The 132,881-nt window shown below is 42.6% G+C and overlaps 4 protein-coding genes across 9 annotated transcripts; 1 reads left to right on the top strand and 3 right to left on the bottom strand.

The window, feature by feature from the left end:
* Positions 1-12,966: 12,966 nt before the first annotated feature.
* Positions 12,967-76,633, top strand: postna (periostin, osteoblast specific factor a). Of its 6 annotated transcripts, none has more exons than XM_079508768.1 (25): positions 12,967-13,237; positions 14,834-14,932; positions 38,072-38,136; positions 39,016-39,173; positions 39,628-39,792; positions 40,658-40,804; positions 41,763-41,904; positions 46,554-46,766; positions 49,897-50,031; positions 50,419-50,567; positions 51,968-52,104; positions 52,511-52,641; positions 53,225-53,355; positions 56,904-57,006; positions 58,160-58,227; positions 58,926-58,971; positions 59,075-59,110; positions 64,401-64,495; positions 64,535-64,916; positions 65,022-65,069; positions 65,728-65,808; positions 67,962-68,006; positions 68,314-68,400; positions 69,708-69,746; positions 76,282-76,633. In XM_079508768.1, exons 1-25 carry the CDS (start codon positions 13,119-13,121, stop codon positions 76,335-76,337), a joined length of 2,877 nt encoding a protein of 958 aa, XP_079364894.1. In that variant the 5' UTR covers positions 12,967-13,118; the 3' UTR covers positions 76,338-76,633. The 6 variants fall into 6 exon arrangements, with proteins under 6 accessions (XP_079364894.1, XP_079364893.1, XP_079364892.1 ...); XM_079508767.1 differs by adding an exon at positions 39,566-39,604 and having other exon boundaries at positions 39,667-39,792; positions 64,401-64,916; XM_079508766.1 differs by having other exon boundaries at positions 64,401-64,916.
* A 25,851-nt stretch (positions 76,634-102,484) lies between these two features.
* LOC306928691 (UDP-glucuronosyltransferase 2A3-like) lies at positions 102,485-105,121 on the bottom strand (the record flags this gene model as incomplete). The annotated part of the gene is made up of 3 exons (XM_079508961.1): positions 102,485-103,069; positions 103,764-104,477; positions 104,951-105,121. 3 exons carry the CDS (start codon positions 105,119-105,121, stop codon positions 102,485-102,487), a joined length of 1,470 nt encoding a protein of 489 aa, XP_079365087.1.
* An 8,974-nt stretch (positions 105,122-114,095) lies between these two features.
* LOC306928690 (UDP-glucuronosyltransferase 2C1-like) lies at positions 114,096-123,273 on the bottom strand (the record flags this gene model as incomplete). Its single annotated transcript, XM_079508960.1, has 5 exons — positions 122,858-123,273; positions 121,267-121,764; positions 115,987-116,205; positions 115,065-115,778; positions 114,096-114,680 (listed from the first exon to the last, which is right to left on the bottom strand). Exons 1-5 carry the CDS (start codon positions 123,155-123,157, stop codon positions 114,096-114,098), a joined length of 2,316 nt encoding a protein of 771 aa, XP_079365086.1. The 5' UTR covers positions 123,158-123,273.
* Positions 121,656-122,835, bottom strand: LOC306928401 (UDP-glucuronosyltransferase 1A5-like). The gene has a single exon (XM_079508468.1). It carries the CDS (start codon positions 122,637-122,639, stop codon positions 121,869-121,871), a length of 771 nt encoding a protein of 256 aa, XP_079364594.1. The 5' UTR covers positions 122,640-122,835; the 3' UTR covers positions 121,656-121,868.
* Positions 123,274-132,881: the final 9,608 nt, after the last annotated feature.

Raw genomic sequence — 132,881 nt, 5'->3', positions numbered from 1 at the left:
TGACTCACTTACATCTCAAAAGTAAAACTATAGACCAAGCAATTGCAAATGAGCCATCATCATGTCACTGTCCCAAACACACAGCTATGTAAATCACTACTTTATTCTCAATGAGTCAATGGTCTGACTGAATTGCATCTCAATAGCATAGCCATATAGACCCCCCCCCCCCCCCCGCGCCGCCCATACACACATCAACAATGAATCAGTGTAACTTGGGTCAAATGGTGAAATAGCAGGCAAACTATGCATTAAACAGATTCATGTTTGAAATATTTCCACTTGCTATGAATGTGATTTTCAATCTAATTTCTTGTTTCCTCTGCTGTAAAGTATTGGACTTGTGCATTCCTTGCTGATTTGAGTAAATGCTGAAACATGAAACATGCTAATTTAATTGCAGCTTTTATTTTCTCATACATGGTGTCTTCACTGTCTTGTATGTGGGCTAAGCGGTCATTTTATGATATTCTGTACAAAACAACACCAGTCATGTGAAACCAGAAAACTGTTTCTAGATAATAAAGCAACTTAATTATAATAATGTAGAATAGTTTACAAGTCAATGTGTGGTGACTTGTGTACTATTTAGTGCAGAGGTGGGTGGCAGTCTGGGTCTTGGAAAACAAATAACTGGTAGACTCATTGTTTTTACTTGTGATTTATTTATCTTGGTTATGTTCAGAGTCAAGAGTTGTTGTTAATCTGTGGTTTGTAGGAGTGCTGTGTGTTCGTGTGTGTTCACACATTTAGCGAGAAACATAAAATAGAGAGTCAATAGTAAACTTTGTAATTTTAAAGCATATGACATTTTATATGAAGATCACAGTATAAGGAGCAGTTGTATCTTCATCAGAGCTGGTTCTACTTGGTTCTGTTGTGACTGAAGGAATATGTCTCTGCTTCAGTAACAATTCACTGTACTGATACAGTACATACAGTTATGATTTTAATACTATGTACATAATGTCCATACATGTATTGGATATAGACAGAGCATGCCTGGGGGAGGAGGGAGGGGTGGAGCATGCAGCAGTTTGTTAAGTGGTGAGAGATGGTTCTATTGTTCTCCTCTTCGGCCTATCAACCCAAGCAGTTAGTGGCTCCACCTCAGGCTCTCTAGTATAAGAAGAGTTGCTCTGTGTCAGTTCTCCACAACTGCTCCAGGATATCAATCATTTCTGATCAGATCTGACTGTGGACTCCAGACTTCAGGAGAAGATGAACTCTATCAACCTCAACTCTGCTGAACAGGAGGAACCCAAAGACCATGGTATGTTACTTGCCCCTTTCACCTGTCATTTGTTTAATTGTAATTTGATTCAGATCTTGTTTTTGCCTTTATTGTCTCACAGGTTAATTCACTCTAAAAGTGCTTGTAGTGGGCGGGGCCTATTACTTACCACTGAATCACTATATAATCATGTAATTTATTATTATTGTGTAATAGTTATTTAGCTAGCTTTAAATTCTTCACCCAGCTAATTTGATTATTTCTTAAAATGCACAAAAAAACACATTTGGAATTCCTTTGCTGGTGTTAATTGGGGAACTAAATGTATGTTTCAGTCCATAAAAGTCCGTCGTTCAGCCTCTCAATGTGTTTTACCTTTATCTTTGTTTCCAATCCAGTGTTGCATCATCAGTCTGGCCTCCCTGTCTTACCAACAGTAAATGAACATAGTAGCTTGGCTAAACCAAAACAGCACGACTGTGACCAGTGTGGACAACGCTTCCATTACAAATCTCACCTTAAAACACACCAGCAAATTCACACCGGGGAGAAACCCTATGGATGTGATCAGTGTGGACAACACTTCTCTAGAATGTCCCACCTTAAAATCCACCAGAGAATTCACACTGGAGAGAAACCCTATGGATGTGATCAGTGTGGACAACACTTCTCTCAAATGTCCAGCCTTAAAAAGCACAAGAGAATTCACACTGGAGAGAAACCCTATGGGTGTGATCAGTGTGGACAACACTTCTCTCAAATGTCCAGCCTTAAAAAGCACAAGAGAATTCACACTGGAGAGAAACCCTATGGGTGTGATCAGTGTGGACAACACTTCTCTCAAATGTCCAGCCTTAAAAAGCACCAGATAATTCACACTGGAGAGAAACCCTATGGATGTGATCAGTGTGGACAACACTTCACTCTAATGGCAGGCCTTAAAAGCCATCAGCGAATTCACACTGGAGAGAAACCCTATGGATGTGATCAGTGTGGACAACACTTCACTCTAATGGCAGGCCTTAAAAGCCATCAGCGAATTCACACTGGAGAGAAACCATATGGATGTGATCAGTGTGGACAACACTTCTCTAGAATGTCCCACCTTAAAAGCCACCAGAGAATTCACACTGGAGAGAAACCCTATGGATGTGATCAGTGTGAACAACAGTTCTCACAAATGTCCAGCCTTAAAAGGCACCAGAAAATTCACACCAGAGAGAAACCCTATATGCGAGTAGAAAAGCTTTCAGTTGCTCAAATGATGTAGACTTTCACAAGGTTGTACACAATGGATTTAATGCTCCCTTGTGGTCGATGTGGAAATAGTTTTACTACATCAAGCACTGAACATCAATCTGATTAAATAGAGGCAGATACATATCAGCACATCTACATAAAAGTGTTGCATGATGATTTATTTTTTGATTAATGGTGTTGATTAATTGCAAGTAAACTTAGCATAAATAATGGTTGTGCAGTCACAAATAAAGGCAAACAAGTCAGAGGGGTTTTCTGTTTTTCTTTTGTTTGTTTGTTTGTTATTTACTTTTTTGCACTGTGTGGTAATTCCAGTCATGCACATGAAATACCATTTAGAAGGCAATAACACACCATGTAACAGCAAGATACATGAAGATGCTGTTATGAACAATAACATACTATAAACACAATTTAACAGCTTAATTTGAGAGCAATCAAGTGAAAATTGGGTTTCTATGTGTACTTGTCACAGCTATCTGAATGGTTCCGCTTGAATAGCAAGTGGAACATGAGGAAGACTCAGACAAGGACATGAATCTGAGGTTTAAATGTAATCCAAATGTAACTCTCACCTTTGCTAGGGCTGATCGAGCCACCTGACCATGTGCCTAATGCATTTTACAAATCTTTTGGAAATAGCAGATCTACAAGGCAAGCTCACAATGTGACCTTGTAGATCTGCTATTTGTAAATGGCCAGAATATAGGGCTGAAGTGCTTAATGTGTGTTTTGTAATAATAATCAAAATCTAGTAACAGTCTAGTTAGTGGAGTAAAATAAAGTACAACATTTGAATCTGAGATGTAGTGGAGTAGAAGTAAAATGATTGGAAATTGGAAATGATAAATACAAAGCAGTACTAAAGTACAGTAATTAAGTAAATGTAATTTATTAGTTACTTTCACTGCCCCCACTACATATTGTGTATAAAACCGTTGTTGATTACCCCCCCCCCCCCCCCCCCCCTCCTGAAAATGTGCGACATTTTCTGGCTAAAGTTCTCCTCGGAATAGGGATAGTTATTAGTTAGGTTAAATTGGTTAATGTAAAACATTATGCTATCACACAAAGATTTGTAGTAACTCTGAGGTCCCCCTAGGGACCCCGGACGCCCTGTTGAAGACCCCTGGGTGTGGAGGGAATCTCTGTCTCCTCGTAGATGGGTTGAATGGCCACACCCATGAGGTGTGTGGCAGTGTCTTATAGAAATGTAAAGGTTTGTGTATGGCAGTGTCTTATAGAAATGTAAAGGTTTGTGTATGGCAGTGTCTTATAGGAATGTAAAGGTTTGTGTGTGGCAGCGTCTTATAGGAATGTAAAGGTTTGTGTATGGCATCGTCTTATAGGATTTATAAAGGTTTGTGTATGGCATCGTCTTATAGGATTTATAAAGGTTTGTGTATGGCATCGTCTTATAGGATTTATAAAGGTTTGTGTATGGCAGTGTCTTATAGAAATGTAAAGGTTTGTGTATGGCAGTGTCTTATAGGAATGTAAAGGTTTGTGTATGGCAGTGTCTTATAGGATTTGTAAAGGTTTGTGTATGGCAGTGTCTTATAGGAATGTAAAGGTTTGTGTATGGCAGTGTCTTATAGGATTTGTAAAGGTTTGTGTATGGCAGTGTCTTATAGGATTTGTAAAGGTTTGTGTATGGCAGTGTCTTATAGGAATGTAAAGGTTTGTGTGTGGCAGCGACTTATAGGAAATGCATTAATTTGTAACACCAAGCACTAAACCGACTGGCATGAAGGGCAAAGTGGAAGTGAGGGCCGGGGGGCACACAGCAACTAACCTTCTGTTGTCACGGATGCGTGGCCATTACACACCTCATATAACACACACACGCACACACACACACACACACACACACACACACACACATACACACAACGCAATTACACAAGTATGTTAACCCCCTGGTTGGCACACAATTGACTAATAAATAATTAGCCTCGGAAACCCAGACGTTAATAATTAGCACAATACAACAAACACAGGCATGGCATGTTGGGAAGTCTCTCTCTCAGCCACTAGAAACCTCTTATCGCCATATTATACATTTTAGTGTTTCTTTGTAAATTTGTATTTGATCACACTAGCATCACACAACAGCATCAAAAGTAGCAGATATACTAACACAATCTGCTACTTTTGCTACTTTTGAATTTGAATCATGAAAAGTAACAGTATTCTATTTGGACGAGGTTTCCATCTGACAGAGACGATATATTGTCCATTATGGCAGGTACTGTACTGTACTGTACTGTACTGTACTGTACTGTACTGTACTGTACTGTACTGTACTGTACTGTACTGTACTGTACTGTACTGTACTGTCACTATAGTATATCGAACATTCTCTTGAAACTTTCCAGTTGCATTGTTTTTGTAGATGCAACACAAGTATATTGATATATTCTTATTTTCTGTGTTTTGTCAGTGATGAAACTAGTTTAGTTTTTTCATATTGTCTGTGTTTTTCCAACGATGGATTATCTAGTGAAATTGTATGTTTTTAAAGTCACATTACATGTTGTACTGACAAGTGTCCTCCACTAGAGGGAGTGCTCACTATGGATAAAGGAGAGCTATGGCCTACTGCAGACTCACAGCCTAGCTCTCCCTTAGAAGTCTTAGCGAGTGTGCATCACACAGTCTCAGGACACCTAGAGATGGACTGATGGACACGGGCATAGAGGGGGCAGCAGTCTGCAGGACACCTAGTAGAGATGGACACGGGCATAGAGGGGGCAGCAGTGGATCTAGGACACCTAAATGATAGTCCCCAGCTAAATGATAGTTTGGAACCAAAATTTGGACCCTTTGTACACTCTCAGAGTTAAATTAACATTGTGTTTACAATATAAATTGGGGGTCCCAGAGATAGAAATGCCATTAAATGGGGGTCCGTAGACTAGTCAAGTCAAGTCAAGTCATATATATATATATATATAGCACATTTAAAAACAACAGCAGTTGACCCAAAGTGCTTTCCAGAATAGGTAGACCGTAGTCTTATCACAGTGCAATAACAAAACATGTAATACAATCGAAAAAAACAGGCCAAAGCAAACAAAATAAACACTAAAATTCACACTGTATTCAAAGCCAGACTGAAAAGGTGAAAAGGTTAGAAGGACTAATCAAACTGGGGGTCCTTGACATTAAACAGGTTGAGAATCACAGACACAGGCATAGGCAGCAGTGGATCTAGGACACCTATACTATAGATGGACACGGGCATAGAGGGGGCAGCAGTCTCAGGACACCTAGTAGACATGGACACGGGCATAGAGGGGGCAGCAGTGGATCTATAGGACACCTATAGTAGATGGACACGGGCATAGAGGGGGCAGCAGTCTCAGGACACCTAGTAGAGATGGACACGGGCATAGAGGGGGCAGCAGTGGATCTAGGACACCTATAGTATAGATGGACACGGGCATAGAGGGGGCAGCAGTGGATCTATAGGACACCTATAGTATAGATGGACACGGGCATAGAGGGGGCAGCAGTGGATCTAGGACACCTATAGTATAGATGGACACGGGCATAGAGGGGGCAGCAGTGGATCTAGGACACCTATAATATAGATGGACACGGGCATAGAGGGGGCAGCAGTGGATCTAGGACACCTATAGTATAGATGGACACGGGCATAGAGGGGGCAGCAGTGGATCTAGGACACCTATAGTATAGATGGACACGGGCATAGAGGGGGCAGCAGTGGATCTTGAGCAGCCGTTTGAGAAGCTCTAGGTTCCAGTTTCGAGCTCTAGCTCCTCCTGGCTTTGTGTTGAAATGTCCATGAGCAACTGCTGCTCCTAATATAACTGCTGATGATGATGAGCAGACAGACTCGGACACAATAATATCCTTGCTGTCGGGCAGAAACCTCTTATACTCATATATTATTTTATATTTTTGAGTGGTGCAAACCACTCCAACAACTGGCTTTGTACCTGTGTACCCGTGTTTGTTCGTACCAAAAAAACGAGCATGGTTGCTATGGTTAGCAACCAAAAAAACGAGCATGGTTGCTATGGTTAGTATGTGACGTCACTGACATCACAGATATCACTATAACAATAAATGTGTAGTTGCACCACTCAGTTCACACGGGTGTGATTTTTATTTTATTATTCATGAATGATGTTGATCACACTGCAGTGCCACATGCACAAAAGCATCAAAAGTTGCAGATCTACAAGCCTGAAATGCAGCGCCAAGCAACACATTTTGAGCTCGTAGATCTGCTGCTGTTGCAACTTTTAAATTAGAATCCTGAAAAGTAAAAGTTTTGGACATGTGAGGTTTTCCACCCGACAGACTGGAGAAGGGTTTATTTGTCACACACACACACACACACACACACACACACACACACACACACACACACACACACACACACACACACACACACACACACACACACACACACACACACACAGATACAATGTTGATACTAGTGATAACACATTTCATACAAATAATCACGTTTATTTCCATTGTTCAGAAACACATTGAAAAGAAAGCTGACTTACATTTATTGATATGTTAACTTAGTTCAAGTAAATATTTTTGCCTAAACACATGTTTCTCTCTATACCAGTAAGACGCCCTGAGGGCGACGCCCTGAGGGCGACGCCCGTGCACGCATCCGCCTGGGTGACGGCAGACTGCTGGGCGAGCGCTGGCGCAGATCAACATATGGAATGTCAGAACAGGTCAGCTCAATATATTATGGAGATCTCATGGTGGCAGCGGGGGCATTGTCTTGAGTGTACAGGGTTTGATGAGGTCTGGCCATATATGGAGCGTGTCTTGAGTGTACAGGGTTTGATGAGGTCAGATCAACTTATGGAATGTCAGAACAGGTTAGCTCCATATGTGGAGATCTAAGGGTGGCAGCGGGGACATTCTCTTGAGTGTACAGGGTTTGATGAGGGCCCAGGTATAGGGCGGGCCTTAATTTCTGCAGGGTCTGTTGAGAACTCTAGTTTTCGCCGGCAATAACTTTGGGGTGGGCCCGTCTAGAGTTTGAATGGACAAGACAGGTATCAGTCAAAAGGGAGACATCAAAGATGAATCAACAGGATCAACATATGGAATGTCAGAACAGGTCAGCTCCATGTATGGAGATCTTAAGGGTTTGAGGTTTGAGGTCAGATGTACAGTTGCTGGCCGGCTCCTTATATGCAGATCTAGGTGATGATCCAGTGAGGTCAGTTTCGTGATCTTCATATTATGGAGACAGACAGATATGGTGGCGTGACGTGTCACGAGGCGTGATGTCACGAGGTGTGACCATATAGGGAGGCATGACCGACCAACCTACCGACAGGTTTTATTGCAGGTTGCAATAAAACTAAATTTAAATATGGATATGAGTGATTTCTAGTGTCTTTCAGGTCACCTAAGGACAACAACAACAGATGGAGTATACCCTGGGTACCCTTGTTTGGCGTGCCTTTACTGCCATCTCTAATTAAAGTGAAATTCCATCCTAAAAACACGTCAGAACAAACGTGTATAAAGTACTTTATTGGGGGTGTCTGGTGGCTTAGCCAGTTATAGAGCACAGACCACATGCTCCTTGTGAGTCGCGAGGACCAGAGTTTGAATCCGACTCCAGTCACGACTCAACATGTCTCCCTTTCTCCTCTTACATGGGTTTCCTGTCTCCTGCTTTCTTCTGTCAAAACACGGTTGTCATGAAGCACTTTTGAAGGACAACCAAAGACCAGTTTACAAGACAGGTCAGGACACGAGAAAGGCGTGTACTGTGTGTGCGCGTGTAAACAGATGGATTCGAATCCTGGAAAGCTGACATACACCATGGCAGACAAAACGTTATAAAGAACTATCCAATCCACGGAAGGAAGGAAGAAAGGAAGGGAGGGTAAGATGAGAATGATAGATTATAGGTTATGATGAATAATAGGTGAGTGAAATAACGCTTCTTGAGTCTGAAGTTAAAACATCAAGACACTGTCAGATTTCCCTGATACCATCAGGCTCCTCCTGGGCTGCTATAAAAGAATGCATTTCCCCCGCCCAAACAACCTGCCATCATTTATCTGTTTATCGCTGTGTTTCTCAAACACTTTAATGTCAAGGACCCTTAATTTGAGATATGTGCTTGGCCCGTGGACCCCCATTTGGAAGGATTCTGTGGCCAGGCTGGAGGGGGACCCCATAAGAGATTTGATTTGCCAGGCTTCATCAACAATTTTACAGCAGATCTACAAGCTTGTATAATAAAATCCAGTAGGTTTAAGTGTTACTCGTTTTGCTGGGGACCAAAGATCCCTATGGGTCCACGGACTCCACTTTGGCCCCTTTTCCACCGGTTGGTTCCCAATGGGAACCGGTTCAGTTCTTTTTGGTTCTTAGTCCATGAGCCAGAACTCCAAAATTGGAACGTTAATTAATTGAGTGGGCAAAACCATACCTATATTAGATTGTTATCACCATGAAACTTCCACAGTTGAATACTTACACGAAGACAATGATTTATTGTATTACAAATTTTAGAAAATGTAGAAAAATATGCAAAATAATCGAAAATATGAAAAAGCTACTACTGTGGAAGGGTTATCATGTATTAATTTACTTGTATTTATCCTATAAACAATTTAATATAGGTCTAGTTTTTCCCACCAATTTTGGAGCTCTGGCTCATGGACAAAGAACCAAAAAGAACTGAACCAGTTCCCATTGGGAACCAACCGGTGGAAAAGGGGTCTTTGAGAACCAGGAATTCATCAGAGTTAATGAAGTTATAGTTACACCCTGCATCCTGTCTGAACGTTAGAATCAGGTTTTATGAGGGATGAGTAAAATCTTCCACGTAAACCTGACAAGTTCTAATGTTATATATCTCCTTAGCCTGCACAATCCAGCCCAAAGACCCCGCCCACTCTCTGAGTAGACAAAGCTACAGTCTGATAATCAGGCTAAGATCTCCTGGGAGACAAAGCAGGAAAGGGCGCACACCAGTATTGGTGAGGTGCTGGCCTAAGGCAGTAAATAAGTAAAAATGAGAAAAGGCTGCACACACGTAGCCACGATGCTGTATATTTATTGAAAAGAAACCAACGTTTCAACCTTTTCGGCCTTCTTCCCTGAAGAAGGCCGAAAGGTCGAAACGTTGGTTCCATTCAACAAGGGTTGAGGATCCCAGGAGATATTAAAAATTAGAAAAGGCCTTTTCTCATTTTTAATATCTCCTGGGATCCTCAACCCTTGTTGAATGTGGTTCGCACTGTACTGCACCGGGGCGAGGCCTGCAGTAATGCAGGGGTTCTCAAGGCCCCCCAATTTGTATTTGGCCACAGACCCCCCCCGATCTGAAATTATATTTTGTGGCAGGGAGGGACCCCCGATAAGAGAAAATATATTTTGTGTTGTTAAAAAAATGTTCACAATATTGCCCGGACGCCTGTCATAGATGTCCGGGCACCTACACCTTTGCTGCGTGTTACCCCCCATCTCTCTGTCTCCATTTCCTCTCAGTCTACTGTCCTATCAAATACAGGCATAAAAAGCCAGAAAAAAATATATATATAAAAAAAAGAAAGTATAAAATATGGTCAAACCATTCCTCATTTAGCTGGGGAACCTCTGGAACCCCCTCAATGACCCCTGCGGTTCTTGGGACCCCAGTTTCCGGACCACTGGCCTTATTCCTACTCCCTATACGATGCAGTGCGCTGTTTAGCTCGTAAATCAGGGTGTCGTCGGCAAACGACTCACAGCGCTCACAGAGCCAATAAAGGCGAGCAGCTCCGGGACGTGCTGTCTCTCCATAACGATGGTGATGTCACCCACCGACAATCACAGCAGCTCTGGCCCAGGGAGCTTGTTTCGTGTTCACAAAATCATGTCTGAACGATGCTCCCCCCCCCGTCCCATCCCCCCGAACGTGGAAATATGAGCGCCGCCTGTCTGTGAATCCTGTCTTGGGGCGAAGAAAGGGTTGGGTGGGGAAGAAGCTAACTTTGAAGCTAAGCTATTAGGTTTGCGGCCAGGTGAGGGTGGAGTTGGAACTGAGGAAGGATGGAGCCGGTGAATAAGACGGGGATGGAGTGGATTAAGTTTCATGGTGGAAGGGAGACAGACAGACAGGGGGACTCTCCGTCTTGTCAACGCTCAAAGCCTGCATGCAAGGGATGCAGAGCCGCAGAGGTCAGTGAAAATGGGCACTGGAGGGGAGTTTTAACCACCTAAGTGTCCAGACATGTCCTAAGTCCGGCCTGAGGGCCAATCGTGTCCTGACCTGACCAGTGTAGTCATGTGAAATTCATACACTGACGTGTGCTTTGAAATGTCATGAGCAGATTGTACCTTGTGCTGTCTCATTTTCATCATGTAAAGGAAAGGCTATTTTTGTTTCATTTTTAATGAAAGGTTTGTAGAGACCTTTTCACACCTGGCTATACATTTGGCTGCACTGCCATTTGATTTGAAGTTGAACAAAATAAGGTTTATTTGACTATAAATATAAGATCAGTGAATGCATGTGAAAAAAGGCTGAATTGGTTTTGTTCACAGCACAGAGGAGTGACTTACTTTTGGCTGCACAGGCCAACAAAAGGATCATTATTTATTACACAGTAGTTGAATACAGTTGTTGTAATGTGATGCATGGATGTGACCTCGTTATTTCTCAAATGTACTGTATGACAGGAAATGCAGTCGGCCCTATGGTGCGGTGGTGTTCTTAATTTGAACCACGGAAAATGCGTAAAGATTTGAAAACGTTTTGGGAGCATTTTTGATGCCAATGGAATGGGGATGTCCGGAATGTGGTATTGTCAGGCAAACACAGGAGAGGGAGGGAGCGCACACCAGCATTGATGAGGTGCCGACCACGGCAGATTATAATGGAGGAGGAGGAGGAGGAGGAGACCGCACAACTCTGCAAAAACATATTTAAAATAAATCAGGAACCCAACGTTTTGACAACATAGTCTTTTTCACTAATGCTTACATAAGTGGGTGGATGAAGGACACAAAGTGAAAGTAATGAAGGCAGAGTGGGAGAGTAGTATAGCCAGGGGGCCGGACAGTAAAAACCCACTGTCTGACAAGCTTCTGTAAACCCATCATCCCCACAGGGGGCTTTTTCCATTAGTTCGTTATGCTACACGTGTGTGTGTGTGTGTGGGGGTGGGGGGGGGGAGCGGGTGTGTGTCTATACACACAATGCTCTGGCTATAATTAGTGTCTCTCAGCTGACACATCTGACATCCCTGGGGCCAGATGATGCAGGTGTTGATATACTAGAACAAAGACCTCACTGAATACAGTATATACAGTAGTGTGTGTGTACAGTATGCATGTATGTGTAATTGTGTATGTAAGCATGTCTGCACATGTGTGGCGTTTGTATGTGTGCGCCTGCTGTGCATGTGTGCATGTGTTTCACCTATACTGCAGCTCCTCTACATCTATTGTGTGTACAGTGGCTCAGGAGGTCGAGCGGCCCCTTGGGAACAGGTGGCCAGTGTTCCCCAGTTTGATCCCGGTCGAACTGGGATCCCGGTCCCTGAGACACTGAACCCCCTAATTGCTCCCGATGAGCAGGTTGGTGCCTTGCATTGGTTTCCTCTCTGAAGGAATAGGTGAATGAGCATGTACTACTTGTACTGCTAAAACAAACTTGTTCATAAAGTAGTCAGTCAGTCAGAACCAATCTGAACACCTTTGCAGAACCACAATACTTCTCAGAACAAGTGGGAAAATCCAGATACGCCTTAAAGTCCAGTCCTCCTGCTTCACAATAAATCCATGGCAAAGAAAACATCATGTCACACAATCTGGAAAATCCCTTGAAAATCTCTGGATTATATCATATAAACAAAAAAATGTGTGTGTGTGTGTGTGTGTGTGTGTGTGTGTGTGTGTGTGTGTGTGTGTGTGTGTGTGTGTGTGTGTGTGTGTGTGTGTGTGTGTGTGTGTGTGTGTGTGTGTGTGTGTGTGTGTGTGTGTCCGTGTGTCCGTGTCCGTGTGTCCGTGTGTGCGTGTGTGCGTGCGTGCGTGCGTGGGTGCGTGCGTGCGTGCGTGGGTGCGTGCGTGCGTGCGTGCGTGCGTGCGTGCGTGCGTGCGTGCGTGCGTGCGTGCGTGCGTGCGCAGTATCCTGAAGAAAATGAACAGTCCATAGAATAGTTCTCCTTGTATAACCGACAGTATTAGTTGGGGTCTCGGGGTGTCCTTGGTGTTCTGGGATGAGATGGTAGTAAAATTAACAGACTCTTCAGAGAGAGAAAGAGAGAGAGAGACAATGAGCTCGTGCTCAAGTTAAAGACTTGCCCTAGAGGGGGGGTGAGCGTCAGTCATTCGTTAAACAGAGAGAGAGAGAGAGAGAGAGAGAGAGAGAGAGAGAGGAAAAGGGGTATGGGTGTGTGAGAGACTTGATGCTATAAAGGCTCCCTCTCTTGTGCACGTTCCTTTTTCTCCAGTGAACCTTTTTTTTGTGGTGTGGAGGGGCCCAGTGTGTGTGTGTCTGTGTGGAAGAGAGAGAGAGCGAGAGAGAGAAAGTGAGAGAGAGTGTGTGAGTGTGTGTGTGTGTGTGACCTGAATTGAACAACAAAGGATTGATATCATTTACAGCAGGATGAGGCATTTATTTGTGCTTACCTGTGTGCTGTTGGCACACTGGTCTATCGACAGAGTGGAGTCTTCGGCGTATGACAAGATTGTCACCCACAGCCGCATACGGGCCAGGCTTGAAGGGTAAGAACATCATCATTATGGAGGGAGGGGGTCAGAGAGGAAGAGGGGATGCTGTGTAGACCAGTGGTTCGCAAACCTTTTAATTTCAAGGGCCCCTGTATGAGTTACAGACTTGTAAGGGTCCATTTTAGAACCCTCTCAAGGAACCCTGCAGAACCACTGGTGTAGACAAATTAGGCATTGCAGTGTCAACCTGCACTGTTGAAAATGGGCCAATGGGTCCATTTGGTTCCATTTGTAGACTCTCAGTGGTACAATGATGTGGAGATGTTGATGTGAGAGGAGGTACCGCAACAGGTGAAGACTAGATATCGATGCTTTTTGAGGGGCGCTAGCCCCTTCTATATATTCAGCTATTAGTGTAGATTTTTGTCAAAAATGTAATTCCCATTGACAATGAATGGAGAATTTACATCATACTGTATGTGTCTGAGCAAAGATAAGAGCGCCCCTCACTTCACACGGGTGTGATTTTTATTGTATTCCGTTTGAATTTCAATTTGAGTTGAGTTACCTTTATAGGTTCTACATGTATGGTTAAGTTACTATTATACAGTCAGTGTATGTGAATGTTTATGGAAAAATAAGCACCAGTAAGTGTTGTTTAAGACCAATGTCATTCATGTTCCTTTTGGTTCTATATGCACAGACTGGTTCTGTGGTTCAGATAGTGGTCGAACACACGTGTCTAAAGTATTGATTTTAGTCAAAATGGAAAAGTCCATATCCTTCCTCAGTTGCATTATTCACACTCCTGTTCTAATTCTGAAAAGGTGAAGGTGATCTAATAGGGCTTGTGTCAGACAGTTCATTGTAATTTAATAATAATAATTGGGAAAGTTTCTCATTACACACTGTAAAGTGATAAAAGTGGTTCTTTGAACTTAATGAGCTATTCCATATGGCTGTCCGCCTTAGTCGAATAATTGATCGATCAATCAATTTGGGTTTTGTCATTCAATACATTTTTAGTTGATTCGTTGTTTTTATGCTTTTTTCCATGCTTTATAAAAAATGTTCTTGGTTAAGAGCACATCTCTTGTGAACTGAACTCTAGATATACTGTAATAATAACTCTTCTACCAGTATATAGGCCAATTGTCAGTACTCAGTAGCTATTGTGGAGTCATTAGAATGTTCGGTTGTCGACCTCGTGCTCAGTGCATTATTATAGCCTATATACTGTAGTGCATGCACTATGCAGCAAACATAATTTTTACGGATCTTTTAATTATTTCAAACAATGAAGTTGACAAATTCCTCTGAATAAGAATGTCTTTTACTACGTCAGTCCTATACTATTCAGGTAACACACTACAACCATAAAAGTCTACATTAACGTCTGCGTCTCTCCTCCTTCTCATCCCCTCGCTGTTCATGGGTCTTCTCTCCATGACCGCATCTCCCACCTCTTCCCTGCTTTAAATGTCTTCTTCCAACCCCCTACACACCCTCCTCCTCCTCCTCCTCCTCCTCCTCCTCTTCACGCTGACACACGCTCTCTTTGTTCTCCTTTACCTCCTCCTACCACCACCACTCACCTTTTCCACCCCACCTCCTCACCTATCTCCCCCCACCTCCCTCGTCTCCTTGCAGGCCCAACGTGTGCGCTCTGCAGCAGGTCATGGGTACCAAGAAGAAGTACTTCAGCACGTGTAGGAACTGGTACAAAGGCGCCATCTGTGGCAAGAAAGCGTAAGTTTACCCCCCACCCCACCTCTCCAAACTGTCATGATGTCATAACCACACCACACCTGGGATCAATCATCTAGTTCAGTGGTTCTTTTATTTTCAAAGACCCCCATATAACTTCTCAAGGAACCCTGAGGATCCCTCATGGACCCCTCTTTGAAAAAGCAACTGATCTAATTGAAGAAGACAGTCACATTTGGTTACCTATATTTGTTTTGTTGTTGTATACATTGCAGTAATTGTCTCCCAATGTAAGACTTCATAGCAACTATTCGATAGACTGAGCACTGTAATTTACAAGTCCTACGTGGGTCGTGTTTTTTGTCCCCCATTCTGAATTCCCATAGACTTTTCTTATATCGCGTCAAATAAGAACTGTGTTCCAAAAAATAAACAGAATTGTCCCGGCGGTTTTACTCCTATGGATATGAAGATTCAACTAACTGTGAGAAATCGCTAATGTGGCTGGCAACAAATTAAGTTTCGCTAGAAACGCTAGAAACAGACTGTATATCAAATATGACTGACTGACTTTCGTAAACGATACAGAGACACCTCCCCGACAATCAAATCAAAATCAAATCAAACTTTATTTGTATAGCACCTTTACAACAGCCAAAGCTGACCAAAGTGCTTAACAGAGTGAAACAAGACAGTAGAGCATGGCAATATAAAACAATATCGCATAGACAATATCGCATAGACAGTTTGTGTTTATTCTTGGACCACATTGCTAGTTATATGAGACGATTTTTAAGAAACCCAATGTTATTCTCCATAGAAAAGATACTTCGGGGGAACCTGAGCGAGTCACATCAGGACTTAATCTGTGCTCTATGCAGGGCCCATCTTACCCTGATTAAATCAATATTAATGGTCATAATTGTAATGGGTTTGAAACGTAGAAAGGGAGCGGCTGTAGTTAAGTGCTGTAGGTAGAGAGGTCAACCTGGGAAGGTCTGAAGGTCACCGGACCCTTGACCCCTAACTGCTCCCCAGGTGTATATTAATGGCTCCTAATTGATAGGACGGGTAAAGGCATTGGAGGAATGTCAGGTATGTGTACATGCAATTGTCAAACACCACAACAACCACATCTTATTACAGTTATTTAGCTGCAACCACACAGCTAGTATATCGTTATATCGTCAAGCAGGAACCTCTTATCTCCCTATTCTAATATAACACTCTTTTGTAAATGAATGCCCTATACTACAGTGTCACACAAATGTATAAAAAGTACTGTAGAAGATCTACAAGCTCGAAATGTGTCACTTCGCGCCACATTTCGAGCTTGTAGATCTGCTATTTTGCTACTTTTGAATTTGAATCCTGAAAAGTAAAGTATAGTTTGTCGGTCAGACCAAGAACATGTCGGATATTTTCAGAGATGAGCATGTTTGACCCAGACAGTGTTTCCATTTAATTTGCTAATTCTTTTTGGGCGTGCAATTCCAGAATTGTCAGATTTCACTTTGTGTCTGAATCCTTATGCTCAGTAATGTGTCAGGGGGGCATCGCGGCTATTTGTCTCTCAAGGACAAATACACTGAGGTGAAAACGTAAATCTCACTTTAGTGGACTTGGGAAGCTTTAAGTGATAGTGTATTGTTTCTGCAGATGTTCTTTTACAACAGCTGACGCTGCAGCCGTGACCGCGTCACCTCTGTATTTGGGTTGGAAGGTCACGGGTGAAGGCTCTGTGTGTGTCTGCTGAGACCCGTAGAATAGGCTGTCTCTGGGTTGAGTTCCCCAATATGTTCACCAGCTGTGACTCTTTACCCTGATGCTTGTCAAAATGCAGGTGTTGGCGTTTATAGGCAACAGAAAACGGAAACGATTTATCTTCTTCTTGTTTTCAAGCAGCTTCCCTTCCCTCTTGCATTCTAATAATGCCCCTAATTCTGTTCAGTTTAATCCTCTAAATGACACAATCAATCAATCACAATCTGCTTGTCTCTCTGTGTCTCTGTCACTACCCCTCCCCTGCGCCTCCTGCTCTGCTCTCCTAGTGTGCGTGTGTGCGTGCGTCAAGGTGCGTGCGCATGCACGTGCGTGCGTGTGTGCGTCCGTGCTTGCTTGCGCGGAGTGTCTTGTGTCAGTTTTAATGGCATGACGTCCCCACAGGTGCTATACATTCCTGGACTCCTGTGCAGATTGGCATTTCGTTAGGTGCATTTTAACCTGACAGGCAGTCGAGAGAACCTTGGATTGTACTGCAGGTCAGATCATGTATAGGAGATCCAGTTTTGGGACGTGTGCATCAGTGCATGCACCACTGCACCCGCATGCGCTTGTGCATGTCACAGGGAATACAGGCATGGACTTGTGTGTGGAGTAGAGATGCATTTTGTTGGCCGGATCATGTCAGGTCATTGTACTTTCATCTTATGTTTATTTATTATTATCTTGTGTATATCTTATTGTCACACCAATAAGTCGCTGCTTGTATGGCAACAATGCTTGATTTTCAAGTGATCGTGTTTTGATTCAAGCCGTCTTACGGGCTCCTGCCTTGAAGAAAGTCTTTGACAGAATGTTTACATCGCACCACAGAGCGGTGTGTGTGTGTGAATGCTCTTCTTGAACCTTGCGTCCTGATTCTGCGGCAAACAATCTAAGGGATGTCAGTAGGTGAAATACTAGTGGACCTAGTACAGACCCCGGGGGGACCTTAGGGGGGACCCTGGTCAACTGTAACTGTGGGTTTTGAATAAACATAGGACTGCAAGGGAATCCCCGGAGATTCCCAGTGATGTCACTTGATTCTTGAATCCACGGCGCAAACAAGCCGTCAACATTAACGGTCAATTGAGCCCAAGTGTGGCACAAACAAATGCAGAATGGATGAATGGGACTTGACTTACCCAAAACATTCTGTTGTTTTTATCTTTTGTTTTGTTTCCTGGACTGGCTGTTTGGGAGTAATTTTGCTGCTGCTTTGTATTGTACTAAACTTATGTACCATTTTGGAAAATAAATAAACATTTGAATTATAAAATATATATATATATATAATTCAGGGAACCGTCACAGTGGTTAAAGCCAAATGCATGACACTAATAGATTTACAATGCATCGCGATGAGACACGATGGTAGCTTGTAGATCTGGTCTTTTTTTGGCAAGCAACACTGACATGCGATGGGTTGTAAATTGAGCTTTGGTTCCAGCACCAAAACTTCAAACCGAAGCGGGGGGAGCGTTTATTTCTTCCAGGTGATCCATCTATATAAACAATGTGTATATGTAGACATGATGTATTGTGTAGGGAGGGAGAGGACACCCATGGTTCTTATAGGAGACCATGTTTGGAGTGTAGGGCTCGGCTGGAGGACTGTGTGTGACTGTGTGACTGTGTGTGTGTGTGTGTGCGTGCGTGCGTGCGTGCCCGCCCGCCCGCCCGCCCGCCCTGGGTGGGGTCGGTTTGGGACTTTTATTGTTCTGTAACAGAAACACTTCAGACAAACACAGATGCATGCATGTATACACTCACATTTAAGTATGCACACACGCACACACACACGTGCATGTGAGTGCACATATGCACGCACACACGCACACGCCACATGTGTTGGTTACGCTACAGCTATCAGCTCCAGCACCTGCTGTTGTGTCAGGATGTGTCTGGTTTAACTGTGGGAAACTTCAAGAGGGAGGATGAGAGAGAGAGACAGCAAGAGATAGAAGAGATAGCATGATGGAGATACTAGGTGTAAACAGAGAGAGAGAGACAGTCTAATTGCTGTCGGGTCAGAACCTCATAACGTCCAAAACTGTTACTTTTCAAGATACTAATTCAAATATAGCAGATCTAGAAGCTCACCTGTCACATTTCGAAACGTTGATTCCTGAACTAGCTACCAATAAAACTACTGGGAGCTTAACATCGGTGTGCGGACATCCAACCTTTTTACTGTATGTATATTTTTGTCCAGCACCCTATATAATTTTTTTGAGATGTGCGTGCTTCCCGTCTGGATTTTCTCTCGCATAACGCAGTAGGCCTAGGGCATATTTACGAACAAAAACATTAGTTTAAATATGGAGATGAGAGGTGTGATGTAGCACTATTTACAGTACAATGCGATCCATTGGCCAGCAGCACATGCCTTATCATACCAAGAGTCTGCTCAGCGCTGTGTCCTTTATGGCCGCTGTCGTAATATTAATGCATAATGAATCAAAGCTACCAAAATCCATTAAGCCGTCTTAATATATGATACGATGTTGATGTGCTGGAACGTGGATCAAAGTCTCCTCAGAACTAATGGATTTGCCCTGAACGCTTTGTGTCAATTTTGATTTCTTTCTATTAAACTGAAATAAATCGTAGCAAATGGTGATGTTTTATTTATGTCCTACCTGGGATTTGAACCTGGGAGGTCTCGTGCGTGGTAGACCAAACATCTACCAATCATCCAAGAGGGAAGGATCCCCCTTGCATGCGTCATTGTCCAGGGGAGATGTTATTGTTGCTCGTATGAACTTTGCAGTACTACTTTTCAACCAGTAGGTGTCCTAGTATAGGGAGACCACTCTCAACTCCTGCAGCAGGTGTATACTGTAATAACATACTCTACCATTCAGATTGGTTACAATTAAATGTTATTCATTAAAGGAGCATTCAGTGATTTGGGTGATTTGGAAAACCACCCAGTCCGCCCCGGTAACAAAATGTGCACATGCACGCTCTACAGTGGGGGGAAGTGCAACAGGCCAACAGCATGTGCACCAAGGCCCGCCCCCACTCGATCATGATTGGAGGAAGGCCCCTCTCATCCTGATTGGATGAAGGTTTTGCCACCCGCCACCAAAACTGAAACTAGGGTTTTTTTTACCCCAGGGGCTCACTGGGGACAGGGAGGATTTCCTTATATGGTCAGCACACTCTATAGTAGGGAGGATTATCCAGAAAAAAAGAAAAAATAAGTGATATTTGAATTAAGTCAAATCACTGAATATACCTTTAACATACGTTATGCATACAGCCATGACATCTGACCTCTTCACACTTCTCTTCTCTCCCCAGTCCCTGTGAAGTCGTTCCTAATTTGCCAGGTTGCAAATTTCCCCTCCCTCCGACCGTGCTTGGACTATATATCCACTGATGTTCTACTTAAGTGCCACTGCCAATGGCAGGGGCTAGAACTTTGAAATGCCATAATATATCTGTAGCTTAACTAGCTTGTACACCTGTAAAACATTTAGCTAAACCTGAAGACAAACATCACTTGGAGTGAACGTTTACGAGCGATAAAAACTCGAGGTGAAATGACGAGCAGACGCTATCTCGGTGTTAACTGTCTGTGACTAAGCTGAAATGGAACCTTTTTGCGAAAAGGAAAAAAACGGTAGTGGGACAGTGTGAACATTGTTCAGCTACACTGGAGGAAATCCAGCCAGCTGTGATGTGAATGTCTCCCTTGGATTTGGGTGTTGATGAGAGATTAGCAGAGGTTCTTTGGGGCTATATTGGCATGCTGGGTGCTTGGGAGTCCTCTATTTGGGTCCATTCTTCTTCATAATCATCTCAGAGTTAAATTAAAGGTATATTCAGTGATTTTACTTAATTCAAATATCACTTATTTGTTCTTATTTTTTGGATAATCCTCCCTACTAGAAAGTGTGCTGACCATATAAGGAGTTCCTCCCTGTCCCCAGTTAACCCCTGGGGTCAAAAAACCCTAGTTTCGGTTTGGGCTTTGGGTGGCAAAGCCTTCCTCCAATCATGATCGAAGGCCTGCACCAAGGGCAGGCCTTGGTGCACGTGCTGTTGGTCTGTTGTACTTCCCCCACTGTAGAGCGTGTGCATGTGCACATCTTGTTACCGGGTGGACCGTTTTTTTTTCCAAATCACCCAAATCACTGAATGCTCCTTTAAAACAACGATATTTGCTGTGTTAAATACAGAACATGTGTACACAGTAAAAGTGTCGGTGGTAATTTACGTAATTTACCCATTTGTAGCTCAGAGTGTACAGATGCAACCAAGTCCATTACCATTCCATTTGGTTACATCTGTACACTCTCAAAAGTTAATTGAACACAGTGTCACTGACTCCATATTTTACCTTTTTTATATTTTTTCTTGGTTTTGCTTTATCGTTTTTAAACCTTTTTTTTTACATTTTGAAAATGTTAGCTTAAAAGTTTAGCTTTAAAATAAAATAACGGCGCCTGGTTAAAATGGGTTTTTCATGTGGGTTTCATAAACATTTAACCAATTAAATCGTTTTAAAAGAGCTTTTCGCTGAATAATAACTACATTGAATATTGGAACTCAGGTACTTTCTTTGCATTTCCTTACAGTAGTAATAGTCTTGGTCGGACATGCAGAACAGTACAAGGTTTCCACCAAACGGCAACAAATCCAACAATATAGTACAGCCTGCTTCACGTCTGACACTGAGAGATAAGAGGAATCGTGGCGAGACATGTGCTGTAGGGTCGGGTGAAACTGGAATTCCCTGCTGTGAATCTACAGGGAGCAAAAGACATAACCGAGACTCCAGTTCATAAAACTCACGCCCTGTTTAGCGCTATTCTCCATTCATTACCCAAATTGCCCCTTCGTGTGGCTGCTAACGATCTACTCTGTGGAGGAACGGCTCCGCGGGGACTTCCTAACGAGCCATTTTCTTGCTAAGCGCTCCCCGACTGGAGCTGCTGGAGCTCAGGTGGAATCAATTAGCCTCCCAGTGAGGCGCTGTGACTGGGATCGATTCACCACTTAGTTACTGTCATGAAAGTGTTAAAGCTGGAAATAACCCCCCCAGAAGCTCACTTTAACCCCATCTGTACTGTAGACTAGAACATTGGTTCGTAAAGTTTTCTATTTTTAATTTCAAGGAACCCCAGTTGGTAATGCCATAGCCTACGGACACTCATTACGCTGAGAGTGTTATAGTGTACAAATGGAACCAAATTAAGGGTTACAGACCTATAACATCTACAGTATAATTTTGCTGGGTGGTCCCTGCCCTGAAACATCTCTCAAAGGACCCCCGGGGGGTCCCTGGACCGCACGTTGAGAACCACTGTTGTAGTTAGTTGTAGAGTTTCTTCCAGATGTTCTGAGCAGGGACTGACTGTGAATTAACTGTGGCAACAATGAGCAACAGAGATTGCAAGAACTTGTGTCTCAGATCTCGAGGGCACTCTACTATGGTGCATTTTGCATCCCAAAATGCAGTTTATAGAGGGACGCAATACAACAACGACCTCTGCATTCTACGGGATGCACTATACTGTACTCAGCATGTACAGTAAAAATAATACATATAGCCAAAATAATATATTTTTTTTTATAGTTTATTTTTGCTAGCTTTAGTTTTAATAATTATTTATTCATCTGTTTTCTACATGAATATAACCACATTATAACCATATAAAATGAAATGGGAGTTAAATGCTGCAAATTTTGTAAAAATGACATAATATGACTCGCCATAATATAACGTCGCTGAAGTGGGACTCACCAAATGTCCCTGGGGCGAGGGGACTATGACATCACCGTTTCAGCAAATTAGGCGGCATTTGCTATACACACGGAGACGAGAAAGTCGCGTCTCCAAACTTTCCCACTCTGGAAGGTAGTTTCAAAATTAGCCGTTTAAGTCCCCCAAAACGCCGTCTCCGTGTGACAAAAAGGGAAGATCGGCTAATTACTTACCCGAGTAACACAGAAATCGTCCTCGTCTGTACAGGCTCTAAAAGACCACCCCTGCATCCCGGGACTCATTACATTGAAAACCTATTTACATCACTGCAGTATGCTAATACAATATAGCTAGTACAGACATGACATCTAACCTCTTCATATACGGTACTTCTCTTCACTTTGTCGTTCCTGATTTGCCTTTTGTGAAAAGATGCCAAAATTGCGCCTGGCACCATTTCACACTTGCTTGGACAATTCACTGATGTTTCACTGAAGTGCCAATTAATGGCAGGGTCTCTGAAACGTTGGAATGTCACATCTGTACATCTGGCAGTGATTGGAACTTGGAGCCTGGAGATGGTCTCGCTATCTTTCCATTTTAGAAATGTAGACCGTGGTGTTGACCAGTGTTGATTCCGTTGACTAAAACTAAGAGGAAAAATGTTCGTCGACTACCTTTTTTTTACTGACAAAAACTAAATGGAAACTAAATGAAAACGAAACTATTATCACTAAAACTAAGCTAAATGTATTGACAATTTCGTCAACAGATAGAAACTAAAATGTTAAGAAGGGTCTAGTGGACAAGAGATCCAGTATAAGTCATTTTACACTTGGTTGCATGCCGAAAATAGCCGATCTACAAGCTGTGTAAAATATGCCATTAGTGTAAAATATTTTAGTTGACTATATCAACCATAGATTTAGTCGACTTAAAATCTCATGACATTTAGTAAGTTGACTAAAACTAGACTAACAGTCAAACATTCCAGGTGACTAAAATATGACTAAAACTAAATTAAGTTTCATTCCAAAGACTGACTAAAATAGAAATTTGCTGCCAAAAACAACACTGGTGTTGACAAGCGGTACTGCCTGGAGCTCATGAGCACAATTAATATCTCTGCTGGCAGAGATATTAGCCTTAGAGCCTCTTGAATGAGCGGCAGTTTGTTCTCTCATAAAAAGGAGGCATAAAAAGTTATGGGCTGCAGCTTAAAAGCTATATGCTTTATTTCCTGACTGGACTGCTGCCTGATATGACGTCCATTAGTATGTCAAATATAAATTGTTCTAAGTGTAGGGCTGCACTGTTTTGTTTGTATGGAAATTGTTGTATAGCAGTAGGTGTTGCTATTTCTATATAGTTCTTATGTATGTACAGTACTGAATATGTAATTATGTATACAGCGTTTTCAGGAAGCAATTTGAGCATTCACAAAATGTAAAACGACCCTGAAAGATCCAGGGTTGAAAAAGAAAACTGTCTAATGTTTTTAAACATGGCAAAATCCCCCACCATGTGAATGTGCATGTGTGTACTGTACGCATTTCTACTGTATGTGCGCGTGCGTGCGTGCGTGCGTGCGTGCGTGCGTGCGTGCGTGCGTGCGTGCGTGCGTGCGTGCGTGTACCCGTGCACACTTGCTTGAGTATGTCTGTGTGCACGCATGCAGTGTACTGTATGTGCGCATGGCTGTGTGTTCATGTTTAAACATCTGTGCCTTCATTGCTGTGAGCGTGGAGCCCATCTGGAGTAGCCTGGCTAATAAGCCAGACTCAAATCACACTGTCGTGTGGTATTTGAGTCTGGAGATGCTGTGTATGGATCTTGTTTCCCGGGGGGGCGGGTTCAAACATTTTCTCTTTGACGCAATTGGTCAGAGCTACTGTGAGTCAAAGGTCTCAAGCATTGAACGTCACTTTACCAAAGCCCACCCATATTGCATACCGTGTCCCGATTGGCCACACCAGTTCTCTGGTGTAGGAAATGGGCGTACAATTGAGCCTCTCCAGACCGTAATCCGCCGGCAGGCAATTTTTTTTTGCCAACTGCTGATTCGGTCTGGCTTATTAGCCAGGCTACATCTGGAGAGCACTCTGTGGCTGTCCTATACTCCTGGCTCCCTCTGCCTGGGTCTGGTGGTGCTGGTGGTGTGAGGGTCAGTCCACTCTGTCCTGGCTCCCTCGCTCTGATCTGCTCTGGGTCTGGTGGTGGTGGTGTTGAGGGTTAGTTCACTCTGTCCTGGCTCCCTCGCTCTGATCTGCTCTGGGTCTGGTGGTGGTGGTGTTGAGGGTTAGTTCACTCTGTCCTGGCTCCCTCGCTCTGATCTGCTCTGGGTCTGGTGGTGTTGGTGTGAGGGTTAGTTCACTCTGTCCTGGCTCCCAGGTCTGCTCTGCTTGGGTCTGGTGGTGGTGGTGTGAGGGTTAGTTCACTCTGTCCTGGCTCCCAGGTCTGCTCTGCTTGGGTCTGGTGGTGGTGGTGTGAGGGTTAGTTCACTCTGTGTTGGCTCCCAGGTCTGCTCTGCTTGGGTCTGGTGGTGGTGGTGTGAGGATTAGTTCACTCTGTGTTGGCTCCCAGGTCTGCTCTGCTTGGGTCTGGTGGTGGTGGTGTGAGGGTTTGTTCACTCTGTCCTGGCTCCCAGGTCTGCTCTGCTTGGGTCTGGTGGTGGTGGTGTGAGGGTTTGTTCACTCTGTCCTGGCACCCTCTGCTCTGCTTGGGTCTGGTGGTGGTGGTGTGAGGGTTAGTTCACTCTGTGTTGGCTCCCAGGTCTGCTCTGCTTGGGTCTGGTGGTGGTGGTGTGAGGGTTAGTTCACTCTGTGTTGGCTCCCTCTGCTCTGCTTGGGTCTGGTGGTGTGTGAGGGTTAGTTCCACCTCCAGTCAGTCTCCAGACCCTCATCCATTATGTTGTCACAGTATATACCATGACCTCATACCTGCCTGACATCCAGCCACTTTATTGGAACGGTATATAGTATATAATCATCAAAGCATGGGCTGATTACTCTGTGAAGGACAGCTAGGACTAGTGCTGTCAGACATATTCGGAACAGACCCGCATGCACTCGTAGTTAAAATAGAAAAAAAGGAAGAGAAAGGAAAAAAAGACAAAAAGGTTTTGAGAAAGCGGTTTGAAGCGGCGTGTACAGTACGTAAAGTGAGTCCCAAACCTGTGGGCCCCGGCCGGGGCCACTGGTGAGCCGTGAGGGTATTGCAAGTGGGTCCCCAAATCATTGGCTAAACACGATTTTTACGATAATAATTAAAGCCTTGCCGAGCCATGTGATCCATAGGGCAGGACACTATCTCCTGTTTCTGTAGTGTGAGGTGGTTTGATGTTCTGTACATCCCCTGGAGTCTGGACACTATTGCCGAATGGCAACACGTCATTTTCAAGTGGGCCAGGAAACGTTAGGAAACACATTATACCCGGTATAATTACAAGTATAAGGCTATGTTCAGACTGGCAGCCAAAATAAAAAAATGTGGCATATCCAGATTGGAATCACTAGAGGTTACGTGTCTTTCTTATTAGACACCTCGGCACATAAGATATTGAACCTGGGACCCTCTGTTTCCCGGACGGCCTGGCTCATATACCCATTCAGCTATGGCCGCCCTAAAAGCCAATCTACAAGCCAACCTCTGAATACACAAATCAGATCTGTGATCATGTGAACAGTGTGGATAGTCACTCCAAAGATTGTATTTGACAAAACACTGAACAAACCCGTAAGTGGGAGAAATGCTTCTGAATTCTCTTTTGTTTTTTGTTTTGTTTTTCTCTCTCGACTTGAACGTCTGATAAGCCAGCGGATCTGAATCACGTTTTCTGATGAATCACTGTGGAACAAGAAATGTGTAAATTTTCTCTCTGGGAATATTGACCTTGGACAGCCCTGTGGTTTTCTGTCACCGCTCCCAATAACACATCATAATCTGTGTTCCTGTTCATCTCTGGAGGGGAAAGGCAACACACTTACAGTATTGGTGTTGGGCACAGCCCTGAACCCATGGAGACAACCTCTGCATACTGTAGAATCACAGCCGTGTTTCCATGGGAAAACAGGAAGCACACTCCCTTTCACGACTCGGCTGCAATGCTTGGATTGTGTAAATAAATATGCTCCACTAATTAGCCCAAAAAATACGAAGAAAAAGTACTTTGGCCTAAACCCTCTCTTTCTGTAAACTCACTGAAGTACCTAAACCCTCTCTTTCTGTAAACTCACTGAAGTACCTAAACCCTCTCTTACTGTAAACTCACTGAAGTACCTAAACCCTCTCTTTCTGTAAACTCACTGAAGTACCTAAACCCTCTCTTTCTGTAAACTCACTGAAGTACCTAAACCCTCTATTTCTGTAAACTCACTGAAGTACCTAAACCCTCTCTTTCTGTAAACTCACTGAAGTACCTAAACCCTCTATTTCTGTAAACTCACTGAAGTACCTAAACCCTCTCTTTCTGTAAACTCACTGAAGTACCTAAACCCTCTCTTTCTGTAAACTCACTGAAGTACCTAAACCCTCTCTTTCTGTAAACTCACTGAAGTACCTAAACCCTCTCTTTCTGTAAACTCACTGAAGTACCTAAACCCTCTCTTACTGTAAACTCACTGAAGTACCTAAACCCTCTCTTACTGTAAACTCACTGAAGTACCTAAACCCTCTCTTACTGTAAACTCACTGAAGTACCTAAACCCTCTCTTTCTGTAAACTCACTGAAGTACCTAAACCCTCTCTTTCTGTAAACTCACTGAAGTACCTAAACCCTCTCTTTCTGTAAACTCACTGAAGTACCTAAACCCTCTCTTTCTGTAAACTCACTGAAGTACCTAAACCCTCTCTTTCTGTAAACTCACTGAAGTACCTAAACCCTCTCTTTCTGTAAACTCACTGAAGTACCTAAACCCTCTCTTTCTGTAAACTCACTGAAGTACCTAAACCCTCTCTTTAGCTGTAAACTCACTGAAGTACCTAAACCCTCTCTTTCTGTAAACTCACTGAAGTACCTAAACCCTCTCTTTCTGTAAACTCACTGAAGTACCTAAACCCTCTCTTTCTGTAAACTAAACTGAAGTACCTAAACCCTCTCTTACTGTAAACTCACTGAAGTACCTAAACCCTCTCTTTCTGTAAACTCACTGAAGTACCTAAACCCTCTCTTTCTGTAAACTCACTGAAGTACCTAAACCCTCTCTTTCTGTAAACTCACTGAAGTACCTAAACCCTCTCTTTCTGTAAACTCACTGAAGTACCTAAACCCTCTCTTTCTGTAAACTCACTGAAGTACCTAAACCCTCTCTTTCTGTAAACTCACTGAAGTACCTAAACCCTCTCTTTCTGTAAACTCACTGACGTACCTAAACCCTCTCTTTCTGTAAACTCACTGAAGTACCTAAGCCCTCTCTTTCTGTAAACTCACTGAAGTACCTAAACCCTCTCTTACTGTAAACTCACTGAAGTACCTAAACCCTCTCTTTCTGTAAACTCACTGAAGTACCTAAACCCTCTCTTTCTGTAAACTCACTGAAGTACCTAAACCCTCTCTTTCTGTAAACTCACTGAAGTACCTAAACCCTCTCTTTCTGTAAACTCACTGAAGTACCTAAACCCTCTCTTTCTGTAAACTCACTGAAGTACCTAAACCCTCTCTTTCTGTAAACTCACTGAAGTACCTAAACCCTCTGAGTACCTAAACCCTCTCTTTCTGTAAACTCACTGAAGTACCTAAACCCTCTCTCACTGTAAACTCACTCCAGTAGTTAGGAGAACCGTGGCGTTCTCTCGTCGTGTTTATCCCGGAGGCACAATTTGAAATTTTACAATTCAGGCATGTAGCAGATGCTCTTCTCCAAAGGGAGTATAACTGGCATGAAGCCAACAGAAGACATGATAAGCGGTCGTGTAAACGGGGTGGAATGAAAACAATTAAGTGTAACTAGGATACCATGCTAAACATCAAACCATCATGTCTATCGCCTTTTATGTCTCGTCTTTGCGGGTCCTCCTCGACGTGAAAATGTTGGATCTAAATAACATATACTTAGGATTTGTAATTTGTCAATCAGACAGTATATCTATCTTTATAAAGTACATGTGAACAAGTAACCAATCCTGCCCGGGGCGCCAGATTGCTCAGGACCGGACCTGCTCAGTACTGTGGAAGGCGTTGCAGTGAAACATCTGTGTTGATTATGTCATGATCTGTTCTTCTTAGTCACTAAACACTGGAAAGAGTTCACATTATTTGTTTAATGTTACTCATAATGGCAACATAATGGCTTCAGTCATTTGTCCACTCTGTTTATGTAATATGGGCGTTATTCACTGATAACATGCACATTTACGTGAGCAGAAGAAGTGCAGTACTGTGTGTGTGTGTGTGTGTGTGTGTGTGTGTGTGTGTGTGTGTCTGTGTGTGTGTGTGTGTGTGTGTGTGTGTGTGTGTGTGTGTGTGTGTGTGTGTGTGTGTGTGTGTGTGTGTGTGTGTGTGTGTGTGTGTGTGTGTGTGTGTGTGTGTGTGGCTGGCGAATCTGGCCCACAAACCTACCCCACCATTGTATTTATACAGGTTTAACCTACTACTATGATGATGATATGGACATCTTACAGAATATACTGTAGGGTGGCATGAATTTCCCCAAAGTTTCTTGATTCTGCTATTTAAATAATGTAAAGGTTTGGTGGTCAACGTCAGTGCAAGGTATACAGTATGTATACTAGTTGTATGATCTCTGACTTTGGCTCATGCACAGTCACAGATCTTCATAATTATTGGAACTAGAGCGGTGCCCGTTGGGCAATGGCCTACTTGGAACGATGCAAGTTGGAAATGCATGCCCCACCCAGTTATTATGTCTGTGTCCATTGTTATGCCCATACATGGAGTTCTTTATCAGGCATGCCAAAATGTGGAGTCTATGCAGATGTCAGAACAACATTGTGATGTCAGAACACAGGCCAGCTCCATATATGGAGATAGATCAGGTCCAGAGTCCGGGCAGAGACCTTTGTGCTGGTTCTGGACAACCGGCTATCCGACAGACTCGACACCGCGCACTGCGCTCTCTGTGGGGGTGTGGAACGCGTGAAGTCGGTGCGGCGAACGGTTCTCGATTTACGTGGATTAGTATATATACGTACAGAGACTTGGTGCATTTATAGCAGGTCAGACATGGATAGAAGCAGAATAGGCTCTGTGCATACGGTAACTATAGCTGCGTGTTTACCGGTAACTATAGCTGCGTGTTTACCGGTAACTATAGCTGTGTGTTTACCGGTAACTATAGCTGCGTGTTTACCGGTAACTATAGCTGCGTGTTTACCGGTAACTATAGCTGCGTGTTTACCGGTAACTATAGCTGTGTGTTTACCGGTAACTATAGCTGTGTGTTTACCGGTAACTATAGCTGTGTGTTTACCGGTAACTATAGCTGCGTGTTTACCGGTAACTATAGCTGTGTGTTTACCGGTAACTATAGCTGTGTGTTTACCGGTAACTATAGCTGCGTGTTTACCGGTAACTATAGCTGCGTGTTTAACGGTAACTATAGCTGCGTGTTTACCGGTAACTATAGCTGCGTGTTTACCGGTAACTATAGCTGTGTGTTTACCGGTAACTATAGCTGCGTGTTTACCGGTAACTATAGCTGCGTGTTTACCGGTAACTATAGCTGCGTGTTTACCGGTAACTATAGCTGAGTGTTTACCGGTAACTATAGCTGCGTGTTTACCGGTAACTATAGCTGCGTGTTTACCGGTAACTATAGCTGCGTGTTTACCGGTAACTATAGCTGCATGTTTACCGGTAACTATAGCTGCATGTTTACCGGTAACTATAGCTGTGTGTTTACCGGTAACTATAGCTGCGTGTTTACCGGTAACTATAGCTGCGTGTTTACCGGTAACTATAGCTGTGTGTTTACCGGTAACTATAGCTGCGTGTTTACCGGTAACTATAGCTGCGTGTTTACCGGTAACTATAGCTGTGTGTTTACCGGTAACTATAGCTGCGTGTTTACCGGTAACTATAGCTGTGTGTTTACCGGTAACTATAGCTGTGTGTTTACCGGTAACTATAGCTGTGTGTTTACCGGTAACTATAGCTGTGTGTTTACCGGTAACTATAGCTGCATGTTTACCGGTAACTATAGCTGTGTGTTTACTGGTAACTATAGCTGCGTGTTTACCGGTAACTATAGCTGCGTGTTTACCGGTAACTATAGCTGCGTGTTTACCAGGAACTATAGCTGCGTGTTTACCGGTAACTATAGCTGCGTGTTTACCGGTACTTTCCAGAAGGTGGCATATATTAGCCTGGCTAATAAGCCAGACCGAATCAGCCGTTGGCAAAAAAAAATTGCCTGCCGGCGGATTACGGTCTGGAGAGGCTCAATTGTACGCCCATTTCCTACACCAGAGAACTGGTGTGGCCAATCGGGACACGGTATGCAATGTGGGCGGGCTTAATTGGTACAGTGACGTTCAATGTTTGAGACCTTTGACTGACAGTAGCTCTGACCAATTGCGTCAAAGAGAAAATGTTTGAACCCGCCCCCCGGGAAACAAGATCCATACACAGCATCTCCAGACTCAAATACCACACGACAGTGTGATTTGAGTCTGGCTTATTAGCCAGGCTAGGCATATATACCCTATACCTGTTTGCTTGTTCCGGTTAATTTCCCCAATAGCTTTGTTTGATTGGCTCAGCAGCAGAGTTGAACTGGAAACACGTGTGTGTGTGAACACTGTGCCAGCATTTGTTGGAGGACATGGAATCAATATTGTATCTCAGGATGTTCCAATATATATTCTTTATTGTTCCATCTCCAACAGCTGTTTTAGTTAATTTGTTACCTTCTCTTTTAGTTTCAGGCTACTCTTACATCTTGATGCAATGGTATTTGTCACTTTTTTCACAATTTCCCTATTTCACTGTTTACAGTATATTTCTGTTGCTTGCTGGGTTTATTGACGCTGGCTGGTAAATGATTGTCCTCCAAAGGCAATGATTCTTGGCTAGTGAAGAAGCTTTGTATTCGGCCCCTCTAGCCCGCAGGTCTTATTGCTGTGTTTCTGGTGCCACTTTGAAACCTTGGGCCATTAGGAGCTGTGTGTTCCTTTGCCAGTGTCCGCATGGTGGTATATTATAAATGCTCTCTGATCTTAGACTGTGGAACTGTGTCTTCACTTTGTATTCAGAGCTGTCTTCTATCTTTTGATTCTTACTGATTTGCACTATTTTTTATGCAATTCTATTGCTGCTAGGGTTGCAACTAAGACTTATTTTTCATACATATTTTCAAACATAATACGTAATAAAATACAAAATAATGATAAATGCCTTGTCATTAACTACGTAAATTATGTGAAAACAACATCTTGAAATAGCTTATTTACCCAGTAATCAAAAAATATATATTTTTTTACTTTTATCATATTTTTGGTGAAGGCACATTATATTTTCATGCACTCGGTTACTAAAATCTATTTTTTTATTAATTTTCCTTTGGCTGTATAAACCCTAACTGCTGCTTCATTGTACACCACCACCCCACAACACGAAAACGCTATTTTCGGCCTGTGACACCATACATACTGTAGCATACTGTAAATGAGGTGGTACTCTCCTGTTACAAGCTTCTCCAGACACCAGCGTTTTCTTTGTGTAATCTTTCCTTACCTTCCGTTCAGACGTTGTTTTCCTTTTTCCCTCTTTGCAAAGTTGATCTGTTTCTTCTTCTGGTCGTGCCTGTTTAATGTTGTTTGGATGTTCTTTGGAGTTTCAACAGGTGTTTAAACAGGACCAACAGAGTTTAAACAGGACCAACAGAGTTTAAACAGGACCAACATACAGAATACAGAACATCTGTATGGTCGATTGGTGTTCTTGTTCGGAAACACTTTCAACTCTTTAATGTGACACACGTGTGGCTTTGTGTACTGCTTTGTGTACTGCTTTGTGTAGGAAATATTCTGCCTCCAAAACAGAACACAGATTGTTGAGCACAACCCATTTAGAGCTGAGAACAATTCTACAATGTCTTCTAAATCCTGACAGTTTTCTGAAAAACCCATGTTCCTATGTCAGTCGTTTCTCAAACATTTTCATGTCAAGGACCCCAAAAATTATATGTAGGCCTATTTGCCCGCCGATAGCTAAAGTATATCATAATGCTTAAAACACCAAAAGGGGTTCCCGCCCTGACTGCAGGGTTAAAGATTAAGTGAACACAGACCATTGAGTAGATCTTAAAGATGAAGTGAACACAGCTGGTGGAGTGCATCTTTGTTGTTATATGTTGTTGGAAGGTATGTCTTTCCATTAATTGCTAATGTCTGGTCTTGTCTCGGTGTCTGTGATGACAAATTAATGGTTTTGTCAGTTCTTGTTTATGCTTTAAACTTTGTTTGTTTCAATTATGAGGACATTAAGGGATGGTAATATTTTCCTATCTCCTCCTGGTCCATAAACATGCTTTAATGATGCATGATTCTATCATCTAATATGTTGAGAATGCATGACAGTGTGTCCATATTTGACATTAAAGTTTTAAAGGAGCATTCAGTGATTTGGGTGATTTGGAAAACCACCCAGTCCGCCCCGGTAACAAAATGTGCACATGCACGCTCTACAGTGGGGGGAAGTGCAACAGGCCAACAGCATGTGCACCAATGCCCGCCCCCACTCGATCATGATTGGAGGAAGGCCCCACTCATCCTGATTGGATGAAGGTTTTGCCACCCGCCACCAAAACTAAAACTAGGGTTTTTTGACCCCAGGGGCTCACTGGGGACAGGGAGGAACTCCTTATATGGTCAGCACACTCTATAGTATGGAGGATTATCCAGAAAAAAAGAAAAAATAAGTGATATTTGAATTAAGTCAAATCACTGAATATACCTTTTAAATGTGGTTCAAATGAATAAAGATGGAGAAGCTGCATTTCCTTTTTTTATGCACCACATAATTGGAACAAACTCCCAGAAAACTGCAGGTCTGCTACAACTCTCCATCAAAGCTGAAGGCTTTTCTGTTTACGGCTGGCTTTTATTGAGGTTTTTGATGCATTTATTGTGCTGCACTATAATAGTTTGTCCTTGTACTTGTTAGGAATTCATGTATTTTTTTAAAGCTCATTCTTATTTCTATTCTCTTAACTCTTCAGTAACTATTTGTATTGTATTTGAATGTCCTTTCTTTGTCTGTTCCGTTAGGCATTTTGTCTTAGTGTAAAATGTCTGTTTTGTGTACAGATAAAGCACTTTGAATTGCCTTCTTGAAAGGGACTACTGTACTGTACTGTACTGTACTGTACTGTACTGTACTGTACTGTACTGTACTGTACTGTACTGTACTGTACTGTACTGTACTGTACTGTACTGTACAACTTAAATTGTGTGTTGGAAATGGGCTTAGGTTTGACAAACTCATTCACTGATTGGATTCCAGGCTTGGAATTATCAGATGTATTATTGACATCAGGAATGGCTGTTACATTTCATTGGTTTCATTATGTTGTGCCACCCTTCCCTGCTGCACTGTCTCACCTTGCACAGGGACACAGGTTTCTTCAGTTTTCTTCAGTATTTTTGGAAAATATTACACATTTCTCTCCTGTTCACTGTTCTCTGTAACAGAGATTTCACTTGAAATCGAATCCGATGTGAGGAATGCTCTACTATGCATCCAACCCTTCTGTGTTCAGCTTGGGCCGCTGCTGCACTTCAGGTCGCCAGCCGACCTGAAGTTCAGCACGTACAGACGTACAGTCGTGATTTTGTAGGAAACAAAAAAGGTATCATGTTGAGTTATTTAAACCACACTATTTCCTTTGATTATTTGATGTTGTGGTTCTTCATAGTTTGTAATATTTGTGTGGCGACGTTGACATGATGACATGAGTTAAAAACATCTTAACATTTTTGAAAAATGGCTGTTACACTGCTGCCTCCCACTCACCCACTCTCACTGCTGCCTCCCACTCACCCACTGCTGCCTCCCACTCACCCACTGCTGCCTCCCACTCACCCACTCTCACTGCTCACTGTTACACTGCTGCCTCCCACTCACCCACTCTCACTGCTCACGCACTGACTGACTCCCACCATGAGGAATACATAATATGTGCTCTCAACTATCTCTCTCTCTTTCTCTTTCTCTTTCTCTTTCTCTTTCTCTTTCTCTTTCTCTTTCTCTTTCTCTTTCTCTTTCTCTTTCTCTTTCTCTCTCTCTCTCTCTCTCTCTCTCTCTCTCTCTCTCACGCACGGGCGCACACAATATCTATATCATAGCTACCTCTCTTTCTCTCACACACACACACACACACACACACACACACACACGCACACGCACACGCACACGCACACATGGTGTAAAACGTGCAAGGTGATGCAGGTGGCACGTGATGGCAGGAGTTTTTAAATCATGATGTGGGCCAACCAAAATACATGGGTTTAAAATATCAGAAACACTGTGTACCGTTATCCCGGCACCATCCGAGGAAAACAATCTTGCGTACGTCCACTAGCAATGAGTCGGCTGGCGACCACAAGTGCAGCGGCGGCCCAAACTGAACACGGAAGGGTTGGACGCATACAGTATATAGCCCATTGAATGTCTAACTACAACCATGACATGCATCTGTTACGAATCCTGTGGGGAACATTGTCGAATGGGGGTTTTCTTCTCGGGAACATTGTGTTATGGCTATTTATTTGCCATTTTGCTGCACTGAATTAGTTTTTATGCATTGTGCATGTGGTGGTGCATGAATGTTTCGAATTACGATTCATACATACTCCACGTTGGAAGAAACGACCGTTGCTACGTACGTACGTGCAAGACAACAATTCACCCTTTGTCAAGTCCCGCCTGTGGTTGTGCCCCTCTTCGCACCCATTGGTTGCCGTTTCATGGTTGGACAAAAATCCTCTCTCTCCATCCACTACCATTGAAATGTTTTTCAGTTGCTTCGTATTGATATTCTGTGCATTCAATTCTTATTTTAAACTTGGTGCCAGTAAAAAGGAACATCACAGGTGCAGCACGGTGACTGGGCTGGCAAATTCAACATAAACAAGGTGGAACCAGGGCAGAACAAGGCAGAAAGAGCCTGCTGGTTAGTCAGTCAGGGACCAATCAGAAGGCTGACAAAGGGTGAATTGCTATATGTGTGTATAATGAGAAATATATCAACATAACTGTAATAATAATGTTTGGTTTACTGGATCCTGTAAACAAGTCCCAGTGGAACAGTACTTTCCAGTGGAACAACATGTTAACATTATCTTATCTCCAGGTGCCAGCCTGCCAAATGTGAAATTATGGAAAATGAAGACAAACATGGAAGAAAATAGGCAAAAAAAAGAGGCTACAAACTGCTAAAATGTTGCACGTGCACACGTGCATGATGCGCCGTGCATGTGATTTTGTGGGCTTTGTGCACAACCTCCCTCAGTACTCTCTGCACGCCGCTGGCTTTATTAATATTTAGCCAATTTATCCAATGAAAAGTAGTAACAATTAAGAGCTTAAGTTATGACTGCATAATTACCAAGGTTTCCACCAGACATTGACAATCCTGTACTTTGTTTATTGACAGGATGGTCTTGTACGAGTGCTGTCCTGGTTACATGAAGCTGTTTGTGTGTGTGTTGACAGGATGGTGCTGTACGAGTGCTGTCCTGGTTACATGAAGCTGTTTGTTTGTGTGTTGACAGGATGGTGCTGTATGAGTGCTGTCCTGGTTACATGAAGCTGTTTGTGTGTGTGTTGACAGGATGGTGCTGTACGAGTGCTGTCCTGATTACATGAAGCTGTTTGTGTGTGTGTTGACAGGATGGTGTTGTACGAGTGCTGTCCTGGTTACATGAAGCTGTTTGTTTGTGTGTTGACAGGATGGTGTTGTATGAGTGCTGTCCTGGTTACATGAAGCTGTTTGTTTGTGTGTGTGTTGACAGGATGGTGCTGTACGAGTGCTGTCCTGGTTACATGAAGCTGTTTGTGTGTGTGTTGACAGGATGGTGCTGTACGAGTGCTGTCCTGGTTACATGAAGCTGTTTGTTTGTGTGTTGACAGGATGGTGCTTTACGAGTGCTGTCCTGGTTACATGAAGCTGTTTGTGTGTGTGTGTTGACAGGATGGTGCTGTACGAGTGCTGTCCTGGTTACATGAAGCTGTTTGTGTGTGTGTTGACAGGATGGTGTTGTACGAGTGCTGTCCTGGGGCCTGTTCCACGAAACTTGGATTAACTAATCCAGGATTTAGGCCAAAACCAGGCTTTTTAAATCCTGGTCTTTACAGCCTGGTTTATTCCGTTCCACTAAAGCCAAGCAAGGCTTAGAATGGGTGGATTTAGTGAGCCAGGATCATAAAGCCTGGCTGAATAGACAGCCTGGCTTTTTGTCTCTAGACCCATTCGGTGGAACACAGATTTACTGATCCTTCTTCTTCATGGGGTATTATGGCAGTTTGCATCCTTAATAGTTGCATTACTGCCCCCTTCTGTATATCTCAGTATCTTTACTAATCTATTCAAGAATTGATACAAATAAAATAAAATAAATACTGCAGCTGTAATTAAAGAGAGAACATACTCTCAATAGTGGATAGACTGAATGATTAACTACCCCAAAAATATAGTTTACATTTTACTACTACTATTAACTTAAAACAGAATTCTTAATATTGTAAGCATAATGATATTGTCGCCATAACTCCCTCCTCTGAGGGAGCTACCTTTGGGGAAGGGGGTTGTTGTCCAGACAGGGGCCAGACTGGTGAACTTGGTTCAATAGTGGGTGAAACGTTACAATGGTAATATGTTGTAAAACAATTACCATTGTAATGTAGTGGTTTTCACATAAAAAAAATATATATATAAAAAATATAATATAATATAATAATTCTTCTTAACCGTGCACTTGCACGACAGAAAACCTATTCTGGGGAACATTCACCAAAAGCAGCTGATCTACAAGCTCACCAGCTGTCATGATGTTGTGCAGCCTATATATTTTGGTTCTTTGATTTTATATAGTGCTTAAATTAGTCCTTTAATGCAGACCGATAAAAATAAGGCAACATAAACCCATAATAATTGAATAAGTGTGGAAAACATCATTGGTTTGTGATCAGTTTGACTGCTTAACAGATCAGGATTAGGTTAAACCTGGCTGTTAGCCTGGTCCGGAGCAGGCTAAGTCCAAAGCATTAGTTTCCATGGTAACTAATGTAGCATCACTTTCATGAAACCGAATCAAGCCTCAACATATACAGGTTAACTGGTTAAATTAATCTGGCAAGATTAACCAGCTTTCATGAAACCAGTTAATCGCTGATCCAGGATATATTAAACCAGGATATCTGTTAAATCCCGGCTTAATCTCTAATCCAAGTTTCGTGGAACAGGCCCCTGGTTACATGAAGCTGTTTGTTTGTGTGTTGACAGGATGGTGTTGTATGAGTGCTGTCCTGGTTACATGAAGCTGTTTGTTTGTGTGTGTGTTGACAGGATGGTGCTGTACGAGTGCTGTCCTGGTTACATGAAGCTGTTTGTGTGTGTGTTGACAGGATGGTGTTGTACGAGTGCTGTCCTGGTTACATGAAGCTGTTTGTGTGTGTGTTGACAGGATGGTGTTGTACGAGTGCTGTCCTGGTTACATGAAGCTGTTTGTGTGTGTGTTGACAGGATGGTGTTGTACGAGTGCTGTCCTGGTTACATCAAGCTGGAAGGCATGAAGGGCTGTCCTGCAGGTCAGTGGCTCACTCAAGTACATGTACTCAAGTAATGTACTTGACTACAAATTGTACGTATTGTTTACTTGTTACTGGAGTTTTTCTAATTCTCAATTCTGTTAATTCTACTGTTAAATCTGCTCCACTACATCTCAGAGGCAAATAATTGTACTTTTTACTCCATTACAATGACTTGAAAAGTCCAATATTTGCCTCTGAGATGTAGTGGAGTAGAAATTACAATAGAATTTACAGTATTGAGAATTGGAAATCCTCCAGGTAAGTAAACAATACATACAATGTGTACTCAAGTACAATACTATTTGAAAATAGCCGATCTACAAGCTCAAAATGCGCTGCATCGCGAGTTTGTGACGTGTTGTGAGCTTGTAGATCTGCCGTTTTTTGAAAACCTATGAATGGGGACATTCTGCATCATGAGTACTTTTAAGTTTAGTATTGATGCCAATACTTTTGTACATTATACTGAAGTACACGTTTGAATACCGGACTTTTACTTGTAACTGGGCATTGTGGTATTGGTATTGTTTTTTTGTTTTTGTTTTACTTAAGTAAAGGTTACTTAAGTAAAACGAAAAATAAGTATTTATTCCACCACTGCTGTGTTGTCTCCAATTAATCTGTGCCCTCAAGGCGTAGAAAGCCTAGTTTAAAATTACTGCATATAGACTTAGCTCACATTCCATTTCAATCACAATCAATTATCAAATTTCAGGTCAAGTAACACTGTTGTTCATCCGTTAAAGACAGCATTTATATTGGCCACTAAAATAAGGTTTATCGGGAACCTGGGATCTCAGATAAAGACAATACATCCTGAATGACTTTAATTGGTTAAGTGAAACCATGTCCTGTTCTCTGGTTGGCCGTCTATAGTGGCTCCTATCGATCATGTGTACGGCACCCTGGGCCTGGTGAAGGCCACGGCCACCCAGCAGTACTCGGACATCTCCAAGCTGAGAGAGGAGATCGAAGGCAAGGGTTCCTTCACCATGTTCGCCCCGAGCAATGACGCCTGGGACCTGCTGGATCCTGTGAGTAGCACTACATGGTTCACTATTTGTATGATTGTATTTGTTAAAACACATTTTGTGCCCAAGACGTCTGTGGACGTCTTTGGTATTACTGCACGGGCAGTCTGTGGACGTCTTTGAAAAAAAAATCAAAACAATGTTTTTTTTTTTATTTAATACGTGGTGCCAAAGTTTGTGTTTTCGCCATTGAGAATGTGTGTGTGCAGAGTGTGCGCTCGACGCTGGTGAGCAACGTGAACATTGATGTGTGTGTGATGTGTGTGTGTAGAGTGTGCGCTCGGCGCTGGTGAGCAACGTGAACATTGATGTGTGTGTGATGTGTGTGTGTAGAGTGTGCGCTCGGTGCTGGTGAGCAACGTGAACATTGATGTGTGTGTGATGTGTGTGTGTAGAGTGTGCGCTCGGCGCTGGTGAGCAACGTGAACATTGATGTGTGTGTGATGTGTGTGTGCAGAGTCTGCGCTCGGCGCTGGTGAGCAACGTGAACATCGAGCTGTACAACGCTCTCCACTACCACATGGTGAACCGCCGTCTCCTCACCAAGGACCTGAAGAACGACCTGTCGCTGACCTCCATGTACAACGACCTGGGCCTCCTCATCAACCACTACTCCAACGGGGTCAGTCAGTCGCTCTCTGTGATCACTAAGCATCCAGAAGACATTTGAAACCTCGTCATTGTCATTTAATACAGTGGTTCCCAAAGTGGGGTACGGGGACCCCTAGGGGTCCTTGAGAGAGTTCCAGGGGGTCCCCAGCTAAATGATAGTTAGGAACCAAATGGACCCTGATGGGTCTGTAACTCAGAGAGTGTAAAAATGTACACTCTCAGAGTTAAATTAACTTTGACTTTACAATATACATCGGGGTCCCAGAGATTGAAATGTCATTACATGGGGGACCATAGCCTAATTCATGTCAAACCTGGGGTCCTTGAAATTAAAATGGTTGAGAATCACTGCTAGAGCAGTAGAAATCTTCTCTGCCCTTGCATATGCCCTTGCATGGCATATATTTTCAAATGGGGTCCACAGGCTAATTAGTGTCAATTTAGGGGTCCTTGACATGAAAACATTTGGGAACCACTGATTTAATACACACCTCTTTTCATACATTAGTTTTGACCCTAAGTAAGGTCCCCTACTACATATCGTAGAAAAATAAGATTGCATTTTAAGCCTTTGCATAGATTTCATCGATAGCTTCGTTGACTATTAATTGTTTTGTGTTTGCTTATTTCAGACATTTAACCATAGTTAAATAAGTGAGTTAGTAAACTTTTACCTTTGTTTATCTTTGTCAGCAAAATATTTTCATATGGACGTCCGCGCCCAAAAACAGATAATTCTGGGGGTCCTTGGCTTGAAATTGTTTTATAACCACTGATATAGAATCATAGGATTTTAAGAAAATTAGAAGACATTTTGTAGAATCTAGTCTCGGGTCTCAAAGTGTATAAAAGCCTCCCTCTCTGTCCCTGTGCAGGTGGTGACAGTAAACTGTGCCAGGATCATCCATGGCAACCAGGTGTCGACCAACGGCGTGGTGCACGTCATCGACAGAGTCATCAGCGCCGTGGGCAACACCATCCAGGACGTCCTGGAAGTGGACGATGACCTCACTTCCTTCAGCGTAAGATCCCATTGAGAGTGGCGTCATTTTGTATTCCACAAGGGATTCCGGATCAATACGTCTAGCATCGACATGCTCTCTGGATCAATACGTCTAGCATCGACAGGATCAATACGTCTAGCATTGACAGGCTCTCTTTGGTGACTCAAGGGATTCTGGATCAATACGTCTAGCCCTCACCGAGCCCTCATCTCTTTGAAATAAATCCATGTAATACAAGTAACAAGGAGCTGCAGCGCTGTTTGTAAATCTTTATAAAAACTGCGGCGTGTTTCCTCCTCCGCGTCATCAGTGCCCATACCCGAGGCGGGGTTGGCGAAAGGGCCTTTCTGTGCGGAGTTTGCATGTTCTCCCCGTGTCCCCTAGGGTAGGTACCCTCACAAAAACATGCAGTAATCCTGGTCTCTAAACAAACTGCCTCCCCCTGGCCAGCCGGGCGCCTGATGGAGGGGAAAGGAACTGGTTGGAATAACGTGTTCCTTCCACGCGCTACGTCCAACCAGGGAAACTCCTCCCTGTCACGTGTAAAGGAGCAACTTGGACACTCAGGCAGGAAGGAAGCATGAGTTCAAGTCCGTTGCTCTCCCCATGTCCCCCATATATGGGGACTAGGTTGGCGGAGGGTGTGTAGAGAGTTACAAAATCGAGGGATAAAAATTAAAAAAAAAAAAAAAAAAAACTGCACTGTAAAACTGCATTCCGTGTGCCTGCTTGTGACCAATTTCCTCTCAGCAGCAGCAGTTTTAGATTCATACAAATAAATACGTGTGGCAGTTACATTCACATGCCAAAACCTGTGTGTGTGTGTGTGTGTGTGTGTGTGTGTGTGTGTGTGTGTGTGTGTGTGTGTGTGTGTGTGTGTGTGTGTGTGTGTGTGTGTGTGTGTGTGTGTGTGTGTGTGTGTGTGTGTGTGTGTCCGTCCGGTTCTGAACATTCTTCTTGGTCGTCTCTCCAAAAGGCTGTGGCTCTGGCCTCTGGTGTGATGGAGAAGCTGGGCCAGCCTGGCCACTACACCCTGTTCGCTCCCACCAACAAGGCCTTTGAGAAGCTGGAAGCAGGATACATGGAGCGGGTCATGGGAGACCAGGCTGTTATGCAAGGTAAACCTCACTGAAGATTACGTTAAGTTAGTAAGTAAGTCAATTTTATTTGTATAGCACTTCTCACAGAGAAATCTCACAAAGTGCTTTACATGCAGGAAATAGAAAACAAAAACAATAACAAGCAGAATAAAAACAGAATAGTACAGAGCAGAAAAACAGCCAATACATTATTGATCTCAAAGCAAACAGCAAATTAGCGATAGCCACATGGAAAAATCATGAAATCATGAAACATCTGGAAATGCCTGTGCAAATAGTAATGTTTTAAGCTTGTTCTTAAAAATATCTACTGAAACTGCTGATCTCAGGGCCTGAGGAAGAGCGTTCCATAGTGTGGGTGCTACAACCTGAAAGGCTCGGTCACCTTTTGTTTTGAGTCTAGTGCTGGGGACAATTAACAGACCCTGTCCCACAGACCACAGTTAGCAAAGTTATGGTGCTCAAACCTGCAGTGTCAAGTACCTTTTTTGCCGCCAACCCCCGTCTCAAAATATTTTGTTCCAGGGACTCCCAGGAGCAAAGATTGGAGTTAAAAAAAATGTTCACTTTAAAAAATTATTATACTAAAAGATTTGCACACATGTTGAATATTCAAAGCATAAAATAATGTCACTTTCCCTGTTTTAATGGCTTACGGGTCCTTGACTGCATCCTGAATTGAGTGTGCTTTAATTTATGCCAGGGGGTCCCAAACTGTGATGCGTGCACCTTACTGCCAAGCTACACCAGGCTTTTCGCGCACAAAACGCACGCATTTACCCCCGCGCGTGCGTTTAATTTAGGTCCAGTCCTATTTTTAAAAAACGCACGCACGCGCCGCACGTTTGGGGTAAACTCGCGAGAAAAGCCTGGTGTAGCTTGACCGCCATGTGGTGCACAAACGCCCTCTAGACTAGCATGACTGAGAGGTCAAACAAACAAAACAAATCTTGTTTAAAAAAAATCTGCCTAATGATGTCACTGAAAGACGGGTTCTAAACTGCCCACAGCCCTCCTATGAGACACAGACTGAGTAGAAAAAAATCGTGCCATTTTATCATGATTATTATTGAGGACCTATAAGATAGGTTGAAAAGTGATGAAGTGGTCCTTTAAGAACATGCTACTTCTGTCACATTTTGCTTCAGTCATGCTAGCGCTAGGGGGTGCGTGACATGAAAAGTTTAATGGCGGTTTTATGGTGTTTGGTGGTGGTGCACAAACGGCAAAATCCGGTGAACCATCATCTAATGCAGTGGTTTTCAACCAGTGGTCCGGGGACCACCAGTGGTCCTTGAGGGGGATCCAGGTGGTCCCCAGCTAAATGCTGGAGAGTTGGTAACCAAATGGACCCTCATAGACCTTTAACTCTTGAGAGCGTAAAATGAAACCAAATGGACCCAGAAGGGTCCATTTGGTTTCATTTTTCGCTCGCAAGAGTTAAATTGCTGTTAAACAACTGCATTACTTAATTTACAAGAAGTCTATACAATTAGAGAATGTAGAAGAATTGTTATTTTGATTAATGTTCGTCTCTTATTGTGGACAAAATCTTATCCAACGGCAACAAAATATTCAAAGTCTTAGGCCTGAGAGGCTAACGGCCAAGCTACACCAGGCTTTTCGCGCAAAAAACGCGCGTGTTTACCCTAAACGCGTGCGTTGAATTTACCCCCCCCCCCCTGGACCCCCCCCCCCCTACCACCTCAGTGGCAGTACTGTACTTTTATATTTGACGGTACTTGAGTATGCCACTATGCCAGGCTATTTTTCAATACTTTATACTTTATATTACCCCACTACAATTATTTGACATTTTGAATTACTAGTTACTTTACTAGATTTAGAAAGTTATTTTACAACATACATTAACCAACTAAGCCCTGTATTAGCCTACATTTAAACTATTCTAAAATAGCCGATCAAGCCGTGTTGTCATGAGCTTGTAAAAATATTTTCAAATTTGGAAAATCTGAGTAGCCTACTTTTACTTTGGAACTTGATATCAAAACCTTTGCACTTTTACTTGAAATGAAAGTGAAATTTGGAATACTGGCCTTTTACTTGTAACATAGTATTGTGGTACTGTTACTTTTACTTGTAACATAGTATTGTGGTACTGTTACTTTTACTTGTAACATAGTATTGTGGTACTGTTACTTTTACTTGTAACATAGTATTGTGGTACTGTTACTTTTACTTGTAACATAGTATTGTGTTACTTTTACTTGAGCAAATAATCTGAGTATTCCCTCACCGCTTCACACTACACACACAGTCGCACACACATTGATTGAATGATCGAAAATTGTATTCACAGTATGTAGAATGGGTACACTAAGGCACTAAGACTTACACACACACACACACACACACACACACACACACACACACACACACACACACACACACACACACATCACTTAACTTACACTCCCCCATAAGTCACGTATACGAGACCGGGAGACATTTGTCTCCACAGTGTCAGCAGCTTGTCTGCTTATCTGCAGAGGCGCGCGGCTGGCCAGCCAGCAGGACTCTCGCTGCTCCCATCATGATGAAGTGGGTTTGCGGTGTGCTGCTAAGCATGTGGTTAAAACAGAACCCATAGCAGCCCACAGTGCTACGACCTCAGATAGATTCTCAGACAGTCGGCAGACCGGTTAACAAGCCAAGCCGCGTCAGAACCGCGTCCAAAGTCAAGATGGCTGTGTCTGTCTGTCTGTCTGTCGGCCCGTTGGCAGGGAGGGGACGGGATGGGTTTGAGCCACCATCGCTGTCGGTGAAAACCTTGTATGTCCACATGCATTCTTTAGTTATGTCCACAATGATTCTACAAATGCCTTCTAAATCAGTAGTTCTCCATTTTCTTTGTGTCAAAATTATATATTTTTTGAATTATAATTTCTTTGTGACCGTGGACCCCCCCAACTGAAAATGTGTTGTGCCAGAAAGGGCAAGATTGTCCAAAATGTTTTCAAAAATAGCAGATCTACAAGCGCAGTGACGCAGTGTGAGCATGTATATATCTGCTTGGAGAACCCACGTACAGACTTTAACACTTTAACTTTACTGAAAAGAAAAGAAAGTAAAAATAGGCGATGATCGAAGTCGTATATATCAGCTTGATTTTCTACTTTTAGCTGACACTGCAGCATCAAAAAGGCAGGCATTGCTTTATGAAAACGTTGAGGCACAGGGTTTCTGCCTGACAGCAACACTGTACAGTAAGCGACCGGTCTGAAAAGCCCCAAGCGCTGCTAACAATAATCCTCTGATTGCCTCTGAGGTTTGGAGGGCTTTGGAAGGGCCGAGGGTCGTAATTAAATGTGTATGGGACTGTTTCTATATACGGGCCAGCTCGCCTCGCTCCCCGTTTTGACAGTTGGACTGGGTTAGAGGTGTAATCCCATATCTAAATGTTGACAGAACTAAATATTTCCTCCATGACAGAAGAGCGCCGTGTGTGTGTGTAGTGTGTGTGTGTGTGTGTGTGTGTGTGTGTGTGACTGTGTGTGTGTGTGTGTATGTGTGCGCGTGTGTGCGTGCGACTGTGCGTGTGTGCGTGTATGTGTGTGTGTGTGTGTGTGTGTGTGTGTGTGTGTGTGTGTGTGTGTGTGTGTGTGTGTGTGTGCGTGTGCGCGTGTGTGTGCTTCCGCGCGCGCGTGCGTGCGTGTCTAATTGCACATGTACAAATTCAGTCCAAGTTCCGTAATGATTACTTACTGTAAACCATTGGGTTATGTAAGCAAAGTAGAAGTAGATTAACGGACATCAATTTTAATCAAAAGGGCAGTGGTTTATGAAAGTGCAGTCTTTGAAAGTGCAGAACCTCATTAGCTAGTTTTCTCTTTTAATTATCTCTCTGTCTCTCTCTCTCTCTCTCTCTCTCTCTTTCTCTCTCTCCAATTCAATTCAAAGGAGCTTTATTGGCATGAGAAATCATACGTTTACATTGCCAAAGCAAAAGTGGAACGAAACAATCAAAACAAAACAACATAATGTATAATTAAATTGGAATGAATACATGTGTAAACAGAGCTGTTACTTTGCAATTTAGTCTTAATCTTACGGAATTATAAAAAGCAATGTTCTGTCCATAACATCCATAACAGTTACATCCATATAGGTCGACAGCAGTCAACAGCAGTATTTATTTTATTTATTGTTAATTTTGACAGCAAGTTTTGATTTAGTTTTAGTCATATTTTTAGTCATATGAAAAGTTGTAGTTTTAGTCAGCCAACTATAAGATATAAATCGACTATAATGTACAGTTGATTTTGTCGACAAAATCTTTATTTTGTCAGGTCTTGATGGCGTTGTAATGGCTGCATGGTTTTGCACTTTGTTGCATGCTGAAAATAGCTAGCATCTACAAGCTCACAACATTAGATCTGCTATTTTCAGAGAGCAACACCCGAGCGCAACCAAACATAAAATGTCTTGTCTTTTAGTTCTACTGGATCTCATCTCCACTAGTCCCTCCCTAATGTTTTAGTCTAGTTTTTATTTGTTTGACGAATTGTCAATATGTTGTCTTAGTTTATGTAGTTTTTATTTTGTTTTTGTCAGTAGTCGACGAACATCTTTCGTCATAGTTGTAGTCGATGAAATCAACACCGCTTGGCTTGGTATAAAACTCTCTCTCTGTCTGCCTCTCCCAGCGCTGGTGAACTACCATCGTCTGAACAGCGTCCAGTGCTCGGAGGCCATCATGGCGGGCACGGTGTATGAGACGGCGGAGGGCAGCACGATAGAGATCGGCTGCGACGGCGACAGCCTGACGGTCAACGGCATCAAGATGGTGCTGAAGAAGGACATCGTCACCACCAACGGCGTCATCCACCTCATCGACCAGGTGCTCATCCCCAACTCGGGTAAGAAGCACCTTTTGTGGGGATCTAAACGATTTTGACCTCTTGAACCCCGGCGTTCATATTCTGAGGGGGAACATTATAGCCACACATAACAATTTTATAATTTTACAATTTTAGGCATTTAGCAGACGCTCTTAATCCAGAGCGATTTACATTAAGCTAGAACAAAAAGCATGGCAATACATCACATACATAAAAAGTAGTTATCATGAATCATACGTACCCAGGTGAAAAAGAAATATACTAAAGTATAGTACATTTATTATATAAATGTATTATTTTCAAAAAATTTAAGTTGTACTTAGTTGCACTAAAGTTGCACTAAAGATATATTTAAACATATTTTAAATATATTTTAATGTATTTCCCCCCCCGAAAGAAATACAATTTAATTACAAATTAAGTACAGCACAGTACACTTTTGCTGGTGTCATTAAAGGGGCATTCCACTCATTTTCAACATTTTACTATGTCATTAATATACCTTAGAGCTGTTGTGTGGAAATAATAAAAAAGTCCCCCCCACTCTGTGTTTCCTAGAACTGGAGATCTGAAAAAAACCATTAACATGGTGAAACACATCTTGATGATGTCATAAAGATGTGTTTCACCATGTTAATGATTTTTTTCATACTTACAGTTCTAGGAAACACAGCATGGGGGGACTTTTTTCTTATTTCCACACAACAGCTCTAAGGTATATTAATGACATAGTAAAATGTTGAAAATGGGTGGTTTTCCCCTTTAAGTATATTAAAGTATACTATCATTACATTTATAGTGCATTAACAATACATATCAAGTACTAAATAAATATATAGAGTATATTGCAATTATGCTTAAAATATACTATCAATGTATTACAAATATACGAGTATGTAATAAATTCATTTGAAGTATACTTTTAATAGTTTGAAGTAGTAATGTAATAATAACGCATTTAAACTCACTACAAGTACACAGACAATTAATTTAAAATATATGATTATTACAATTAAAGTATGTTTGTGTAACATTATTATTACATTGCTAGTATACTTGCTAGAAACTATTGAAAGTATACTCCAAGTATATTTTGAGCATAATTACTATACTACTATTACTATAGATATTTATTTAGTACAAATGAGTATATTCAATATACTATAAATTTGCATATATTCTTAAAAAAAGAATATGCCAAAAATTGACAATTTGTCATATTGTATAGGCTTGAGGTATAGTTGCCTGCAAAAGCCACTACAACTATTTGTTGGAGCAACCATCAACAACAAACCCAATCCAACAGATACTACACATACTGTATGAGAGAGACTGGCCAAATTAACAGACATTTACATTCATGGTTTTACTAAACAAATTACATAAAACAACATAAATCACCAAAAAACACTAACAAAACACTAAACACAATGACCCATAAAATAACGCCAATATGCATTATAATATTCAAATAACACCACAAATAAGAACAATAACAGACAGTCCTTGGCACCCCAGTGCATGCTGGGAAATGGACTTCCTCTAGCCACCAATATAAGTATATTTGAATACACTCAAAATATAATCATTTAAAATATATTTTAAAGGAAAGGTACTTAAGTTGAACAAAAGATAAACATTATTTGAATACACTTTTAAAAATTACATTTTATATTTTTGTTTAGTACACTTAAACAAATTACAAATTAATTTATGTTGACATGTAATGTGCTTTATATAAATATATTTTGAATTCACTTAATAACAATAAATTACAAATATAATGTAAGAAATATATTTCTAATAGCATCCAGGAACATTCATGAATAGTATACTTTAAAATAAAGTAGACTAAAGTAAACTTTAAATGTAATGCTTTTTCTGTATACTTTGTCAGCCTTATACTATAAATGCACTGATGAAAAATGTACTTTTATGAAGTATAATTAAGTGAAACTTCAATACATTGGGCATTAACATACTTACAAAAATGTATACTTGAACATATTTTGTTTGTATTTGTGAAAAGTATACTTTTTATATGCATATTATAGTATATCTTAAGATAAGTGCATATTGAGGATACTTTCCTAGGAGTACTTAAAATACAATAGTTTAAAATATATTTAAAATTAAATGTACTTAAGTTCAACAAAAACTTAACATTATCAGAATACATTTTTGAAAAAAAAATGTATTGGAAAAAAATGTACTGTTAGCATGCTTTGACAAAAGTACCAATATACTTTTAGTACAAAAGTATACCTTCAGTATAATAAACGTACTAAAAGTATATTTTTAATATATTAAAACACATTACTTTTTCACCTGGGTAAGCTAAGAACATAACAGTGGAATATCTATATAATGGAACTATGCATGTGTACTTTATAGTGCTATGTCTACATACAAAGCTATAAGTCTACATAAAATGCTATACATAGCAATTCTACCAGCTCACCAGAAGTACAGAGGCAGCTCAGGTCCAGTTTAGATTCAAGGATGTACAAGTACTGTACATGCACTGTGAAAAACTTAGGTTGGGGTGCTCCATAATACACATACATAAAAACATTACATTACTAAACGTATCTAAAAGGTTAAAAGCAGTTTTAAAATAACCCAGATCAGCATACAGTACATAACATACTTAACAAACGTACATAACGTACACAACAATACTAAACTTATCTAGAAGGTTAAAAACCGTTTAAAATAACACAGATCAGCATACAATACAAGGCCGTAACGGAAAAGTTAATTGTTCATTTAAGTTTATTAAGTCTAGAGGTGGCTTTTATTCCCCCCCCTATAATTCCACCTCATTGTTGGTTAGGCCTTTTATTTTAGTAAGGTTTTTACTAGGCTATAGGCCGACTATTATTTTATTGCTTTTTTATTCTTGTTGTGACGCAGCATGGAGGAACGTAACCCCAAGAACCTATGTTATACTTGAAGAATAAGATAAGATAAGATAAATAAGAAGTAATTTGTTTTATTGTATTACTTGTTACAATGTATTGTAACTTTTTACTTGATTATTATTTTTATTGCGAAACTTCTGGGTAAGCTCTATGATCCTATGATCTCTCTCTCTCTCTCTCTCTCTCTCTCTCTCTCTCTCTCTCTCTCTCTCTCTCTCTCTCAGCCAAGGAGGTGATGGAGTTGGTTGGAGAGAGAGAGAGCACATTCAGTGACATGGTGTCAGAACTGGGGCTCTCAGCGGCCATGAGTCCAGGGACAGAGTACACACTGCTGGCTCCGCTCAACGCTGCCTTCACTGGTGAGTTTAACAACAGCCACTTATAGAAGATACCTTTGTGTGTGATGCTGTATACATTAACACACTCCCATCCATGGTTTTTCATGTTCTCAGTATAATATTAGACATAATATGATGATAGTCTAAAATCCAAAATGTGTCACTTTTTATTGAGTATTTTATTAGTGAGAACAACACAGAAGTTAGTTGACTGTCACTGTACTACAAATTTTGATTTGAATCTGCACTTTCCGCGCGCGCGCGCGTGTGTGTGTGTGTGTGTGTGTGTGTGTGTGTGTGTGTGTGTGTGTGTGTGTGTGTGTGTGTGTGTGTGTGTGTGTGTGTGTGTGTGTGTGTGTGTGTGTGTGTGTGTGTGTGCGCGTGTGCGTGTGCGTGTGCGTGCATCAGACGAGGTGATGTCGATAGACCAGAGCTTGCTGAAGGTCATCCTGGAGAATCACATCCTGAAGCTCAAGGTCACGCTGAGTGAACTGTACAACGGACAGCTGCTGGAGACGATTGCAGGAAAACTGCTGCGAGTCTTCATCTACCGCACCGTGAGTCACTGTAGGGGTCCTTGAGGGGGTTCCAGGGGGTCCCCAGCTAAATGATAGTTTGGAACCAAATGGACCCTTAAGGTGGTTGCACACAGAAAAACGCAGCTAAAAATCTGAAAACACGTCCAGTGTGCAGGGACCTTTATGGGTTGGTAACTCTGAGAGTGTACAAATGGAACCAAATGAACCCTAATGGGTCCATTTGGTTCCATTTGTACACTCTCGGAGTTAAATTAACATTGATTTTACAATATAAATTGGGGTCCCGGAGATAGAAATGCCATTCAGTGGGTCCGTAGACGAATGCATGTCAAACTGGGGGTCCTTGAAATTAAACTGGTTGAGAATCACTGCTAGAGCTGTAAAAATCTTATCTTATGGGGACATCCCTGGCATATCTTTTCAAATGGGGGTTCGTGGGCTGGTTAGTGTCAATTTGGGGGTCCTTGACATGAAAACGTTTGGGAACCACTGGTGGATATCATGTGCGCTGAGTCACTGTAAATCATATACAGGCAACTTGAGTCACTGTAAATTATGCACATTTTAGGCACTTAGTGTAAATCATGAACACCTGGAGGTACACTAGCGAGTCACTGCAAATCATGCTCATTGAGACACTAATAATTAATTAATGAGCGACTGTGTAAATCATGTTCAGTATGTGTAATACTTATGCCTTTTAATGTGTTCCGTGTGTGGGGGATCACACGCAAGTGTGACTGTGAACATGTCTGTTTAATTGTGTGTGTGTGTGTGTGTGTGTGTGTGTGTGTGTGTGTGTGTGTGTGTGTGCGTGTGCGTGTGTGTGGTCTACTATACAGTATATGTGTATATGTGCAGCCATGTGATTTCAATGTCACAGACGATTATCGTCCTGTAGCAACAGAGGACAGTGGAGAGCGAGGCTGCACGGGGGTAACACTATCAATCTGAAATCCATTAGGAAGCTCGTGCCAAACTGTTAACACAATCCATGTCTTTGAGCGTATAAACAAATGCAGTAAAACAGCTAATTAGCACGGCTCTTGGCACAACGCGGTGTACGTGTCCCTTATCTGATGGTTAACATATCGTCCCGCATGCATGGCTCTCATTTGACCCACTTAGACCTCTCGGTTGTTCTGTTCCACTGAGCCAGAACCTCCATGTGTGGATGATGTGCTCCATGCTTCACTATATTGTTTAAATCAGTGGTTCCCAAAGTGGGATCCGGGGACCCCCCCAGGGGTCCTTGAGGGAGTTCCAGGGGGTCCCCACCAGCTAAATGATAGTTAGGAACCAAACGGACCCTTATGGGCCTGTAACTTGAGAGTCAAATCAACATTGATGTTACAATATAAATTGGAGGTCCCAAAGATAGAACTAGCTTACATGTGAATACTGTATCCACCCTGCAGGCCGTGTGCATAGAGAACTCGTGCATGCTGCGCGGCAGCAAGGAGGGCAGCAACGGAGCGCTCCATCTCATGAACTCCCTCATCAAGCCAGCGCAGGCCTCCATCTACCAGATCCTGTTGGCTGACGGACGCTTCAAGTGAGAATCATTGACATTACTAGTACTTTCTATTGGATTTAACTTGATATACTAATTATTATGGTTTGCTGGCGGGCCAACAGGGTTCTATGGAGGGTGGTGGCGGCTATATCCGACGTGGTGCGTCGGTCCGATATAGTGCGTTGGTCTGTCCCAAACAAGATATCTCGAAGGCTACCTGCTGGATTTCTGTTGAATTCACTGGGCACATAATTATAGCATAAATGAGCATACATTGTAAATTGTACACTATAAAGTTATGGCTACATTATAGTACGAAAGGACCTCAATGGAAATAAAGGACTGCAATGGAAGCCGCTGGATTTGTTTGCGTTTTATCCTTTTGATAATGGCGTGACAAAATGTTAATATCTTATTATCAATAAAGAGGTCAAACTCTCCACAGGATTTTCCTGTCCTTGATGGAGAGTGCTGGCCTGATGGATCTACTGAAGCAGGACGGCTCCTACACCGTCTTCGCCCCGACAGACGATGCATTCAGCGGCCTCACCGAGCAGGACTTCGATCTGCTCAGAAGTCAGTACTTCACCTTTGACACCTTTAACAATTATTGACCATATTCATACGTTCATACATTATGATACAGACCCTGAGTATCTACTCCCGTCATATGCGATATAGGGCCAAATTGAGGCTGTTTTTTTTAATAGCTGTGGTGGATGTGGATTGCTCAGTGGATGTATTGTAATGTTGGGACAGGCACTGTGTAATGCACAGTGGAAAACCATCAAACACCGCTGACTTACAAATACATGTTCATTCCTTTTCAATTGTTATATTTAAGAGGAAACATTTACTGAGAAATTAATTAAATTAAAAAAAGGTTCCTACCATACAGGAAACCAAGGGAATGACTTGGGTATATCTGGAATTAGTATCATTCATTCATTCATTCATTCATTCATTCATTCATTCATTCATGTTTATCTGATGGTTTATGTTGTTTTCCAAAGCAACACTCACACACAGGCAGATTCACCACGTGTGTGTGTGTGTGTGTGTGTGTGTGCGTGTGTGTGTGTGTGTGTGTGTGTGTGTGTGTGTGTGTGTGTGTGTGTGTGTGCGCGCTCGCGCGTGCGTCTGTGTCTAACATCAACAGGTGACGTCAACGCTCTGCGGACCATCCTGCTGTATCACGTCAGCAACGGGGTCTTCATCAACGGCGGTCTGGAGGGAGGGGTCACCAACCTGCTCAGGACCCTGCAAGGAAAGAACCTACAAGTCTTGTCCGTAAGTACCCTTGCTTAGTTCAACGTGTGTGTGTGTGTGTGCGTGTGCGTGTGCGTGTGTGTTTCCTCCTTGTGTTTGTCTCAGTGTCCCTCAGGGCAGCGAAGCTATAACCATGTGTGGTGGTGGTGAGCTCTTAGCTGACACAGGAAACGTTTGTCTGAATTGCTTCTTCTTATCTAGTAACATCATTAACATGGGCTGGACTCTTCCCCTTTGCAACTTCACTTTCGTCTTACAGTTTACTCACTCATTCGTTATTCGTGATGATATTTCAGAAGGACATCTCTGGAACATAATCATCTTCAAGGGAAGCTTTGTTCAGCTTTGTTCCTAATCGTGATTTAAATTGGAATGGGTTTTAATCGACTTTACAATATATTGTTACATGCCTTGTCCTTGAGCAAGACACTGAACCCTGGCCTAAATGATCCTGATGTGCAGGTTGGTGCCTTGCAGGCTTGCATGGTAGAGGCTATTCTGCACAACGTGTGGGTGAATGTAAAACGCACGTTGGATAAGAGGCGATACTGTACTGCAAAGTACAAGCGATACTGTTCCTTGAAATGAAAAGGGCTGAGAAAGAATCGCTGGCTTAGTGGGACCCGTAGACCAGCGCCTCCACTTCTTACCTCATCACTCCCCACTTCTTCATTGTAGACAGTAGCATTACCAACAGCCCCCGCCACCACCTACCCCCATCCCCCCAGCCCCCGCCACCTACCCCCATCCCCCCTTCACCTCCCCACCGCTGCTCCCCCATCCCCCCTTCACCTCCCCACCGCTGCTCCTACCGTCACGTCGCTATAATCTGTATCAAAGATCAAAGCCCAACGTCTCTGAGGCAAAGCCAAAAATAATGAACACCCACTTCCCGGCCGCTCTGTCAATGCCATCAACCTCCCAACTCCCACCCCAAAACTCTCATTGCTCCACCTTTGTGGTAGCATGTTCCCATTCCCATACATTTCCTGTCCCCAATTCTGGGGGGATTTTTTTTTTACTTCACCTCCCACCCTTTACCTCAATCCCCCTCTCGACTCCCGCCAGGTCTACACTAGACACTCAGTGATTCATTTCAGGCCTGCGGGCTCTCGGGCCGCATGGTGGACACAGGAAGACGCTGTCTGGAGATTGAACTTGTTGATACAGACGGGAAGCGAGGAGGGGAGGGGAGGGGAGGGAGGGAGATTAATGATGGGACACTTACATGGAAATCATGTGGTTAGCTTGTTAACCACTGGACGCGTGTGTGTGTGTGTGTGTGTGTGTGTGTGTGTGTGTGTGTGTGTGTGTGTGTGTGTGTGTGTGTGTGTGTGTGTGTGTGTGTGTGTGTGTGTGCGCGCAGTATGTGCAATGTGGCTCAAATTAATGAATGAGAAAAGAGGATTGGAATGAGTAAGGACTGTTGTATTTAAGTAATTTGTGGAAAATATCAAAAATTAAATACAGCACTCAGCAATACATTGATATGCCTTGAATACTACTAATATATTAAAGTAAGTACTTTGAATAGTTATAACAAATATTTTCTTATAAAGCAGAAGTACTTCAAGCACAAAGGTGACAGAGCAACTTTCACATGTACAGTCAATGTGGTAACATTTGACTGGGGTTTTGTCCACCAGTGAGAGCAATGCGGCTCAAATTAATGAACGAGAAAAAAGGGGTTTGGAACGAACGAAGCGAGGAGGTGGAACTCTACACCCCTCCGCTCACCCGGGCCTGTCCACCTCCAGCGACCTTCCATTTAGAAGACATTTAAATTACAGGAAATTAACCGCCACAGATGGAAAATCCACATGTCACCCTGCTCCCCCCCCCCCTGACAATGGAACCCCAGCATCTGGAATCCTGTTTGTATAATTCTCACCTCCAGACCACGTGGTGTCCGAAGCGCTGAGAAAAGTACAGATTGTTCAGATGTTCCTGATGTCTGAGAGTCATTATTACCATGATTAGAGTCACTGTTGTGGTCGTGGTGGGCGGCCATTACAACTTAACCCATTTAGACTTCGATTTAACATAAATGTCTTCTAAATCCTGACAGTTTTCTGAAATACCTATGTTTCTATGTCAGTGGTGTTCAATATTTCATCTGCTATTTTTCAATAGCTAAAGTACAGTATAAATAACATAATGCTTAAAACACCAAAAGGGGTTCCCGCCCAGGATGGGTTAAGTGCTGTTATCATCGCTAATAGCTGCTGGCCCTGACAGACACCTCAGGCTGAAGATATGTCAGCTTATGTAATATTGATTTATGCCTAACGCGTGTCATTATCTTGTGTTTAGTCTGCTACAGAGACTCATATGGGTCCTCCTCGTGCCATGCTGTGTGCCAGTGTGTGTATATTAAAACTATACAGTACGAGTGGTGAATATGTCTTTGCATTAGAGATTTATTTATTGAACTTGGCAATTCAAGAATGGCAGTAATGACAGAAATGGGGGCGCTTTGGCTTGAACACGTCGTAGAGGGTGAAAGGTGGCCTTTTGGAAAACGGGGCACCAGCCAACCCCACAACGTGCTATTGGTGCAGTCAGTGCATGAGCCAGTTATCATTTAAAAAAGAGGCAGTATAGTGTCTTGGCGTTTGTTAATGTTGTCCCGTACCAAACTGCTGAGGATGGACAGCTGTGCACTCCATCTGTCTTCTTCCTTCCAAGAAACCTTAAGATATACCTTTTTTTAGTTTATGTTTATTTGTAATGTCAAATGTTTTCTTTTTTCCCATCTTTGTTTTCTTTTTCTTTTAATGTCTCTTCTATTTGTAATCTGTGAAGCACATTGGGTTGCACTTGCTGTGTGAAATGTGCTATATACAAATAAAGTTTTGATTGATTGATTGATTGATGATCTGTCCTTCCTTCCGTCCATCTCCTACCAGCAGTTCCCAACTTTTTCTGCATGGATCAGGGCCAACTCAGGCATTCAATCAGGGCCCACCCATCTGTTAACCTTTATTCTCTATAACTTCTGTGTTAAATCATGATGAAGATAATCTAACTAACTAACTAACTAACTAACTAACTAACTAACTAACTAACTAACTAACTAACTAACTTAGCAGCATAGCTGCTGGGTCAGATGTAGAAAAGTAATTTCCCCCCAGGGATATATACTGTACTTCTTTTCTTCATTTTTTATATTTTTTTAATGGGAGGCAGCGTGTCACCAAAAACTACTGCGACTGCCTGCGGGACTAAACTGCACTGGGACTCTTAACACATCATCAATCACTAGCTCACTCTGTCTGTCTGTTGCGGCAGTGCACGGCTCCCAGGACCCAGACACTGAAAATACAATACAGCTGATCTAAGGTCCCTGCACTGTTTGGAATCCACTGTGTTTTACGGGACAGTCGGTGCATTGAACTGCAACACTTCCCCCGCCTCATTTGAATTGACTGGTGGTCAGTCAAAGGGATTGTGTATTTGTTTTAGGTCAAATAAGGGAGTGTGTTTGTGCATGTGTGTTTGTATATTTTGTCCTCGGGTAAATTGATTTGGTCAGTCAAAGGGATTGTTTGTTTGTTGTGTGTTCTCAGGTGAATAAGAGCATCCATGTGAACAGCGTGGACGTGCCTGACAACGACCTGATGGCGACCAACGGCGTAGTCCATGTGGTGAAGAACATCCTGTACCCTGGTGGTACGTGAACCATGTCATTCATTCTTTAACACAGGGGTTCCCAAAGTGGGGTCCGGGGACCCCTAGGGGTCCCTGAGGGAGTTCCGGAGGGTTCCCAGCTAAATGATAGTTTGGAACCAAATGGACCCTTATGGGTCTGTAACTCTGAGAGTGTACAAATGGAACCAAATGGACCCGTTGATTTTACAATATAAATTGGGGTCTCAGAGATAGAAATGCCATTAAATTTGGGTCCTTGAAATTAAACGGGTCGAGAATCACTGCTAGAGCCGTAAAAAAATTCTCTTATGGGGGTCCCTGGCATACCTCTTCAAATGGGGGGTCCGCAGGGCTAATTAGTGTCAATTTGGGGGTCCTTGACATGAAAAAGTTTGGGAACCACTGCTTTAACATACTGTATCCTTGTGGTACGTAAACCACCCATTCTTTAAGAACAATAAAAATGTTCATTTGTAGGAATTTAGCGGACACTTGGCCAGGCGGGTGACCTACAATAAACAAGGAAAATAATCGCACGGGTAAATGACCCATGCGGCCCAACTGAGCTATGTACGAGTGCCCCATGCAGTGACCCCCTTGTAATCATTTTAACTTCTAGCCATTACCGAGGTTTGCCCCGTCTTCAAACTACAATTTACAATTTACAATGTAGGCATTTAGCAGACGCTCTTAATCCAGAGCGACTTACATTAAGCAATAACAAAAGCATGGCATACATCACACATATAAAAAGTAGTTATCATGAATCATGCGTAGACTAAGAACGTAACAGTGGAGTATCTATGTAAACTATACATACTATACTATATAATATATTATACATGTGTACTATAAAGTGCTATGACTACATAAAGTGCAATTCTAGAGCTGTCTACGTAACAAGCTATAAGTCTGTTTAAAATACTATCTAAGTCTACATAATGTGCTATCTAAGGGGCTAGGCTAGGGCTAACCGAATGCAAACTACAGTATGTGGCTGATGTTGGACAACTACATGTCAACACTGCTATGGTCCTTTAATAGGGGTGTTTTGTGTTATTTAATACAAGAGCATTGAGCTCTGACTTCGTGGCCAGTGCAAATTCCAGGCCCCCGATAAGAGCCACTGGTGTAGGATGTACTACGTTATGCTGATAATGACTTCATTGCGCAGACCTTCCCGTGGGCCGCGAGGACTTCCTGTTTCTACTGAAGAAGCTGATCAAGTACATCCAAATAAAGGTAGGAGGAACATAAAGACATTACATCATGTGTTCATGTGGCTGTGCAGGAATCGGTGTTCATTTTGTCGACTATGATGAATTATTTTTCGTCGACTACTTTTTTTTTTCACTGCCGAAAACTAAATAAAAACTAAGCTATGGTGACTAAAACTAAGACTAAATATATTGACAATTTCAACTACAAACTATAGACTATAATGTTAGGGAGGGACTAGTGAAGAGATCCTGGACCAGTAGAACTAAAAGACAAGTCATTTTATGTTTGGTTGCGCTCAGGTGTTGCGCTCTCAAAATAGCAGATCTACACGTTCACAACGCGTAATGCTGCAACGTGTTTTGAGCTTGTAGATCGGCTAATTTCAGCATGCAGCCAAGTGTAAAATCAGGCATTACATCACCATCAAGGCCTGCCAAAAAGAAAAATTGTAGACAAAATCAACCATAGATTTAGTCGGCTAAAATCTTATATTTATTCAACTAAAACTAGACTAAAACTAAAACATTTCAGATGACTAAAATATGAATAAAACAAAATATTTGTTTTATTCAAAAGACTATGACTAAAACGAAATAAAAAAATGTGGTTTCAAAATTAACACTGAATCCCCAAACAATCATCTGTTATTTTCCATTTCATCCGTTTGTGTTACTCTCATCACCTCCCATCCCTGTCACACCTGCTTTTGTTTCCTTTAGTTTGTGTCTGGGTTTTCGTGGGTCGAGATCCCACTCACCTTCATAAGTAAGTGTCCACTGCATGTCTTCACATCAGCTTTTTATTTTATTTTTAAAAAACAGTTTCAGACCAAAGAATCCTGACTGAAGCCATTTGTTTTGTGTTACAGGGAGAACTATAACCACCACCCATATTGTGGAAACAGGTGAGACCTAACAGTATGTTCACTGTGTGAGGGGACAATTGGACATAGAATATGAGCTGATTACTCTTTAAAATAAACGTACATGCATGATAAATAGTATTGTACTCGGCCTTCCCAATTAAATACTGCATTTTGTAGAGCTACAATCAAGGACTTATTTTAAACTTAATGGCAGAGTATGTTACAATAATAACTAGTGCGCCTGCAGTGGTTGGAGGCGGTGTCCCTATACCCTGGTGCCGGGAAGGACACTTGGGGCTCCATTTTCGTCACCGCTAAACCCCTTATCCCTAAACTTCTTTGCCTTTTTTTGACTATTTTGCTAAACATTTTTGAATAGTTAAAATGGCCAGTCTACAAGCTCACAACGTGTCAATGTAGATTGGCTAGTTGAACTATTCAAAAATGTTTTTAAAAATAGTAAAAAAGGCAAAGAAGTTTAGGGATAAGGGGTTTAGCGGTGACGAAAATGGAGCCCCTAGTGTAATGGTTGACAATTTATTTAAAGCACAGATCAATGGATCGGACACACACTATACCTGTAGATGTGCCACCATCTTTATTGTATAGTTTGTTGGTAGTGCTAGATATTGTAGTTCTCTGTAGGGACAGGGAGATAACATAAATACAACTTATGGATTGTATTGTAACTTTAACCCTCTATACTTACTTGGTTGACCAGTGTTTCCCCTCTACACCAAATCTCTTTGTCCGCTCTTCTTTCCCTCTCTACACCAAATCTCTTTGTCCGCTCTTCTTTCCCCTCTACACCAAATCTCTTTGTCCGCTCTTCTTTCCCCCTCTACACCAAATCTCTTTGTCCGCTCTTCTTTCCTACTCTACACCAAATCTCTTTGTCCGCTCTTCTTTCCCCCTCTACACCAAATCTCTTTGTCCGCTCTTCTTTCCCCTCTACACCAAATCTCTTTGTCCGCTCTTCTTTCCCTCTCTACACCAAATCTCTTTGTCCGCTCTTCTTTCCCTCTCTACACCAAATCTCTTTGTCCGCTCTTCTTTCCTCCTCTACACCAAATCTCTTTGTCCGCTCTTCTTTCCCCCTCTACACCAAATCTCTTTGTCCGCTCTTCTTTCCTCCTCTACACCAAATCTCTTTGTCCGCTCTTCTTTCCCCCTCTACACCAAATCTCTTTGTCCGCTCTTCTTTCCCCCTCTACACCAAATCTCTTTGTCCGCTCTTCTTTCCCTCTCTACACCAAATCTCTTTGTCCGCTCTTCTTTCCTCCTCTACACCAAATCTCTTTGTCCGCTCTTCTTTCCCCTCTACACCAAATCTCTTTGACCGCTCTTCTTTCCCTCTCTACACCAAATATCTTTGTCCGCTCTTCTTTCCTCCTCTACACCAAATCTCTTTGTCCGCTCTTCTTTCCTCCGCTACACCAAATCTCTTTGTCCGCACTTCTTTCCTCCTCTACACCAAATCTCTTTGTCCGCTCTTCTTTCCTCCTCTACACCAAATCTCTTTGTCCGCTCTTCTTTCCTCCTCTACACCAACTCTCTTTGTCCGCTCTTCTTTCCCTCTCTACACCAAATCTCTCGTCGAGAGTTCACCTCCCAGAATAGGGATGCTAGGCAAGACAAGACAAGACATGGCAAGTGTATTAGTATAGATAATTGCAAGGCAATTCACTGTACATAACATATTACGCAAAAGAAACACGTTAACAGGATATTTGAATTCAGTAAAAAAAAAAAAAAAAAAAAGCGTTCATGTGGTTAATAACACAGTACAGTACACAGACTCCCTTTATGCAACCTGAGACCACGATATCTCGTGAAGCCATTGTCCATTAGTAGCAAGCTCTCTCAGCACTGCTCCAGTTGACTTGTCTTGGATCCTCCGGCTTCTTTTAATCAGGTCCTCTGGGTGATGCGGTAATTGGGCTGTCACAGCATGGTTTGGAGACCACAGAGGACTCTCACAGAGGCTTGGGTCCGGTCCAGGCTCGGTTCCAGACAGATGGGAGCGTGTGCCTTGATGTATTCGGTTACATAGGGGAAGATAAAGTCTAATATTGTTCGGAGGTGATAGGGGTATATTACGAGGTTGAGAGAGGACCCCCGTCTGCTTCTTATTAACAGAATGACGGCAAAAACAGCCGTTGTACTCTAACGTAGTTGCTTCCGTGTGCACAATCTCCTCTTACTAAACATGGAAGCTTGTGTTCAGGCAACCTTTTCTTTGTATCACATTCAGAACACGTTATATTAAAGGAGGAACACAGAGACAAGTCATGAGTAACGTTTAACCAGTGCTCTAATACTCCTCTAGTATTTCGCTTTACATCAAATGTACAGCTTGTACAGCAGTTAGAATGTTGGGTTAAGAGTTCATTGCAGGAGCAGGGATAGGATAATGCCATGGCAGTGCGACGCGTTGTGAGCTTGTAGATCTGCTATTGAGAGCTTGTACATCAGCTATTTTCGGGGCGCAACCCAGCACTCTTTAGCTAGTGGAGATGTATGGTGTAAGACATGGATTTCTAAACAAATTTGTTCAACGCAAAATACTGCGTTCAAGTTCAGAAGACTTTGGGGAAAAAAGCAATTCTCCTGAATGCTGCCTTTCGGTATAATGGCATGGAAAGCAGTGACATTTTGCATTTCTTTCACCATATTATGGTACATGCTGCATTCGTGGTATGGAAAGGGCAGTTGTTTTACAGACGGGTAAAAGGGCAGGGGCTGAAGCCCCCTTTGATGTCTATGTGTGCACGTCCCCGCATGGCAGAAGGGTAAGCAAGGTAGTTAAACGGTAGTAACGCTGGCGGAACGTCCATTCGGCCAGACATTCAGGTCAGTCTGTAGGTAACAGAGATGTGACAGGAATGCTGGAATAACAGGAGACCACGGTTAGAGAGAATACTCTGGTTAATCTAAGCGGTCGCGAGCGTGACCGACGTGGCAGTACAACCTAATAGCATCTGGACATGGGTGGGTGGGAAGCCCGCGTTTAAACAGTGCAAGGTGACGAGCTGATGAACTGCAGGTGTGTGGGCACTAGCGGAGGAGAGGAGGGTGACGTATCCAGGGAAGAGCCATGAGCCTGACGGGATGCCCATCTCACACACACACACACACACACACACACACACACACACACACACACACACACACACACACACACACCAACTACTATAATGAATTTCACGTGGGGATGAGTGTGATGGATGGATCTACAAATAAAAGAAGAAGCAGTGTTGATGAGCACTACACAACCAGACTTCAAACAGATCAGGGAAGACAAGCAGTCGCAAACATATAGTCTGTACATAAACATGCTTGTGTGCACGTAAGGACACACATAAATACATGCCCACACACACACACACACACACACACACAAATGTGTGTCATGACTCTGCACGCAAGAAACATTTTGTATCATTATTCATTACTTATGCCAATAGGTGGGCGTCTGGGAATCAGAAGGCCACCAGTTCCACCCTTGGCTCACCCAAATACATGTCGAAGTGTCCAACGTTTAACCCCTAAGAAACAGACTTACCTTAGGTAATAGTTCATCAAATGTAAGCGTAGACATAAATATACTCTGCATGATTAGACATAGGCCTATTTCAGTTCTATTTAATACATGGAAAGACTAGTAAACTAGTGAAGAAAGATTAAATTATAGATGGCATATAGCCAAATCCTAGACTACTGCTGTTATAGACCATTTGAACAACCTTGGTGGCAGGGTAGACATAAAACTAACTTTAGCTAATAAGCAGGCGACATATTTAGTTATAAGGCCTCCATGTCACCTGTACGTCCAACATGAGAGAGTGCAGAGTGGCACATGAGTGTGGCAGTGACTACCTAGTAGTGTATCTCTCACGGCCAGAGAGCTCAGAGAGAAGATCAGTAGATGTGTTTCCACCACACATCTGTCATCTTTCATCTATTTATAGCCCAATAAATACCGTCACTCGGCGAAGTTCTGCTCAGAAGCAGCACACATAAAAACGTAAAGAATGCCTTTTGGCCGGAGTGTTTGGCACGTCGCGTTCAATGGCAGCGCAAGGAAACGAGAAGATTTGTCTTGTTTTTAGAGGATTGTCTGTGAGGCAATTTATTGCCCGGCTGGTAGACTCTGAAGAATACAAAGTTACTTAAGTGTAACATGGCCCATTCTACAGTATATCACTGTCCATTGAGTTGTGGGGATTCTTGTCGATGCTGGCAAAAATGTCATTCCTTCCTGACAGACAGGATGTGATGATTGGAAAGGAACAGCCGAGGCAAAACATTTACGCTCTGGTCTGCATCTTTTTACAGTGTGCCTCTGTAAGAGACACAGGGCCCTATTTACAGTGTGCCTCTGTAAGAGACACAGGGCCCTATTTACAGTGTGCCTCTGTAAGAGACACAGGGCCTTTTTACAGTGTGCCTCTGTAAGAGACACAGGGCCCTTTTTACAGTGTGCCTCTGTAAGAGACACAGGGCCTTATTACAGTGTGCCTCTGTAAGAGACACAGGGCCCTATTTACAGTGTGCCTCTGTAAGAGACACAGGGCCTTATTACAGTGTGCCTCTGTAAGAGACACAGGGCCCTATTTACAGTGTGCCTCTGTAAGAGACACAGGGCCTTATTACAGTGTGCCTCTGTAAGAGACACAGGGCCCTTTTTACAGTTTGCCTCTGTAAGAGACACAGGGCCCTATTTACAGTGTGCCTCTGTAAGAGACACAGGGCCCTATTTACAGTGTGCCTCTGTAAGAGACACAGGGCCCTATTTACAGTGTGCCTCTGTAAGAGACACAGGGCCCTATGTTGCGTGGCATCATGCCTTATGACTAATCTTATTGTTTTTTTTGTTTGTTTTTCTAAATCTTTATCCCACGATTTTGTAAACCATTATTCACCCCTGTATCAATTACTGTATCTAATGCTCTACACACCCTCCGCCAACCTGGGGAGAGCAACGGACTTGAACTCATGCTTCCTTCATGCATGAGTGTCCAAGTTGCTCCTTTTTCCCTGGTTGGACGTAGCGTGTGGATGGAACATGTTATTCCAACCAGTTCCTTTCCTCTCCATCAGGCGCCCCGGCTGGCCAGGGGGAGGCAGTTTAGAGACCAGGGTTTTTGGTTTTTGAAACATTTTAAAATAGTGAAAAATATTTTTAAAGGTGGATCTGCTATGTTATAATTGCACTCTGTGAGCTTGTAATAAAAAATGCGAATATACGAATTATCACACCATTGTACGGAGCTTATAACACAACAGTATATTTCAAACTTTTTTATTGTGGTCTTTTCTTCTACAGTTCCATCCATCACCAAGGTGACAAGAATCATTGGAGGTGAGCCCACCATCACCAAGGTGACAAGAGTCATCGAGGGAGAACCGTCCATCACCAAGGTGACGAGAGTCATCGAGGGAGCACCGTCCATCACCAAGGTGACAAGAGTCATCCAGGGAGAGCCATCCATCACCAAGGTGACGAGAGTCATCGAGGGAGAGCCATCTATAACTAAGGTGACAAGAGTCATCGAGGGAGAGCCATCTATAACTAAGGTGACAAGAGTCATCGAGGGAGAGCCATCTATAACTAAGGTGACAAGAGTCATCGAGGGAGAGCCGTCCATGACCAAAGTGACGCGGGTCATCGAGACGGAGGTCATGGAACCCATCATCACCAAGTTGGTAGTGGAAGGTGATCCCAGCTACAGCCACTCCGAGCTCACCAGAATGATCCAGGGAGGCGACGTCACCTTCTCCAAGCGCACCAGGGTCGTTGAAGGGCATCCGAGCATTACCAAGGTCACAAGAGTTATTGAAGGTAAGGTTGCATTCAGGTGGTGAACGTTGTGTGAGAGCATCCATGCAAACTGTACCCGACTGGGAAGAGATTTGATGACACAGCATCTCTCTCTTTCTGATACAGCACACAGTGGGGAGTCGGATGCAGAGATTAAGAAACTTCTGGACCAAGGTAAGTTTTCTATAAACAAATTTATCTTTTGACAATACAGCAGTGTTATATATAATACTGTAGCATATATCCAAGCGCTTCCATGCTTCTTCGAATGGCGCTTAACAAATCCATTACATGGCCATGCTTACCTGGTTTAATGGCATATCATCATCTTACGTGAAGTCAATTTCTTTCCATGTTGTCATTAACATATACGCTAACGTACAAGCGCTACCATGAGGTCTCTGTCAGCTCAGCTGCAGCATGGCGTGAACCTCTTCTACTGTCTTCAGAGCCTCATCAGAGCTTCAGCGGTGCTACTCTTGGAAGGCATTTGATTACGTCACAAATTCCCTCAGAACTTTTTTGGGGCTCATTTCAAAAAGCATTCATCCGTGCACTAAATGATTGATTTGAATCAAATGCTGAAACGCTTCATTTCGTTATTGGCACAGAGAGAGTCTATCCAACACACGACTGTTCCAAAGGTTTCATGTACTGTACTGTAGCACCGCACTACATGTGACGTGTCAATCCATTGGTATTTTTTGGCACGCCAGGCCTGATAAAGTTCAGTACAGTGTGTGTCTTGGAACCATTCCATAACTCCACAATGTTTTTCCACTTGCTTTGCACCTCATGGCACGTGACCTATGCTTGATTCCCGACACGCTAGAGGTATCGAAGGTTAAGAAGCTGCTGGAGAGCGGGGTTCACATTCTGCAGGATGAGGAGATCAAGCAAATCGTAGAGGGAGGTTAGTTGGAGACGGAAAAAAGAAAAGATGGAACGGCATGAGCACGGATTCTCCTCAAGCTGCCTTGACTAATAGGCAATCTCTTACCTCCTTGGACTTGGTAGCATCCTATCTAAATCTGTTTCGGGATTTTGTTTTCACGTTTTTTTCTCTTATGACTAAATATTTAGCCTCAAAAAGGTGGAATCGATATCATTCAGAAACTTTGTTTAATATCACAAATGTATTAATTGGGTTAATCAATTCATTATTCATTATTCACTGGAATTCAGCATTGAATTCCAGTGAATTAATTAGCATCTCAGTTTGACACAAATTAAAAAAGCAAATTGTAGAATAATTCATAACAGTTTATGGATGATATTCAACTCACCGTTGTGTAATCCCAAATGTAGACGTAGTTCTGCATGCATTTTTATTTCCACACTTTGGTTTGAATGACTGATGGCAGATTCACCCAGCCCAGGCAACAGTACCCGAATGGGCTCAACCATCCCACAATGAATACATCCACTTAAAACATATTCAGTTTCAGTTTAGTTTATTTTGGTCAAAGAATTGAACATTGAATACATTGCATTATAAATTAATATTTAGACCAAAAAGGTATAGGCTGAAGCCAGTGGCTTATTTTGCCTATCCTATTACACCAACAGAAATAATAATATATACAATACATCTAACACACAAGGGGGGGGGGGGGGGGCAGAAAACAAACAGGGGAAAACAAACAGAGGAAAAAAGAAAATACAAACAAAATACAAACAAACAAAATACAGGAAGAAAATAAAGAAAGAAAAAAGAAGAAAGAGAAGAGAACACAAATTTGATCACTCAGAATTCACAATGTAAATAAAGGTTATTCTAGTTGTAGCATTACTATATCATGAGTATATACTAAATAAGTTATGATATAAAGATGGCAAACTATATTCCATCACTAAGATGATAAATGTAGACCATGACAAGCCATCCCGCAAGGGTGTATCTGCCAGTGTTGCAAGTCATAACAAATGCAATCAATAATAGTAGTCTATTCTTTTTTTTTTCTCTCTCAACCGTAAAACTTGATATGCATTTCACAGCATGCACAGACACGCATGCAGATAAAGTTCATAACATAGTCTAACTGCAGAGAGAGCAACATATTACAGAGCCATTTCATGTTTAATAGTTAAGTTGGGAGATGTGCATAGCATACTGTAGAATAGATCACAAATCATCATCACTAATGACAGTAATGACGGGATTGGCAGGCATGTTTTACACAGGGAACGAGAGTGCATTAGACCGCATGTCCCTGGCCAGCCTCCACAACAAACATCACAAGCTCATTTCGGTTTTATGATGTTTGTTTAAGCTCAGTAACTGTTATGTCAGGAAGTATGTTTAGTTGTATAGTTGCTCCTTCTCTGTGAATAGTTTTATAGTTGCGACATAATGGTTCCACGCACATAAAGCTACTGTCCATTAATAAAGATGAAAGCCAAGAAATGTGGTTCTGACTCTCACGGTGCACCAAGACAATGTGGATGCCTTTTGCAATGCCTGTCGCTCTTCTATTTCCTCTCATTTCACCTGCCTCCGGTGCAGCCTGTTTGCTCCGCTGATTTCTTTTTGTTGAAATGAAAAGAGATACCGGAATTGTATTTTGCTTGTGTGTTGGTGTGGATTTGGAGTGGTGGACGTGTGTGTGTGCGTGCTTGCGCGCGCGTGTGTGTGTGTGTGTGTGTGTGTGTGTGTGTGTGTGTGTGTGTGTGTGTGTGTGTGTGTGTGTGTGTGTGTGTGTGTGTGTGTGTGTGTGTGTGTGTGTGTGTGTGTGTGTGCGGGCGTGTGCGTGTGTGTGTGTGTGTGTGCGTGTGTGTGTGTGTGCGCGCGTGTGTGTGTGTGTGTGTGTGTGTGTTCGCGTGTGCGCGTGCGTGTGTGTGTGTGTGTGTGTGCGCGGGTGTGTGTGTGTGCGTGTGTGCGTGTGTGCGTGTGTGCGTGTGTGCATGCGTGCGTGTGTGTGCGTGTGTATTACTGTGTGTTTGCGGTGGCGGAGGAGGACTAGTCGGGTGGTGTCTGTCTGTCTGTCTGTCAGTCAGTCTGTACACTGTTGTTAAGTCGTTAAATGACTTCCAACGCCTTCCTTCCGCTGCCCGCCCGCTGTTAAGGTGGAACGGGATCCATCACGGTCCTCCAGCCTCAGATCATTGAGGGTAGGCCCTTCATAACATGAATGGTTTTATTTAAAATGCCTCTCGCCTTTCCTCCCTGAAGTGATCAGGGTATGACACGGTGCAATTCCGCACAGTGTAATTTTATTTAATAATTCCACAATGGTTTTAATCATACTAAATGTGTATATGTTCTGAGCCGTGGTCACTTTCAGATGGAAACGAGAGAGAGATGTATATTGTCAAAGTGATCTGACTGAAACTGGTATTGTATGTGCTCTGCTGGTGTGGGAGGAAATGTCGTCCACCATTATTTTGTGTCCAAAGGTTTTGTTTCCATGCCCTCCAGGACCAGATTACTCCAAGATCACCACCATCCACAGCAACCCAGATCTGATTGACATGGAGACGGAGAGGATCACCAAACTCATTCAAGGTCAAAACCAGTGAATGTTTAGTTTTTACTATTAGACACACACTTTCTCACGCTCAACTCGTCACATTCCGAGGCTTACCTTTCTTGTCCGGTGGTGAAGACACACTTTTGCGTGCGTGTCATGCAATATACATCATGACTAATCATGATACTGACCATGAAACTGACATGATACATACCATGATACTGACATGATACTGACCATGATACTGACATGATACTGACATTATACAGTCCATACCATGATACTGACATGATACTGACATGATACTGACCATGATACTGACCATGATACTGACATGATACTGACATGATACTGACATGATACAGTCCATACCATGATACTGACATGATACTGACATCATACTGACCATGATACTGACCATGATACTGACTTGATACTGACCATGATACTGACATGATACTGACCATGATACTGACCATGATACTGACATGATACAGTCCATGATGCTGACATGATACTGACATGATACAGTCCATGATGCTGACCATGATACTGACATGATACTGACATGATACTGACCATGATACAGTCCATGATGCTGACATGATACTGACCATGATACTGACATGATACTGACATGATACAGTGAATGATGCTGACCATGATACTGACATGATACTGACCATGATGCTGACATGATACAGTCCATGATGCAGACCATGATACTGACATGATACTGACCATGATACTGACCATGATACTGACATGATACAGTCCATGATGCTGACCATGATACTGACATGATACTGACCATGATGCTGACATGATACAGTCCATGATGCAGACCATGATACTGACATGATACTGACATGATACTGACCATGATACTGACATGATACAGTCCATGATACTGACCATGATACTGACATGATACAGTCCATGATACTGACATGATACTGACATGATACAGTCCATGATGCTGACCATGATACTGACATGAAACTGACCATGATACTGAAACTGACCCCCCCACATGAAGGAGAGACATTAAATAAGACAGAGCCAATGGAGATGAGAAAGCTATGGCATCTGATTTGGTATCTGATACTGTAATAACATCACATGACCACCAGGGATCACACCAAAGATGATGAGGGTTCAAGTTGGGAGAATGTGTAGTTAGAATATAGACAAACTTATGTCTGTACGTCTCTCTTTATATGTGTGTGTGTGTGTGTGTGTGTGTGTGTGTGTGTGTGTGTGTGTGTGTGTGCGCGTGTGCGCGTGTGCGTGTGCGTGTGCGTGTGTGTGTGTGTGTGTGTGTGTGTGTGTGCGCGCGCAGAGGGAGGAGGAAGAAGAGCACCTGCCAAGAGACCTCCAGGTAAGAAACGGAGGAAGTTCACGTAAGGCTTGCCTTCATTTAAACCAAAACAGACTGCTATGCCGTGTCCACCATATCAGCCTGTAGACAATGCATTGGCTCAATACAACTTTCTCTCTCTCAGTGCAGTCTTAGAAAGTGCAGAACCTAATTAGTTTTCTCATTTAATTATCTCTCTGTCTGTCTGTCTCCCTTTCTCTTTGTCTCCCTTTCTCTGTCTCTCTTATTCCTTCTCTCTTGCTCTGTCTCTCTGTCGTTCTCTCTCTGTCTCTGTCGTTCTCTCTGTCTCTCTCTCTCTCTCTCTCTCTCTGTCTCTCTGTCTCTCTGTCACTCTCTCTCTCTCTCTCTCTGTCACTCTCTCTCTCTGTCTCTCTCTCTCTCTCTCTCTCTCTCTCTCTCTCTCTCTCTGAGCGGATGCTGTGAGCACGGGTGGGGAGTTTGTGAGGGGTGAATGCGTGAGTGAGAGGCCTGCATTCTTGGATTCTACTTTTTGTTTCTACTTGGCCTTTTCTGTTGTTTTTCGCATGATCAGGTAAAGTTATCCTTTTCGTTATTTCGCTGGATTGTGAAGTTACTCGGCTGTTTGGCGTGACTTGGGAAGAGGCTTGGGGGGGGAGATGGCGTCTCAAGGGACGCCGTCTCTGTCCATTAAGCATGGAGTTCGGCTGGTACCTCAGCCTAATGTTATGGTGGAAGAGGTTTTGTTGGCTGTCGGAGAATTGATTGAGCACGCTAACCTTGAATATGCATCGCGCATGAATAAAGGTGTTATCGTGTTTGTGAAAGAGGAAAGATATGTGCATCAACTTGTTGCGAGCGGCGTGTTTATACGTGACCTGTTTGTGCAGGTTTCCCCGCTGTATGCACCCTCTACGAGAATTATAGTTTCAGGTGTACCGCCGTTTATTCCAAACGAGCTGTTAGAGCAAGAACTCAAACGCTTTGGCAAGTTTTCCAGCCCACTCAAGGCTGTAAGCCTCGGGTGTAAAGACGCGAAGCTAAAGCATGTCCACTCACTTCGCAGACAAGCATACATGTTCCTCGACTCTCCTACACAGGAGTTGGAGGTGTCATTCAAAGTGAAATATGACAACAGTCATTATATGGTCTATGCTAACGGTGGCAACATGAGATGTTTTGAGTGCGGGATGTTTGGACATAAGCGTCTTGCGTGTCCGCGAAAACAAAGAGCAGAGGCTACAGCAGTAGCAAGGCAGGCTATAGCCAGGGCACTGAGGGCAGCCGCGGCTGCGGCCCCGCCCCCTGATAATGATGACGTTAGCGCAGCAGACGAGCAGCTAGTGATAGAACAGAATGATGTTATTATCGCGGCAGACGAACAGCCAGCGGTAGAACAGGATGATGTTATTATCGCGGCAGACGAACAGCCAGCGGTAGAACAGGATGATGTTGTTAGCGTGACAGATGAGCAGCCAGTGATAGAACAGATTGATGAGACACAAGGATCAGCAGATGAGGCTGAAGTTGTGAGTCAGTCTTCACAGTTGACACACTCGCAAATTGAAGCGGACGTGGCTAATGCTGGTGATGGCGCCAACGTAGGTGCCTCTACAAGCTCCTCAGAGGAGGGACTGTCAGTGCCTAGTAGTAGCGCAGTGACAGGAGGAGGCAACACCTCCTTGTCAAACAGTCAGCAGAACAGTGAAATGGAGATGGAAGAGGAGGAGTATGATGAAAGTGAGCCAGAAAGTGAAACTGAAAAAGAATCCAAGGGGGGGAGAAAAAACGAGTTTTACTCCTTGGATGAAATAAACGATTTTCTGGATGAGACATTTGGGAAATCTGTTAAAGTAAATGACTACTTTCCTAATATAGAAAAGTTCATAAGGAGTGTTAATGTCTTACAGAAAACAGTTGGGACTGACTTATTGGATGAAAGAAAGAGGTTTCGTCTGAGGAAGTTTGTAACTTCTGTGAATAAGGTAGTGGAAGCACCCACAAAGAGGGCAGGAAAGAGGGCTGCTGCCCTCAAGAAAAAAAAGTAAATCATGCATCACAAGGGGTCTTGCTCACTCTTGAGCTTGTTTCTACTGATCTCTATTTCTCTGCACTCTTGTTTTCTGATGGGGGGGCTTAAGATAGGTTCTTTGAATATGAATGGAGGGAGGGACAGGCATAAGAGGGCTCTAATAGCAGAGATAGTAGAGCAGAAGAGAATTGATGTGCTCTTTTTGCAGGAAACTCACAGTGATGAGGAAAATGAAGTAGACTGGGGCCTGTTTTGGAAAGGCTCCTCTTTTCTAAGTCATGGTAGTAATGTCAGTGGAGGCGTTGCAGTTCTCTTTTCAGACAAATTAAATGTGAATATTTTATCTAAAGAAGAGCTTGTAAAGGGGAGGGTGGCAGTGGTCAGAGCAGAAGTTGAGGGGTGTGTGTTCTGCTTTGTCAATGTTTATGCCCCTAACCAAGGTTCAGAGAGAATAACTCTTTTTAATAAACTGAAAGACGGGCTAGCCATGAATCAGGACCTCAAAATTGTTTCCGGTGACTGGAATTGTACGACAGATTTTACTCTCGACCGTATGAGCGAGGAGCCGCACTTACAGTCATCAGTCAGTTTGAAAACCACAATTAGCCACTTAGAATTAGTAGATGCATGGAGATTGAAACACGAAAAAGCAAGGCAGTACACATGGATTAAGATAGTGGATAACAGGGTGAGTGCAGCTAGACTGGACAGGATATACATATCAGAAGGGCTCAGAGGTCAGCTGACTAGTAGTTGTATTAGTCCAGTGGGGTTCAGTGATCACCATCTAACTACTGTATGTCTGAGTCTTTCTTCTGGAGAAAAAGTTAATAGTTACTGGCACTTCAACACAAAACTGTTGCAAGATACAACCTTTTGTCAGAATTTTAAAACTTTTTGGTCAATCTGGACTCAGAAAAAAAGTGACTTTGAGTCATTGAGCATGTGGTGGGAAATAGGGAAAGCCCAAATCCGTGTTTTTTGCCAGCAGTATACATCTTACACTACAACTAACACTAGGGATGTGATGGATAAATTGGAAATGGAAATAAAGAACATTGAAAGTGGACTACACTCTGACACAAGTTCCGATGATGAGACTTTGCTTCAGAAAAAAAGACTGGAGCTTAATTCCTTTATGAGGGAGAGAGTGAAGGGAGCTCTCGTTAGAGCTCGCTATACGACAATTAAGGACATGGATGCTCCAAGTTCGTTCTTTTTCAACCTGGAGAAGAAGAAAGCAAAGGGGAGGCAGATGTCCTGTCTAAGACTGCCAGATGGCAGGGTTTCTACAGACTCTGGTGAGATGAGGAGATGTGCTGTTGACTTCTACACAGCTCTATTCGGAGCGGAGCCGTGTGAGGAGCAGTGCCAGTCAGAACTTTTGGAAGGTCTAGTCAAGCTCACGCCCAGGGAGAGAGCTGACCTGGATAGGAACCTGTCTTATGAAGAACTGACCACAGCAGTAGGACAGCTAGCTGCTGGCCGAGCGCCAGGGGTAGACGGGCTGCCCATTGAGTTTTACAAGGCTTTCTGGGAATGTATGGGACATGACTTTCATGGAATAATGCTGGAATGCTATAAAAACGGCTCGCTGCCACCTTCATGCAGGAGAGCAGTTCTCTCGCTCCTCCCCAAAAAGGGAGACCTAGCCCTCCTAAAGAACTGGAGACCTGTAGCATTACTGTGCTCGGACTACAAAGTGCTCTCCAGGGCACTTTCCAACAGACTGAAGGACCACCTAGGTGTATTAATACAACCAGATCAAACTTATTGTGTACCAGAAAGGACTATTATGGACAATTTGTTTTTAATTAGGGATGTGCTAGAGGTTTGCAAGTCACATGACATAAATGTTGGGGTCTTATCAATTGATCAGGAGAAGGCTTTCGACAAAGTCGACCATGGGTATCTTTTCTCCACCTTGAGTGGCTTTGGTATTGGGAAGAGTTTCATAAAATGGATAGGTTTGCTGTACGAGGATGCAAGCTGCATGGTTAAGGTGGGAGGTGGGTTGAGCAGACCTATACCAGTCAGCAGGGGGATCAGACAGGGGTGTCCCATATCCGGTCAGCTCTACAGCATTGTTATAGAACCACTTTTATGTAAATTCAGGAGCACTCTTAATGGCTTATCTCTGCCCGGAATGACCCAAAGTCCCCCTTATGTTGTCTCAGCTTATGCTGATGATGTAAGCATCTTTATTAAGAACCAGGGGGATATAGAAGGAATAAAAAAATGCCTTGACATGTATCAAAAAGCTTCATCAGCTAGGGTGAACTGGGGGAAGTGTGAGGCCCTACAGGTGGGGCACTGGAGGGGGGAGGTGGTTCCCAACCTGCCCGGAGGTCTACAGTGGGGAAGGCAGGGGATGAAGTTTCTGGGAGTTCACTTAGGTGCGGCAGAATATCAGGAAAAGAACTGGGAGGGAGTGCTGGAAAAAGTGCGTGTCAGGCTGTCAAAGTGGAGATGGCTCCTACCCCAGCTATCTTTTAGGGGGAGGGTCTTGGTCGTGAACAACTTAGTTGCATCTATGCTCTGGCACAGACTGATTGTTCTACCTCCACCCAGGGGCCTAATAGAGGAGGTGCAAAGATTGTTGGTCGACTTCTTCTGGGCCGGGCAGCATTGGATAAGGGCTGCAGCTCTGTACCTTCCAGTGGAGGAAGGTGGACAAGGCTTAATAGACATTTCCTCGCGAGTGTCTGCTTTCAGGCTTGAAGCAGGCCAGAGACTGCTGTATGACTGTGGGGCAAGGTGGCTGGGCACAGCCAGCCTAATATTAAAGAAGGCCGGTCGCCTGGGCTACGACAAACAGCTGTTCTTATTGAACCTGAACGAGGCGGACACTACAGGACTTACACCGTTCTATGTCTCAGTCCTTCAAGCGTGGCAGGTTCTTCAGGCCTCCAGGGACCCTGGTGACATACCTGGGATGTGGATTTTCGAGGAACCACTGTTCTTCAATGACTTTTTAAAGACTGAAACGCTGTCATCACCCAGTCTGAGGGCTGCTCTACGAGAGGCAGGCTGTGTCAAGCTGGGGCACCTGCTGAAAGCCACACAGACATCCGTGGATGTGCTGGGGCAGATGGCCAACATCAGATCCTCAAGGCTCTTGTCGAGGATAGTTCGAGAGGTCCGTGGTTCCTTATCGGAGCCCCTAAGAGTGTTTGCTGAAAACCGTGACAACTCTGATCAATGGGATGATGATTGTGTGTACAGTTTCCCATCTCTAACTGTCACTCCGGCTGTTGGGGAGTGGCAGGAGGGGGAGGACCAACTTCTCTCATTAAAAACCCCAAAACTGGGACAATTCAGTGAGATGGAAAAAAAGGAGGCCTATCACATCTGTGTTAAGGTCTCACATGCACGCTCGTTGACGGGGTACAGAGCATCAAGGTGGGCTGGGGTTTTCGGCCCGGACTCTTCCCCTAAGGGTTGTTGGAGGTCATTGTACAAGAGGCCAATCGACAAACGAGCGGCCGACCTCCAGTGGAGGATTGTGCATGGGGCCATTGCCACTAATAGACACCTGACACACCTGGATCCAAGCACAGGGGAGGGCTGTCCTTTCTGTTCACAACCAGAAACGCTTGCACATTTGTTTACTAATTGTACAAGGTTAAAAAGTGTTCTTGAGTTGTTGGAGTGGTGGTTTTTAGGACTAGGCGAAGTTTTTTCTTTTGAGAAATTTATTTTTGGTCCAAAGTATGCTGCAGCAAGGAAGATGGTGCATACAATGTTAAACTTCATGTCTGGTATGGCAAAGCTCGCGATCTGGATCACCAGAAGGAACAAGCTAAAGGGGGCTGGGTCTATAGATCCAGTGCAAGTCCTAACGGGGATGGTGGCTGCCAGACTTAGGGTAGAACATGCATATTACAAGCTAACAAATAATATGGAAGGTTTTGTTCATATTTGGGCTGTTGGGGGGGTGTTATGCTTACCACAGGAAGAGGGAGAGTTGGTCCTTTGTTTTTAAAAAAAAAGAAAAGGAAAAAAAATACTCTGTATCTTATTCATGTACTGCGTAGCTGTTTGAGGGTGGAACAATTTTTGTTTTTTACCGTTCTGTAACGAGATGAGCTGATTTGGAAAGTTTTAATAAAGAGCTTTTAAAAATCAAAATCTCTCTCTCTCTCTCTCTCTGTCACTCTCTCTCTCTCTCTCTCTCTCTCTCTCTCTGTCTCTGTCGTTCTCTCTCTGTCTCTCTCTCTCTCTCTGTCTCTCTCTCTCTCTCTCTCTCTCTGTCACTCTCTCTCTCTCTCTCTCTCTCTCTCTCTCTCTCTCTCTCTCTCTCTGTCTCTCTCTGTCTCTCTCTCTCTCTCTCTCTCTCTCTCTCTCTCTCTCTCTCTCTCTGTCGTTCTCCTCTCCGTCTCTGTCGTTCTCTCTCTGTCTGTCTCTCTCTCTCTCTCTGTCACTCACTCTCTCTCTCTCTCTCTCTCTCTCTCTCTCTCTCTCTCTCTCTCATCTCTCTCTCTCTCTCTCTCTCACCCACCATATCACCACACTGATTGCCATGTGCTGTATGTCTGTCCACAGCGGGTGTGAGGAGGAAAGCAAGGCTGGTCAGACGTCACCACAAGCCCAGGGAGTGAAAGCCAGCGACCCGGGAGAGATAGATGCCTTCAGACTCGCCTGCAATAATAACACACATAGTGAATGACCGACTGGTGCTCCTGGTAGAGTGCTGGAGGACTGCAGAACTGTGGATCCAATTAAAGTAGTTACTTCTCTGTCCAAAAACCACCAATATTGAGTGTTTACTATTCCATCGGGACCATAAGCGATAAGCATGATGTGTTTTAACAATGCAATGAAATTAGAAGTACCCTACATTGTAAGTAATGTAAGTATGCGAGGAAAATTATGAACTTTCTTTTTCTGTGGTGTTGATGGGGGGGGTGGGGGTGGGGGGAGGGGGGAGGGGGGTTTGAAAGTGTGAGATATTTCCATAATGGAGGGAATTATTTGTTTGTTTGTTTGTTTATCGTGTTCTTTTTTTAATGCTTTTGTACTTTGTAAACAGATGGCATGACGACTTTTTTTTTGTTTTGTTTTTAATGGCGCTAGCATTCTATACAACAGATGTATCATACCGAGACGCAAAACATAAACAATTTTAAGACATTTAGGGATAATTAATTCATTTTATGATTTGAGTAATTACTGGACAACCCCCATGCATGTTCGTTGACATGAGTTACGCTGTTTTCTTATCCAGAGCTTGACCTGTACAACCAGGCTCCTCCAAACCCATGTTTGTTTGTTTTATGTTTTTGGTTTGTTTATTGCTGTTGTTATTGACAAGTGGTCAATAAATGTTTTTAATAAAATGTGAATGGTGCTTTGTGTATACCTTCTCTCTATAGTTTTCTTCACAAACAATAACAGCCCATTCTAATATGAATCAGTTCTGATATTAATCCATTCTGATATGAATCAGTGCTGCACAGTAAAAGTAATTTATCCATTTGTAATTCAGACAGTGTGTTTAAAGGTTACCTGCTTTAGTTGTACTCAAAATAATGATATTTGAACTGGGAACTAGAAGCTCACAATGACTCGCACTGCACTCACATCACTATGTTCTAGATCAGGGGTTCTCAACCCGTGGGTCGCGACCCCTCGGGGGGTCGCCAAAATATTTTAGGGGGTCCCCAAATTATTTTCACGATTTTTCAAAAATAGCAGACCTACAAGCTCGTAGCGCGCCACTCGGTGGCGCGCTACGAGCTTGTAGATCTGCTATTTTTCAATAGCTAAATCATAACAATGCTTAAAACACCAAAAGGGGTTCCCGCCCAAAATGGGTTATGGTTATTGTAGCAGTCAATTTATATTGGGGGTCGGGAGGGGGCGGGGCGGGGGTCCCGAGACATTGCCAAAGCATGTCCGGGGGTCCCCGGCCAAAAACGTTGAGAACCCCTGTTCTAGATATTAATAGTTTTAGATTGTATGACTTACCAATAGCATACAATTAATAATTGTATGGTAAAGTCTTGACATCACCACAGTACTGCACTTCTCCAAACATGGTTGTCACACAATGCTTTACAAGATGAAGATGATAAAAAATGGGTGAAATGAAAGGACCAAAGTCAAAGTCGTACGATATAGTCACACACGTTACCGCAGTGAAATTTGTTCTCCGCATTTGACCCATCTCTTGGAACGGTGAGCCGCAGTGTGCGCCGCCGCCGGCGCTCGGGAATCATTAGTTGATTTGACCCCCAATGCAACCCATTGATGCTGAGTGCCAAGCAGGGAGGCACTGGGTCCCATTTTTCTCTTTGGTATGACCCGGCCGGGGGAACCCCGACCTCCCAGTTTCAGGGCGGACACTCTAACCACAAGGCCACTGTCTGGTGGTCAATTATTTTTTTATTTAAAGGTTTGTTTTAGGCTTTTTGTCTTTATTGATAGTTATATAGTGAAGACAGACAGGAAAGTGGGAGAGAGAGGAGGGGAGAGACACGCAGCAAAGGTCGTCATGAACGGGACTCCAGGCGTCCCAGGACCATCAATTATTGTAATACAAACAAAACTGGTAATAAAAGGAACAGGGGGAGGAAATATTGCGTCACAGTTGTATGCCTCCACTAACCAGTTGCAGTTATCATCCATGTCTGTCCAGAGTCCAGACTCATATCGTTTGCTGTCGGGCAGAAACCTCTAACTTTTTGTGTTTTTTCGTAATTTATTATCCTATACTTGATCACACAAGCAGTTCCACAAGCTTGTTTGAGCTGCTACTTTTGCTACTGTATATATTTGTAGAATTCTGAAAAGTAACAGTTTTCGAGATTTCCACCCGACAGACGATATGTAGTGAATTCTTTGAAGGAATTTAATGAACGTCTGTTGTGAGATCACAGAGACCTTGGGCCTCATTCACTAAGCACGGATACTAAATCACAAATGTTATTAGAATGCGTATTCTTCGTGCAAAATCCGTGCCAAACCTTAAATAAAACCGTAGTCATACATCATACACCCTTGCCCATTTATGTGAAAAAGTTAAAGTATTAACCATTTCCCTGCCACAAAACGTAGCCTGCGTTATTTGTCGGGAAGCGACGCCGCCAAAATATGTAGGCTACGTTTATTCAGTTGTATACATGTGTTTGATCCGATCTAGTGGAAAGACGCAGTCGCTTTAGTCTCCAAATCCACCTCCCAGGCGGCATTTCTGGTCAAAACAACGCTTATAGCACGGAGCCTGGTGATCGCAGTAATGGCGCCGGCCTGTACTTCTCATGCTCCAGGCAGAGAACAACAACCGGTCGAGAGTCAACACTCACCCTGACACAACATCCGGTCGTGGTGTTTTAGATCTTCCAAATAAGGGTTGAACGGGGCGATATCCTTTCTTTAGTTAATCTCGGCGGGGATTGTATTAAATCACTGACAGTACAGCACTTTTAAATTCCTTTTTAAATGTTGGAAATGACGTTTTGCAATCCGACAGGTTGTTGAGGACATGTATATTGCCATTAATTAATAGTGCATGATTTGGATTTTGTTTGCTGTGATAACTTTAATTTATTTGCTTTTGGTTTTGCGTATTTGTATTGTTTTGATTGGTATATTTGCTGTGTATGTTTAGTTCGGAGGACCCAGTAGGCCCTGAAGCCTTTACCCTATTATCACCTGCCCTTGGTCTCAGTCCCACTTTTAGGATCATGATTTCCCTGCTCTTCCCTTCCGGATTTTAACTTGAATATATTTTTCACTTTTGTTACATCAGCCTCTTGGTTCTGTTCATTGTGAACCTGTACCAAATTGGGGAACCTTACCTTGTTCAGTTACATTGTCCAGCATACAGTATTATGGTTAATGTTATGGACCTGGTGAATGTGTTTGTAGGATCCCTCATTCCTATTTCTGAGGGTGGCGTAGTCATTTATTTTATTTATTGATTTATTTTCTATTGTTTTTTGCCTTTATTCATAGTGTACAGTAACTAGACAGGAAAGGGGGAGAGAGATGGGGAGTGACATGCGGCAAAGGCCGTCGGGCTTGGGAGTCGAACCCGTGACACGCTGTCCGGCTGGCTTGGCAGCCTAGGTGCCCAGACGGTTGAGCTAACCGTCCGGGCCTGGCGTAGTCATTTCATAATACCCCTGCTACATGACTGCTGCATAAATTAATGCCCCTATTTCAACACTCAAGAGTGTCGAGCAGAAGCTATAACGCATTGCAATGTGACATCGCTATTTTACAAGGTTTCCATCTTATTACAATAACAAGATACATACTCCATAATGATCTCTGTGTGACTTTCCAGTTATTTTTGCATTATGATCACAGTCCATATGAATGCGTTAATTTTTGTGTGAATGTGTGTTCCCCCCCCCCCCCCCCCCCCCCCAATTGTTTGTGTTTTGCTTTAGCGTTTTTAATGAATGTGCCCTTGAAGGCCTTGCATGTTTTCAAAAAGGCCACATTTATCTGTTTGTTTACCAAAGTGTTGTCAGATGGAAAGCAGGAATGCACATAACCATACTCCCCTTTTCCACTCGTTGCCCTTATCCCAGTTTTTACAGCTAGGCTACTACTTTACAGTTACTATAATTTCCATCAAACAATTTTGTTTTCATAGAGGTGTTTTGCACAAGTTTTTAGGCCAATGTCAAGCAGAGATATTATTTATGTATACACAAGTAAGACGCGCGAACGCGGGAAGCGAACGCAGCTCGTAAATTGCAAAAACAACAATTAGAATAAATTACGTAATTTTGTAAGGGTTTTTTTAAGTTCTCTTTTTTTGTTGTTTTTTAAGATTTTTTAAGTTGGGTCTCATAGTAAATGCTCACTGCGTTCGCAATGATCCCAAAACCTATATTATCTTGTTAGCTTTGGACATGCTATTGAGAATGGAGCTGGTATTATTAACTCTTTCAATCTGAATTCTCTAATGTTTGCATGCAATTAGGCTCTTTTTTCATTTAAAAATAAAACAAATAGATAAAATATCTACAAGCACACAATATGGCACAATGTGACGCACTGTTAACTTGTAGATTGGTGTTTTTGAGTGGTGCAATTAACCACTCCCTTACGGAGCTATGTGTGTGGGTGGGTGGCTGGCTGGGTGGGTCTGAGCACGAAAACAGCATGGTTGTTTTTCACCACCTGTGCGCAACCTAACACACACACAAACACACACGCACATATTACCTGTTATATGATGATTTCGGGTGTGCCAGTACAGTACAGTGACAGTACAGTATAGTATACAGTAGAGGGACCCCCACACGGTAACTCTGTCATTTCTCAACCGTTTCGGACGCGGGCCGGCTCGCCGGAACCGGCTCGCCGGAACCGGCTCGCCGGAACCGGCCCGGCCCCCTGGGCGCGTTTCTGGGGGTCTGGATGTTCCGGGGAAACCCGGGGACACCCTTGGGACCCCACATGGTAACTCTGTCATTTCTCTACCGTTTCGGACGCGGGCGGCTCGCCGGAACCGGGGCGGCACCCTGGGTGCGTTCCTGTGGGTCAGGAACTCCGCCCCCCCCCCCCCATCCTCTGCTGTTGGCTTAAGTGACCAAGTCCTGATTGGGCAGATTGGCTGCCCCTAAGCCAATGGTATACTCTGAAACGGCGCCTAAGCCAATGGGAGTTTGCACCACTCGTGTAGCCAATCGCGTAGTAGCGACCTAGTCATGATGTCTTAGCGACCTATATTGTCTGCCTCCTAAGCCCTGCCCCGCACCGTGGAAGTCTGCAACTACACTGCATGCAACGCCACCGCAGCTCGACACTACTGACTGCTGCTAATGTTATAACTGTAGAGAGCAGCTCGAAGCTACTGACTGCTGCTAATGTTATAACTGTAGAGAGCAGCTCAACGCTACTGACTGCTGCTAATGTTATAACTGTAGAGAGCAGCTCAACGCTACTGACTGCTGCTAATGTTATAACTATAGAGAGCAGCTCGGAGCTACTGACTGCTGCTAATGTTATAACTGTAGAGAGCAGCTCGACACTACTGACTGCTGCTAATGTTATAACTGTAGAGAGCAGCTCAAAGCTACTGACTGCTGCTAATGTTATAACTGTAGAGAGCAGCTCGACGCTACTGACTGCTGCTAATGTTATAACTATAGAGAGCAGCTCGAAGCTACTGACTGCTGCTAATGTTATAACTATAGAGAGCAGCTTGACGCTACTGACTGCTGCTAATGTTATAACTATAGAGAGCAGCTCAAAGCTACTGACTGCTGCTAATGTTATAACTATAGAGAGCAGCTCGACGCTACTGACTGCTGCTAATGTTATAACTATAGAGAGCAGCTCGGAGCTACTGACTGCTGCTAATGTTATAACTATAGAGAGCAGCTCAAAGCTACTGACTGCTGCTAATGTTATAACTATAGAGAGCAGCTCGGAGCTACTGACTGCTGCTAATGTTATAACTATAGAGAGCAGCTCGGAGCTACTGACTGCTGCTAATGTTATAACTATAGAGAGCAGCTCGACGCTACTGACTGCTGCTAATGTTATAACTATAGAGAGCAGCTCGGAGCTACTGACTGCTGCTAATGTTATAACTGTAGAGAGCAGCTCGACGCTACTGACTGCTGCTAATGTTATAACTATAGAGAGCAGCTCGGAGCTACTGACTGCTGCTAATGTTATAACTATAGAGAGCAGCTCGGAGCTACTGACTGCTGCTAATGTTATAACTGTAGAGAGCAGCTCGACACTACTGACTGCTGCTAATGTTATAACTATAGAGAGCAGCTCAAAGCTACTGACTGCTGCTAATGTTATAACTATAGAGAGCAGCTCGGAGCTACTGACTGCTGCTAATGTTATAACTGTAGAGAGCAGCTCGACGCTACTGACTGCTGCTAATGTTATAACTATAGAGAGCAGCTCGACGCTACTGACTGCTGCTAATGTTATAACTGTAGAGAGCAGCTCGAAGCTACTGACTGCTGCTAATGTTATAACTATAGAGAGCAGCTCGAAGCTACTGACTGCTGCTAATGTTATAACTATAAAGAGCAGCTCGGAGCTACTGACTGCTGCTAATGTTATAACTGTAGAGAGCAGCTCGAAGCTACTGACTGCTGCTAATGTTATAACTATAGAGAGCAGCTCGAAGCTACTGACTGCTGCTAATGTTATAACTGTAGAGAGCAGCTCGAAGCTACTGACTGCTGCTAATGTTTTAACTGTAGAGAGCAGCTCAAAGCTACTGACTGCTGCTAATGTTATAACTGTAGAGAGCAGCTCGAAGCTACTGACTGCTGCTAATGTCATAACTATAGAGAGCAGCTCGAAGCTACTGACTGCTGCTAATGTTTTAACTATAGAGAGCAGCTCGAAGCTACTGACTGCTGCTAATGTTATAACTATAGAGAGCAGCTCGACGCTACTGACTGCTGCTAATGTTATAACTGTAGAGAGCAGCTCGACGCTACTGACTGCTGCTAATGTTATAACTATAGAGAGCAGCTCGACGCTACTGACTGCTGCTAATGTTATAACTATAGAGAGCAGCTCGAAGCTACTGACTGCTGCTAATGTTATAACTGTAGAGAGCAGCTCGAAGCTACTGACTGCTGCTAATGTTATAACTATAGAGAGCAGCTCGAAGCTACTGACTGCTGCTAATGTTATAACTGTAGAGAGCAGCTCGAAGCTACTGACTGCTGCTAATGTTATAACTATAGAGAGCAGCTCGAAGCTACTGACTGCTGCTAATGTTATAACTGTAGAGAGCAGGAAAGCCATAACAAAACACCGTGATTATTGAACCACGAAAAGAACGTCGGAAGCGAAAACAACAGCCGCGTGGTTTTGACACAGAAACATACACGTTCAAATTATAATAATAATAATATGGGAGAGAAAGAAAATAGGGGGACAGATGCACAACGGAGAGTGCTTCTTCCACCTGGCAGTTAATGATATGTGTGTCATTCTTGTTTTTGTCAGGTGAAACCTGACTGACAACAGCTCATGAAATGTAGACGACCGATCACGACCTAGTCGCCTCCGGGGTTGCCAAGTCCGTTATTTCCAGCAAAACTTGGATTGTTTTTTTTCCGACAGTTGCTTGCCTGGTTTTTGGAAGTTGGTTACCTTATTTCTGTCACGACAGTTGCCAACAATCCCATCGACTGCACGGCATGAACTAGAGTCACAAGCTCAACATCTGCACAGCATGAAGAGTCACAACATAATACCAGCCATGTGGAAATTGACGCCAGCAACCAGGCATGTGGAAAATAAACCCCACGCATCAACGTGAACGGCATGAAGAGTCACATTGACGCCAGCAACCAGGCATGTGGAAAATAAACCACAAGCATCAACGTGAACGGCATGAAGAGTCACATTGACGCCAGCAACCAGGCATGTGGACAATAAACCCCACGCATCAACGTGAACGGCATGAAGAGTCACATTGACGCCAGCAACCAGGCATGTGGACAATAAACCCCACGCATCAACGTGAACGGCATGAAGAGTCACATTGACGCCAGCAACCAGGCATGTGGACAATAAACCCCACGCATCAACGTGAACGGCATGAAGAGTCACATTGACGCCAGCAACCAGGCATGTGGAAAATAAACCACAAGCATCAACGTGACGCCAGTGACAGCAAACAACAACAGTCATATGGATAATACACGACACGCATCAAACGTGCGCATGCATGTGCAGTTAGACAGATCCTCTCTCTCAGTGACTGCAGTAATATTCCTCCTCCCTCCCTCACACATACAGGCAGCGCATCCAACATAGCATTGGTGGCCAAGTCATTTTTCCAATGGAGATTTCTGAAAATATTTATATTCATTATTTTAAGCCTGGAACCAAGCCATCCAGGGCAGGACCCCAGTTGTGTCATGACCACAAAACATTTGATTCTGTGTCAAAACATTTGAAAACTGCAAAACACAGTATCTAATAATGCCTATCGTTGCTGTCGGGAGGAAACCACCTAATTCCATTTTTTAGTTTCTTTAGGTTTTTTTTTGCATAAATCAGTGCAGGGTGTTATATAAGTGCTATTGAACACCCTTTATCAGATATATGCAGGCCCTTGCAGGGGGTGTGTCTGCACTCTTATCTGCATGGCGTCACTATTAGCAAAGGGTGTGTTTTTTAACTTTTTTTTAACAATATTGAGCCAATGAAAAGTAGTAATTGCTTAGGACAAAACCTCTTAACTCCATTGGACCCTCAAACTGTCTGCTAAAATGGCTAACTCCACTACCTCTCCCCCTCTCATACAAGTATCTAACAATATATAAAGTCACAATACCAACTTTGATGGGGCAGTATTGCTTTGTTTTCAAAATACAAGGATTTCTTTTTAACATTTTAGAGTTACAGTAGGTGGTTTCTTTGTGTGTGTATGTGTGTGTCCCCGTGTGTGCGTGCGTGCGTGTAATTATACTATAAATATATAGTATAATTAAATAATCAAATGTTTTTTGACACATGTTTTATGGTATGAATCACCTGGGTGGCTTTGTTCCAGGCTTAAAATAATGAGTGTAAAATATGTTCTGAAATCTCTATGGGACCAGTATAGCCTACTATACTGCATGTTTTGTAAATAAGGTCTAGAAGAGATTAATCTGTTGTGGACCGCTCAGGGAGTTTAACACCGGACAACGGGCCACAATTCATGGAGTTAATATGCAGTCTGTGTGTCTGTTTCAACATCATTAAAATGATCCATGGTGGTCCTACAGTCCACGGCTCACTGAGGACACGGAGCGTTGAGATTTTGGACAATGAATCGAATCACAATGCTGTCACACCATTAGCTTAAAGGGATACTTCACTTTCAAAACAACTTTTGGTCATGTCATCGTCTACTCAGGCTTTTGTGAACACCCCAGACAGTTTATAAGTTGCTCGATTCAGTATTTAGATATTTGATATTCATTTTAGCTGCCCTGCCCCCTTCGTATACAAAGTAAACCACCATTGTAACTTCAAACTCCATTTTAATCCTGATTTATTCATTGAAAACACCTGTGCTTGTTTCTGGTGACTGATATTGTCCTAATATGTGAGGGGGCTAACTAACTAATACAATATTATTATTTTATCTGAATGTAATATCCATAAAATGGGTCTAATGTGACCCAACGGGTCCCAACCCAGTGTTTGGGAAACACTGGAATAGAGTATAGAGAGTTGAGCAAAAATAAGGCCGTACGGACGTACATGCATAGCCTAAAACATTGGTTTTGAATTACTTTTCTCTTCTGGGGGTCAATGGCAAAACCTTTTCAGGTGGGGGTCCACTCCATGGTCAAATACATACATTTGGAGCTGAGCAAGAAGACCTCACATGCATATAGTCTGAATGTGCATGTACACGCACTTAAATGTAGGCTAGTATACACACACACACACACACACACACACACACACACACACACACAGAGAGAGAGACACAGTCTCATGCACAGGCAGCACACACACACTCAATGCTTTGCTTTGGACCATCAATTCATTTCATCATGACAAAGCCCAGGCGATCCCTATAGACCGCTGCTATCTCAGCACACCAGGCCAGCACCGGCAGCGGTTGGAACCGCAGGAGAGGTTGAACTCGTGGGACGGGTAAACTCCAACAAAGGGTCGGCTTTGTGCACGAGGAAGCCAGTACTGACAGTTTTCTGAAAACACTGCGGGGAGGTTGTAGCACGTTCCTAAGCCCTTCACTTTGCTTTTGTTTTACCATCCGTCACTCAGAAGGCTGTATGGCTATACTGCCACATTGTGGTGTCGGGTTTTAAACGGCTCCAATTTGAAGCAGTGGGCATTACGATGCCGTCAAACTATGGCAACTGTCTGTGTGGTTAGAGCTTGTGTGCGGGCAGCTCCGTCCAGAACATTGACCCATTTATTGATTTAGCCCTCACAGACTCGGTTGTTCAGGGGTTGTCTCTTTTAATTTACAATTTAGGCATTTAGCAGACGCTTTGGCCAGAGTGACTATTACAATTAAAGTTAAGTGGCATGAACCCTATGCAAACGATAGGGTGAATGGTCGGTCACATATGGGCACATATATACTGTGTAGAGAAGAAAAACAAGTGCTACAATTTAAATTACCATCAAACACCATCTCTCTCATTAAGTCAATGCCACGATAATGTCTTAATATCGATAAGTCGATAAGTAAAGAAAAAAAAAAAAAAAAAAAGAGGCGACAGAGCTTTTGGGTGAGGTGGAGATTGTAGAGGTGAATTCTCAGACTGATGGAAAATGGGGAGTCTGCAGTTCTGACTGAGGAGGGAGGTCACTCCACAGCTTAAGTTGGGAGCCAGGAGGGAGAATATAGTCTGGGATGCTTATTGGAGCAAATCCATGCAATGTCTTCTTTGTGTGAGTGAGACCTTTACAGTATGACTTCTATTGGAGAGAACGCATGCTCACAGACAGGTGCAGGTAATTAACACATGCAGGCTCATACTTCAGGCATGCCAATCTGCACTGCAGTCCATACTGTATGTGTGTCACAATTGCAGCCCAGATTGCTTGTTGTGGTGAAAGTTGAATTCCTTTACAGTAACAAAACTGGTGGACTACACTGCGAAAATGAAGATGCCAATTAAGGCATGCACCTATAAAAAGTGTGCATACTGACCGACACATTAGTAGGCCAGTCGAAGGCCCCGGCCTACCCAGGGCAGTCTGTAGTGAGGTGCTCCAGCTTCTCTAAAATGAACAACAATGTCACATGACATCCCCTCTCTGGCTTCAAGAGTTGTGTGTTGAAATCCGTGGCTCCCCTAATATGGTCTGGGACAACAGAAAGGGCTATTGTCTCAAGTCTGCCATGAGCAAAGGTTTATTGGAAAAACCTGTTGGATAAATGTCACGCAGAAACACGAGATCCATGCAGGCTCATGGACATGACTCAGATTATCTCATTCTATTCCAAGAGACTCATAATAAGTATGAATTCACTCCATGGAATTAAACAGTCACCTGGAGCTAACCTAAGAAGCAAACTCAAAGCTAAGAGCATTAAACCTGAACAATTTTGAGTTGTTCTGGGGCTAGAAATGTCTGAATTGATCTGTAGTCATAACATTTAATCAAGTTAGCAGACTATTTTCACCTCTCAGCATAATTTTAATAACACTGACAGTAAGTAAACCACAGCAATGTGAACCACAGAATTTAGTTTTCTCTTGTTCTGCATTAAATTAGTCAAATTTGTCTGTTTACAATTATCGCTAACAATAGCCACACACAGCCAACTGGAACCGAAACTGGTTCCTCACAGTGGTGCCATAGAGAAAGTACCTTTCAGACCAACATTCTTTAAAGAATGAGGATTTCAAGGGATATTTCACTTTCAAATAAAAATAATAATTAAAAACTAATAAAAAAAATAAAAAATAAAAAGTAATGAAAAATCACACATTGTCCATATGTTGTCCTTATGTGTGAGGGAGGCCGTGATTTTTGCATTCTTTTTTTCATTTACTTTTTTAATTATGTTAATTTTATTTGGTAGTGAAATATCCCTTTACATCCCTTGTCAACATAGTTGTCCCTGGGTCCCTGGCTGGCTGGCTGGCTAGCTGTGTCCGAGCATGAAAATAGCGCTTGGTTGGTTTTCACCACCAAGTGTAACTGTTGTGCAGCCTAACACACACACATATTAACTGCATGATGATTTCGGGTTTTACAGTACAGTACAGTACAGTACAGTACAGTACAGTACAGTACAGTACAGTACAGTACAGTACAGTACAGTACAGTACAGTACAGTAGCCTACAGTACAGTACAGTAGAGGGACCCCCTGGGGACCCCCACACGGAAACTCTGTTATTTCTCAACCGTTTCGGACGCGGGCCGGCTCGCCGGAACCGGGCCGGCCCCCTGGGGGGACTGGATGTTCCGGGGACCCCCACACGGTAACTCTGTTATTTCTCAACAGTTTCGGACGCGGGCTGGCTCGCCGGAACCGGGCCGGCATCCTGGCATCCTGTGGGTCTGGAACTTCCGGGGACCCCCACGCGGAGTTAGATATCCAGGAAACGTCATTCAGTTTGAAAACTTTATACAATGAACAATGAACTTGTAAGGTTCATAATTCAATGCTCAAATGTATAAATGTCACCAGCATTGTCAACAAGGGTAATTCCCTCACTAAAACCTTGAGAGCAAACACATTTTGGACAATATTGTTTTTTATTATTACACTACGATTGTTTGAATGATACATCAGATGTATAATAATTGTCTTGTTTGAGTGGTGGGTTTTTGGAACACTTGAACTCTTCCTAAGTCGATGAAGCCTGTTTCCTCTCATTCTAAACTAGCTGTACCAGCTGAAATGCGACCATCTTTATGATGAATGTGCTGTGTGACACATAGGGGTGCCACGGTCACCCCTAATGTGTTAGCTTCGCTGAACCCAGACAACACTTATGACAGGCACAGGAAGATTTACTTATTCACGTCCAGCTGTTTTGACTAGGCTCTGCAGAGGGTGGTTAAAACAGCACAGCCACAGCAGCACATCAACATGTCAGGACTGAAGCTGCCAGCCATGCATGTTCTCTAGTCTAGTCTATAGTCCCAAAGTAATAGGGTGAAGAGTAGACACTGAGGACATATGGTGCAGGTAAATAAAGATAGTTTAAAGATAGTTATTCTATTGAATTTCCCCTGTGAAATAGACACTTCAACCGGTCATATTCGACACATTGCTGGCCAGGCCTGCAATGAAACTTGGGGAAACTGGGGATTCGATCTTGTTCCCCATGGCGGGCTCTCTCTCAAACCTCGATTGGCCTCAAGCCTATAGATATTGGCCAGAAGTTGATTTTAGCCTAAACATGTTTCCTTTTGCCGTGTTTTATTGTTTGCTTGGCTGTGATTTGAGTCTGCTCTTGAGTTGAACAGAGCCCATTCATCTTAACAAAATGAGGCGACTTTTATTGTCTCCACCAGGCCGAAGGCATGGGGAGAGAGTATGTTTTGCACTCCGTCCGTCCGTGTGTCCGTCCGTGTGTCCGTCCGTGTCCGTCCTTCCGTCTGTGAACAGCTAATCTCTGGCACCGTTAACCCGGTCGATGCCAAACATTGCACACACACTCCCTGGATGCCAATGATGAACCTCTGCCCCAAAATTTCCAGAACGGCCTGTTATAGCGCCACCAGGAGGCTGCTTTGTGCAAAACAAGTTTTTGGACAGTACACCTACAGATTTTGTCCAAACATCACGCAAATTGGTACACAGTCTCTCTAGAGCCATTCAACGAAACATGTCTTTCAGATTTCTCAGACTCCATCCTGATTGGCTAAGATTGGCTTCCAAAGTTCGCAGGAGTGCTCAGTTTCAAACAAAATGCTGCAAATCATGAACACATCGTGTGATTTCCGTGAAATTGTGCACGCACATTCCCACTAGGCCGAGGAGGAAATGCCACATGAACATTTTCAACTCAGCCTCATGGTGGCACTATAACTGGCCGAAAAGTGTTTTTACCTCTAACTGCATAACTTTGTATGCCAACTCCCTAGAGGCCAAGGAAAAACCTTTGCCTGGAATCTTTCACATCTGCTCTTTATAGCGCCACCAGGAGGCCGACATATGTAAAACACATTTTCTAATATTACTCCTTCAGATTTTATCCGAATTTCATGCAAATCGGTACACATGCTCTTCATAGTCATGTGATCAAGACAGGTTTGTTTGATTTCTCATAATCCACCCTCATTGGCTACGATTGGCTTCTAAACGTTTCAGGAGTAGCCCGCTTTGTACAAATCGCCACAACTACTCAACGCAGCGTCCGATTGTGGTGAAACTGTGCATGCATATTCCCACTAGGCTTTGGAAGAAATGCCACTTGACAGTTTTCAAATCAGCCTCATGGTGGCGCTACAACAGGTCAAGCCGCGTCACACACACACACATTTATATTGCTCCTAAACATTTTGCCAAACATCACACACACACTCCTATCCTCCTGGTGGAGACCTGTGCCCAGAAGGGCACTTTTTCTAGTTGTGATTTGTTTTCAGTATAAATATTGTATTGATTGTACTTTCTTTCATTTCAACATGTTAGATATAATGTCCCCTCAGCAGTTTCTGTGTTTACATTACAGGTTATGTAACTACAATCTGCTGAGAACATTAAAGGACGTATCTAAATAATATACCATGCAGTATCTCAATAATATAACATATCAATTGCATACGCCACCCAAATCCCCCACAAAGTGTGTCCTTGTAGTCATGTGGCTGCTGAGCGATTTTCCAGATTGAATGGAATCAGTGATGTAGTCTGTCTTGCATAATTTTCTTCTCTCCTGGGAACCAACCACGTAGCAGCCTCTTCATAAACCTGCTTCATGGTCCACTTAAAGTTGCTAAAATGTGGCACACTTAGTGGTCAGATGGGTGGGCCTGCATGCATTTTCAGAGCACGTTTATTTCAATGATCAATCAATCGATTGTGTTCAGGCTTGGATCAATGCGACAACATAATATGACTGAAGTTCTAAACAATGTTTTTCAAGGTTTTAACACAAAAAACAAATATTTGGGGGCCCACTTTCAAGATCCTCACGGCCTACCAGTGATTGATTGATTGATTAATTGATTGAGTACTTTATTGAGTACTTTATTAGTTAGAGATGTAAACTAATACATGGAAACATGTCATCAACGAATACAAACACTATTATGTATTTAAAAAATGGGAAAAATTCCACCATTGTGGTCTCCTAATAGATGATTTTTCAGGCCAATTTTGATAGAAACCAGTGTTACACATCCTTTAACCGATGATGGTCAGGTCATTGCACATTTTGGAGGCAGAGTAGTAGAAGGAGAATTTTCCTATAGGTTTGTTTTAAATTTGGGTGTATAGGCCTACGGATCACTCTAGTGCTGTGGGTGTCCCGTTGGAGAAGTAGTTTGACACGGTATGAGGATATTGAGGATATAATAGTGAGGGCAGTAGTCTCTTTGTCAATCTTAAATACCAATCCCAGTGATATTTGTATAACCCTGTCTTCTAACCTGAGCCATCACAATCTACAATATAACAAAAACTGTGTGTTGGAATGAATTAGGTGGGTCATAGGCCGAGACGTATCAGATCGTTTTGTGAGGTCTGAACTAGTTTTTAGCGACATTGAGATGGACAACCAAGAGCAAGCATCATCAACATTATCCTGGCTAATAAGCCAGACTCAAATCACATCACACTGTCGTGTGGTATTTGAGTCTGGTGCTTTGTATGGATCTTGTTTCCCGGGGGGCGGGTTCAAACATTTAGCCAGGCTATTAGCCAGGCTACATCAAAATGGCATTGAATGAGGGCTCCAGCTAGACTAGTCTTCTTTTGTTGACAAAAGAGGAAATCCTGCCCAACAATCTTGTTCTTTGATTGACTTTTGATGACATTTTTCCACCTGAACCAATCATCAGTAGGACCTGTTGTTCAGGCCATGGTGTCCATACAGTGCTATGACCAGTGGCTGCTCTATCTATAGAGACATGCAAATGGTCTGTGTGCATGGAGAGAATGATGTCACCATAATGTAGCCTTTTTATGGGCGAAATATTGATTTGGAATGCAGCGCTGTTCAAACACCTGGCACTCAGTATCATTGTTACTGTATTATTATCTTGTTGAAAAGTGTGTGTGTGTGGAAAAATGTGAGTCGTTTCTTTTGCACTCCAGCCCAGAAAAGACATTACACGTATCAGTCGGACTGTTGGAGACTCTGTGGGGAAACATTGGCAAATCATTTTCATGTGTTCTGGAGTTGCCCTTCTGTGGTTCCATTTTGGAGAAGTGTCCACAGTGTCCTGGAAGCAGTTTTTGGTGTTGACATTCCTTTTGATTTTAAAACCATGTATCTTGCAGATCTGGAGGGACTTCAATTTGTAAAGCAGGATCAGTATCTATTGAGGGTATTGCTGGTGGCATCCAAAAAAGCCTTAACAAAAAAGTGGCTTACAAATGTAATACCAACTATAAATGAATGGATTGATTTAATCTATAGTATATTTATTATGGAGAGAATTACATTCAGCTTCAGAGGTCAAGTTGAAGTCTTCACAGATAACTGGTTTAGATGGATTGCTCATGTTTCTACCATAAGACCTGATTTTGTATAGTTTCAGTTAAACCTGTTTAACCTGTATATGCACCTGTTTGAGGTACTTATGTATTATGAATGATCATCGATAGAGAAGAGAGGCAGACATCTCCCCTTGTGTGTATTGTACGTATATTGTCTTGTTTTGTTTTCGGTTGTATGTATTGTCAATTGTCAGTCGTTTCGTTTTCATGTATGTTTGATTAAAATTCAATAAAACGTAAATTGAAAAAAAAGAAAAGTGTGTGTGTGTGTGTGTGTGTGTAATTCTACTGACTACTGCTGACGTTTTGTTAGAGAAGCCATAAGTGAACATTCTGCAGAAGTTTCAAATTATGTCTAAGTTTTAGTGCAGAATGGATGATTGTTGCCCATTATATTGTCATTTCATCCATTATTACTTGCTTAGTTTTAGTGAACAAAATTGATGATCATTAAATGTTCTTACTGTTTAATTCGTTTTCCAGAAGCCCCTTGTTGCCAAGGTAAGGAGCAGACTAAAAAAAAAAGAAGCATGGCAGAAATATCAATCTGTCAATAAATGAATCAATTCAGACCCGGGTTTTGCTTCTATCCCAAAAACTGTCTGAGATTTGATGTGCACCAGAACCCAGACAAATAAAGGTGGTTGCAGCTTGAGGCCAGAGGTCTATATTGGTTTCCACTTGACGAGTTTCCAGTTTTCAAAATCATTCAGTGTGTATTGGAGCGGGCCTGCTTGTGACTGCATCGGCTCCACTGAGACACACACTGAAACTCTTGAGATTGTAGAAATGGAACCAAATGGACCCGTAAGAATCCATTTGGTTCTCTCAAGAACTAAATTAACACAATTTTACTGTGGCAGAGGAGAAGAGTGAGCTGCATAATGTTTTAAATGTGCAATACATCTCTTCATAGTTTATATTCTCTTAATGAGAAGTGTTTTTTTGAACAGGCGTCTTAATTGACAGTCTCGCTATCAATCATGTCACTATAAACACATCTGCAACAATTTCACAATGCACAAGTACCATAAATAATACTGTTTAAATACACAAACGTGGTTCTTCAGTGGTTCTTTGGAATGCTATAACATGACTGCTGTACAAAGAACCATGCAGTTAAGCCCCTGTATGGTTCTTAAGAGGTTTTCTACTGGTTCTTCAGTTTGGTTCAGGTTAGTTTCAGCTTAGTTTAGGCAGGCAAACTACTTGACAAAGGTGCTATAGCACTTTGTAAGGTGAAGCTACTGTATGTCATCATCCTTTTTCGACCGCGGTCTAGATCGTGGATTTCACAATGCCACGCCAGACTTCCCGGTCCATCATTGCCATGATCCCTGCAGTTCCTGCTTACTGATGCATGTGTCCCTAGCGATGACATCAGGGAACGACAGAAAGGAAGATATAACATCATTGTCAGCTCTGTAGCAGTGGCCAGCAAACTGTGTTCATACATAGTCTGGATTTTCGGTGGTTAGGTGCACCACCGAACTACAACATGACGTCACAAGCCGCGGTGAAGAGCAAACCACCGCCACCGCCCCAGCCCTTCTCTCTGTTTTTACTCACCACCGCTCAACGTTATTTCAGCTCCGGTGAACAGCTCACCACCGGAGCGGTGGTCACCTCACTACCGAAAATCCAGACTATGAATGAGCCTTAAGTTCTTCTGGATCGGACTAGTGAAGAAACACGGGGAAGGTTGCCGTATATTAGAGAAGTCGATGGGTGGCTCTTCCAAGAGAGATTTTGCGCTCTCATTAGAAGGCGGGTGTATGTACATTGATTATGGGGAGATACAGTATACATTACAGGCCAAACAACAACTTTTAGTGCTGTTTGGGACCATTTTTGAGGGGTGATTCCCCCCCTGTGCCATCATGTGGCAGCCAGGTAGTAAATGGGCGATAAAATGATAAAAGGTGCCCCTCACTTCACACAAGTGTGATTTGTATTTAGTTAGGGCATGCATGAAGGACATTCTTCATAACCCAGACTTGCCTGCACTCTAACACAGAACACACGCGCTCGCACGCACGCACGCACGCACGCACGCACGCACGCACGCACGCACGCACGCACGCACGCACACACACACACACAAGGTAATCGTTATCCAATAAGAAATGATCACAGAAACCTCTGTTTTTCTATCTGTGATGAACAAGAAGGTATATTACAAAGACATTCTGTGGAACTTGCACTTTTGTGGAACTGTGGGATGGAGTCCAGAACAAATATGCCTACAGGGAACATCGCTGAAGGTGAGACAGAGTTGAGGTCTTCTTTAAAGTCCTCCGAAAAATCCTTTCTGTTCAATTACTGTAAATGTCAATAATAGGCCTATAGTTTTCTCCATCCAAAATTCCCTAAAGCAGCAGTACCTTTTTCTTGGCTCTAGCTTTGACGTTTGCACTGACTGATTTAGTATTCCATATCCAACCTACTTAGGCTAAGTATTATGCATACATTTTGATCCCCCATAATTTGGGTAATCCAGTCCACAGAGAATGCACAACGCAACGTGTCCAGGCAGCCATCCACCTTGACGGCAAGGCTCATTGGCTGACTGGACAGGATGGATACCACGGTGGTGTCGTGGGAGAAGTGCTTGTTTGGTATCACAAAGTGTCCGTGCATACTCCTTACTGAATAATCTGCATTTGGGAGGTTCTGGTTGGCTGAGTTGCTTTCCCTGCATCAGACATGTTTTCAGCAAATTCTAATCTGAAATACAGATTTTAAACTACTGTATAGTGCTTTGGAGATATGCAGAGAACAGTTAACGAACAGTTTTGAAGGAGTTAAGCTTCAAAAAGACATAACAAAACTAAAACAATGCAGGCTTCTTGAGGGAAGTGGGTCTTTCACTGTATTTGTATGGGCAGTTCTTCCAACAGATGTTGGGATCAACGACCTTGGCTTTCCCCCCGAGGAGCTAAAACAGTGTGAGGGTCTTACAGTGAGCAGAGACCCCATGACACTGTGGTTCTCCATCCTGGTTGGATCGAGGGTTGAGTTTGAGTCAGCAACGCATTTGTTTTTTTATAGTTGGAATATTAACTTTTATATGAACTTTTGGATTCGTCCAGGCTTGCTTGGCCGAAGCCAGTGCTCTCAAACGACATACTTTTGATTGATTGATTGAAGAATTTATTAACAGTTTGCAGAATTACAGTACATTTCAAGCACAAACTCAATACAAAGGCTGTTAACTGTGAGTGGACGACCCAATTAAGCAACAATTAATACAGAGGAATAGAGCTTGAGGAAAACGTCAGGTCAGTCTAAACATGGTCAGGTTTGGTCGTAACTGCAGATATGATGAATCAGGGTCTTATGGGGGAAAAACCGGAACCTGGATTTTGTAAATGTACTTTAACAAAGGGACAAAAAAAACAGTTTTTCTCCTATCAACAAAATTTGCAGACACGATTGAAATGGGGACTTTGTTTGTGCAAACTATGATGTTTTACACACTTTGGTCTGGTCTCTTTCAACATGTGCGTGAGGAATCATGTACTGTATGCCGGCCTCATTTCAGTGGTTCTCCTTCCCATTACGTTTTCCATACAGCAGTGTTGCTCTAAATGGAAGTTCCATTTGTCAAATAGATTGTCATTTTACCCACATTATATAGATCATGGGTTTTTAAACTGATATCCATGTTTAATTGCATCACGCTTCGCTTCGAATTTGTAAAATTATAAAAATGTACAACAGTATAACTGACTATGAATCTATTTCTCACATTTATGACATAGACAAATATAATTAAAGTAAAATACATAGATAATTAGATATAATTAAAGTAAAATTAAACTAAAAATATCATACCATATCTTACCATACCATACCACTGCAGACCTTACTTTAGTGAAAGTGTTTTTGAGCCTGGTAAGACCCATATGAGTAACCTTTACACATTCAACACTCCAGATTATACTGTAGAGACATGAAAGGATCATTGTCTAAACTACAAACAGTTCATCATGTATACCTTAATCCCCAAATGTAATACCCTGTCATTCCTTTCCTGTTGAACGCACTGCAGCACACATGCTGTGCATGCACAGCCAACTCACATGTACGCGTGCACACATGCGCGCACAGGCACACACACACAGAGAGAGTTCTCCTCTACATGTTGAATAAAATACATCTTGCAGTTCCAAGCTTCATCTTTCACATCAGCAAAATGTAGAGCTTCTGGAGCGCTTTCACAGATTTCCCGTCATCATATCATCTATAAGCTCATGTCCCCATGATAACTGTAATGTAAATTCTGCTGGGAGCATGGCTCCCTCACTCATAAATCAAGGCCATATGACGAGTCAGGACATATCGAAGACAATCCAGACAATGATTGCTTCAAGGTGTTCTCTCTCTCTCTTGTACTGTTGGACAGAAGATAAATGGTTTTGATAAATCAAAGAACTTATTGTGTAACTTTGACTTTGTGAAAGGCTATGGATCTCCATCCTAGCCTAGCCTGCATACATTGAGTAATCATCTGAAGTATGCAGTATGATGGATTATATGGATTACCACACATTCAAGTGGAACAGAATTAAGTAGCATTCATGCAGTTTTCCACTAATTTCAGTCAGCTCTGGTTTCACCTTTCGGTGTGTACTGTACCATGACATCACAGAATCACAGGTTTGAGTCTACTGTACCTTACACCCTTCTGTCACTCTCATCTTTACTGCATTTCTGTTGCATAAAGATTTGAATCAGTGTATAGCAATGACACATGTAAAGCTCTTAAAATGAAAACTTTACATTGTCTTTCGACAGAAAAACTGACATTAACATATTCACAGTATGCATGATTGATTGAATATATTATTAGTAAAAAATGCCCGGACGGCTGGTCGTCCCGATCCGACGACCTTTGCTCCGTGGCACCCCAACATCTCTCTACCCATTTCCTGTCAGTCTACTGAAATTCTATCAATAAAAGCAGAAAAGCACTAAGGTACAGTAAACTATAGTAAAGCACTTGGGATAAAATAATATTGTACGGAGGACTTGCCATGTCCTGGGGACTTGTTTCCATTGTGGTCCTACACAGTATGTATTCAATTGATTTGTTGCATACAACTAATATCGCTGAAAATATGTCATTTTGGAAAGATACAAACATTTCCCCTAAAGTATATCCTAAAAGATACGGGGCTCCATTTTCGTCACCGCTAAACCCCGTATCCCTAAACTTCTTTGCCTTGTTTTTACTATTTTGCAAAACATTTTTGAATAGTTCAACTATCCTCTACATTGACACGTTGTGAGCTTGTAGACTGGCCATTTTAACTACTGTATAAATTACTTTCGTGTAAATGTATTACATAATGGTATATTCCCATGTAGGGTGAGTTTACTTCCTGACCAATTGTATTTGTTTGTATTTCAAAACATGTGAAATGTATTTTTCTGAATAAATTACTGAATGTTGTGTGTTCTCTTTTTACTCCACAGTGGAAACTTTCACCCAGTAATATCCTGCCCGCGGAAAGCGAAACCTGATCTTCTCCATCTAACTTTCACCCAGTAATATCCTGCCCGCGGAAAGCGAAACCTGATCTTCTCCATCTTGCTGAATATCTGGAGTGGGTTACTTATGTACAGTATTTATGATTTTTTTTTTTTTACAAGACACATTCTGGACAGTGGTTCCTGTGCATGAAAGAACCGACACTCTCTGTTCACTGAGCTTGGCAGGAGATCCAGGTCACCGGGTCGTGTACTGTACACAGTAAAGTCCAGAGTGTTTAATTTAACTCTGAGTGTGGAAGTCTAACCAAAATGTACCCGGAAAGATCCTTTTTGTTCCATTTATACAGACAAGTTAAAACGAACATTCAGGATTTCACTGTTTCTTATAACCATTTCCTCACATACAGTAGGTTAGGTCAAAGTTACAGTTAAATCATTTAAGAGGTATAATGTTATAGCTCTCTGCAGTTCCTGTTAAATTGTAATTCAAGATGAGTTAGTGTTCTGTTCAAGTGAAGACATAATATCACTAAAGAAATGCTTCTGACTGACATGCATGCAAACTAAATATTTCTGCTTTTGGAATGTGACCAATAATCCGTTTTGAACAGAGACATCAATAGGCCTACACTCTGTCACGGGGCAACCCGTGCCCTATATACAAACACACATGAAACTGTTTCCTATAACATGCAAGGACTATTGTTTTAAACTTTATTGAAATGGTAATCACTGATTGGTTAGTTGTCTCTCCTGCACTGCTGGTGGCATTTCCCTTGATGAGGAAGGGGCCAAGTGCAATGCAGGAGAGGGGTGTTTCTTCTTATGCTTTGAGTTATTGAGTAATTGTCATTGAGTTTTCATTCTGATTTATACTTGTTTAATTGTAACACATTATTGAGAATGTTTAGGTTACTTTTAATTCAAGGTGTTATTTATGGAAGTATTTATATTAGTGAAGTATTGGAGGAGAAATGTGCTAATTGAGTCTGTGCCCAGTGGTAGGATCCACTCCTTTTTAAAGGAGGCGGCAGTGACAGGCTAGTTAGTTAGAAGTGGGCAATGACACAGGTAACAACCCTGAGGGAGAGCTACAGGGCCTTGTATAAGCAAGGTACAGCCTGAAGAGAGCTCTTAGCCACTTGGGTTTTGTTCAGTAGTGTGTGCTCAAGTGTTTATTTCATCTTTCAGTATTATTGTTATTTCGCTGTTTTCATACTGTGGAATTTGTACTGGACTTTGGTGGAGGAGTTTTGGGGAAAAATAAAGACCCTTAAACTGCATTTCTGACTGTTCTTGGAGCCTTGGCCGTTCGGGCAACTTCACACACTCCATTTATTTTATTTCAGTGTATTCCTACATTACTATCAAGTTATAGTGCAGAATGCCAGGATTAATTTCAATGCATTTTCAGGCATTTTATAATTATGTTATGTATAATTATGTCAAAATACGTGTGCTTGACTTTTTCACATACAGCATAACAATGATTATTTAAAGGGAATGTGGAGGCTGAATTTATTAACTATATAAATATAGTATCACTTATTAGTTGTGATCACTATTTACTTAGGTGCATGTAGTCCGTAGTGACCTGTAACCATAATACTAATTGCAACCACTATATTGTATATTCCATTTAGTATATCGTATTAAATACTGTCTGTATTCTATGGTCTGCACGTGATCCAACTGCACAATGAAAGCTTCAGTGGAACAATAGACATTAAATCGAATGATCCCATGGGGTATTAAATGAATTAAATTAACACTCAGGATTGTACTGTACTTTTGGTACAGCTGTTGCTGTAGCAGGATTAGAGGAACTCATTGTAGGATTGCCAAGCATCCTGGAACAGTATTCATTTCAGTAATTTAAGTATTTATATAAAAACAGTCTCACGCAACTCAAAATACAGTTTCCTGCCATACAGTTGCTCTATCATATTCATGGCTCCTGGTGCCTGGCCCAACACTTCTGAGGTTGATATCTGGGTGTCCAGCCAAGGTCAGGATGGATGGACATTGGTACACATGTCGATTAATGTGCTGGACAGACAGACACTCTCAACCACACCTACTTGACTTATACAATTATAAGTGCCTTTATATATAATGAATAATTGTAATGTAATCATAGTAGCCTATGTGAATAGATAATGTGTGCAATAATGATATTAAAGCTGCACTATGTAACTTTCCTCTTCTCTTCAGCCCCGGATTCAAATCCTGGGCTGAAGTGCTGAAACTTTAACCATTGAGCTAACAGAACGTATTTTTCATGTCAGATCCATGTGTCGATGGTGGTGAGACATGACCTAATCTAAAGGTCTTAAAGGACCTATAACATAAAATTTAACTTTTTCAATTTCTTTTGTGTTTTTGGGGCTCCCATATGTGTTTTCTATCCCCACAAATAACCAATTTTGAACAATCAGGCTTTCATATCATATAGGTGCTTTAATGGAAATTGCTCTCAGGAACAGCTCAACTGATTTTGGTCTCATCGTGATGTCATCAATGTCACCCTACTTTGTATAATTCCTCCTCTTCTTTAGTCTTCAGTTCCAAATTTGCATTTCCACTTTGTTTACAATGTCCACCACCAAGCTGGCATGGAATGGAAACAAGCCTGGTTTTATCTAGCATCAGTATTATAATGACTCAAATATTAAATAATCTGCATATCAGCACCCCCACCACCTCAGGACATTGTGGTACTGCAGCTAAAACTGCTTTCAAAGTCCAGAAAGAAATGACAAGGACTGGTTATATCAGAGTGGTGATTGAGGCTCAAACCATTAGAAATAACTTTGAGGGACATAGACAATATGATATTAAATATTAAAAGCAGTTTTAAAATGCATGTTATTTGCGCTTTAATAGAGACAGAGCAGGGTGACTAAATACACCATCCCAAAAAATACAGTGCCACTTGTGTGTGTCCTCAGACTCCTCACACAACATGTGAATGTCTATTGTGTCATTTCCCTACAGGGTGATCAACCTGTGTCAGTGATTATTGTTTGAATAATTAAATCAAAAACATCTCTCTGGCAAAACAATGGGTAATTATTTAGATTACGCTACATTTATCAGGTGATCGGACGTTTTATAATATCTCAGGGGAGTGGGATATGGTATAGAGAGAGTGTCAGATTAAAGGAGCATTCAGTGATTTGGGTGATTTGGAAAACCACCCAGTCTGCCCCGGTAACAAAATGTGCACATGCACGCTCTACAGTGGGGGGAAGTGCAACAGGCCAACAGCATGTGCACCAAGGCCCGCCCCCACTCGATCATGATTGGAGGAAGGCCCCTCTCATCCTGATTGGATGAAACTAGGGTTTTTTTTACCCCAGGGGCTCACTGGGGACCCCTTATATGGTCAGCACACTCTATAGTAGGGAGGATTATCCAGAAAAAAAGAAAAAATAAGTGATATTTGAATTAAGTCAAATCACTGAATATACCTTTAAATGACAACTCTGCTGTTTGTTTCTGTGCTCTCTTTTTAATGAATACGTTCTCTGCTGCATTTCAGGACTTTCTCGAGTTTAAGTATTGTGCTTTCACTCCTATTTTAGATACAATCTATTTACTCGTCATCTGAACCATTACATACAATGAGACAAACATCCAAGCCAAAGTGAAAAGAATTACGTGACATCACTGGTAATTACATTTTCTCAGACTTTCCGCAAACACAAAAGGTTCTTAACATTTGTGCCCCAGGCACCAGACCATTATGTAATGTTAGTTTTTCCTCATAGGTCAATGATTCAGGCTTCTCCATCAAAAATCTTTAATCACGTCATTTTTAGAAGAACATTTTATTGGCAGTCAATACTATAGTAATACCAAAACACGACTCTCTACGAAGCCCTTCAAGATGCTGCTTGAAGTTCCCATCAGTGTTGCCAGGATGACTCCGATGCCAAAATATATTTCCTCATATTATACATATAATAGCCTATACTCCACACGAGTAAAACAGATTCTGATGTCTAAGAATTGGCTCGTATAGGATCTGTGATCAATTTAGTGATGTCATTATGTGAGGTAAGTGTCATTCAAAGACATACGGAACTCAAAGTATTGTCTACATATAGATCTACTTTCTTTGGTCATTGTTGCTTATTCTTGATCTTCCTCCTTCCTCTGCAGCACAGGAACCTGAACATGATCGCAGTAGTGAACATGAGGAGACCTACAGCAGTCAGCAGAAACAGGAACACATCCACAGAGTAGTATGCGTACCACGGCATCCTGTAGGCCTCAGTACGCAGGTGAGCTGCCCCTTTGTGACGCATCACAAACTCCACCCAGAAGATGGCGTGGTCCATAGGTGTGATGGGTTGATCCCTGTGCAGACGGGAGAGTCTCTGCATGTTCTCCCTGTAGCTGTCTTGGTGGAGCACCTCCTTTAGACCCTGCTCAAACGTGTGCCGGTTGACGTTGGCGAGCTCTATGATCTTTGCAGCTCCTTTCTCCTGCAGATGCAGCAGGTTGTCATACTGGTCAAAGAACAGGGGTATGCCGAGAACGGGCACTCCGTGGTAAATGGACTCTTGGACTCCGTTGGTTCCTCCGTGAGCAACGAAGGCCTTGATCTGGGAGTGACCCAGCAGGTCCCTCTGGGGCATCCATTCCACTATCAGGGTGTTGTTGCCCAAAGTAGAAGGACGTTCACCGATGTGCCTCCATATTACCTGACAATGATATTAAGACCAAAAAAGAAAATAACTTTAAAGGAGCATTCAGTGATTTGGGTGATTTGGAAAACCACCCAGTCCGCCCCGGTAACAAAATGTGCACATGCACGCTCTACAGTGGGGGGAAGTGCAACAGGCCAACAGCATGTGCACCAAAGCCCGCCCCCAGTCGATCATGATTGGAGGAAGGCCCCTCTCATCCTGATTGGATGAAGGCTTTGCCACCGCCACCAAAACTGAAACTAGGGTTTTTTGACCCCAGGGGCTCACTGGGGACAGAGAGGAACTCCTTATATGGTCAGCACACTCTATAGTAGGGAGGATTATCCAGAAAAAAAGAAAAAATAAGTGATATTTGAATTAAGTAAAATCACTGAATATACCTTTAAACTGCACACTTCTTTTTAATTAATTTCAATTGTCCGCAAACTAAACATTATGGCTGTGGTCATGACTATCTTGAGAACTATTCATTCATGCTTGGAAGGTGCATTGCTGAAAAGGGCATTTAGTGTTGAGTGTGAAGTCAATTCGAGGACCAGTTCTCCAGAAGCGATACACGTTTGAATGGCAGCCACGCCTAGAATGAGTTTTAATTACTGATTGATTGACCTTGATTGAATGAATTGAAGTTTAGTTTAATATTGATTGAATGTCACATCCACATGAAAAATGCCCAAACGACTGTTACCTTCTGCGGCATTTTGGCGAAGACGCTGGCGATTTCATCGGCGATCTCACTCGGTAAAGCCTTGACCAAGGTACCCAGAGTCATGATGACCACACCGTGCTCACCGGCGCTCTGGACAAACTCCTCCAACTCTGCCGGCAGTGGCTGACTCGGCTTGCACTGGTACCCTCCTATGTAGACAACGTTTGGCATGGTGGGCCGAGGGAAGTCGAACACGAAGTCTGTCCTGAACAGCCATATGTCGGCCTCCTGATGGAGCGTTAGGATGTCACATCCGCCCTCTATGTATTTGTCACAGACGGCATTGTAATGGCGCCCCACGAGGACCCTCTGCTGGAAGACTATGAGGCTGTAGAACAGCATATTCTTGACCCTCTGCATGAAATTCATCTTGTCTGTGAGGCCGGATCCCGGCACAGGGACGTATGAGAGAGGAGAAGGAGCTATGTCGAAATGTCCCTCCCCACCAATGTTCCAGCGGGCATTGAGCACGAGTGGGAGCTTGAGATACTTGGCCAGTATGGCTCCAGCTCCGATGACAGGGTCCGTCAGTACCAGGTCATACTGGGCGTCCAGCAAGTACTTCACCAGGTTTTCGTCCTCAAGCATTTGAATGACCATTTCACCGGTTAGATAATGGATGTTGGACATCATGGAGAACATGTCCTTGGCGAGTTTAATGAGTGTGAGTGCTGAGGCGCTTTCCTGCTGCGCCTGTAAAAGAGATGTAAAAATAGTAAAACACATAATTAGATTAATTAATGCTTAAATGATGGTAAAATGGTGCATTTATATAGCGCCTTTATCCAAGGCGCTTTACAGAGATTGTGCATTACATTCACCCATTCATACACTGATAGCGTCAGAAACCATGCAAGGCACCAACCAGCACATCAGGAGCAATTAGGGGTTCAGTTTCTTGCTCAAGGACACTTCGACAGCAACTCTGTGGGAGCCCGGGTTCGAACTGCCAACCTTACGGTTACCATCCAGCCACTCTACCCCTGAGCCACTGCCGCCCCCCCGCCGTGATTTGTTAATGAAGTGAAGTGTTAATGAATCAATGAATGAGTTTCTGACTATTATTTTGATCATTAGACACTCTTATTGATTATTTGACTGTGTGATAGAGTGAAGAATCAACCAATCGACCAAACAAGTTTACATGACCCACTGTCGTGGCAAACCTTAAAGTTAATATCCAAGAACTCCCCGAAAATGTCCTCAAAAACAGGTTCCTGTGGTATGTGGATGGTGTGGTAATGAGGTGAATCAGCTTTGATGTACCAGCTGCTGGACGCTCTTATGACGTCCATGTGGTGTCCTCTGGCATGGAGTTCCTCAATCATGACCTTCATGTTGATCCAGTGACTCCCATCTACAGGGAACACCAGAATCCTCCCTGCCTCGCAGGGCCATGGGAGCAGCAAGGAGACCACACATACTCCCAGGAATGAGGACATTCCCCATGCAGGACACGATGGCATGGTGACTAAACAGAGAAAGAAAAATCACACCCATTTGAAGTGAGTGGTGAAACTCTGTGTGGGGGTGCGGAAGTTCCAGACCTACAGGAACGCACCCAGGGTGCCGGCAAGCCGCCCGCGTCCGAAACGGTTGAGAAATGACAGAGTTACCAGGTTCCTCTACTGTACCCTCTACTGTACTGTACTGTACTGTACTGTCACTCTGGGTCGATCTGGATTAAGAGCGTCTGCTAAATGCCTAAATTGTAAATTGTAAAATTGTCACTGTACTGACCCACAGGAACGCACCCAGGGTGCCGGCCCGATTCCGGCGAGCCGCCCCGCATCCAAAACGGTTGAGAAATGACAGTTACACTGTACTGTACTGTACTGTACTGTACTGTACTGTACTGTACTGTACTGTACTGTACTGTACTGTACTGTACTGTACTGTACTGTACTGGCACACCCAAAATCACTTATATACAGTTAATATGTGTGTGTGTGTTTGTGTGTGTGTTAGGTTGCGCACAGGTGGTGAAAAACAACCATGCTGTTTTCGTGCTCAGACGCACCCACCCACCCAGCCAGGCACCCACCCACACATCATCATCATAATTTTTCGACCGCGGTCGAGATCATGGATTCCACAATGCTAGGCCAGACCTCCCGGTCCTTCATTGCCATCCCCAGTTCCTGCCTACTGAAGCATGTGTCCCTTTAGCGATGACATCAGGGAACGACAGCTTTCTACCTCTGGTCCGCCCTGAGGCAGGAACAGCTCTGTAGCAGTGTCCAGCAAACTGCGCTCTTTTGCCAGTGAAGAAACATGGGGAAGGTTGCCGTATATTAGATTAGTCGATGGGTGGCTCTTACAAGACAGATTTTGCGCTCTCATTAGAAGGCGGGTGTAAGTGCCATCCAACCGATTCTCTTGTTTCTTTGAAAGTGTCCATGTCTCGGAACCATAGAGTAGAATCGGCTCAACGGTCCCCACCCACACACATAGCTCCGAAAGGGAGTGGTTGCACCACTCAAAAAGTTAAAATACAGTAGTGATCCATTATCGCTCAGTTTAGTTTTGCACAAAAACACTCCTTGAGCTAAATTTGGCCATAGCCAAGCCTGGCCATAGCCTAAATGTGCTGACCTCATCATATTTGGGATGGCGGCTATGGCCGTTTTAGCCGAACGAGTGTTTTTCGTGCAAAACTAATGCTTGCAATGGATTCAGAATCATGAAAAACCCCTAGTTTAACCTGTCACGAGCTACTTAAAGCAGAATTTTGAAAATGTTGCCTTATATTGGATGTTAATGGTAACCCAGCAGGTACCCCAGCTTATTATTCTAATTATGAAAATTGCCCAACATATGCAAGTTATAGCATCCGGCAGTTTCTACATCCTGGGGACCCATACTCAACATTTCTAACATAAAACTTTAGGGTACTCAAAATGTCCGGGTTCACAATCGGGCTCTATGGGCTGGCAAGTAGACTACAGGTATATCTCTGCTCAGCCATCAAACATTTACAATGGGTTCTGTGACTTTAAAGGGGAATTCCACTCATTTTCAACATTTTACTAGGTCATTAATATACCTTAGAAAAACCATTAACATTGTGAAGTAGGCTACATCTTGATGACATCATCAAGATGTACTTCACAATGTTAATGATTTTTTTCAGACCTACAGTTCTAGGAAACACAGACTGGGGGGACTTTTTTATTATTTCCACACAGCTCTAAGGTATATTAATGACAGTAAAATGTTGAAAATGAGTGGAATTCCTCTTTAAATAGGAAGAAGCACAGCTGAACACTAATTGGGCCAATTTGGGCCAAACCAACTCCTGTCGGTGGACAGGGAGATTTGTGTGTGTCACAGAGGGATACTGGACTCTAAAAAGACTTTGAAGAAGCAAAATACTTGAGAAAATGAAAGATCTACAAGCTCAAAGGAACTTAACTGTATCTAAATGTATTTTGTGCCAATTCTGAACACATTCTGACATGTTGTGGATCATGTTAACCCCTATAATTTGGTCCTGTCTAGTGGGAGGGGCCATGGGGGGTATATAGCTGCAGAGAAATGGCATTTTCATTCACTAGCAGTGTTGGAATTTATGGCAGTTACAGGACTGCCAATATAGACGATTCAGAAACGGGTCTCATGGTCGCAGGCAATGTATTTCCTGTAGGCGGAGACGACATATCTGCGGTTTCCCTGCACCTCCTTCTACTACAGTGAATGGAAAAGTGACTGATGTTAGTCTGCCTCAAACGTTACTCTTTTACCTGCTTTTTACTAACACTAACATTACAAAGATGCCCAGAACATCGGGATGAACCTGTGTAGTTTATGGCTGCTCCAACAGTAGTGGCAACATTCCAAAAAAACAAAACTGAATGTCAAAATATCTACCGCGGTGGCTGAGACTAGAGCCATATAGTAATGGTTGAGTCAAAGCAGTGAAAGGTCAGTCTTACCCAATACCCAATCTTTCCGTTTTAGGATCACAAGGCTGCTGTACTTTATACCTCATACTTTAATGCTTAGTATGAGGTATAAAGTACAGCAGCCTTGTGTTCCGGAAATTTACAAGAAGAAGAAGAAGATTTTCATTCACTCTGCTGAGTGCTGCTGGTCGAGGAGAAGTTGTCAATCAAGGAGGTGATGTTCTGATTTATCCTTTTTGTAACAATTCTGTTATTTGGATATATCCTGATCTTTTGTTTTAGTATAATGTTTGATTTACTTTATATAAAAATGCCTGATTTGTGGTTTTAATGATTTATAATTTTCTTTATTTTTTATTTTCTGATTTTTGGTCTCCTTTGTAATGCTACTTATTCTGCACTGTTCAATTGGGGAAAATAAACCTTGTTAAAACTCTGCCCAACTGCGTTGCCTTGCCATCTTTGATGTATAAAGGTCATACACTACCCTAGACCTAGAATGCCTGTGATAATTTAATTAACTTCGTAAATGTTCATGTATCATAGGCATAGAACGGTCGCTACTGTCCCTGGTTGAATTCAATTGTGTGCGGCCTTAATGTGATAAATGCTCCGTTTGTACTCACCCATTAAATAATTCCAAAAACATGGAGTGAAATATGGTCCTCTAGTTTTATATCCATGTGAAAGTTCTGGCACAAAACGTGTATTTAATAAATTATCTCCACTTTTTCAAGAGATGCACACGGACGTCTTTCTCTCCGGGCGAGGGGGGACTGGAATGATCGATGAACTGATTTTAGACGTCATCACCAATTGACAAGGGAAACACAAAAGTTTGGGTCACACAATTGGCAGGTGGTGTGATTAATTACCCAGCACCTATCGCAAGGCACCTGCCAATTGTGTGACCCAAACTTTTGTGTTTCCCTTGTCAATTGGTGATGACGTCTAAAATCAGTTCATCGATCATTCCAGTCCCCCCTCGCCCGGAGAGAAAGACGTCCCTGTGCATCTCTTGAAAAAGTGGAGATAATTTACTAAATACACGTTTTGTGCCAGAACTTTCACATGGATATAAAACTAGAGGACCATATTTACGAAGTTAATTAAATGATCACAGGCATTCTAGGTCTAACACTACCCTCACCTGAGACAGGGTTGTGACACGAGTCATATTTATTCCTATTTTACTCAATTGCTTAAAGGGCAACTTTGTTTTTGTTTTTCAACCAAGGTTCATGTTTTAGGTAATGTTTTACAAACTTTTAGCCGACATAGTATGGCAGCCCCCAAGTAGTCAGTAGTTCAGACACATGAAAAGCAACTACTGTGGCCAGATGTAATTTCCTGGGGTCAAGTAGTATAGGGACTATAGTTAATGATAAAGAAAGCGCCATAACATTTTGTAAAAGTCCTATTTAGCGACTTGTTCAAATGCCGCTGCCCCCCTGTCAAAAACGGCTAAAATCGTTAAAACGAAAGAGCAGTAAATTAAACCAATGGTTTATGTAAGGCAGTGCAGGTTAACCCATTTATTTAGGTCTGACCTCAAAATTTAAAAACAATCTTCTAAATCCTCCAGTTTTCTGAAATAAATATTCACGATTTTTAAAAAATAGCAGACCTACAAGCTCGTAGCTCGCCACTAGGTGGTGCGCTATGAGCTTGTAGATCTGCTATTTTTCTAACAATGTTTAAAACACAAAGGGGTTCCCACCCAAAATGGGTTAAAGTCATGCCGGTGCAAAGCAACAATAACGTGGCTGCTCCAGCACCACAAAGTCTTCACATTGTATTATTTCTAATGACATTTAATGAGGTCATTCATAAAAACAATGTGTGTACTTATATCCAAGAGTGAACTCCATCATGGGTCAGAGCACCCACCCATGACATATGCTATTATATCGTATGTCAGTACACTCCGAGTCCTCAGCCATTGGCTCTGTTAGATGTGCAGTACCACAGAAGCTGTCTGTTTTCTGTGATGGTGCTTACCTGCGCTGTTCAGTGATAACCTCTGTTTTAATAAAAGACCCAGGGGGTGTCCGTCAGGGGGAGCTGGGGGTACGGCCGTTCCCCAGTCCGGTACTCCAGGGGCCTGGCCTTCCACCTGTGAGATGATCACGATTAGTCACCGACCTTTACTTGTTTGCACTGTGCAAGTTCTCTGCCTCTTGGAACGAGCAGCGGGCCCATGCAAAGCATTATCTCGGGGTGCTACAAATGTCTATCTACGTCCTGTAAGTAGACTTGTAAGTGTGGGGGGAGGGGGGGATTGTGCGCTCTGACTTGTTCCACCTGTGAAACGTCCTTTTAAGAACTGCTCTGCCTCAGTTGACCTCCCTGCATTTTCATCACCCTGACAATCATAGATAATATGGTATATTAAGATCATGACATCTGTTTCTTGAACCCCTCATATATATGCATTGTGTAGTGTACTTATTCTCAATCTCTCCAAGTTGTGTATTAATCATGAGACACTATCTGTGTATTCCTTGACCTTATTACCCCTAAATCTTATCCAAGTCTGATTGTTAACTGGCTATTATTGCTCCTTGCTCTGCTAATGAGTACAAATCTGGTGCTGCTTCCACACAGCAGCATAGCACTACAGCTGGCGGTGACAAAGCAACAGGCCAAAGTCATTTTCATTGGAAGACAGCCACATGAAGATGTATAGTGATGCCTAACTCTTGTCGCGGCATGATGTGCTTGGTGCACTACAACAGGGGTTCTCAACCCGTGGGTCGCGACCCCTCGGGGGGTCGCCAAATTATTTTAGGGGGTCCCCAAATTATTTTCAAAAATATATATATATATATATATTTTTTTATTTTTATTTTTTTTCACGATTTTTCAAAAATAGCAGACCTACAAGCTCGTAGCGCGCCACTCGGTGGCGCGCTATGAGCTTGTAGATCTGCCCAAAATGGTTTAAGGTTATTGTAGCAGTCAATTTATATTGGGGGTCGGGAGGGGGCGGGGCGGGGGTCCCGAGACATTGCCAAAGCATTTCCGGGGGTCCCCGGCCAAAAACGTTGAGAACCCCTGCACTACAAATCAAAGTTGAGCTGGTCTCTATTTATTTTCTGTGGCAATGCAGTGAAGCAAAAATAATGTTTTTGTTTCACCATTTCCACTCCAATACTCTCTCCACACAAATCCTCGTTTAAAGGAGTGCTTCACCCATTTTCAACTTTATCTTCATATAATTGCATGCCCTCACTAATGTTCAATTTAAGATGGCACCATTTCTGTGTACTTGCTCTGTGTCTCATAGATGGGCCATTGACAGTTCAGAAACCTGCCTAACAATAAGTTATAACATCACTGATGGGGATTCCAAGTTAATAGAAACGATCTTCCTGTAAGGTTGGCATGCTGACATGGAAACCATTGTTCTTGCATACAATTTTATATAAATGTTTGAAATCTTGTTTGAAATTACCAACCCCCACTGGTAGGCTGGTTTCTTGGCTGTCAACAGCCCAACTGAGCATTAGTGAGGACGGACTATAATAAAGAGGTTGAAAATAGGATAAGGAGTCCTTTAAATGGAAGAAACTCTCTCTTGCCGTTAACCAGTTTTCTGTGTCATTTAAACTACCGGTACATCCTCCAATTACCATTGGGTGTAAGCAAGATTTTAGAAAATGGTGAGTAGTTCCAGGAATGGTTTCAGGAATTGAGCCATTTCGTTTGGCCATAATGACTTTGTCCTGGATTGCAGCTTAAGAGTCAATAAATAGTAAATATACTAGAACCATATCCTAAAAAATATATAATAATGCATTGAGTGAAAACTCACCTTTGCTGGAATTGTCCTGTTATAGTTTTCAGGTGGTCACTACTATATGTAATCCATTTGAGTCCAAAAGTCTGAACGTGACCATTAACGTGAATGGGTCTCTTATCAGTATCGCAAGGTTACACAAGGCAGATGTCATTTAAAACCAGCGCTGTCTGAGAAACATGAATGATTCACAAATGTATGCTCTTTCACCTCTTTTTACTACACGTTTTGTCAACCTATCTATAGCTTTCCTGTGTTTTGTAAGCCGAATTACATCATAAGACCATGGAGCCTGTTTCACCAGATTACTAAAGGGTATTAGCCGGTTCTGCAGAATGTGCTGGACAGAGGAAAGTTCATGTGACAATGCCACAGCTGAGGAAAGACGGTAAACAGGAAATTCAATGGAACAACAATGACCCAACAATTCAGAATTTGTTTGATCTAAATGGTTGTAGGCCTATATAAACAAAATTTAAATTAATACAATGTTTTCCCCCATGTGTTCCACCAGCATTCAAACGGTCACATGGAAAACATGATCGTGTTATAGCCCTCTCGGAAACGGCAGGCAACTGTTTAGTCTGTGATTGAGGTTCTTTATTTTTCTCACAATTTAGTCCTTTAAATGGAAAAGCCTCCCCACAAATGTGTAGCCAGTGATATTATACCCTATACTGGATCACCTGCCATTGAGGAGCCCCCACCGGGAGGATCTAGCTCCTCCGTCCGACTCCTTCCATTCAACAACCCCCCCCCCCCCCCCCCCCCTCTTCTCATCGTTGTGTGGGTCCTGGACATGCAGTCCACACACTATAGGTTTGATTGACAGCTCCCTCACAAGCATGTTGGTTTTTGAGGAGCGCTAGCCCCTCCTATATACAGCTTTGAGTCCTTAACTCGTGTCACATTTGCCATTGACAATGAAAGGAGAATTTACGTCATGTGTCTGAACAAATCAGCTTTTTGTGGCAACACTAACATTAAATGCCAATGAATGGAGAATTTAGTCAATTTACGTCGTATGTGGATGAGCAAATTGGCGTTTCTAAACACAGTGCAACTGTTTTAAAGGAGCATTCAGTGATTTGGAAAACCACCCAGTCCGCCCCGGTAACAAAATGTGCACATGCACACTCTACAGTGGGGGGAAGTGCAACAAGCCAACAGCATGTGCACCAAGGCCCGCCCCCACTCGATCATGATTGGAGGAAGGCCCCACTCATCCTGATTGGATGAAGGTTTTGCCACCCGCCACCAAAACTGAAACTAGGGTTTTTTGACCCCAGGGGCTCACTGGGGACAGGGAGGAACTCCTTATATGGTCAGCACACTCTATAGTAGGGAGGATTATCCAGAAAAAAAGAAAAAATAAGTGATATTTGAATTAAGTCAAATCACTGAATATACCTTTAATTCAGCTTGGTGGCACATCATTTCAGTTATCTTACATGATCATGGTGAAAAGATGAGTTAAACATTGTATCATAGTTAAAAGATAACATATGTTGACAAATTAATTCATGAAGTATATTCATTTTTTGTATTGGATGATGTAACGACAAGAGCGCCCCTCACTTCACACGGTTGTGATTTGTTTTAATTGTTCCACCTATAACGGAAGGCCAGAGGGGAGCAGAGGCAATGATTAACAGGCAAAGTGCCATCTGCTGGCTAAAATAAGGCGTCCATTGCATCTGAAGAAGCTTAGAACACAGAGAGAAAAACACCTGGCATGGCATACCGGAGTCGTTTTTAAGAAACTTAATACACTTTTGAAGAACCATGGCAAAGACGCTAAAATGTTGTTAAAAATAATTTCATTATACCTTTAAAACCCTGTAAGACCCGGATACATTTCTACTTGCAAAAAATAGATTTCAATCTTACTACTACTTTGTACTACTAGGATGTTAAAAAAAAAAAAAAAAAAAAGTTTAATGAAAATGTTATGCACATTTATAATAATTATTAAAATAATAATAATAAATTAATAATTTACATTCGGTGGATATCTTTCACAATAATACATGATACATGTTCTAGACATTCTAATGATCACACAAATATATGTATTACATGCATTTTAGTTACTTTTATCAGGGTTAAAGATTAAAGGTCATAGGTCAATTTTGATTAGAAATTGAGAGTCCAGAGATTTTGAAGTTGTGTAAATTTGTGCCTCTATGGGGGGTATTTATATGCAAATATCATGACCAATGGCATTGCAAGACTAAACAATGAACATCAATGATGATGTTTAGGTGAAAAAAGAATAGAAAAGAAATAAAAATAATTAAGTGATTAATTAAAATAAAAATGTTTTACAGGGGAAATGATGGAATTTACAATGTGAAAGAGACGTATCATTGCATAAGTGACATCACATACTGTGCCAGGTTAGTTTGTCTGATGCATTATGTTGCAGTATACGGATGTGATGGTCATGGTATCTTTATTGCAGATTGATTGTCCTAGTATCTATATACACTTCACCAAACCTGTCTGTGTATCGATCTGTGTCTGTCGCTAGCATAACTTGGACACCGTCCGACCAATCAACTTCATGTCTTGGTGTGTGGACAAAGTCAACTTTCTATTGGGTCATTGTTGCTTATTCTTGATCTTCCTCCTTCCTCTGCAGCACAGGAACCTGAACATGATCGCAGTAGTGAACATGAGGAGACCTACAGCAGTCAGCAGAAACACGAACACATCCACAGAGTAGTATGCGTACCATGGCATCCTATAGGCCTCAGTACGCAGGTGAGCTGCCCCGTTGTGACGCATCACAAACTCCACCCAGAAGATGGCGTGGTCCATAGGTTTGATGGGTTGATCCCTGTGCAGACGGGAGAGTCTCTGCATGTTCTCCCTGTAGGTGTCTTGGTGGAGCACCTCGTTTAGACCCTGTGCAAACGTGCGCCCGTTGACGTTGGCGAGCTCTATGATCTTTGCAGCTCCTTTCTCCTGCAGACGCAGCAGGTTGTCATACTGGTCAAAGAACAGGGGTATGCCGAGAACGGGCACTCCGTGGTAAATGGCCTCTTGGACTCCGTTGGTTCCTCCGTGAGCGACGAAGGCCTTGATCTGGGAGTGACCCAGCAGGTCCCTCTGGGGCATCCATTCCACTATCAGGGTGTTGTTGCCCAAAGTAGAAGGACGTTCACCGATGTGCCTCCATATTACCTGACAATGAAATGAAGAATAAAATATATATTAAAATATATTTATATAAATATATATATATAAATTATATTTATTATATATAATTTAGACAGCTTGAATTATTTCCAATTGGTAAACTATAATCTGCTTGTGGAAGGACAGACAGACAGACAGTCTGTCCTTCGCATTTCTCCAGAACAGTTAATTAATTATAGGCCTACTTGGCGACTGTATTACTGAGGACTCAATGAAGCGATGTGCTAATTGTGAAGTCGATTGCATGTGCTGTTCTGCAGAAGCAGCAATGTCCCGAACAGGTACTGCACTATAATGTTTATAATTACAGACTGATTGAGCTTGATTCCTCAAGGTTCATTTAATGAACAAGTCTAAAACGACTGTTACCTTCTGTGGCATCTTGGCAAAGACGCTGGCGATTTCATCTGCGATCTCACTCGGTAAAGCTTTGACCAAGGTACCCAGAGTCATGAGGACCACACCGTGCTCACCAGCGCTCTGGACAAACTCCTCCAACTCTGCCGGCAGTGGCTGGCTCGGCTTGCACTGGTACCCTCCTATGTAGACAACGTTTGGCATGGTGGGCCGAGGGAAGTCGAACACGAAGTCTGTCCTGAACAGCCATATGTCGGCCTCCTGAAGGAGCGTTATGATGTCACATTCCCCCTCTATGTATTTGTCACAGAGAGCATCGTAATGAGGCCCCACGATGATCTTTTGCTGGAAGACTATGAGGCTGTAGAACAGCATGTTCTTGACTCTCTGCATGAAGCTCATCTTGTCCGTGAGGCCGGATCCCGGTACAGGGATGTATGAGAGAGGAGAGGGAGCTATGGCAAACTGTCCATCTCCACTGGTGATCCAGCGGACATTGAGCACCAGGGGGAGCTTGAGATACTTGGCCAGAATGACTCCACCTGTGATGGCAGGGTCTGTCAGTACCAGGTCATACTGGGCGTCCAGCAAGCTCTTGACCAGGCGTTTGTCCTCAAGCATTCGAGTGACCAATTCACAGGACATTTGATGGACGTCGGAGATCAAGGAGAACAAGTCTATGGTGATTTTTAAGAACGTGAGCGCTGAGGTGCTTTCCCGCTGTAGCTGAGAAATAAACAAAATATATACAGTATACATCATTGGATTGGATCACTTATTAATGAGCAATTGAGTAAGTGGGTGGATGAATCAATTGGGTTGTATTTGATTGACTGACAGAGTAATGAAATCATGGATTAAATCAATCAATCAATCAATCAATCATTCAGTCAGTCAGCCAGTCAGTCAGTCAGTCAGTCAGTCAAGTCAGTACCTTAATGTGCATTTCCAAGAACTCCCCGAAAACGTCCTCAAAGACAGGTTCCTCGTCGATGACAATGGTGTTGTAATGAGGTGAATCGTCTTTGATGTACCAGCTGTTGGACGATGTTATGACGTCCATGTGGTGTCCTCTGGCATGGAGTTCCTCAATCATGACCTTCATGTTGATCCAGTGACTCCCATCTACAGGGAACACCAGAATCCTCCCTGCCTCGCAGGGCCATGGGAGCAGCAAGGAGACCACACATACTCCCAGGAATGAGGACCTTCCCCATGCAGGACACGATGGCATGGTGCCTAAACGGAGAAAAAATTACTCATATGACGTAAATTCTCCATTCATTGTCAATGGGAATGTTATATTTGTGTACGACAAAAATAGCTGATTTGCTCGTCCACATATGACGAAGTTCTCCATTCATTGTCAATGAATGTGATGACCTCATCACTTTTGTGATGACGGCTATGGTCGTTTTTATCCCAAGGAGTGTTTTTTTGTGTAAAACTAATTCTAATGCTGAATGGGTTAAGAATCATGAAAACTTCCAAGTTTGCCACATCACATGCTACCTAAAGCATAATGAAATTTAGACTTTTTTTTTGCCTTATTATGCTTGAACAGGTTGTTAAGGGAAATTGAGTCCCATTGTTTACAATGGCAAAATCTGCCGGAGGATTTTCATGACAAGCAACTCAGCGGTCGGTGCACTAAACATAGGCAGTCTAGCCTGAAAGACGAGCGTATATTGCTGGCATTCAACCTGTTAATGGTGGCCGTATGGATTTGGGGATTTTTCCCGCATTTTTGAGGGATATACAGGTTTAATTTTTGTCTTTAGTTCAATGTTTGTTTTGTAAACGCCATTGACAATGAAGGGAAAATGTACGTCATAATGTGCCTCATTACGTCATATTGTCTCTTTATTGTTAATGGCGTTTAATGTTTGTGTTGGCACCGTTTGTTTTACATCACCATTACATCACCTAATCAACATGAGTTAGACTTTAATATATTTTGCCCACATTTTTGCGAGGGGCATGGGGGCTCAATTCCTTTTTTAATCTTCATAGATGATAAATGCATGCCGGTCCACAGAGCAAAGCAACTGCACTCACACAAAGTACAACAAAACTGCTCCACCGACAGTCTTCATATTTGATAGTGGGTCAGGAGCTCCCTTACTGTACATCGTTTTATATCATAGATCAAAAGCATAATATTGGTCCTGTCATGTGAATAATGCACTTATACCCCATCTCCCCATGTCGGGTTAAACAAACGCTGAGCTATCTGTGTATTTAAGATTCAAGATATTTATTATTGCACGTCATACACTACACGAGAGTAAAATACTTCGGTTGTGAACATTGTAGCAGAAATAACAAGAATTTTTCGAAACGTTAGTCGTTTTTGTATACTTAGCACCTAATAAAAGGCTCTAAATGTCCGTGCTGCTCCAGTCTCTTCTCCTTATGCAAGAAAAAGTATTCCTCAGACTCTTATCAGCAACTCTGTCAACTGTGGTTGGAATTATATCTGCTAATGACAACAGGTGTGAAGAGATATCTGCGTAGTCATTGCTATCTTCCAGCTTGAGTGTGTGTTTCTGAGTGCAAAAATATGACTTGGGACTCAGTTAGATGTTTGTACCGATGGGTGTGCAAAACTGTGCATTATGAAAAACGATTTGAGAAATTGGTGAGTTGGTCAAGGAATTGTGCAACTGAGAAAAACTGTAAACGGAGTGATTTCAGTTGGACATAATTAACCAATAACCTTGTCCTGGATTGCATACGATTCTGCCTTATCCCTGAACAAACCAGAACAGTGTTAAATAATTGAAAATGGAGGACCCTGATGTAAACTTAGTCTGTAGGCCTAGTGCTTTTTCTGGTTTTATCCTCGTAGCAGTTTTTGTATTGACATGTGCTGCTTTTGTTTGAAATTTGTTTGACCCATTCTACAAACTTTGAATAAAATTTCCAATCAATCAACCAAAGAAATCCTCTTTGAACAAAATGTAAAAAGGAGCTAAATAATTAATCTATAATGAAAGAATATTACAATGCATTGAGAGTGAACTCGCCTTACCTTGAACGTCCTGTTAGTCTTCAGGTGGTCACAACTGCATGTGTAGACATTCCTACATACATTTGAGTTCAAATTCCAGTGACCATCTGAACGTGACCAGAAATGCAGGTCTCTTATCAGAAATATCACGAGCTTACACAAGGCACAAAAACATCAATGATTCATGAACCACATGCGGAGGAACTCTTAACCGGCCACAGACTAACAGGATGACGGACTAATGTGCAGTCCCCACTGTCACCTGTGTATTTAGTTACTCTCTAGGCCAGGGTTCCCCAATTAACTTTCCTCAAGGGCCATATTTTGACTAGGGTACCAGGCTGGGGGCCGAGTCCGCACGCGCAAAGAATTGGGGTTTTTATTTTTTCATTATTTAATTAAAAGTTGTTCTCAACCAGTCGTCGAGGGGATGCCCAGTTTGACATGCATAGGCTACTGACCCCCATTTAATGCCATTTATATCTGGGACCACCCCCCCCAAAAAAAAACAACGTATATATATATATATATATATATTTTTTTTTTAATTCTTCCAGGGCCACAACGGGGCTATTAGATTCTTCGATAGGAAAGAAAGTAAACAGGAAATTCAATGGAAAGAAAGATCCAACAATTCAGAATTTGCAAGATGTCATAAACATCTTAAACTTATAACACATTTTCCCCACACCTGTTCCCCCTGCAGTATTTGAAAATCATCATGGAAATCATCATTGCTCGTTCACATTACATGGGAAACAGCAGGTGACTGTTTAGTCTGTAAATTTGTTCCCGGCGGTTGAATGTTAATTTGCAACATACAGTAGCTGAACTGGGAGTGCATGCATGGCATTGTAGACATCCATATGGCAACCTGATGTTTGTAATAATAAATACACACTTATATAGTGCATTGATCATGTTCTGGTCATGTCTTGAATTGGCCCTTACACATTTTTAAATGAGAGTGAAAGGGGAAAAGAATCTCACAGGGAGCCATTAGGACTGCACATGGGTGGACGAGAGCCTAGTTGACCAAGTCCCTGAAGGCTCTGCTAGGCCCGCTCCTGTTTTCCCTCTACACTAAATATCTTTGCCAAAAAAGGGGTCAGCTGTTGGGCTTTGCACTATATAGGCTACAGCTGGAGAGAGCCATGAGGTTGTACTGCCTTAACACGTGCCTTGTGTTTGTTTGATTTACTAGTAGAATTTGGACTTCAGCAAACATACAGTAGATGTGTAGTTATTTACCTTGTACAATAGCTTTAGTTGTGGTTGCTGCAAGTGAACTGGCAAGCACTGGGAATAAACATTCACCTCTACACAAACAAGTCTCTGCAGTTTCCATGTACCGCCTTCTTTCACACTCTAGGCTGTTCTACAGCTACACATATCAACGACAGTATAAAACCTGCACACATACAAAGTAAAACATTCATAAAATACAACAACCACGTCACCCCCTCAACAACTGAGACACACATGCATGCATGCACACACACACACACGTCCCTGCTTTTAAAAGACTACACATTTTGGGTGTGATATATTTAGTGTGATGAATCTGGTATAACATACGAGCTTGGACTGCATTTTGACATTTTTGAACTGTGTTTATATCACAGTGGAAGAGACTGCTGTAATCAGCATAGAAATGCTACAAATGAAGTGGCTGTGGCTCAGGAGGTAGAGCAGGTCCTCCAATGATCCGTGGGTCGGAGTGTCCTTGGGCAAGACACTGAACCCTATATTGCCTCCAATGAGGCAATATAGCTTCATAGCTATACCTTACCACCATTGGTGCTAGCTTGCCACCATTGGTGTGTGAATGTGGGAAGTGACCGAGGACGCTGGCGTCGACTGTTCGCCACTTCACCTCCCAATGTATGAATGAATGAACCAAGTGCTTTGAGCACTTGGAAAAGCCCTATACAATACATGCGTACATAAGTATATAATATAAGTCAATGAACATTTTATTGGAAGTCAGACTCAGCAGTATAGGCTGCTACAGCTTTTGACAATAGCCACATTGGTTGTTGTGAGTAAAGCTGCACACACAACCGGTACCACACTGCTCCTTCTTTATAAATTATTAATGCTATAAGTGCACTAAATTACCTGGTGACATATGATGACCAGTCAATGTTGTCAGTTGTGCAGTGAGAGGTCTAGAAATGCCACAGAAAAGGGAATCTCAAGGGGTAGACAACTGGATTGTCTGGTTGAGTCATCATTATAGGAAATATGTGTCTGCTCACTCACATACAAATCATTATATCAGTTTGTATGAGTTAAATGGAAGGTTGGATAAAGTAAGAGAACATAAGGGTAACCGTGGGTCCTGGGAATAGATCAGTGGTTCTCAACCTTTTTCTTGTTTTTGCTCTGGACCACTCGCACATTTCAGTTCAAATAATGCCTGTGCTTGATATAATTTGTTGCACGAATTGTGCAACAAATTAAATCAAGTCATTATTTGATTTCAAGATTTTTCTCCCACACCTTAAACATTTGAATTTGATGTATTATTTTGATGTATTTAAACATTTTCCCATGGACCAGTATACAAGCCTAATTACCGTATGCCATGAACCAAGGGTAGTCTCGTCTCGTGGGCCATTGGTTGAGTAACAGTACACATAGACATTGCATAGACATAGAATGCATAGCAAGTTTTACCAAAAACGAGGGTGGTGGTCCCTGCTTCACAATTGGTTTAAAACCCCTGATCTAAACTTAACAATATACTATAAATAGCCGGAGAAGCTTTAACTGGCATGTAACTCCAAAGTGGAAGATTTAGAAAGTGTGACACATGGAGGAACAAAAGTCCAGAAAGGAAAACCAATATGAAACCCACAAAGGCCAACAGAGATCTCTACGATATCCAATACAAGGCCCACAGAGTTCAACACTGTTGCAGTGCTGCTTCCAGGTGCCAAAGCTCCCGTCAGTGCTGCTTCCAGGATAACTCTGATGCCAAACTAGAGAACCCTTTGTTTATGTTCTATAATCATAATAATAATAATCCACATGCAGTTTCTGTATGTAACTGTTCAAATACATTAGGAGTTAACTGTATTGCATTTGTGGACAATGTATATTCTTAGGTCATTGTTGCTTATCCTTGATCTTCTTCCTTCCTCTGCAGCACAGGAACCTGAACATGATCGCAGTAGTGAACATGAGGAGACCTACAGCAGTCAGCAGAAACAGGAACACATCCACAGAGTAGTATGCGTACCACGGCATCCTGTAGGCCTCAGTACGCAGGTGAGCTGCCCCTTTGTGACGCATCACAAACTCCACCCAGAAGATGGCGTGGTCCATAGGTGTGATGGGTTGATCCCTGTGCAGACGGGAGAGTCTCTGCATGTTCTCCCTGTAGGTGTCTTGGTGGAGCACCTCGTTTAGACCCTGCGCAAACGTGCGCCCGTTGACGTTGGCGAGCTCTATGATCTTTGCAGCTCCTCTCTCCTGCAGACGCAGCAGGTTGTCATACTGGTCAAAGAACAGGGGTATGCCGAGAACGGGCACTCCGTGGTAAATGGCCTCTTGGACTCCGTTGGTTCCTCCGTGAGCAACGAAGGCCTTGATCTGGGGGTGACCAAGCAGGTCCCTCTGGGGCATCCATTCCACTATCAGGGTGTTGTTGCCCAAAGTAGAAGGACGTTCACCGATGTGCCTCCATATTACCTGACAATGACATGAAGACCATCAGAGAAGAAATTTTAAGTGCATAATAGTTTTCTGAAATCAAGGCTTACTGATTAACTGATTAACATTGACTGTATGTCGCATCAAAATGTTAATAAAGACCAAACTGTTACCTTCTGAGGCATTTTGGAGAAGACGCTGGCGATTTCATCGGCAATCTCACTCGGTAAAGCCTTCACCAATGTACCCAGAGTCATGAGGACCACACCGTGCTCACCGGCGCTCTGGACAAACTCCTCCAACTCTGCCGGCAGTGGCTGACTCGGCTTGCACTGGTACCCTCCTATGTAGACAACGTTTGGCATGGTGGGCCGAGGGAAGTCGAACACGAAGTCTGACCTGAACAGCCATATGTCGGCCTCCTGAAGCAGCGTCATGATGTCACATCCGCCTTCGATATATTTGTCACAGATAGCATCGTAATGAGGCCCCACAAGGATGCTCTGCTGGAAGACTATGAGGCTGTAGAACAGCATGTTCTTGACTCTCTGCATGAAGCTCATCTTGTCCGTGAGGCCGGATCCCGGTACAGGGATGTATGAGAGAGGAGAGGGAGCTATGGCAAACTGTCCATCTCCACTGGTGATCCAGCGGACATTGAGCACCAGAGGGAGCTTGAGATACTTGGCCAGCACGACTCCACCTGCGACGGCAGGGTCTGTCAGTACCAGGTCATACTGGGCATCCAGAAAGTACTTCACCAGGTTTTTGTCCTCAAGCATTTGAATGATCGATTCACAGGTTAGATAATGGGCCTCGGAGAGCATTGACAAAAAGTCTTTGGTGAGTTTAAAGAAAGTTAGCACTGAGGTGCTTTCCCGCTGTGCCTGAGAAAGAAATGAAACATACATCATTGCATGAATTCATTCATTGAGTGAATGAAACAATGATGCGATGGATGGGTTTTTGACCATTGTTGTGATTATTTGTCACCCTTTTGATTACTTGACAGTGAGGAAATCAATCAATCAATCAATCAATCAATCAACCAACCAACCAACCAACCAACCAACCAACCAACAAGTTACTTGTCCACTTTTCTCCCAGTGTATCAAACTGTAATGGTGTGTACCTTCATATGGACATCCAAGAACTCCTGGAAAAAGTCCTCAAAATCAGGTTCCTGTTCGATGACAATGGTGTGGTAATGAGGTGAATCATCTTTGATGTACCAACTGGTGGACGCTTTTATGACGTCCATGCGGTGTCCTCTGGCATGGAGTTCCTCAATCATGACCTTCATGTTGATCCAGTGACTCCCATCTACAGGGAACACCAGAATCCTCCCTGCCTCGCAGGGCCATGGGAGCAGCAAGGAGACCACACATACTCCCAGGAATGAGGACCTTCCCCGTGCAGGACACGATGGCATGGTGCCTAAACAGAGAAAGACATTTTCAAATACATTAGCGATGTATTATCTCTAAGCGTTGTTGTATTTGTTAACACATTTTGACCTGAGATCAGATTCTAAAAATGTCTTCTACATCCTGACAGTTTTCTGAAAAAGCTATGTTTCTATGTCAGTGGTTCTTCGATTTTTCAAAAATAGCAGACCTACAAGCTCATAGCGCGCCACTCGGTGGCGCGCTATGAGCTTGTAGATCTGCTATTTTTCAATAGCTAAAGCATGACATGATGCTAACACCTAGACTAGTTAAAAAAAAAGAATGTGCTTTGTGCATTACAAGCCTGGCCATTCAATAGGTCAAGACCATATTCATCTATTGGTCATTTTAATATGTGAACCGTGCACTTATTCTCCATCTCTGTACCTATCAAGAATGTTATTGCTACATCTCATGCACGAGTACAATTATTTGATCGTGGTTCCTCAATAGTAGCAGCAATTACAACAACAATAATAATGAGATACAACAACTTTAGTAAGCAGACAAGTATTTGTAGATAAAAAATTAAGCACAATCTGTACTGCTCAGTTTTCTCAGACTCTGATCAGTCAACTCCTCGGTTAACTGCGGCTAGACTTATCTAGTTGTTGCTAATGAGCAAGGTTAAGCTGTCCTTTGCTCCTGCTGCTGAGTGCAGGTGCAAGATAACAGCCTATAGTTGACCTTCGTTTCTGCCACTGTGTTCTGTACACTTAATGTATCTTGTCGCTGACCCCCACCTGAAAATATTTAATGGGGAATCTTGTCCACAGCAGTCCCTGTAGCAAGAGCAAACCATAATGTGTGACGTTTTCTGGGGTCCTTGTGTCTTTAAATGATATGTTACCATATTGATCATCATTATCACAAGCTGTCACCTCTTTTGCAATCGCAGGCTCTGCTTAGTGATTGTCTGTTTTGGAACCACTTTATATGTAAGTAACTGCTGTGTTATGCCTGAAGAAGGCCAGTAGTGACCGAAAAGTTGCCTACTTAATATATTATCCTCTTGTACTGAGCAGATCAACAGTGTACGGGCGTATTTATTATGTTTTGTCAGGGTGACATTTCAAAGGTCAGGTTTCTGACCAAAACCAGCACGGGCTACAGTACCGTACAATAGCAATCCCGTATCCACTATAATATATATAACAGGTTTTCTGTACTTACAGTTACAGTACTGTAGTGCCTTGTATTTCTCTCACAAGGGTGTTTCAGAAAAGGTTAGTCTGGATAGTCAGTGCTATATTAGCTTGTGTGTGTTTGTCTGAGGGAAATTAGATGTTTGTACTCATTGGTGTGATTGATGTGAATTTTAGTTTTTAAAATATGAAAGATGTATGCAATTGCTGAAAAACTGTAATGGAGCGATTTCGGTTGCATAAGAATCTGCGTTATCACTGAACAAACTAGAACTGTATTAAAGCTATCCTTTTTGTACAAAATATGTGAAAAGGAGCAAAATAACTAACTTGACTCACCTTTACAAGCGTCCTGTTATACAGTAGTCTTCAGGTGGTCACTGCTGTATGTGTAGAAATAATTACATTTGTGTTCAAATTCCAGTCTCTCTGTGAATTTGACTGTCAACCTGAATGGGTCTCTTATCAGTAATATCACACAGGCTTACACGAGGCACGTGAACATCAATGATTCACAAATGTTTCTCTCTTTCAGCACCCACTACTCTTATTAGTTGTCATCTATGACCGGTGCTACTACAGTACTGTCAGCTGTGTAATTAGCACTTAGCTTTTCCATGGGAGTTTTTATTACTTTTTTTCTTCTTCTCCGGATTACATTACCCTGGGACAGGCTTCACCAGGTTATTAAGGGGTATTAGATTCTAAACTCTAAAGAATGTGCTGGAATAGATTGCAGCAGATATGGTTGCATGTAACAATGCCACAGCTTATGAAAGAAACTAAATAGGAAATAAAATGGAAAAAAACAAATTTCAAACAACTCAGAATTAGCATGATTTATACACGCTTTTTAAATAAAATCCTAAATGTATAAACCAGTAAGACGCCTGAGGGCTGGCGCTTTGGCATGGGGGGTCAAATCAACATACTGTATGGAATGAATTCTGTACTGGCCATATAGAGCGTGTCTATATACAGGGTTTGATGAGGTCAGATCAACATATGGAATGTCAGAACAGGTCAGCTCCATATGGAGATCTAACTGACTGACTGACTGACTGACTGACTGACTGGGAAATGCACTATTTCATAGTAAATGCGACCTGTGGTCGCAAAAAATACAATATCCACATCTGTTCCACTAGTAATTTCAATAGTCAGCACTTAAATCGTGGAAGTCATGATCCTATAATTCATCATCACACGACATGGGAAACAGCAGGCCATTGTTTAGTCTGAATGTTCATTTACAACATACAGACAGTGTACAGTAGCTGACCTCTATACTGATATGTCCATATGGCAACCTGATGTTTGTAATGCTTCATGGACAAAACACATTGTGTGCATTTATCATGTGCCGGTCATTTCTTGCCTTCTCCTCGCACACTTTGAAATGTCAAAAAGAGAAAGGAATTTCACAGGGAGCCACATAGGATAGGACTGCAAAAGGATGTATTTAAATGCTCCTTAACCACTTAAACCCTATATACTTAGTTGAACGGAAACCCTGCTGTTTTCCCTCTAAAGAGAATATTTTGCCAAAAAGGGGTCATCCCTCAGTTTTGGGGTTATACGCTTGGGGGTTAAGGGTTAGAGGTTAATGTTGGAGTTAGTGTGTGTTGCTTTGCGACACGTTGCAATGAGTTGTGAGCTTGTAGATCAGGCCTAATGTTCGGCCGATAATTCTTTGAGACACACGTAGATATTTTGGGCCGTGGCTGAGTCTGTTATTGTCTCAGCATTGAGACTGATTATCATCATATACACAGTGACATGTTCGTCTGTCCTACAGGCACGTGCAGAGGGGGGTTTTTTGGGGGCTTGGGCACCTGCCCTTTTGCCTCAAAGTGCCCTTTTCTTTCCCAACAGTTATGTTATTGTGGAACAGCTTTCTTCATTAGCATAAACATCAAATGTACTACACTTCTGGTGTGAAATGACACGAGGGACCCCCACAAAAAGACAACCCCACTAATCGACGTGCGGTGCCCGCGGCCCGCGCGTACACAGATGTGCCCTATTGTGGGCTTTGAACACCTGCCCCTTCAGTGATCTCTGTACAGCCCTGCTGTCCTATAGCGCAAAACTATCATTAAAGGACAACTTCTTTTCAACCAAGGTTTTAAGTTGTTATTAGAGAAAGTAAAAGGTGAGTGTTTTTTTGTGCTGCTTTCTTTCGTTCGAACAAGTGGCTAAATAAAGTGTATTTCTTTTTTTTAGAACAATTTAGGGCGATTTCTTTATTGTAATTTACTATAGTCTTACTAGACCCCAGGAAATTACATCTGGCCACAGTAGTTGTTTTTTGTGTGTCTGAACGAACGCCTGGAACCTAGGGGGCTGCCATACTGTGTGACGTAGGCTCAATCGTAAGTTTGTCACCTCCTCCTTCACATTCAATAGACCCTGTAATATTTTGTATTTTGTAAAACATATACCTTGGTTGAAAAAAACTAAAGTTGTCCTTTAAGTGGTGTTTATGTGGTGACCTGCAAAATGAAGACTCACAAACTCACAAAAGAGGTATAGTACCCTTGTTTGCACATTCAATATATAGTGATGTCGATACCCTTCCAATATTTGCACGAAATAGGCCTATGGCATGACGTCACTCTAGAATAGGGAAACCTAAACATGCACTTACTTTCACCTTTTCAAAGGCCCTGAACACTGTTTCTCAGTTACTTACTATGATTACACCTCAGGACTTGTGTGGGCGTGCACGAACTAGGATTGATTGACAGCTCCGTCAACACCCCTGTTAGCTTTGTTGCACCTCTAAGGGCAGGTCAATTTACCTTGTTATTCTTTTGGGCCTGTATGATTTCTTTTGAAATCCACCAGCCTGAATGGGTCTCTTATCAGTGTCACATAAGGCACATTTAAAACCACCATGGACTGGGAGTAGTGTTTTGATTTGATAGATGATATGAGTACTTTATTAGTCAGAAATGTAAACAGTGCGTGGTAGGCTACTGTACAGTCAGACATTTAGGCTAAGGGGATAACACAAACAAGTCCTGGGGACATGGCTGGAGTGGTATAGTTATTTGCACAGTGTATAGCGGCTGAAAATGCTTTTTGCGCCTACTGTAGCGTATTTCTAGTGCTTGTGGGTGTGTCTCAGCCAATCAAAGGTCATCCACTCGTCGGGCTATGAGATCTAAGTTTAACGCACAAAAAGAGGGGGGAGGGGAGGAGCCCAATTTGAATCCTTGTTTGCAAACATAAATGGTAAATGGTGCATTTATATAGCGCCTTTATCCAAGGCGCTTTACATAGATTGTGCATTACATTCACCCATTCACACACACATTCATACACTGATGGCGGCGGAAACCATGCAAGGCACCAACCAGCACATCAGGAGCAATTAGGGGTTTAGTGTCTTGCTCAAACATAAAGCTAGATAAGTAGTAGGGCCCAAGGCAGTTTTATTTGTACAACATATTTCAACAAGGCAATTCAGGCCAATGCTTTAAGGAGGCTGCCTCCTAAATTTTACTCATGACAGCTCTTCCGTTGCTCCAGACTGTATGATAAAAGGATTTGGAAGTTGCGAGAGGCAACAGTCTGGTAACGTGAGACTAGCCGAACACTGACCGTGTACCACACAGACACATATGAGCTTTATTGCCACAGAAATTAAATGTGTGCTCTGCATGAATGTGTTATCACAGTGGAAGAGACAGCTGTTATCAGCAGTCTAATGCTTCAAGGATAAAAAATAACCACACACAGTTTGGTCTTTGGAGTTCATCGACACACTAAAATAGGAAGTTGAACCCCACCAGGTTCTCCATATAAATTGTGGGCCTCATTTACTCAGGCAGTTCCTTTACTTGGGCAGTCCAAGTCTCTCATCTGTCAGTCTGGGAAACGCAATACAGAGCTAACTGTTCCACATGGCTGCAGTCAGAGAACCCAGACAGTATAAAACGGCACCGCAAACATCACTATACAACTATCAATAACTCCTCCAAATGACCTCCTGCAAGTGAAACCATTAACAAAACGTAAACCATCAAAGCAGCATCCCAGTGAAAGCAGAGCCTGCTGCCGAACAGCAGCCTGCTGCCGAACAGCAGGCCCGCTTACAGAGATTTTTGCCATGTTACACACGTCTTATGTAATTGCCTGGGGCTGAATAAATAGAAGCCTGCGCTGTGTAATATGAAATGTGTTATTTTCGTTTCAGTCTGCACAGCGGCAGTCGCCGCGTTCATTTTTCAGACGGGGGTCTGGACTGGCATGATGACTGCATGGAAAAAACCCTGGGACCTCTGACTCACCCACGAGCTACTCTGGGGTCTCTACAGCTGCACGCACGCACACGCACACGCGCGCGCGCGCGCGCGCGCACGCACGCACGCACGCACGCACGCACGCACGCACGCACGCACGCACGCACGCACGCACACACGCACACACACACACACACACACACACACACACACACACACACACCACACACACACACACACAGGTTGAGGTCCGGGTCAGGGTTAGGATTACAGATTTAGTAATTCCTGATTTACACTTCTTTAGTCAAGGCATTAATTAAGACATCAACATATTTGTTACCTGTTTAAGTGTGCATTAAAATAAAGCAATCAAATGTAATGTAATGCAGCACTCACACACGCACGCACACACACACACACACACACACACACACACACACACACACACACACACACACACACACACACACACACACACACACACTTGACAGCTTTATTTGAATGCACATTTAAATGGTAACAATGAAAGGTAACAATGAAGGTCATAACATTTTGATGTCTTATGCCTCGACTTTGACTCTCTGTCATTGAAATAAAGAAATTGTACTTCAAACATCAAAATGATACACACGCACGCACGCACGCACGCACACGAAACCAAGTGGATAAGGGGATTTTCCCCCACCTGTCATCTGCGTCCAGACTTGCCAGTTCATCCATACATTCTCTCCCCATTTGAGATGAGTTTCACAGACAGTTAAAGCCATGATCCTTAATGTTATGGCTTCTTTGTGCTGCTGTTGATATGCTGTCCTGCTCTACGAGCATGACTATAGCTGTTGAGATGCTGTCCTGCAGCTCTACATGCCTATAGCTGTTTAAAAATGGAAAACAGAATTGTTGCCAGCTTCTTAAAGCACTTTGCCTGTTTGACTTAATTTCATCGCTTAACTTGCAGCTCTCGTGTGTGTGTGTGTGTGTGTGTGTGTGTGTGTGTGTGTGTGTGTGTGTGTGTGTGTTTGTGTGTGTTTGTGTGCTCAGCTATGGACCAGAGCTATATAGACACCTTGAGCAGGCTGCAGGCGTTCAAGCGTGCTTTAAAATCCTCCGGTAGCCACGCCCCCTCGCGCGCGCACGCACACACACACACACACACACACGCACACACACACACACACACACACAGCTGCTGCACACAGACAGACACGAGCTCCGTTTGGTAGTAAAAAAAAGAGTGAAATAAACAACTTATAATGTAACTTTACACCTCATGGAAGTTGAGTGGAGTAGTCTGGGTTGGTATAGGAAGTAAATACTGTTCAGTCACAAGTGTGTGATAGTTTGAAAGAGACGTTAATTTATCTTCATAACAAACTGCTTGGTCGTTTTGTTTTCATTCTGCAGGTGAGTTTGCTACCTAGGCTATGCTAAAGCATTAATGTGTGCGTGAGCTGCGTGCGTGAGTGAGAGGGAGGGAGGTTGAAATGAACAAACAAACATAATGTTGCCAAGTTGAATTAAGTGCTGTGTGCACTTGTGCATATAGGTCTCATTTATAGAATACTTATTACATGGCTTGGTTGAATGCTTGATTCTGATTGGTCAATCGCTTAATTCAGCGGTGAGTTATCTCATGATAATGACCGCTCCGCTGTATAATGACCGCTGCCTAATCAAACCCTCTGAGCACCACCAGCTGCGCGGCTGCGCCCGCTTGATTTACTGCCGTTTCCAACATAACAGCCATGTAAACACACACACTACTGACACACAATGTAATTTACAGCTAAACATTGCTCTTAAAAATGTTTTTGAAAACATTTGAGCGAGAAATAGACGAAGCAGCTGGACCCGAAAATGGATTCTATTTGATCAACTCACTTCCTTGTTTTCCGACAGTGCTTCAGCCCTGCAGCTGGGCAGACGCAGCCAGCGCGAAGTTATGGAATACTTTTTTTGTTGTGTTTTGGATCAATGGATTAATTTATGTTAGTTAGCCATGTAATAAGCGGGATAATATCTGGCTAGGTGGTCATTGTCGGGATATAATTCACCTTCAGGGAGTGTAACCACCTCGGCTTCGCCTCGGTGGTTAAACTCCCTGTCGGTGAATTATCTCCCGACAATGACCACCTAGCCAGATATTATCCCTTACATAACAGACACAATGTTTTGTTTGGGGTGTCACAGCACCAAATCCTTGAAACTTAACTGTTTAGTGTTTGTTTACCAATGATGTTTTTTAATTGGACGTGATATTGAACCGAATTTGAAAACATGCCATATGCCATAGCCAGCAGTGATTCTCAACCTGTTTAATTTCAAGGACCCCCAGTTTGCCATGCATTAGTCTACGGACCCCCATTTAATGGCATTTCTATCTCTGGGACCCCAATTTTTTTGTCCCTGGAGGGCATAATGTCCAATACATGTACTGGGGGTCAGACCTAATAAATTAAAGGTATAAGGGTCTGTACTCCAAAATACACAACATTGACATCACACACAATGACAGCGGGACATAAAACAGAATAGAACCAAGATATCAAGAAAATCCAGAAAATAAATAAAGTATCAAAAAACCTCAAAATTCACAACATCACATTTAGTAAGAATTCATCATTTAAACCTTTTGGGGCTAAGGTGTCGCAAGTGAAGATCCAATATGCCTCACGTCTCTTAAGGAAAAGGTCATGGTTTCCGCCTCTGGGTGGCAGAGGGACCATCTCCATGCCAACAAAGCGTAAGGTGGATATGTCATGTTTCATGTCATTAAAATGAACGGCAACCAGGTAATCCCTGTCGTTTCTGCGAATAGAGCTTTTATGCTCGCTGATACGTGTTTTTAGCTTCCTAGTGGTCTTGCCAATGTATGCAAGACCACAGGGGCAGCGTAGCATATAAATCACATGGGTAGATGCACATGTGATGACACTTTTGATAGGGAAGGATTTGCCTGTTTGTGGGTGACGAAAAACCTTAGCTTTGTTGGTATTATTGCATTGAGCGCAGTTCCCACAGGGGTAATTGCCATTTGGAATAGGGCTGAGGTTTGAGTGGGTTGCGCTGGTTTATTGCTGGCAAAGTTAGCTTGAACGAGAGAATCTCTTATATTTCTCCCACGTTTGTTCACAAAAAGCGGAGGGAATTGGAAAGTGCGTGAAAGTTCCGGATCAGATTGTAGCAGATGCCAGTGTTTTTTAAAAACTGATCGGATGTGATGAGAAAATGGGGAATGAGTAGTGATACAAGTGACTGAGAAGTTCTTATCCTGTTTAATATTCTTTTTTAATAAATCAGAGCGGGGTTTCTGGAGGGCTGCCTCGAAACCCGCATCAACCCATTCTGACAGATCGCCCCTTTGAATAAAACGTTGTTTCATTTCAGACGATTTATTTATGTAATCCTCTGTTGTCTGGCATATTCTACGGAGTCTATAAAATTGGCTTTTTGGCAAACCTTGTTTAAGGGGTGTGGGGTGTGCGCTCTTAGCCAGCAATAATGTGTTCCTGTCAGTTTATTTTCTATAAAGGGTGGTAGATAAGCCACCATTGTCAATATAGACCCACATATCCAATCATAGACATTTCAAAAAGTATTTATTTAAAGACCTTTTAAGCGTCGTACAAAGCCAACTCGAGTCGTGACAAATCATGACAACAAACACAATATTTTGGACCAAACAAATAATTACAAAGAAGAAAAACAACAAAAAAAAGTGTTGTAACCTGCTGTTTTCTTATTCTTTCTAATTATTTGTTCGGCCCAAAAAATTGTGTTTGTTGTCACAACTCGAGTTGGCTTTGTACAATCATTTCCTGGGCCCTGGTAGGGGGCGGGACTGCGACGCTCTATACAGGCTGTGTATGTTTGTCTGCTGTTGCTAGTGACACCAGAAGGAGTTCCACAGACCACATTCAACCCAGACTTGGCTCAAACAAGGGGTTAAATTAATTTTGCTCCTATGCCTCTAAAATGTGCAACGCATCTGTTAAGAAATGTGAATCCCTAGACTCCTTCAAAGAGCACTTACCGGGTGGCTGCAATTAGAAATTGGCCCGCCCCCCTTTTTTCTATACTGTAGTGTTTCCCTGTTGTTGTTTTTTTAACTTTGTATATGATGATTTATTTTTTGTTGTTTTTTTCCCGTAGAAGTGTATATTTGTATGTCCCCCTCCCCACAACTGATGAAGTCAAGTAGAAAATGGCTCAAGGTAGGAACTTTGTTTTTTGCTTCTTTGCTGCTGCTGCTGCTTGTGTTGTATGCTTGACGTTGAAGATCTGAGTTGTAACAGGGAACGGTATGTGTATGT

Source organism: Electrona antarctica (genome assembly GCF_951216825.1).
Source record: "Electrona antarctica genome assembly, chromosome: 8".
NCBI classification, from domain to species: domain Eukaryota; kingdom Metazoa; phylum Chordata; class Actinopteri; order Myctophiformes; family Myctophidae; genus Electrona; species Electrona antarctica.
Note: the sequence above shows the minus strand (reverse complement) of the source record. Positions and strands in the feature narration are given on the sequence as shown.

Coding starts and splice junctions, on each gene's coding strand:
- LOC306928401 (XM_079508468.1), bottom strand. CDS start 122,639: ATGATGTATGTTTCATTTCTTTCTCAGGCACAGCGGGAAAGCACCTCA.
- postna (XM_079508766.1), top strand. CDS start 13,119: ATGAGGCATTTATTTGTGCTTACCTGTGTGCTGTTGGCACACTGGTCT. Junction 40,805..41,762: donor ATGACCTCACTTCCTTCAGC/GTAAGATCCCAT, acceptor TCTCTCCAAAAG/GCTGTGGCTCTGGCCTCTGG. Junction 69,747..76,281: donor ACCTGCCAAGAGACCTCCAG/GTAAGAAACGGA, acceptor GTCTGTCCACAG/CGGGTGTGAGGAGGAAAGCA.